The sequence below is a fragment of the Hemibagrus wyckioides genome, linkage group LG09 (assembly GCF_019097595.1).
Source record: "Hemibagrus wyckioides isolate EC202008001 linkage group LG09, SWU_Hwy_1.0, whole genome shotgun sequence".
Lineage (NCBI taxonomy): Eukaryota > Metazoa > Chordata > Actinopteri > Siluriformes > Bagridae > Hemibagrus > Hemibagrus wyckioides.
The window spans coordinates 1,931,789-2,075,967 of NC_080718.1; the positions used below are offsets into that span (position 1 = coordinate 1,931,789).

General features: G+C 38.1%; 4 protein-coding genes and 2 long non-coding RNA genes across 13 annotated transcripts; 3 read left to right on the forward strand and 3 right to left on the reverse strand.

Moving 5' to 3' along the window:
• The first annotated feature begins 8,774 nt into the window (after positions 1-8,774).
• Positions 8,775-12,225, forward strand: LOC131358909 (protein delta homolog 1). The gene is made up of 5 exons (XM_058398333.1): positions 8,775-9,208; positions 9,417-9,480; positions 9,761-9,891; positions 10,038-10,179; positions 10,511-12,225. The coding sequence occupies exons 1-5, from the start codon at positions 9,136-9,138 to the stop codon at positions 11,259-11,261; spliced, it is 1,161 nt and encodes a 386-aa protein (XP_058254316.1). The 5' UTR covers positions 8,775-9,135; the 3' UTR covers positions 11,262-12,225.
• A 5,906-nt stretch (positions 12,226-18,131) lies between these two features.
• ctsba (cathepsin Ba) lies at positions 18,132-25,688 on the forward strand. Its single transcript, XM_058398751.1, has 10 exons — positions 18,132-18,286; positions 19,928-20,045; positions 20,204-20,289; positions 21,253-21,367; positions 21,449-21,564; positions 23,201-23,286; positions 23,361-23,507; positions 23,618-23,734; positions 24,149-24,277; positions 24,812-25,688. Exons 2-10 carry the CDS (start codon positions 19,929-19,931, stop codon positions 24,883-24,885), a joined length of 987 nt encoding a protein of 328 aa, XP_058254734.1. The 5' UTR covers positions 18,132-18,286; position 19,928; the 3' UTR covers positions 24,886-25,688.
• Positions 25,689-26,574: 886 nt separating this feature from the next.
• On the reverse strand, positions 26,575-41,820 carry smyd2a (SET and MYND domain containing 2a). The gene is made up of 12 exons (XM_058398750.1): positions 41,452-41,820; positions 41,283-41,346; positions 37,923-38,033; positions 37,527-37,587; positions 34,116-34,240; positions 32,882-32,949; positions 32,693-32,795; positions 32,264-32,374; positions 30,182-30,305; positions 29,322-29,496; positions 29,133-29,241; positions 26,575-27,350 (listed from the first exon to the last, which is right to left on the reverse strand). The coding sequence occupies exons 1-12, from the start codon at positions 41,622-41,624 to the stop codon at positions 27,270-27,272; spliced, it is 1,305 nt and encodes a 434-aa protein (XP_058254733.1). The 5' UTR covers positions 41,625-41,820; the 3' UTR covers positions 26,575-27,269.
• Positions 41,659-49,491, forward strand: LOC131359137 (uncharacterized). Its single transcript, XR_009205751.1, has 3 exons — positions 41,659-41,788; positions 46,970-46,986; positions 47,093-49,491. It is a non-coding gene; the product is annotated as an uncharacterized LOC131359137 (long non-coding RNA).
• A 453-nt stretch (positions 49,492-49,944) lies between these two features.
• On the reverse strand, positions 49,945-79,840 carry prox1a (prospero homeobox 1a). 5 transcript variants are annotated; one of them, XM_058399603.1, is made up of 5 exons: positions 79,662-79,838; positions 76,217-78,002; positions 72,930-73,035; positions 67,489-67,683; positions 49,945-50,592 (listed from the first exon to the last, which is right to left on the reverse strand). In XM_058399603.1, exons 2-5 carry the CDS (start codon positions 77,941-77,943, stop codon positions 50,404-50,406), a joined length of 2,217 nt encoding a protein of 738 aa, XP_058255586.1. In that variant the 5' UTR covers positions 77,944-78,002; positions 79,662-79,838; the 3' UTR covers positions 49,945-50,403. The 5 variants fall into 5 exon arrangements, with proteins under 5 accessions (XP_058255586.1, XP_058255588.1, XP_058255587.1 ...); XM_058399605.1 differs by having other exon boundaries at positions 49,945-50,589; positions 79,662-79,832; XM_058399604.1 differs by lacking the exon at positions 79,662-79,838 and adding an exon at positions 78,972-78,989.
• A 29,512-nt stretch (positions 79,841-109,352) lies between these two features.
• On the reverse strand, positions 109,353-110,724 carry LOC131359555 (uncharacterized). Of its 4 annotated transcripts, none has more exons than XR_009205798.1 (5): positions 110,619-110,724; positions 110,430-110,518; positions 110,238-110,286; positions 109,990-110,040; positions 109,353-109,849 (listed from the first exon to the last, which is right to left on the reverse strand). It is a non-coding gene; the product is annotated as an uncharacterized LOC131359555 (long non-coding RNA). The 4 variants fall into 4 exon arrangements; XR_009205799.1 differs by having other exon boundaries at positions 110,238-110,342; XR_009205796.1 differs by lacking the exon at positions 110,619-110,724 and having other exon boundaries at positions 110,430-110,607.
• Positions 110,725-144,179: the final 33,455 nt, after the last annotated feature.

Here is a 144,179-nt window from a genome sequence, read left to right on the forward strand (position 1 = left end):
GTGGTCCAAGGAAGGAACAGTGGTGAACTGGCGACCGGGTCATGGGCGGCCAAGGCTCACGTGAGGAGAGAAGGCTGGCCCGTGTGATCCGATCCAACAGACGAACTACTGTTGCTCAGATTGCTGAAGAAGTTAATGCTGGTTCTGACAGAAAGGTAAAATGGGGACCAACAGAATATTAGGCAGGTGGTCATAATGATATGCTTGATCTGTGTTAATAGATAGAACCCCACCCATTGCCTGTATTGTAGAAATTTTCTCCTTATACTAATATAAAATATGTATATTGCTGAACCAGTGCTAGATTTATGTAGTACTGTTCGTTTTTTGATCTTTACTTTTAATTTCTTATGACTTATTTACATATCACAGCTTAACCCATGGTATAATTGAATGAATGAATAAATGAATACATGAATATTAATTTCCTGAGTGGAGCTTTTGTGCCACTCCATGCCTAAAAAGGTTAACATGATCATTATTGGCATTGTCATTTACATGGGGGCTTTTTCTTTTCCATCTGAACAAAACTGTATACATATACTACTCCCGAATCTCATGTGTGTTTAGATGTCCTAGATGTTATCCCAAGTGAGCAAGCCTGAGGTGACTGAGGTGACTGTGCAAAGGAAAAACTCCCTTAGATGGTATGAGGAAGAAACCTTGAGAGGAACCAGACTCATAAGGGAACCCATCCTCATTTGGGTGACAGCGGAGTGTGAGATTACATTGTGCATTTATGTATAGTCAATTGTGTGATGCAGATACAGCATGTGTAGAATATTATGTAAATTAATAAGGAGGTTGTTGTCGTCCACAGCGTTGCTTTGAATACCCCAATCCTCACAAAGCAGAACCTGGCTGGAGCTGGTCCATCTCCGGATGCCACTGGAGCCAGCACAGTCTCTGTATGCCTCGGGATGGGTAGAAGAAGGGAAACAATGGAACAGCATTAGCGTAGCTGTTGTTCATAATATTAGCAGCACTAGATGATAATGTGCATTTAATCAGATGTACTGGAGCACAAGGTTATGGGATGTGTTAAATGTATGCCAGGCTAAAGAGATAAGTCTTTAGTCTACGTTTAAACTGGGAGACTGGGTCTGAGCCCCGAACACGGTCAGGAAGGCTATTCCAAAGTTTAGGAGCTAAATACGAAAACCCCATTTTGTGGACTTTGATATTCTGGGAACTACTAGAAGTCTGGAGTTTTGTGATCTTAAAGAGCGTGGTGGATTGTAACATGTTTGAAGACTGGCTAGATACGTGGGAGCTAAACCATTTAGAGCCTTGAACATAAGTAGTGCTAATTTATAGTCAATTCTAAACTTAACAGGTAGCCAGTGCAGGGATGATAATATTGTGGATATATGATCATATTTTCTTGATCTGGTAAGAACTCTGGCGGCTGCATTCTGGACTAACTGTAGCTTGTTTATTGAAGATGCAGGACAACCAGATAGTAATGCATTACAATAGTCCAGTCTGGAGGTCATGAATGCATCAGTTTTTCTGCATCAGATACAGATAAAATGTTCCTAAGCTTGGCAATATTTCTAAGATAGAAGAAGGCTGTTTTTGTAATATTGGAAATAGGATTTTCAAAGGACAAGTTGCTGTCTAATTTTACGCCCAGGTCTTTCACTGTTGAGCTAGTAGTAATAGTACATCCTTCTAAATGCAAGCTGAATTGAATCGAGAGCTTCTGTGTACTGGTTTTTGGACCAATAAGTAATATCACTGTCTTATAAGAATTTAGTAAAATTATCAGTCATCCAATCTTTAATATCTTTAACACACTCAGTTAATCTAGACAAATTAGATATTTCATCTGGTTTTGATGAGATATATAACTGGGTATCATCGGCATAACAATGGAAACTAATCCCATGCCTTCTAATGATGTTACCCAATGGAAGCATGTATACCAAGAAAAGCAGAGTTCCTAAAACTGATCCTTGTGGGACACCATATTTCACTGGCACTACACTGGACAGTTCTCCATTTAAATCTACAAAGTGGTATTGATCAGACAGGTAGGATCTAAACCATTTTAATGCCTGTCCCTGCATACCTATGTGATTTTGTAAGCGATCTACGAGAATGTTATGATCTATAGTGTCGAATGCAGCACTAAGATCAAGCAGGACTAAAATTGAGATGCAGCCTTGGTCCGAAGCTAAAAACAAGTCATTTGCGATCTTAACTAGTGCAGTTTCTGTACTATGATGGGGCCTAAAACCTGACTGAAATTCTTCAAGGATATTGTTTTCCTGTATGAAGGAGCATAATTGGGCTGACACCACCTTTTCTAGTATTTTTGATATAACCAGAAGGTTTGAAATCAGTCTGTAATTTGATATTTCATCAGGGTCTAGTTTAGGTTTCTTAAGAAGAGACTTAATAACTGCTAACTTGAGAGATTTTGGGACATGACCTAGATATAACGAGGAGTTAATAATATTGAGAAGAGGCTCTCCAGCTGCATGTATCACTTCTTTCAGCAATCTAGTTGGAATTGGATCTAACAAACACGTTGTTGATTTAGGCGTGGTGATAAGTTTAAATTAATTGTTAATAATTAATAATTACACAGATATAACAGATAATTGAACGTTCAACTCATTTGTTACACAATATTGAGCTTTCAGTCTAAATTACAGTTGTAAGTCTGCATTCGGTCAAGTACTGTGCGGTAAATCCATGTCATTGTTAGGAACAATATAATCAAAGCGCTAATAATTAAAATTCAAGATTCACATTTACATTGTATTGTCAGAAATCTTCTGCAAAACATTTCTGCTGTCTTTTTTATTTTTTATTAAAAAGTGTTTTTTGTTTGTTTTTCAATTCATCCTATAACAGGATGACAGCTATAGGAGAAAACAGGAGATTGTTAATGTAAGAATTTTTCATGAATTTTACTACTGATTATTATTCTTTAGCAGGTTTCGTCATAGTATTTGCTTCATCCTGCTTTAAACTGAGTTCTGTGAACTTATTTCTTCTCTTTACCTCCAACTGTTATGACAAGTTTTGGAGATTAAATTGATACGTTTTCAGAAATGAAAGTTGACTTATGTTTTTAATGCAGCAGATGAACTGTTATATATATATATATATATATATATGTATATATATATAACCTGCTGTGGTATATATATATATATATATATATATATATAGAGAGAGAGAGAGAGAGAGAGAGAGACAGAGAGACTGCATGTAAGGCATGTCTAGGTAATTAATACTGAGGAAGCTCTATAATGAGAAATATATCTTGCCACACATTAAGCCCACAAGGATATTTTTAGTTTCGCCGTCTTATTATATCTAGAAACGAGCGGTCATTATTGGATGCATCACAGTCCACAAGCAGAATCAGCTTTTATGCGCTGCTTCTATGACAACAGTGGTTGCATATATCTAAGCTCGTGCAGTCTGGCTTGTCATGCTTATTAATAAATGGGCAGCTGAGAGCAGGATCAGATAAGAGCATATGCATATAATAGGACTCTTAGAACAAATGACAGACTTTTATACCATTTATGTTTCCATAGAAAATCCATTCGAAGGAATGTTGGAGGAAGCTGCCCTGACACATCCAGGGCGGCATCTGTAATATAATGGGAGAGGTCAGGTGGGGTGTTGCATGTAATCCACAGCGATACCAGTGCATGCTAAATAGCGAGGACCACTGGGAGAAGAGATTTGCCTGGTTACTATGTGCATCCACAGCACATGTGCACATAAGCAGAGAACTCATTTGGGCATCTTGTCTGTTCTAAATCCCTGACTGATATCTGAAAGAAATACTGAATCCTATTTTAAATAATTTCAGTGAATGACACACAAGAATCTCAGACATTCAGGTTTTCAAAGAACAAGATAATTAGTTCCACAATAGGAACAATGGTGTGGTTGTTGAGTAGCGGATGATTTCGGACAATTGAAGAGAAGCTGGTGATGATAAATTGAATAATAGATCTGAAGTTTGATGTTCTTTAATAATAAATCAAAACATAACCTGCTCTGGTAAAATGCAATTGCTGTCTTTTACACAACACATGATGCATTTATCTTGTGCAAAATTTTTACTGAAATAAATAAGGTGTTGGTGGTTAGCTTAGAGGCTAGCACGTTCGCCTCACACATCCAGCGTCCTGGGTTCGAGTCTTGCTCCTTCTCACTGTGTGTTTGCATGTTCTCCCAGTGCCTGGTGGGTTTCCTCCCACAGTCCAAAGACATGCTTCTAGGCTGAGTGGAGTCTCTAAGTGTGAGTGAATGAACTAGTGTGTGTGTCCAGGGTGTATCCTGCCTTGATGCCTGATGACTCCTGAGTTTCACAGGCTCCCCGTGACCTGAGGATAGATTGGATAAGCGGTACAGACAATGAAATGAAATTAAGATGTCCAGATGCTTACTGTGTATTGTTCTTATATTATTTTTCATATATTTTTCCATGTACTGATTAACAACAAGTCATGCCATTAAAGCACTGAGAATGAGAATTGAAATGATTTGAATTGAAACCTTTCATTTCAAGGTGTGTGTGGATTACTCTGTAGCAACTACCTTTGCGTCTGGGAAGAGCAGGTCTGTCCCGACGCACATTTATTCGATTGATTGTTATTAGAGGTTTAATCGATGACATTCTCCAGTACAAAAAGAATTCCTAATTATAATGATCTCATGGGAATGATAATGCAGTAAATTAAAAAATGCAATAACACATCACTGTGAAGAACATAGCAGGATATGAAGAATATACTCAGTCCACCAGTCATGGTGATTGATAGCATTTGAGCTTGTCTGAATACCTGTCACGCATCTCTCTGAATAGATGCACTAATAATTAGTCCCATGATGTTGTGCAGTTTAGTTCACCACTCGTTAGTATAGTGTCACTGTCAGGCTTGGATATGTCTCATTTTTGATTGCACAACAAAAAACATTCAACTAGTAATCCTAAATCGTCTTAAATACCGTACACTTTTGACCACCAGCATCATGTAGAACAGTAAACTAATCGACATATGAATAATTTTTAATGTTGAATTAAAATGATAATAATAATAATAATAATAATAATAATAATAATAATAAATGTATTTAATTAATTAATTATCACCATTCAGAAATATAGGACACGCATTTTCATTGAAGAAATATTACATACATGTAAAGAAGATCCAGATACAGAATGTTAAAAATATGATGATAAAAACAAATCATGGTAAGAAGATAACAGAATTAGAAGCTGCCTAAAAATGATTTTAGGAGTTTTAGTGTCACATCCCAGTTTATTCCTTCTCCCCAGTCTCACCACTGGCCATGCTTGACCAGTAGAGTCACCTGTTTCACAAGATTTATTTCAATGTGAAGGTGTAGATTGACAGCTCTAATAAATTATCGATTTATTTTGAAGAAACTCATTCTAATACTTTATCAATTCTGTAATAAGACTCCTTCAGACAGATGTGAAGTTGCTTATAATCTAAATCTAATAGATTAAGAAATGGTGCTGACAAAGAAAAGCATGTAGTTCACAATATGGTGATACTTTCTGTAAATAAGATGTTTATTTAACATTTATAGAAGAAGTCTTCCACAGGTTTCCACACTTTGTATTGGTCAGTGCTAACGCTGTATCTGTAGACTGCTTTTTCTGAAAGTAAATTCAAATGTCTTGCACTTATTTTTCTCGGTATAAGACGATGCATTATCACGGATGCTTCAGGCATATTTGACAGCACCATTGAAAACATTTGCGCAGCAGTGTCAAGCACCGTGATCACATCCTCCCACCTCTCATACATCTGTTTAGCCACTCTTCAAAATCCAAGCCACGGAGAAGCACATTCAAGAGGTCCATAAGCAGGGGTTTGTTGTAGAATAATTATCGAAAAGTGTGGAGTCTCAGCTGAGATTTCCAAATATTTTTCTGATGATTCAGATAGCGGAGATAGAGGTGACACTCCATCAGCTGAGAGAAGAGCTGAAGGGCCTTGCTGATTAATTTCACCAGACACAGAATATTTTTAAATATCAGGTCTGCCTGAGGTTGTAGAGGGAGTATACTGAAAGCACACACACACACACACTCCCTCAAAGGCAAGTGCAAAAACCCACACCAAGTAATACAGGTAGTATTCCAGTCAATTATACACTCAATTCATTTTTATGTGTATAGCGCTTTTAACAATGTACAATGTCTCTTTACAGAACATAAGAAATATAATCCAAAATCTTAAGATTAATATTAATCCCTAATCCCTAATGAGCAAGCCTAAGGCTAGGAAAAACTCCCTTAGATGGCAAGAAGAAGAAACCTTGAGAGGAATCAAACTCAAAAGGGAACCTCGTCTTCATCTGGGTGACACCAGAGGGTGCGATTATAAATAATGTCCTTTCTACAGTCGTATACCAGGAGCTCCGAAGCAACTCTGAGTTCATTATAGCTTCAACACCAACTCCTCCATGCTGAAGCCTTCAGATGCTCAAGATAGTTTACAAGCTTTTAAAATCACTAACTACTTTATTGATATGAAAAATAGGGCTTGCACTAAATGTTTTAATCTAGTGTGTTTTGCAGTGATTTGAGGTGTGACATGTTTTCTAAAAAAAATCATTGTTTTGTTTCTATATTTCGTCCACCAAAAAATTTTTTGATAGTCGACTTTTAATAAATTAATATCTACAGTTGAATGTTTTGATCTGTGTTCCCTGCTGGCATGATATAGGAGCGTCTTTAGGGGCTGTGCTCACAGCCGTACAATTTCCTGAACTGTAGTTAAATGTCTTTTTAAACAGATAAAGCTGTAGCTATATTTTCCGACTGCCTCAGTGTGTGAATTGTCATTTTGGAAATGACTGACAGCGCCTCTGGAGTTCTTTATGCTACTTGAATTACGCACAGCTGTTTCATAAACAAGATTACTCTGCAATTACATGTGATGAAGCTTTCACCTTGAGCTAAGGCAGCATGGTTCCACGTGTGCTTGTTTATTCCCCTATGTTGTTCTTTTGGCCATCGCTCAAAGACATAAAGCAGCTCCTTATAGCATCCTATCAAGTCTGGAGCATCCTTAGGAGTGGGGGAAGGCTGAATGAAAGGACAGATCACAAATGAGATCAAAGGACAGCAAATCAATGGCTGATGCCTCTCCTTTAATACGGCAAATGAAAAGCTGACATTTTCAAACAGCTACAGCAACTAGATCAATGTTGTACACTGCCATCTTCTGCCAGGCTACATTTGTCTGCTTTTGGCATGATTAGAAATTACGGCTGGTTTATTGCAGCTGCGTCAAATGGCTTTATTTGACACGAGTCATGATGCATTTCTTTTGCAAAGATCCTTACAGAAACGCAAGACGTTTACCCTTTATCAGACCTCGCTGTACTATACATTAGCCAACTTCCATTGGCTTTATTTTTACATATACAATCCCAACATACTTACGTGTGCACTGAAGCCTGTATGATCACCAACATTCTGCAAATAGGTTATACGAGAGATTTCGAAAGAAACTACAAACCGCTCCAAGTGACTTGCATTAAAATATCTTCCCTAGACATTTTTACAAGTTTGCTGTGGACCCTGTAACAATCTTTAACTGCACCTTAGAGTATTTGTTTAAGTCAGATAGGAGATTTGTTTTAGGCAGGAATGAAGAATATTGAAATAGTTTTAAGCGAGTAATCATGGATCAGTGGAGATGAAATGATATAACAGTTCTACCGCTTCTCAGTCTAAAAGTTCCACTCCATGACCTTATTGGATGATATATATCATGATATTATGATGCTAATGTAAATCGGACCATGTTATTCTACTGGAACAGCACGCTGTCCGTTTTCCATTGTCCATTTTGTAATTTAAAGGCAGGAGAGTAGACTGTAAAATGGAAATATTTCAATTAGTATACAAAAAGTATTGTTACTATTTTACATAGTATGGAATAACACATAATCCAATACATTTGAGGCCGGATACCACTGAGCCGAAGGTTACGGGTTTCGCTATATAGAACCCGACCATGGCAGTTTGGTAGTGCTGGGATTTGAACAGACAACCTTCTGTGCTGTAACTCACTCAGCACCAGATTCGGCCACCTTCAAGGGTGAATTTCCTCACGCTAAAACAAGCACTGTACCAAAATTCTTACCAGCGCAGGCCTACTGATTGCAAGGTTGTGAATTTGAATCCCAGCTCCACCAAGCTGCCACTGCTGGGCCCCTGGGCAAGGCCCTTAACCCTCAATTGCTCAGTTGTATAAAATGATATAAACTGTAAGTCGCTTTAAATAACAGCGTCTGCCAAATGCCAGAAATGTAAATGTAATGCATTCGCCTAATAAGTCACCACACCAATGATCCATCAATTTGAAAATGTCAACACAAGCAATATTTTTATTACCATTTAGTCTCATTTTCTGACAAAACATCACATACCCCACTGTGAACTGCATAATTCCAGTATTTTATTATCATTGATTTAATTACCTAACTGTTTACACTACAATCGTTTTATGCATGGGGAAAAAAACCCAGAGCTAATTATTGGGTTGCTCTCTTATGCTGAACAGCAACACAGATTATTAAAAATCTATCCATTAGGACTTTTTTTTCAGAGAAGGAAACTCTTTTGAGTGTTTTTAACAGCTTGGAATCAACCTGGCGGTGGTCATTTAGGAGGTGTGTATGTGTGTGTGTGCGTGCTGCTGGACACTTCTGGGAGGAGCCCGTCGTGGACGCTGCGCTGTGTGTGTGTGTGTGTGTGTGTTCATAAAGCACTGGGTCTGTGCTTGATGCATGGATTTAGTGCTGCTTCGGAAACACAACTATATTTGTTATTAATATCAGTGACACAAGTCGCGCGAGCAGGGCGATTAAATTCCTCTCCTTTCTCGTGCGTCATGTGAGCGCGGTGAAATATTTCTGTTCTACTTTTCGTGCTGACGCTATAGTGTAGGTGTCACTTTGTTGATTCGGAGCAGAAGAGAAGCATTTGGAAGTGCGTTGTTCCAGTCTTGTAGCGCGGTTGTGTGTTATTGAGTGTTTGTGATGAGAGTGAACTTTGCGTAATTGAGATGTGCTCCAGGAGCACAAGGACTTAACCCAAACCCGAGGATGGATGTGTGTGGATTTCTGAGCCTGGCGATTTTATGCTCAATTCTACTCGGCTTTGCTGTCCTCGGCAAAGGTACATTTTCCTCCCTCCCTATTTATTTTGTTTTTGTGTATTCAGTAGACGGCTAGAAAACACGATTATTCCTGAAAAGTGTATGATTGATGCGCGCGTGCCAAACGTGTAGCGATCCATTCAGACGACGTGAAATCGTTCACAATTAATGTCCATTAACATTTATTTATTTATTTATTTATTTATTTGGTAATGCATTTCCATGTAGCTTCAGAATGCGATTCTGGATGCAGTCTTGGGGAAAATGGGGTTTGTGACAATGGAGTGTGCAGGTATGTTGAGAGCATTAAATATGCATTTTGTCATTATGTTCTTTAGCTTCCTTATATATATTTTTTTTATCATGCCTGGCAGCAGTGTAAGTGTGAATAAAAAGAAATGAAAATGTAAGAAAAAACTATATAAGTTCACAAACTTGGCTAAAATCAAACTGTATATCTTGTTTATCCAGATGCATCATTTCTGAAGAGAATCTGAGGTCATGTAACGCTCAGGATTACACAACTGAGTTGATATCACATATTATCACTGAAATAATGTTGGTTTTTAAAGGTGTAACCCTGGCTGGCAGGGTGCAACATGTGAGCAGTGCATTCCTTTCCCGGGTTGTGTTCATGGAACATGTGAAAAAGCTTGGCAGTGTATATGTGAGCAAGGATGGGTGGGCAATCAGTGTGACCAAGGTGAGACTCAGTTGTTAACCAGTGTCTGGACTTGCTTCGGCAATTATGCATAGTATGACCTTGGCTGGGCAAGATAATTACTGTAAAGATGTGGCTAAGGAATGTATGCAATGAATGATTAGATGAATCATTTATTTTGTCTCCAGACAGCCATCTATGTTCATCACAGCCTTGTTCTGGCAATTCAACCTGCATTGAAACAGAAGAGGGTGGATATCTGTGCATCTGTCCTCCTGGATACACAGGCAAAAATTGCCAGCTGAAGAAAGGAGAGTGTCTAATGAATGGGTAACATCGATCTTGTTCAACAATGAAAAAGTGATCAATCCTATAAATATTTCTGTTGCTGTTGTAATTACATTCGTGTTATTATAGCAATCTGTACTGTTGGCTATCACAAGCAAGTGATTCACCAGCAAGCAAATTCACAACATGCCCAAAAGTAAACCCTGATATAATGGAAACCCTGATAAGAGTAATCAAGCTTTTCTCAGTATGTATTCGTTAGAAATAATCACAATACCAGTGATATCAAAATGGTAGTTTTTCCTGCATCTGTAAGGTCTAGGCATTTTGATTAAAATCCTTAAAATCCTCTTGTCCTGTTTTTCCTTTCCAGGTCTCCATGTCAGAATGGTGGAACCTGTGTGGATAGGAACGGATTTGACTCTCGTTCGTCTTGCCTGTGCGCTCCCGGATTCACTGGAGATTTCTGTGAGATTGATGTTGACGCTTGCGAGTCAAACCCATGTCTAAATGGCGGCACATGCGCTAATCGTGGCCTGGACTACACCTGCATTTGTCCTCCTGCTTTCTCTGGCCCCATCTGCAACATTAGTCTGGCTTCATGCTCTGACAGCACCTGTAGCAATGGTGGAGCTTGCATAACTGAGCCTGGCAGGGGAGCTCGATGTGTCTGTCCGCCTGGTTTAACAGGACCTTTGTGTGACATTCATATCCATGAGTTCAAACAGAGAGCCAAGTTTAAAACAGCAAACCTAGGCCATCCTCCACAGCATTATAGCCTTCCTGCTCATCCTTTCAACAAGCTGTTAAGACACCCTGAGCATGAGTTCCCAAAGATCTCCATGAAAGAGTCGGTGCATGCTTCTAGTCCACTGGTGACACACAGCCAGGTTATCTGCTTTGCGATTTTGGGTCTGCTCACCTGCCTGGTGGTCTTGGGCACCACAAGCATCATCTACTTCAATCGCTGTGAGACGTGGCTGGCAAACGCCAAGTATAGCCAGCTCATGCGCAAACAGAGAAACTTCCTCCTGAGGGCCGATGACAAGGAGCACTCTGTACACATCATCCTGCCTGAGAAAATTAAGCTGACCAATTACGGGAAACGCTACACAACCATATAACAGCTGGACCACTTGGGGTTTTGTGATCAACAAACTTGTTACTTGTTTGGTTGTTGTATATGATGAATATTAGGGTAGTTATGATATGGGTCATATTGGGAAAGAATATTTATTTCAGGGGGTAGGAGTAGAATTTTACATTTTCTACATTATATAGTGTTGTTGCACATGATATTTACAGTAGCTCTGTCTAAATAAAAACAGCTCTTCGTATTAGTCTTAACAATTGAAGATGTCATATTTTCACAAATTTAGCTGAAAGAGTGTTCTGTTCATTGGATTAAAACATTTTAAGATTTACGTGTTAAAGACATCTGTATTATTTATGTTAAACAAGTAGTTTTTCTTTAAATGAAATTGCTCCAATAAACCAGCAGTTTTTATTAGAATTTAGGACAAACAATTGGTTTATTATTATTATTATTATTATTATTATTATTATTATTATTATTATTTTAAACATTACTGGATAGATTTCTCATGAAGCTAGTTGAAAAGATGCCACATTGTGAAACATAACTTAAATCCCTTTTTATATTCAAGAAAATTGTCAATAATGCAAGAAAACCAAATAATCGTGGTCTAAGGATCAACTTGACACTATTCAAAGCAATTCTAAATGTTTGTATAGAAAAAGAAAAGGAATAATAAACATTTGGTTCGGCGAATAAATAATTAAGTGTATATTGTTCAGACTTTTGACTTATAGTGCACACACTAGACTAACTTCTGTGTTGTTTGGTTTTGTGTTGTTGGTGAAGACGAAATGTTCATTCAATCCATGCTTTAGTACATTTTCCAGCTGTGCTCTGCCACTAAATAAATCCACTTTACAGCACAATAAAAGCATCCCTTCTTGCTATTTCATTATTTTTTTTTTGTACGTACCATGCTTCCCACACTTGATACCCTTTACATTATCATACAAGAACACTTGGTGGTATGTGTAATATGAATAAACATTTATAAATAAAATTGAAAGGAGTATTTGTCTAGTTGCAAACTAATATCTTTTTCATTCTTCGTCTTGTATATATTCGTGTCCACTTTTATATGTCAGATATGATTTTGAAGAAGGTCTATCCTTCATTGCCTTGATTACGAGATCATCATTATCTTTGGTTTTTAATAAATGCATGTGATTATGGTTTTGTATTATTAACGATGCTGCAGCTAAAATGTCAGTAATGTTTTGCTACCATCTTGTGGCCGCACTGCTGTGAAATTTGAAGGATTCATGCTTTGATATATGTCTGAAAAGCAACGTTATGTCATGATTAATGATCGAAAATAGGTTAAAATCCTTTTCTAAAAATTCATGGGGAACTGAAGTGAAGGGTTGAAAGCTCTATGACTAAATAACATTTATTGCTTTTTATTTTTATATATATATATATATATATATATATATATATATATATATATATATATATATATATATATATATATACAATATTGCCAAAAGTATTCGCTCACCTGCCTTGACTCGCATATGAACTTAAGTGACATCCCATTCCTAATCCATAGGGTTCAATATGACGTCGGTCCACCCTTCTTCCAGAAGCGCATTTGTGAGGTCACACACTGATGTTGGACGAGAAGGCCTGGCTCTCAGTCTCCGCTCTAATTCATCCCAAAGGTGTTCTATCGGGTTGAGGTCAGGACTCTGTGCAGGCCAGTCAAGTTCATCCACACCAGACTCTGTCATCCATGTCTTTATGGACCTTGCTTTGTGCACTGGTGCACAGTCATGTTGGAAGAGGAAGGGGCCAGCTCCAAACTGTTCCCACAAAGTTGGGAGCATGGAATTGTCCAAAATGTCTTGGTATGCTGAAGCATTCAGAGTTCCTTTCACTGGAACTAAGGGGCCAAGCCCAGCTCCTGAAAAACAACCCCACACCATAATCCCCCCTCCACCAACCTTTACACTTGGCACAATGCAGTCAGACAAGTACCGTTCTCCTGGCAACCGCCAAACCCAGACTCGTCCATCAGATTGCCAGATGGAGAAGCGCGATTCGTCACTCCAGAGAACGCGTCTCCACTGCTCTAGAGTCCAGTGGCGGCGTGCTTTACACCACTGCATCCGACGCTTTGCATTGCACTTGGTGATGTATGGCTTGGATGCAGCAGCTGCTTGGCCATGGAAACCCATTCCATGAAGCTCTCTGCACACTGTTCTTGAGCTAATCTGAAGGCCACATGAAGTTTGGAGGTCTGTAGCGATTGACTCTGCAGAAAGTTGGCGACCTCTTCGCACTATGCACCTCAGCATCCGCTGACCCCGCTCCGTCAGTTTACGTGGCCTACCACTTCGTGGCTGAGTTGCTGTCGTTCCCAAACACTTCCACGTTCTTATAATACAGCTGACAGTTGACTGTGGAATATTTAGGAGCGAGGAAATTTCACGACTGGATTTGTTGCACAGGTGGCATCCTATCACAGTTCCACGCTGGAATTCACTGAGCTCCTGAGAGCGACCCATTCTTTCACAAATGTTTGTAAAAACAGTCTGCATGCCTAGGTGCTTGATTTTATACACCTGTGGCCATGGAAGTGATTGGAACACCTGATTCTGATTATTTGGATGGGTGAGCGAATACTTTTCGCAATATAGTGTATATATATATATATATATATATATATATATATATATATATATATATATATATATATATATATATATATATATATATATTTAAAATCAATTATCCATAGTGCAGCTGAGTGATCTTTGTGTGTAGATTGTGATTTTGTGATATGGTTATATGTTATATTTTATGTTAGAGGACACTCATATAATGAAGCCACACCTCACAAGGCACACAGGAGCAATTATTCCTCCAGTAGGACTGATAGAAGTCTTAATAAAAAAAACCCAGAAACAACAAAGTGATGAAAGGGTAAAGCTGCAAATAAATAAACAAACAAATCCATTATCTATGAAGTGCTTATATAAAGCATATTAAAGTAATTAGAACAGTTAATACAACTGATCTTAGCCATGGAAATTACAAACAGACGTCTGCTCCTGGCAAAGACAAAAATGGGAAGACAGTAGACATGAAATGAGAAGACACTTGCAGGAGGAATATATATATATAGGGTGGAACAAAGGGAAGGGATTATCTAAGGATGATTGTGTAGCCAGACTCCCCAATAACCAGTGAAATGTCAATCAAACCCTTCTTCAGCCAGAAAGTCAAAGGAAAGGTGGCTTGAGCTGACTCACATCCCCCTTGATAGCTTTTACAAAACACAATTCATGGCAAATTACTGTATGGCTAAAGGACTAAAGGCACTCCTCCTCTCAAAGAACCTCACACAACCTCACTGACACAAAAGCCACAGCTCCACTTATAGAGGCAGATAGACATGGAAAACATAGAACTAATAGACCCAGAGTCTCAAGGAGAACCTATAGAATCAGAACCAATGCCACCTCCAATATGATTGATAAGCATAGAAGCCATGCTTTCTTCAGTCAGCAGAGACTGATAGACATTTGAAACCATGGCTGTACCAGTAGATCTGAGAGACATCGATGCCACACTTCCTCCAGACATTCTCATCCATTAGTGACTGATAGACACAGTAGCCATGCCTCCTCCTTTAAGACTGAAGCCTCACCTTCTCCTATGGGACTAATAGACACAGAAGCTGCATCAGTATGCTGGATAGATGTAGAAGCCATGACTCCTCCAACAGGACTAATAGACACACCAGCCTGGATTCCTCCAATAGGATTGATAGGCCTAGAGCTAATAATAAAAACAAGAAGGTAAAACAACAAACTAGGGACACAGGGACATAGAGGAAGCATTTGTCTAGGCATGAGTCTAGGCAAACCTCAAATCTAGCCAAACTTAAATGACTTTATTACTGTATAACTCTAACCCCAGGCAAATGCTTAATCAAAGGGGGAACAATCCTTAGTCTAGGCAAATACTAAACTTAGCCAAACTTATATTACTCTATATCACAACTCTAACCTCAGGCAAGTGCAACTGGAAATAACTGAATAAAAGAATATGAATAAAAATCTATTTTATATGGAGTCCCTATACAGAGTATGTATGGCAAGATATCGTTATAGTGCTTTAATGGACATTGTCACAAAGCAGAAGAAGAGATATTTAGAGGAACCCAATTTAACCCACTCTTGGTGACACTGGACATACTATAGACTAAAAATCATTACTCGTTTTTTTGGCTGGATAGGTGTATGCTATATATACAGTACACAGTGATTTCTAGGTGCTAATAAAAAGCCTGTTATGTTATAATAGAATGAAAATTTGCACTACCCTTGTCCTCCACTGCCTTGCAAGTGATATCTGAGAGTTTAGAATTTCTTCATAGTGTAATAGGTCTGGCAGACATGTATTGCTCTTAACCTGAAATCCATCTATCACCCCAGGCATGACTATTGAAACAAGCGTTAAACCCCTGGGAGATGAACATGCGGAGGCAGTTTCTGCAGTGTTGCTTGGAGAAATTGCACCGACCCTGACAGTTTAGCCGACAACCGGTGTTCACTGCCAGGAGCCACTGTGACAGCTTTGTTGCATGTAATGACAGCTTTTTCAAGGATGTCACCACTGAGTCATTGATTTAATCCAGCAAGAAGAGATAGACATTTCTCATCCTCAGGAGCGCCGGAGCTGAATATGCACAAAATTGTTTGAGGAAGTGTTTACATAATGACTTTGTTAGTTAAAAAAAATCCTGTTATTCAGAACAATGTTCAAATTCTTCTCCTGCACCTAAGTGTGTGCACATTTACACATTAAAAGACTTAATAACAGAGTACACCTTGACTTGATCATATAATTATTGCACCTTTATGAACAGAATATAGTATTATGTTTAGATTGCTTATTTATTTAAAATAAAAAAATAAAGACAGTGACCCAACACCAACCTATAAATTAAGACAAATAAAATGTCTTATTTCGTTTATTTATTTACAAAAGAAATGTATATATAAAAATATGTAATATAAAAGGAGGACTTTCTACACTTAAACCATACACAAATTATTCAGCTGAGAGAAGATTACATATTATTATTAATATTATTACAAATTTTTCTTACCATAGTTGCGACTTCTCTCCTGGCTTTCAGTTTTTATCCTCATCATTCACTTTGAGTGAAAATTACTTTTACTTCTGCCTTTCAGCCTGTACCCTGATCATCCATTTCAAGGTTAATATAACTTTCAGTTCTTTCTTTCTTTCTTTCAGATTTTACCCCATCATTTGTTCAATGCCTCCACCGGTCTGTACATTGGAACCTTTTTTTGTGGATATCACTACATGCAAATGAGCTGTGTCTAGCTCAAACCAGCTTGTCTGGCACCAATCAATACGGCACCCATTTTGACATTTCATATGAATGTATGAATTGTGCTGCTGGTTGGTTTATTCGCAAAAATGAGCAGTTTTTCCAGGTGTTCAGGAGAACACAGGTTCAGTATCTGTGTCTATATATAAAAACACATCTTTAAAAAGGGGGTTTCCAATAAGGAAACAACTGCCTGCTTTTCAATACTGAGGACTGACATGCAAGTAAGAATATCATTGTAATCATGACATTGCATATGATAATAAGGTAGTCTGTCACATGCCTTTAGTAACTCATACAACCTCTTTTTATTACAGCTGAGGTGTAAAAATCACGTCCAAACTTTTTATAGATGGGCTACAAAAGCCGGAAACACCACTGAGGTCCACTGCTCTCAAATACACTTTATTGCCAAAAGTATCGGAACACCCCTCCAAATCATTGAATTCAGGTGTTGTTTTTCAGGAGTTGGGCTTTGCCCCTTAGTTCTAGTGAAAGGAACTCTGAATGCGTCAGCATATCAAGATATTTTGGACAATTTCATGCTCCCAACTTTGTAGGAACAGTTTGGAGATGACCCCTTCTTGTTCCAACATGACTGCACACCCGTGCACAAAAGACATGGATGAAGGAACTTGACTGGCCTGCAACTCAACCTGATAGGGATGAATTAGAGCGGAGACTGCAAGCCGTTCCAAAACTGGGACATCTGCCTGTACATGTACATGAATGTAATATGGAGTTGGCCCACCCTTTGCAGCTAGAACAGCTTCAACTCTTCTGGGAAGGCTTTCCACAAGGTTTAGGAGTGTGTTTATGGGATTTTTTTTTTTTTTTTTTACCATTCCTCTAGAAGCACATCCATGTCTTTATGGACCTTGCTTTGTGTACTGGTGTGCAGTCATGTTGAAACAGGAAGAGGGTTATCCCAAAACTGTTCCCACACACTTGGGAGCATGAAATCGTCCAAAATGTCTTGGTATGCTGAAGCATTAAGAGGTCCTTTCACTGCAACAAAGAGGCCAAGTCCAACCCCTGAAAAACAACACCTGAACTCAATGATTTAGAAGGGTGTCCCAAAACTTTTAGCAAAATAGTGGACAGTGAACACAGGCTCACAAAAAAAAAAAAAAAAAAAAAACCTGAAGGGAAACTGAAGCTCGGAATAAAGACCGTACAGTTTATGAGAACCTGTATCTGCTGTGTCTCAGATTTCTGTGTGGGGGGTGGGGTAATTTGAGCTCATGACAGATTTACAGCACAAAGCATATCTTATCAAGTCAAGTCAGGTCAAGCTTTTATTGTGATTTTGCCCATATATAGCTGTACAGACGGAGAGTCATGTGGGTTACACGATAGTATTTTCATACATCCAGCCAGCTAGGGTTGCATTGCGATGATAATTCAAGTTTAGTGTTAGTGCCTGGTGAAAATGTTGGTGTTCAGAGTTTCATACGGAAACAGAGTGTGTCTAATTTCATTACATTTAGCTTGTCGAGTTGCAAGCTTTTATTTTGACGCAAGACACAACCCCCCCCGCAACCACGGTTTCGTTTCGCAATTGAGTCAGAAACACACACATGACTAATCACATGATTTCTTTCACACGGGGGTCGTGTTGATAAAAGCCCCAGCAAGTCGCACACCGCATAAGCTCTCTCTCTCTCTCTCTCCTCCAGGTGAGATAACGCCAATGTGCACTTCATTTTGTCCGAGTTGTTAAATGCATTTCTCATGCGTTGTCTTTCTTAACAAGCTTAGGTTAACCTAGCTAACGTAAGTAATCATTTAGATAGTTGTTTGTTTTTTTTAAACAGTGGTTTATGTAGCGCGTGCCATGTTTTTGATCTGTTTGGATTAAACGGGATATGACGTCGGCTTGGTGTTTTGGGTGTATTGTTGTTGTTTTATTTTGTTTAATTTTTTAACAATCCGGAAAGGCATTTCAGCCCGAATCATTTGCAGTAATGTTTTGTATCGAAAACGAAAACGCTTCATGATAGTTCACCAAAAGGTCAAGGGCTCTTTTTTTAAAAACTTGTTTCACGCGCTTCATCCGCAATAGAAGCTCGTGACCTTAGGTTTGGGTGCGGCATGACTACGTTAATATCAAACAAACGAAAGTAATTAAAGAGGACACTATTGCACGTGATTTGTGCTACAGGCTAATATCTAGGGAATAATTACAGTAAATCTATTTGACAAAACCCCATAGGTCTTTTTGGGCGCTGTTTCTCAGCTGTGTTTTGATCCAGCAGGTAGTTTCCTGTTTGCGGCACAAACACCGTAGCACTGATCTCGTTCATCTGGGTTGCCAGGTTTCCGAAAACGGCACCTCTGCCATCTAGGCCCGGGAAAGGAAAGGAAGGCTTCTTTTGTAGTTTTGTCAATATCTAGACATCAGATTTGTGACTTAGTCTAGTACAGTACAGTGTAGTGTGTAAGCCCATAGTAATGGCTAGTATTCATGGAGATATTAAAATCCTGAACTTTGCTTCCTAGATAAGATGTGCAAATATGACGTGCTTCAGGGGAGTAAAAAAAAAAAAAAAAAGGAAAGCTGTTAAAACTCAGAATATTTTTTATGGAAATTAATGTAGAAAATACGATTGGAATCTTTTATAACGCATCCTCTATGCATGCCCCCCACCCTGATCAATTAACTGAGGCTGTGTAAGAGTAATGTCACGTGACCATTTTAAAGCAAAGGCGACTCAGCTAGCCTGCACTTAGCATTTTAATCTGGCCTCCGTCCCATCTTGAAATCAACTCTGTTTGTCTGTATGAACTGGTTTAGATTTTATTTTAGAAATGCTATGGATATCTCAGACGTGGCATGCTGGGGATGCATTCGATGCACTCAGGAATCAAGAAGCAAGCTGTATTTGGTGGTAAACCTTGTTGCTGAGTCATTGGTCCATACACTTCCTCTGTTTGATTTAGGAACATAACGCTTCTCATATTTTTGGCTTAGAATTGTCTACGGCCTTATTCAGGCTTCTCGGTTTTGTTTCAAGTGAGACACAGTGACACTTATTTGCATGACTGCAACCTAAACCCTTTTAATGTGTGTCCTTGAGTTCCATTAACTAAACCAGGGCTGTCAAATCTGATCCAGAAAGAGCCCGGAGGTTTTCATTCCAACCAAGCAGAAGGCCTACTGATGAACCAAGCTCAAGTGATTTAAACAGGTGGAATCAGGTGTGGCTTGTCCTTGATTGGAATGAAAACCGACTGCACCCACGGCAGCATTCACACTGCGGATGAACTTGAACACCTTAAAGGCACATTAAACGTGAGGTTCATATTTTGTGTTTTAGAATGAAGTGCCTGGTTTTGCTAGCCTCAGCACTGGCTGTGTGCTGGGCTCGTCCACATCTACGCCCGCTCTCTCACGAGATGGTCAACTACATCAACAAAGCAAACACGACATGGACGGTAAAGTTCCTGCTACTTCCCTGTGTAAAACCACATGGCGCTAATTCACTAATACAAGTTGACATTATGTTAAGATGAGATTAGAGATACAGCAATCACTGCTTTTGAAGGTCAGTTGTGAACTTTTTTGTTTGGATTGTGTCTGGGTTTATCTGCAGGCTGGACATAACTTTGGCGACGTAGATTACAGCTATGTGAAGCAGTTGTGTGGAACAATGCTTAAAGGACCGAAACTTCCAGTCATGTGAGTATATTTTTCTAAAAAGGCCAACAGAATGTACCCAAAAAATGAAACTTCCTTAATCCGTCATTGTATGTCATGACTTTATGTAAATTGTACCCAAAAAAATGGTGTAGTCTGGAGTTTGCTGACTTTGAGGGGAAAAAAAATACTGCAATGCTAATGATTGAGGAAATGCATTTTGCAAGACAGCCAAAAATCTGTGCCCTGTAGTCGGCTGAAAACGGGCAACTTCTTGCTTACAGGTGGTTAAAATATCACTTCATCTTCAGCATAAACGTGAAACATGCTCATTTGTATTAGAACGATGTGTTGGTGTGAGTGAAGTTGCTGATGATCTGGAAAAGTCGTGGAAGTGAAAGAGGAAACCCCTTTGAAAGGCTTTTTTTGTCACGTTACATGAGCCTTGTAATGAATCATATGGCTTTGTTTCCTCTTTCCAGCAAGATGAAACCAGATTAAAATTACCTCATTCTCAGTATGTAGCACCTTATAAAGGCTTTTACACCTGAAGGTGGTCACATTGCTGCTTTCCCTGGAAATGGGGGAGGGACGCTTTCAACCAAGTGTCCGATCTAATGCTTTAATAAGAATTTTGATGGAGCACTCTTGGCTTTCTGCAAAAAATAAAATTCAAGTTGCTTGGAGGCAGCTGAAATGAAATTTTGTGCTGTTTGTGTTGAAACTTCAGACTTGTTACTTTTACATAAAGCCTACATCACACTTGTTGTTGGCTGTTAGTTGACAAACCTAGATCATCATTTTGGCCACTCTTTATATAGAGAGAATGTTTTATTAATTACCTACAGTGTATATACAATGGAAACAGGAAGAAGCCCTTTATTTTGTCTTGTTTGTTTGCAGTAGATGTGAATTTTGAGACATTTTTGTCTTCAAATGGTTAAGTGCCACCATTTTTTTCTTTTTTTTTTTTTTTTTTTTTTTCTTTTTGGGGTGTGTACGCAGGGTTCAGTACGCTGGAGAAATGAACCTTCCAAAGAATTTTGATCCCAGAGAGCAGTGGCCTAACTGCCCAACTCTAAAAGAAATCCGAGACCAGGGTTCATGCGGGTCGTGCTGGGTATGCTTTTTATATTCTTTGTGTATTGATCCATAGTACATTAGAGAGATGGGTTTTCCATGACGCTCTGCATCCTTGCAGGCTTTTGGCGCAGCTGAAGCGATCTCTGACAGAATCTGTATCCATAGTGATGGCAAAGTGAGCCTTGAGATCTCTTCTGAGGACCTGCTGACCTGCTGCTCTGACTGTGGGATGGGGTGAGTGAGCAAATCTACACAATTTCGGAGACAAAATCGGGTTCATTTTGGGTTCAAACTAGGCATTCGGTCAGAGGGTGTAGTAAAAATTCGGATCTGAAACTGTTCGTTGAAAGATTACAACATGTTTACGTTTTCACAATTCGAGGGAAGAGCTGGAAAGGTGTCAAGGCAAGTAGTCACATGCAGCGAATGATCTACATGAACTCAAACCTGCCTGTTCGGTTTTAAGAGCTTACATTTTGGGAAAACTTTCAGGTTTTATAAAGCAGATGGAGGAGTACTGATAAGAGCGATCACATCAGGAGTTTAATCCTGTCAGTGTTTGGTTAAGTAGAGAACCTTTGAACAGCCACACAAAGTTCGCACCGAATTCTGATAAGGTTCTTGCGAAGGATCTTCATCAAACTCTGTTGTAGAAAAGTCTTTTGTTTCCTCTTGCATACCTTGAGGCTAAGGTACAGTATTCAGTCTTTTGTATTTTTTGTTTTTCTTTTTTCTTTTCATAGACAGGGCTGTAATGTCGACATTTTATGAGCTGATGAGAAATGCAGGATTTATGGATATACGTTGTTACAGACTCCTGTGTAACTGTGACTGATCAAAAACATGGGTTTTTGTAATTAGGCAAGCAAACATTTTCTTTTATTCATCTTCAGTAGCCACTTTATCCTGGTCAGAGTGTTGGTGGATCCAGAGGTTGGTCTGAGGCAAGCATTACACCCTGGATACATCTTATTCATGTAGAGGCAATTTAAAATAGTCAGCCCCCCTACTGGCATGTTTATGGTAGTTGGGATGATGCTGGAGAAATGAGAAATGGCTAAACAGAAACGTGCAAATCTCCGTAGCAACACCAAGCAGTGTTCACTTCTCTGTAGATTAATAAATAAATAAAACATTTTAAAAGGGGGGAAAACAAATTTGGCCCACAGCCAAATGTCAGGAAACACTACTTCACATTTAGCTTGTAAGGGCAGCTCCTGGACTGGTCCCAGAAAATTATCCATCTATCTATCGTTGAGAATTTGATAATCAAACCAGTCAAATCCTGTTCAAGGAAACATTTTGGTGTCTGTAAAATTCTATCATCAGACATTATGTAATGTGAGTAATCTGTCACACGGAGGTCCAGTCACGCCACCTTTCGTCAGCAAACCTTTGCAAGCAACTTCCATTTTTTTTTGGTGAAACTTGTAGCAGTCATCAGTTTCATAATGCAAACATGTTCCAGTGCAAATATCCTCTGCTGTATGAGTGATATTTTACTTTTGAACTAACTTTAGACAGATTAAGACGTACAAGGTGGTATGACACTGGCTTTAATAACAAGATTTTGTTAACTTCTGGTAAAGCTTTGTCTAAAGAGATCTTTACGTCACGAGTGTGAACAGCTCACATTTACATATCCGGTATTTAACTGAAGTCCAAATCCACAGCAATTTAAAGGGCTTTGTAATCTTGATCAAGCACGTATCCTTGTGATGGTTATGCCGTAAAGTTAAGACCCTACTTGAGAAGCTCAGGAAGATGAAAATAAAGGCTTTTTGCTTCCGGTATCTGTTGATTTTACTACAATAAAGCCTTGTCCACTACGGAGACCCAAAACTGAATAGTTTTTGCTCTGTCCACATAGATGTAATGGTGGATATCCTTCTGCTGCTTGGGATTTCTGGACTACTGAGGGTCTAGTGACTGGTGGACTGTACGACTCTCACATAGGTGAGTAAATGCTCTCGTGCACTGCTCAAATATTGAGTGGCATTTTGTTAAACGGGACTTTTTGCGTTCTTCAGGCTGCCGACCATACACCATTGAACCCTGTGAGCATCACATAAACGGTTCTCGTCCTCCTTGCACTGGGGAAGGCGGAGACACGCCAAGCTGTGACGAAAAATGCGAACCCGGCTACAGTCTCTCTTACACGCAGGACAAGCACTTCGGTAAGAATCGAAGAACCCTGTCTATTTACGTGTGGTCCGACTATCGATCAGTCAATTTCATGCCGCTTTGTGAACGTTGAGGCAGATTATGGGCCTTTTTATTGCTGTAGGAAAACAAGCCTACAGTGTTCCATCTGAAGAGACGCAGATAATGCAGGAGCTGTACAAGAATGGCCCAGTGGAGGGAGCGTTCACCGTATATGAGGACTTTCTTCTGTATAAGTCTGGTGAGGCATGAATCTTAACTGAAATGTATTCTGTGTATGTAGAAGTGGTAGGCTTAGTGGTTAAGGCATTGGACTAGTGATCAGAAAGTTGAGTTCAAATCCCAGATCCACCAACCTGGGCCCAACAGTGACCTGAGCAAGGCCCTTGATTGCTCACTTGTATAAAATGTGAGGAATTGTAAATTAATCTGGATAAGGGCATCTACCAAATGCCAGAAATGCATGTGTTCATTAATATTTGTGCATATAGACCCATCAGGCATAACATTATGACCATTTCTGGCATGTTGTATTAAAACCTCTGTACTTCAACTTCACCTGTTGCATTTATAAGCTGGTGTCAGCCCTGATTTACCGTTTGTGTTGCAAGACGTCACTCTTACAAGCCCTGTGTTCTTTCTGTGTACTTTCTAGGTGTTTATAAACACGTTACTGGTTCTGCAGTGGGAGGTCATGCCATCAAGATCCTAGGCTGGGGAGAAGAAAACGGAACTCCTTACTGGCTGGCTGCTAACTCGTGGAACACCGATTGGGGTGATAACGGTAAAGACCACTTACGATTCTTAAGGCTTGAGTGAGATTTAACAATGTTAAATGCTCAGAAGAGAGGCTAGAGGAGATCGAGCTAATATTGGAGTGTTTTCAGTATTGATGGAGATTGACCTGACTTGAACCCATAACTTCCCTCTCTAGTGTCTGTGTGGGTAACTGCTCTCAGGCTAGCAGTCTATACATATATAAGATCATATGGAATCATACAGAGTCTCTCATATGGATCTTTTGCACAAACCTGGGAATCCAACCCTGTCCCTGCTGGTTCTTATGCAGAAAATATGATCCTCGGGAACCTCCGATAGGTTTCGCATATCGGTACAAAAATGAGATTGGACAATCAATAGTTTTATTACACCCTGTAAAGGAATGTCCCTTAGTGGGTGCTGGGCATCAGGTGACCCAGCATGATCCCAGACTTGAACCCTAATTAATTGAAGATATCGGTACAGAGCTGATCGGACATCTTGAGTTTCATTATCAATTATACATTCAGTTATATTTTCTTTGTTATTCCTGTTTCAGGTTATTTCAAGATCCTGAGAGGTGTGAACCACTGTGGCATAGAGTCTGAGATTGTGGCTGGTATCCCCAAGTAGCTCTTTATGCAGGTGGAAAAGAAACTGAAATGAGAAATCTGACCTTCAACAAATGGTCAAATATGCCATGTTGGGGGGGGGGGGGGGGGGTGATAGATTTTACAGTATAAATTTTTTTTTAATTGGAGCATTTTAATGTTTGTTCACTACTTTTGAACCAACTTTTAGATTGTTTTCTGTTTTGCTTTAATAAATTCCCATTGTTTTTGATTTCATTATTTTGTTTTAAAAGTGATTTTTCTGCAGATGTTTCAAATAAAATATCGAATCCTGTTTCTTAAACAAATTATGACTGTTTTATATATCTAGATTTATCTTTTAATAGATTTTTGCAGGACATCAACTTGCATTAAATCTGGTAAAACTTTACAGGCTTTGCTTTTCGAATGCTCTTCTGAAAAGAGCATGGATATTGCTAGCTAATTGAATAGCTACACAGGTGACTTATGTCCCATTTTAATTTGAAGAGCTCAAAACGGAGCAGCAAGACCATGTATGTTCAGGAACCGTGGCTATGCTAACATTTTAAAGCCAACGTTTCAGATTCTACATTGTTCCTTAACATGGAACGCTTTGATTTGTGATGGACAGTGAAACACATTTGCTTGCTTGACCTAATATGTAACCCATTTATAGACTGCAGATGTCAAATAACAGGAAGTGAGTTGTGAGCGTCTGGCTGGTTTATTATGGTGCATATGGCCTTTTATTCATTTTTTTTTTTCTTGATGAACAGGAGTGGACAAAGTGGAAGTGTGTGAAAATCTTGGTGAATTGAATTAAAAGTTCCCAGCCAAAAAAAAGTTGCTGCTTTTTTATTTTTTATTTTTTAAATACACATCAAATTGCACTCAAAATATTAAAGCATGTTTTTAAATGGTGTCAAAGTTAATATCAGGTTTTTAAGTGGAAAAGTAGAATAAACAGTAACGTTTCAGGCTTTCTCCACGGACGTCCCTGATCGACTCATTTTCTTTATTGCACCATTCTGAGTAAACTCTAGAGAAGGTGGTGTGTGGAAAATAAAAACCCAGATCTTCAGCAGTACTAGAAATGCTCAAACCAGCCTGAATGACTTTAACAATGCCACGGTCTGAATTTATTTTCCTTTCGTATTGATGATTGACTTGGACATTACCTTGAGGCTACTGATTAGAATTAATAACACTCTGAATGAGTGGCAATGAGGGTAGTTTTGTACTCATCACTCTTGCACCATAGGTACTTACCAAGCTAACCAACCACCCCAACCTCATGGTTTCTTAAGAAAAGAGACAAAGACATTTGTTGTTTTTTCTTTCGGGTCTCTTTTTATTTCTGCAAATGGAAATCACATATACATGCTTTTAATTTTCTTGGTCGTCAGAAGTCTTGCTTTTGGGAATCTTTATATACATGTTATTTGGCTTCTTGTCTCAACTTTAGAGCTTACTGTTGTCCGTCTGTAAGTAAAATGCCCATTGATGGAGATTTTTCAAATATGCCAAAAGATTCTCCACTGCTTTGGTGGTTTTACATTTATCTGCTACTAAATAGTTTCTTTTCTTTTTTTAATTATTATTTTATATTCAACCTTGCATGTTTTGTGCCCTATTTTGTTTTTTATCTGATGCTACATTTTTTTCCAAAGAATATTATCCTGTTCAGATATCCCCAATAAGGAGGCATCTATAACAAATATCCTCCATATTTTATGGTCTCAGACTTTTGGATTCAATTATATAACTGATAGTAGACAATTTAAAAAAAAATAAAATAAAATAGCACACCGACATACTATTACTAGATTTTCGAGTCGTCTACTTCATAAAACGGTAGCCAGAAATATTATAGTCACAAATTACCCCAAAAATGTTAGAAAACCAATGACTTTTTTTGTTGTTTTTTTTGTTTGTAGCGGTAAACTGCAGTAGTTAAAATATTTAGTGTAGAGCTTTGGCATGAAATAAAGGCAATCTTCTGTGCCACACATTGAGACAACGAATATTCAGATTCGTGGATATACAACTTTGGTCATATACTCATTCAGGCATAGTGTTATTGAATCATTGGTAAGTTCTGTGGCCAAGCAAACAGTCATTTACTCTGTGATTGATACGCGACATGGCAAAGAAATTAAAGAAGCATCTTTAAAGACAATCTTTAGGACGGTTCTATTTAATACTCAGTTATTAGCCCTTGCTCACAAAGACAGTGCATATGTATTTATAGTACGGAAAGGGTAACAGATCCAGCACCTCAAGGTCAAGGACACGGGTCAGCAATCATTTGTCAAACAAAAAACAACTTAAAATGACATCGAGGAGAAACAGACGTTCGTCTGTACGCAAGCGGAGGTATTGGTTGCATGCTGTTCTTGAATTTACAGGAGTTCCTCTCGTTTACTAATGCGTTTCGATTTCCTTTTGTACCTCGGCGACGTAAGGATGGTCTTTTCCGAACGCGACGTTCATGATGTCAATAGCCTGAAAGAAAATAAAAAGGATGTTCGCCATTCCTTTAAACAACAAAACAAACCCTATTTTTGATCAAAGAATTATCTGTACTTAGGTCAAAGCCAAACAAATGTAAAAATCATCAAAAATATACTGTAAATACTGTTGTCAAGCACCCATTGATCACTTTGTCATTGAGATTGAGAGGGAATTATGGATCTGGGACCCTGGTAATCTGTAGTGTCAAGGTGATACCATCAACCGTCCAGTGTGCTAGAACACGGCAACATGGCTGTGGCAATTTTATGCAGCCAAGCAAAAGCTCTGATGCACTGCAATAGCTTCACAGATACTGATACACAGATACTGGTGTATCAACTTTCCACTGTCTAGCAGTCACAGGAGCAAGGCTAGTACTCCAGATGATGGAGTGCACACCACTTGTGGAAAAGTTTCCACCTGAGAGCATACAAGGCATGTGCACTGCTAGGGGCTCTTGCGTTCAGAAGTGTCTTGTCCACTGCTGAGTCATAGTCCTCAACCTCCTCGTCTCAAAGACCACAGGTATCCAGGCCAGGAGTGTCGAATCAGTCTGTCCATTTGGGACAACCAAGAATTCAGTCAACATACCTTACTGGCTTTGTCTTGAAGGCACAAGCAACAAATGAACGAAGAAAATCTAACGGACCTTTATGAAGGTTACAGCGAGTTCAACTACTGTTTCACTTTAAGACTAGAAATCTGAGATGTGAAGCCTCCCTGATGGTCACAGGCATAATGGCCCTGTGGTCCTCTTTTTGAGAGAGAGTGGGATCTTTGACTATAAGAAGCGCTACTTAGCTTCAGTTCCAAGCTTAAGGATTCAGCCATGTTTGAAGCCTAGCAAGAGTCTTCAATTAGCATCTCAGATTAGAAACAGACATTAACCAGGTTTTTTTTTTTTTTTTTTTTAAAAACTGCACTTAGGCCGGATTCAACTTCAGCATCAAGACTTCTTTAATATGTTTAATGCCAAGGCAGGGAACAGGCACAGGTTATGGCCAAAGTATGTGCTCTCCTGACCATCACAAACATTTTTGGGAGGTAGGACTAAAACAAGGACAGCATGGTGGTTTGGTTGCTAGCACATTTCCTCATTCCCCAGGGTTGGGGGTTCAAGTCCTGTCTTGACAATGCATGTCTGTGGAGTTTGCCATGTTCTTCCCTGGACTCTGGTTTCCACCCCAGTCCAAAAATATGTTTTGTAAGTTGAAAGGCATCTCCAAACTGCCTGTAGTGGGTGAATGGGCGATTGTCGCCTGTGAGAGACTGGCATCCTGTCCAGGGTTTGTGCCCCTGATTCCTGGGATAGGCTTGAGGTTCCCCGTGATCCAGTAGGACAAGCGGTGTTAAGAATGGATGGATGGACGGAATAAAAGGAATGGAACCCACATAAACACGTGAAACACCACAAAGACTTGTACTTAAGGGATGTCTAACCTTTTATGGCAGCAAAGATTTTTAATTCAAAGACTGCTGCAGTTTCTCACCCGAGTGTCGGCAGTCAGATTTATAAATTTGTCCATCCGTCACTCAAGAGTGAAAGACTTCATGTTACCACTAGTACTACCTGAATGAAAGGAGATCGACTAGATTCTTTTAGACATGACTTAACGTGACAGTGCAGGTACACCCACAGACTTCTATGAGGGTGTGACTGATCTTTCACCAGCATGTTGCACCGTACAGACCTACCCGTGACTGTGAGATCAAGTTGGAGCACTTCCTAGGTCGTCTATGTTGACTTACAGAGTTACGAAAATACACAATTACCTTCTGTAATGCTTTCACTCCTTGTGTTTTTTTCTCAAGGCCCATGTAGAGTCTTCCAAGCTTCAGGTACATAGATGCCACATTCAGAGAGTATGGAGGGTAATGCACACTGGGAAAAGGAGGGGGGAAATGTGCGTCAAAATCCAGTCAAAGACAAGAGATAATAAAAATACAAATAATTCAGTGTACCTATAGGGTTCTACTATTTTCTCGCCATATTTCATGGCTCCATCCCAGTCCTGCATGTAGAGACAGACCCCCATGGCCTGATACATCATGTGCAGCATGTACACGTTGGTGTCAACAAATATGGATCCCATCCTCTCCAGACTCAACTCGCAAATCTCTAGCAGATCGCTGGGAGGTGCTGTGGAGTCAAGGACTTATAAATCTAAATAATTTAAACAACTGTAAAGATTGTGTTACCCTGAGGTCTAGTGTCTTGAGCTTGGCAGAAGACTTTAACTAAATTCGCTCAACTGGTTATGAGCGCCACTTAAGAAAAATCAGTGCACTTTCAACAATTATTTACTTTCTGTGTATTAATATCAGCAGCCCTGATTAATCTATTTCACATAACAGATGTTTACATGTAATCCACAAGGTAAAATAATAAATGGATAAATGGAATAATAAACGATAAAGAATAATAAATAAATGGCTAAATGAAAAAAATAAGATGTTTAATTAAATAACAATTTAGAACTCATAGCTTATCCAGGGCTGTACTTTAATAATTAAAAAATATTTTATAATTATTAATTTATTATTATTATATACAAATATAAAAATGTATTTATTTATTTATTTTTTTATTTACAATTTTTTAATTTTGCAAGGTATATGTAATCTTATGAGGTTAAAATACTCTAATTAGAACAGGTGAGGAGATAATGTGGAACAAACCTGCATAACATTTATGCTTTTATAGCCTATAAAACATGTTTTTCTTTTTGTAATCTGTTTGCCTAACGGCAGAAAAGCAGGCATGTGCGAACATTCACACACCCCAAAGATTACTACAGAGTAAAAATGGCTTGTAAGGATATTCTTATAGTGCTTGGCTCTTCTGAACTCTTCGATGATATTCTTGGCATACTTCACCATCTCCTCAATTTCTTTTGCCTCTGGAGCACTACTCAGCTTCTGATGAATCTCCAGTTTGGCGTTGTCCTTTAAAACCACATCACAGTACAGTGAATTTACTGGAAGTGAGGCATTACACACACAGAAAAATGTGAGAATATTACATTACATAAAATGTGCATTACTACTGAGGCTGAAAGGCAAAAATACCCCATTGTATTTTAGAGAACACTTCAAAACTGTGTTTCGGGTCAAACCAGGAAGCAGACAAGACGGCTAAACTGACCGCTTGCTAGCTGCCATGGCATGGCATAACCCATTTTTCCACCATAGTGATACTGTGTCTATTCCCCTTAAATAAACATCAGTGCGAATGCATGAAAGTAAAATAAGAAACTACAATAAGGTTCGTTTAAAAGTAGATTATATCAAATGCAAAGGCAGAATCTATTAATGCTAATGGATTAAATGTCCAATTTCCTTAAGAGCTGAGCCGGTAGCCTTAAATGAGGCCATCCATATCCCAGCTTTATGCACTGCCCTCATCTCTAGCACAGAGGATGAGGAAACTATTTATAACAATATATAACATTATAATCATTGGCAAATCGCAACATTTAGCCTTTGGCATAATTTGCAATAAATCTGCATTTTTTTTTTTTTTTTTTTTGTAATTCTAGGTTCTGATTTTATAAAATGTCTGAAGAAACCATAAGCTCTAACTTCTGTTTTAAAGAAACGGATTGTGTCTACACTAAAAGAAGAGCTACAATCACAGTTAGACCATTCCAGTGTATTAACACACAGAGGCAAGGTAAATGTGATGCTATTAACACGATTACACAATAAAGTTTAAAACACCCTAAGGCTTATGCCTGTCTGCTTCCTGCTGGGTTTAGCTCGCCTTTTAACGTTCTTCAGCCCCAGTTTACGCTAAAGAAACAAACGGTTTTTCATTAAAATGGGATCATTCTTTCTTTATAACCTCAAATCTCAGCACTGGTGACCCCCAGGGTTGTGTGATCTCACCTATTCTCTTTACTCTGTACCTGAATATATGAATGAATGCTATACCGCTATTTTGGTACATCAAGTAATAATACATGCCCAGTGGTATGAGGATAATTGCCTCATGTTAGATATGAGTAAAATAATAGAGATGGCGTTTGATAGAAACGAAGTAGAAGACCACAGGCAGGAAATCATCCACAACACTCCACTTCCATTAACCAGGCATTTTCCTACTAATATCTTGGTGTCCATATTGTGGCATTCAGTTTTTGTTTTATCAGGCTGTTTGAGAGAGTAAGTAATTGGTTGCAGGTTTGGCAGAATCTGAATCTCCTTCAAGATCACCTTTATAGCAAACTCTCATGTCCTTCACTCTGAATGCAATTCTTTTAGCTATACTGAAATGTATGAAACAAATGAGGCACAATTTGTGGGCGATATTAAGGTTGCAAGACCGTTTAGAAGGAAGTGGTAGCTCAGTGGTAAAAGTGTTGGATTATTGATCCAAGGACGGCGGTGTGTTCAAATCCCAGTACCACCAAGCTGCAACTGCTGGGACGTTGACTGCTCGGTTGCATAAATGCAATAAATGTAGGTCGCTCTGGAGGCTGAGGTTGTCTGCCAAATACTGTGTGAGCGGGTTATGGGAATGTGTGAAAAACGGTAGGGTGTGTAACAGTTATAGGGTTGTGCAACAACTCTGGAGTCAATAACGAGACTGTGAAATCATTGCAAGATTAAACAATAGTGTGGATTTGTAATCCGGCAGGCTGTGAAAACTGGTCATTTTAAGTAACCGGGATGTCCAGTATTTACGTTATTGTGTCATCAGTCATAAGCCAAAGAAAAATTTCCCTTGAGGGGGACAATAAATTACTAAACATACCCTCAGCATTTATCCTCACTTGAACAATGAATTCACTGAACTAAATGAACCACCCAGGTGTTTAACAGCCAAAACTAATGAAGGGTCGTGTGTTATTTTGGTGCCTATTAGGCATGATAAAAAAAATAATACTAAAATAAGTAAATACCTTCGATTTGGTGGTGCATTCTGTGCAATCGCAGGTAAAAAAGTAGGACTGCTCAAGCCTCTCAGTCCTGTCCTCAGTGGAATAGAGGAGGTCAATGTAACTGTTGAAAATCTGTTAGGAAAATATTGGGTTAATGTGGTAATAATAAAACGTCCGGCACAGTACCGTGCAATATATCTGTTTTAGACACTAACAAGCTAGGTGCTTAAACATTACTGATAGCATAACGTAGAATTCAATTTAATTCCATTTTGTTTTTATAGCATTTTTTTTTTAAACAATGGACAGGTTTACAAAGCATCTTTACAGGAATATACATTTTTAATAATTCATTTTCAGTATTCATGGCTTTTTAGATGTGCCTGGACAATCAACTCTTTTAATTGTGGTCAAACTGTGAAGAATATAGAAAGTGGTTCTCTTTCTTACCTCCTCTCCAGGGCTGATTTTCTGAACAGCACGGACCTCTGCTACTGTGCCGTTATAAGTCACGATGGCATTGGGATTACAGCTGTGGTTCATCAAGGCAACGCTGCGATACAAAAAACATATCAGTGGATTGAAAATCCTGCTATTAATTAATATTTCGCGAGGGAGATCGTGATATCCTGTGCTCACTCTGGAAAGACCGCAGAGCCCAGATGAGACAACTCCTCATCTTCGATGGTGAATCCGTTACAGTTCACCTGTAACAAAGAATAAAACTGATTTAGTGACCAGCATGAACCCATGGACATATCAGGTCTCTACCAAAAAGCACACTATTGTGGAATGCATTGCTTAAATCAATTCGCTTTACATTCCTCATATATTGTTTTCCATTTAAAGCGGTGTTAAACAGACACAAAAATATTTGGATATGTCCTAAAACATGAGGAAAAACCCGTCCCATAGGTCCATAGAATGATGTTTTGGGTTAAATGCCTAAAGTAATGTCGGTGGATTACAGAATCTCATGATATTTACACATTTTATACGTCTGATCAGAACATCTTACACACTGAGCTACTTCCCCAGAGCTTTCCCAGACCTCTCAATCACTGCGTATTATATTCAATTCAATTCAATTCAATTCATTTTGTATAGCGCCTTTTACAACGAACATTGTAACACTCAAAGAAGCTTTACAAAAGAAGAGAAACTGAGAAAGGGGAGGGGGAAAATATATAACTAAATAACTAGAAATAAAATAAATGATTAAATTAAATGATTAAACTATTTTATTTTATTTTATCCCTAATGAGCCAGCCTGTGGCGACGGTGGCAAGGAAAAACTCCCTGTGATGATATGAGGAAGAAACCTTGAGAGGAACCAGGCTCAGAAGGGAACCTCATCGTCATTTGGGTGACACTGGACAGTAAATAACTGTAACTGATTAATGTCCTTTCTACAACAGCAATCAATGGCCCATGAGGAACTATTAGGTCAGTGTAGTTTCTAAGGTCATTATAGACACTAATTCTTTGCTGTCACAAGCTGACAGATGAAATGGCAGATCTGTGACGGTGTGAAAGTCCCCAAGGGGGACTCAATCTGCATGAAACGATCCTCTTGATAGCACTTGTGAAAATATTACACAGTGATGGCTGTGTGGTGGAAAGAGAGGCGGCAGCACAATCATTCGACCGCATTAATGTGATATCTCACACTCTAAAGATCAGCTTTTTATCAAGTGGGTCTTTTTTCACTCCACATTTAAATGTTCAGCACTGGAGAACATCCTATTGTTTTGCTAAATCCATCCAGTATCCATATGAAAAAATGTTTCATTATTAACTATGTTTATAAATGAACGCTTTTGATTTAAGTTAGTCACCATGCTAACGCTTGAACAAGTGCAAAGCAACTTACCTGGGCAAAGAGTTCTACAAGATCGGCATTGCTAGGAAAATCCAGATGCTTCGAATAAAAGTGATGGAGTGCAGCAATATCAGTTTGGTTCATCTCGTTTTTCTCGTTGTCGATCTTGTCCAAATCTTAAAATGGATCACGTTGATAAGCGTTTTAAAAATACAAGACATGTTCAGCATGGTTATCAAACATGATTATCAAAAGTCACAATTACTCAGTTATTACTGCAACACTAACAGCTCTAACATTTCCAAACAGGTATACACATCACCCCAGAATATAATATACATATATAATATACAATATATGAATATTTCATTCTTATCTTAGTTTCCTAAAACCCCAGACCACTCAAAGCACAACGGTTTCTCCAGTTCAGTTTATTACACATCCCTGCAAAATTGCTCTGTGACAATATCAGCAGGAGAAAAGCAGAATGAATGGTGTGTGTGTGTCTGTGTGTGTTCTTTGGGGACGACGACTATGGGTTAGGAGGAGGGGGGGGGGTGATAAGCAGGGGCAATATGACTAGAATGAAATTTCAAGAACTATTCCCAGGCTTCCTTTGGCGAACAAACGTAATACAGGTTAAAATCATCATAAGAAAATTTAAATTATTTTTTTATATTTTACGTTTCCTTCTGTTCAACTTAAAAGCTGTAAGGCAAATAGAGAGACTAAAAAACATAGACAGCAGATCAAAAACAAAGAGGCCATGATCAGCTATGGTACATGACTTTATTCAGTCCTTCCAGGATTTTTATTTGTTGAACAGCTATTTTTTTTTTTTTTTTTTTTTACAGAGAACTACTAAAATTGGCAAAATTAAAAGCACACAATTCTTCTTTTACACCAGGGAAGACACACATACACACACACACACACTGTATTCACGTTCTATGATTTCTCTGGCATTGGCTGAAAGTGTGTTGTGTTTGTGCCAAAAGATACAAGAAGATCTGTGGCTCTTATAAACATCATGGTGTTCACCTAATTTTGTGTCCTGCAATCTAAAAATTCTCCAGATATATTGGTTCACCGCATGACTCCCACTTCCCCATTCTTACTATTTACCCTTGGCATTACTAACCGACCTGAAAGTCCTGCTAGGTTTCTGTTGCTTGAGGATATACACTACATTGCCAAAAGTATTCGCTCACCTGCCTTGACTCGCATATGAACTTAAGTGACATCCCATTCCTAATCCATAGGGTTCAATATGACGTCGGTCCACCCTTTGCAGCTATAACAGCTTCAACTCTTCTGGGAAGGCTGTCCACAAGGTATAGGAGTGTGTTTATGGGAATTTTTGACCATTCTTCCAGAAGCGCATTTGTGAGGTCACACACTGATGTTGGACGAGAAGGCCTGGCTCTCAGTCTCCGCTCTAATTCATCCCAAAGGTGTTCTATCGGGTTGAGGTCAGGACTCTGTGCAGGCCAGTCAAGTTCATCCACACCAGACTCTGTCATCCATGTCTTTATGGACCTTGCTTTGGTCACTGGTGCACAGTCATGTTGGAAGAGGAAGGGGCCAGCTCCAAACTGTTCCCACAAAGTTGGGAGCATGGAATTGTCCAAAATGTCTTGGTATGCTGAAGCATTCAGAGTTCCTTTCACTGGAACTAAGGGGCCAAGCCCAGCTCCTGAAAAACAACCCCACACCATAATCCCCCCTCCACCAAACTTTACACTTGGCACAATGCAGTCAGACAAGTACCGTTCTCCTGGCAACCGCCAAACCCAGACTCGTCCATCAGATTGCCAGATGGAGAAGCGCGATTCGTCACTCCAGAGAACGCGTCTCCACTGCTCTAGAGTCCAGTGGCGGCGTGCTTTACACCACTGCATCCGACGCTTTGCATTGCACTTGGTGATGTATGGCTTGGATGCAGCTGCTCGGCCATGGAAACCCATTCCATGAAGCTCTCTGCGCACTGTTCTTGAGCTAATCTGAAGGCCACATGAAGTTTGGAGGTCTGTAGCGATTGACTCTGCAGAAAGTTGGTGACCTCTTCGCACTATGCGCCTCAGCATCCGCTGACCCCGCTCCGTCAGTTTACGTGGCCTACCACTTCGTGGCTGAGTTGCTGTCGTTCCCAAACACTTCCACGTTCTTATAATACAGCTGACAGTTGACTGTGGAATATTTAGGAGCGAGGAAATTTCACGACTGGATTTGTTGCACAGGTGGCATCCTATCACAGTTCCACGCTGGAATTCACTGAGCTCCTGAGAGCGACCCATTCTTTCACAAATGTTTGTAAAAACAGTCTGCATGCCTAGGTGCTTGATTTTATACACCTGTGGCCATGGAAGTGATTGGAACACCTGATTCTGATTATTTGGATGGGTGAGCGAATACTTTTGGCAATATAGTGTATGACAGGGATGTTTGTTCTAATCCAGGCTGATTCCTCCTCATAAATCATCAACTTGTGTAATAGATACGAGACTTACGGTTATAAAACTATGACTGAAAATATAATCTAATCTTGACCCTTGTCAGATGACTACAATCTTAGAGGCTGTACCTCAGCAGCAAAGCATGGCTTTCCCTTTTATTTCACCTTCCGGAGTCAAAACACCTGAAAAAGCCCATAATTCAATACAATGTTCACTCCATCAAACTGTAGGTGAAAGATCCTGACACATCTACCAACATTGCTCCTTTCACCAACCTTAAAAACACTACATAAGACTAAGTATTTCTGCTCTCACCCAGCTGAAAGCAACGATCAAACCTCACTTTTATTTCACCATATTCCGTTCAATCCTTGACCGATCATCTCTTGCGACACAAGGAAGACGTGCATCGAAGCTCTTCTCTGTCCTGGTACCAAAGAGATGGTGATGAACTTTACCCTGACCGTCTCCAAACAAAGCCTGAAGTGTCACCTCTTCACTAGGCACTTAAACGAGCACTGAATCTCTAAAAGAAAACACTGACTCACTGTACCATCTCCTCTCTAACAGGGTTTTAGCTTCATTATGCTCCTAGTCCATGGCCTATTCATGCTAGCATAAGGATTTTATTTATTTATTTATTTATTTGAATAGAAAGCCCTTCTATGTGCGTTCCTGCCAAATTCTATACAGCTACATGTAAATGGATAAATCCTAATTTACCCCCTGAATATGAACTAAAGAACATCTCCATGAAAGGCACAAAGCAGCGATCCCTCTGGAGTCTGCCTTTTGTTCCAAGTGCAAAATTAAATCAGTTATATTTTCTGCCCAGTGCTTTTATAAAGTTTCGATAATTCAGCAACGCCAAACCTATTTCACCTCAAATTCCTTTTAAAATACAGCATTCAAATCTCAACCTTTGGCTTTATTTGGTTTGCAAACTAAACCGCATTATGCTTGGCTTGGATTTGGAGTTTTTTTGGGCTCAGGACACCATACTTACGCGATTCGAACTCTTTCAGGGATAACAGTCTTTCAGACTGAGTCAGATCTGTCAGGAATTTCTGACAAAGAGGAAGAAAAATAAGAATTTTCAGGCATTTCACTTCCTATGACAGACGTCTATTCAGCAATCGTTCAAAAAAGAAAAAAACTCTATATACGGTATATGCATATAAACTAATAAGGGAGGGTGTTTGGTCTGTATTCATGCTTAGTCAGGTGATACATGTTAAGAAAATAACATGGACCCAAAGATTCCTAGTAGAACACGGTCACACTGCCTCCGTCTGAGATAATAACGTTATTCACATCGTCACCTGTTTTAATGTTATGGCTGATCGCTATATATGAATATACTGTGATTCATGTATTTTCACTGACAAAGTAATCCACGTACCTGCTTCATGATGATTCTAGCGACCAGTCGCACCGTTTCTGAGGGACACCAGTTTTCTCCGTATGCACACATGGCAGAGCACTCCATCTTATGCATGGACCAGTCACCTTTCTACAGAAACGACAGAGCTGTTTTAACACACACACGATCAATCAGGGACGCTCTCTTCAAAACAAAACAAAATGTGTCTCGTCTATGTAGTGCTACAGCGTTGTCTGTTGGCTTTGTAGGTTTGCACCGTGTGTTTGGGTTTGCTAAGACCGTCTCGGACCAAAGGAACCGTTCCAAAAGGGTTCCAAAAAAATCAGGGTTTAGGTCTAAAGGACTAAGTGCTGCACATGTTAAGTAGCCTGTGTTGTTACATATACATTACTGCACAGTAAAATTCTTTGCATCCCTGGAGGGTTGGGGTCAGAGCACAGAGTCAGCCATGATGCAGCACCCATGGAGTGAGGGGGTTGGGGGGCCTTGCTCAAGGGTCAAGTATATGTAGGTGGAGAAGATGAACAGAGGTTACAGAACAAGGTCTGTGACATTCCACTGTAACCGAATCTGGCTGCTGTATACTTTAAACAAGCCCAGATTAACTCGTATCATTTTTGTATTAAAAGGTACTCATTTAACGAAAAGGCCTTAGAAGGAATTCAGTATGGTCTTGGTATGCTTGAAAAGAAAGAGACAAATGGGGGAAAAAAAATCACTCATAGAAACAAATCTTTACATTTACATCGAGGACACGTGATAAAGAGAAGTGGGTTCTTTCTAACAGTTTGAGTGCTGGGAAGTTAAGAATCAGTCTGAAGGAGTGTCCTTACTTAGCTTTCGTATTCATCTGAATGATACCCATTATGTGCCTCCATCATTTTGTGCAACTACATTAAGGCGGTTTATTAAGAGATGCAGGAAGCATTGTGTACAGTTAATGTACACTCCTAAAGGCATGAGCAAGCATTTTAACACATCAGTTTAGTCCCCCGTTGTGGCTCCAGACTATGCTGGGCCGTGAAGGTTAAGGGTTCAAGCCCCAGCACCACCAAGCTGTCACTGTTGGGACCTTGAGTGAACCCTTTCTGCTTCAGGAGTGCATTAACACAGCCGACTCTGCACCCTGACCCCTGCTTCCTAACACTGCGCTGTAATGTATATGTGACAAACAAAGTCTTCTTTTTTTTTTTTTTTAATTGTAGTGAAGGAGTTTATGTATTTCAATGGAACCTCAGGGCTACGTCTTCAGGAGCTTCATACTCACAGTACGGTCATCCTTGCTGAACAGATCTAAAGGGGTCAGACCAGAAGACTTCAAAAACCCCTCAGTGAAATAACACAAAATAAATCTACCCTGTCTGTGTGGGTTACTGGGACCGACCACTCGAATCAAGACCCCCAAGAGAGCGTCTGGTACCTGGTTTTTGTTATATACCCCTATTTGGGCTCAAGTGCCAGATAAAAGGTGGGAGTCAGGATGGTTTCCTCATCCAGATTATTATTCACCATTCCACCTTAAATGATAGTACTGTTGGTTTATTTTAACCCTTAATATGATCACGTTCCCAATGAGTCAATGTTCAGAATGCTGTTTAAAGGGTTAAATCATCATGGACCACCAAAGAAAACGCACACCACATTCTGAAAGACACAATTAGTCTACATAGAATGGTCATTTAGTTTCTGCCAGGCTCAAAGCAGTGTGTATATGGATATAAGGCGGTTCAGTGCTTGTACCTATGTTGGTGTAAGATATGCTTGGTCCCCTAAATCGCTGCTCTAATGCTAGATCTTATTGGTGTGATTTGAGGGAGCTGGGGAGATCTCAAACAAGCCTCCATGACTCACAACCATCATCTTACATCCTGCTACAAGTTTGGATTAGAGATTTGTGATGTTTCTCTAGTTGCCACAATCAAAGGAATCTTGCTGCTGTAAAAGTCACTGCATTATTTTGGTATGGAAAAATGACAGAAAAACAACAGGTATAAAGAAAGTGATTTTTCTGGACGTATAATTTAGACACTTTTTCCACCAATAATTCAAGATAAGGTCTTGGTATGTGTGTAGAAAGAAATCTTAAAATCGCGGCTCACAGATAAAAAGAAAAACTGCGGATAGAAACAAATCTGCACATTTATATCGAGTAAACATAATACATTTCGATATTTCATTAATAGATTTAATTCTACGAAGGCTGCATATAATATGTGTGCACTCGAATTACAAATTCCAGCTTGAATTAGTACAAATAAATTGAACAGCAACTCAGCCGAGATTGACCTGTTAGGCTAAATCAAGCGTGGCTATTTTAACGTCCTGCTTTTATGAGCCTGCTTCCTGGAACACACCCAGGTCATGTTCCTGAACATAAGAGACAACTTTGGTGTCAATACATAAAGCACTTTTTGGGATTCAACAGATAGCAGAATCTCGATTTGACCCATTAGACCCTCAGATTATAGGTTTATAATTGGAGATTTATTAATACCTCAGCACCTACAGGTAAACTTAGGGTGTGTTCACATTTGAGTCCAGTTTAAAAAAACCGAAACCCAGACCGCTTGAAGTGGACCAAGTGAAAAAGGACCCAGTTCTCTCTCTCACCCATGTTCACTCACACCGCCTCTGTCCCTAAGAGACCTCAGATCCTTTGTTGGTCCACTTAAGCAGTAATGGAGTCCCAGACCTCTGTGTATTCATACTGTTCCTTTTTGGGAACCAGTCCTCTTGCAGTTCTGAGCAGTGTGGGCACAGCAACATTATGCAAGATGGCTGTCAAACAAAACTTTCTGAAGACCTTTGGGTCCTGCGTCTTTGCTGAGGTTCGAGATATTAACTGACTCGCTGTATTATGAGCCAACTGTCCTGTATATTAAACAAAATGCCCGGTTCTGTACTGCTTATGTTAAACTGGAAAAATTGGAAAAAATGGAAAAGCTTCATATAATACAACACAATAATAATAATAATAATAAAATAATAATAAAACGTACAACAATTACAATCTCCAGTGCTTGCTTCCCCGAACAATAACAACATAACATTAAATAGTTGTTTGTCTTAGATCCTTGTCCTTTAACACATCTGTGCAACAAATGCTATTAATTATTGGCCATCTGAAGGCTGCTTTATAAAATACATCACACGATATAAATAAATAAATAAACAAACAAACAAATAGATAATCATCAACGGCCCTCTAGTGGCGCTCTATAGGTACTACACTCATTTAAGGTGGAACAGCGAACTCCAATAAGGAGCAGCGAAAGAGAAACCAACTTCAGCGTCGTCTCCAAAAAACTGGATGAAAACTGTAATATTTGCCCACGTTGTAACTACGAATTCTGTCCAAGAGACGTCTTTTAAGATTACCTGGCACTCCACGTTGCAGTAGTAGGCCTGCTTGCACTTTCCACACTTGGACAGCCCTTCTTTTCTGAGGAGACAAGTCACAATCACAGAGGACGGGCTTAAAACTCTAGGCTGAAAACTACACCCATTTTAAAGAATTTGCGGACACAATCAGCACCAACAAGGGTACCTTGCGAAGCAGAATTCGCAGTAGCCACCCCTCTCATTCACTGTCAGGACGTAGGAATATGCCGGACAGGCAAAGACCAGGTCACCAACTTGGAAATGCTTCGTTGCTCTGACCCCTCGGCCTTTCCCAGGGCTTAGGAATCTCTCACAGCCTTCGATTCCTTCAAATTTCATTTTGTGATCGTTTGCCTCGCTGCCACTTCTTTATACTCTTATAAAACCTGAAGTCGTCAGCTTGACTTAAAGTGGCCTCCTGGTACAAGAGTCACAGTTTATTCAGTGGATTTTAGGATAATAACTGCAGAAAGTCCAGCAACACTATCCAGGCACACCACATGGTAAGAAGACAAACAGCTAGCCAGCAGGTTTGCGGCATAACCAGGGTTGCCAGGTATTGTCAAAAAGACCCCACAGCTGTCGACCATTTAAAACTGAATCTCTTAAACTCTACTGAAATAACAACAGAAAATCCAAATCTATTATAATGTTTACGTAAATATGAAATGTTTTAGAAATCATACAGATATCCCGATCTCGTATTATGAAGGAGTGGACAAATTCACTGATGTACACAATAAAGTAGTTGACTTTTTTTAAAGTCCTTAATTTTAATATCCATTTATTAACTTTTTTTTATTGGACTGATGTTCGCACTGCATTCAAACTAAAACCCCAGTCTATATAAATACGGGTGCTGTTTATAATTAAATGCATAAAACGTTTGTCGATTTCAATTCTATGTGAGATCTGGCAACCCTACGGACAACAACAGATATCCGCGCCGTCCTAAAGCCCGCCGAGTAGCAGCCCGTCTAACAAAAACAATGTACGTCATGGGAACATCCCCCGAGCACGTTCATTGGGCGTTTTTATGATGCCTTTATTTGCTGGAAGTGTGTGTGTGTGTGTGTGTGTGTGTGTGTGTAACAGATGTAACACGCTGCAAGCCTAAATGTTCAAATGCAAAAGCATGATGTTAAAATTGTACAGATCATGAAGAGGTTTATTTAATATATTTCTCATACCCCCTGAAATAAATTGTGCTTTAATGGTACTGTCAACTGCATCAAAGTTGAATTTCAAGACAGTGCCAAGTCGCCAAATCCAATCAGCCACAGCTCTCTTTAAATGGAAACAACGGCACAACTGGTACAAAATGTTTTCTTTGTGCTGATCATCTCTAGTCATCCTTTCCTATTCAACCCTGAACACTTCAGATGTTCACCCAAACTGGAAACTCAGACCTGACACCTGATAACTGACACCTAACCCTGGAAAATTGATACTTGATCCTGGTGATAACTGAGGCATGAAGCAGTATGTATGTAACTCGTGAGTAGTTGGGGAAGGAGACTTAATTACACATACAGTTCATTTGGTTCCTGATGACAAACAATGATATAGTGTGAAAATGTTATGCTACTACAGGCTTTATCGGTATTATAGTGATCAAAATCTTTTAAAATGATCCAACACCAGTCTGACCAGCTAGAACCAGCATGAAAGTGACCAAAATCTACTATAATGATCTAACCTGACCAGCTAGGACCACCCTGAACAACTATAACCAGCCTGAAAGTGACCAAAATCTACTTTAATGATCTAACCTGACCAGCTAGGACCACCCTGAACAACTATAACTAGCCTGAAAGTGATCAAAATCTTTTAAATCAATCAAACCTGACCAGCTAGGACCAGCCTCAATAACTCAAACCATCCTGAAAGAGACCAAAATCTTCTAAATTGATCAAATCTGACCAGTCTGACTAGATGGAACCAGTCTGAAAGTGACCAAAATTGTCTAAAACAATTAAACCTGACCTAGGACAAACCTCAACAGTTACAACCAGCATGAAAGTAACCAAAATCTTCTAAAACTATCTAATCTGACCAGTGTGATAAACTGGATCTATCTTGAAAGTGACTAAAATCTAAAAGGACTATAACCTGATCAGTTATAACCAGCTGGAACCATCCTGAAAATGACCGAAATCTTCTAAAACGATCGAATGTGACCAGTCTGATCTGCTGGAACCAGCTTGAAAATGACCAAAATCTTCAATAATGTTCTAACCTGACCAGTTTGTATATGGAATATGTATATTTGAATGCAGGTTTTTATTCCAACCAAGCAGAAGCCACACCTGAGTCTACTGAAAACCAAGATCAGCTTGGATCAAGATTGGACTCCTCTGCTTTAGAATGTTGACTTTCACTTTAAGGTTGAGAGAGAGAGCGTCATAATAAATTGCCACTAGATGTCACCAAGTGATCTTGTCTGTGCTTAGTTAAGCTGATGCGCCTGAACCTGTGTGGTTCTTTCAAATCTTTGTAAATGTAGCGTAAATATTTATTCACATTCACATTAAATATATTAACATTCACATTATATGATATTTAATTTTTTTTATTTAATTTTTTAATTTTAACTTTAATTTCTATTTATTTATTTATTTATTTATTTTACTTTTTTTTTTTTTTGCTTAGGACAAAATGTCCTGCTTCCATGAACAGTTCATAATTAGAAAAATTAAAATCATATTGTCATACAGCTCAGTTTGTTATTGGCTCATTACGTAGTATGTTACTTATTTAGTAACTTGAATTTATAACACATAAAATTCATTGAATGTTTATTTATTCACATTGAATGCATCTAATAAAAAAAACAAATAAATCTTTTTAATATAGACACTATAGGTAATAAGACACTATAGGTAGATGGATGGATGGATGGATAGATAGATAGATAGATAGATAGATAGATAGATAGATAGATAGATAGATAGATAGATAGATAGATAGATAGATAGATATATGAAGGTTAATATGTGAAAGAAATCAGATGATCTGTACTGCCGGGTGCATTGTGGCATTTTATTATTCATTTATTATTTTGAAGAAAGGGGTCTTTTCTTATTTCTAATGTATTTCTTTTTCTTAATGAAGGTTTAAAGTGACACTTTTGGTTAGGTAGCTGTGTGGGAATTAATATGCCAATATTAGCAAGCAAAATTAGAGGAAAACATGATAGCTGTCCCTCTTCTAGCTGTAACATGCTTGCTCTGTTTTATGGTGCTGGGGCTGTCGAGGGCCGTCCCTCAATAGGTCTGAAGTTGAAGCAAGACAAGCGGTGGCAGCTGAATCATCCTGTGAGAGATCTTTAACTCCCCATATTTCCTAGAATGCACTTCAGTTGTAGTCCCCCCCCCCACTCCCACCATGATGCTGATTCTACCCCTGGTTGCCATTTAGCCTGTAGTGTCAGATCCACTAATGGGACGTCAAGCACGATCGACTTCAAGGCTTCTTAACAGAGGCAGAATGGTTTGTTTGTTCGTTTGGCAAAGAAAGCTTCATTCACTCGAAAGATTTACCCTGGTTGGTGCCCACCTTTCTCTTGCTTACATGCCTCTGTGCCAGAGTGTGCAGTGGCTACTCATGGCAGGACAATTGGTACACCCCCATTACAACCCCCTAGCCAGGAGAGAGTAGGGGCAACTCATAAAAGTAGCAGAAAGATACATTAAAGGTAGTAAATATACACATCGAGCTCAGTGAACTGTGAAAGTTTTTTTTTTTTTTACAGCTTTGTTAAGACCAGAATGCACAGATGTTAAAACAGGTTCAGATGTAGCGACAGATGGCGTTTGATTATGAAGCAGACTGTTCGCGTAATGCAAAGATGCTGCTTCAGCCCAACTGTAAGAAGCCCGTCTGCTCAAAGCTGAAGGGGAGGGAGCGGGGGGACTCAGGTGGCCCAGTGGTTCGAGGAGGGGAAAAAATAAATAAATAACAGGTTATGTGTAAGAATTCTCTCCTTAAGGAAAGATCTGGCACTTTTACCCAAGCTTGTGTTCCTCTCTGGTGTATAAAGCACGCTTAAGGGTTTGCTTTAGCGATGATATCTACATCCAGACAGCTGCAGCAGCATCTTCAAGTGACTGTGATGCCAGGAGGAATTAAGTACGTCTTTGTCACCTCAAGTGATAATGTTCTCAGATATAGTAAGAACTGCTTGGATGTGTTGAGTTTAATCCCGATTAAGCCTAGTGAAAAGACATCAACTGCAAGAGAATCGAAATTTTTTTTTTTTTACCAGACATGAAATGACACTGACATTATGTGTTATCTTTTCAGAGAAGCAAAAAAGGAAAGAGAGTCTGGTGGCAAAAAAACAAAAAATCCAACAATGAATGGGCCAGTACAAACACAGCTGTTTTATTGTTGCGCTGTTAAGATGTGCCTTTCAAAGGCACGCTGATGAAATCAAACAGAAGGGGAGCGCTACACGCTTCGGCTTGTCATTGTGGCACAGAATAGGGAGTGACCCTGCCTCCTGTTCAGTGGAGTCACTGGAGTGCTTAGGCAGCTAAAGTGTCTCTTTGTATCAGCTTGTAAATTACAGCGGTGGCTGCTTTGCTTCTTTCAGCCTCCTGGTGCAGTTTGCCACACACCATTTTCTTTCTTCCCCCTTTTCAACTAATCAAACTTTCCTTTTCTTTTTTTTTAAATTTATTCGTGAGGCCTTTTTTGTTAAAGCTGGAGGCATTTAATTCATATCCTTACAAATAGCCTGGAAAGAATTTAAAGCATGATAAAAAATAAAAAAATAAAAAAATAAAAATAGTTTAAGCAATGCCATCAGGACGAATATATTAGGTGGCTGAGAAAGCCTGTTTTGGGAAATTGAATTAGCGCATGTTGGTGTTTGGATTGGTCTCTTGGGAGTCATTTTGTAGGCATTTTAGGAATTTTATATTGTACATAAATTGTAAACAGAACGTTTTCTTTGTTTCACTCCGAGATGACAAGGAGTACCAGCGGTGCACTCAGCTATATTATGCGCAAGCGTTTATTTATTTATTTATTCATTCATTCATTCATTCATTCATTCATTCATTCATTCATTCATTCAATCATTTATTTATTTATTTATTTATTTATTCAATCAATCAATCAATCAATCATTCATTCATTCATTCATTCATTCATTCATTTTTTGTTTACTCAGTGTTACTTCTGTATATTATTTTAAATATTTTTAATGGTTATCACATTTTCCACAGTAAATCAAATACTTATTCCAGATAGATTTCTGTCTAGTGCATGTAAATCAGGATCATGTAGATGCAGATGTTTTTCTTCTGCCATCGTCTCATCCTGACCTGAGGAGTGTAAAAAACTTTCTTATTGTGTTGATGAGTTCCCCCGAATCGAACTTTTTCCACATTTTTATAATGCAGAACTTGCAAAAGTTATCAGCCCCCTCTACCCTGTCTATTAGGATAACCAGAGGATCACCGTTGACCAGATTTTATATATAATTTACAGCAAAACCTTGACTAACATGTCAGAGGTGTGTTATTGTTATTACAGTGGTATATACAGTATATATTAGGGGAAAAAAGATAAAATTGATAAAAACCTGGTTGAGGAAGTGTGTACTTAATTAAAACAATATTTGCTTTTCTAATACGGATTTTTGACTCTTTGGCAATTTTGTTCCTTCTTTGCAGATCTCTGACCAGACCTGGTATGACTGAGATCTAGGTTCTTCCAAAATGTTGATCTTCTTCTTCTTCTGAAGCCATTCCTTTGTTGACTGGTGCTACAATGTGAAATTTTACCTCATCTTTTAGGTTCTGCGCCTGAGTAGACTGGAGCTCCAGACCTAGCTGAAGAAAAGCAGCCCAGAAATACGATGCTCCCACCACCATGCTTCACCGTGCCTATGATGTTCTTACGGCGCGTCTCGTCAGACCACAACACATTTTGCCACATGATTTGGAGTGATTTAAGCAGGATTGGGTTTTTGTTTGCAAAGGGTTTCCGTCCAGCTGCTCTACCTCCTAGTCCAGATAGATGAAAAATACAAAAGGCTCCTACATGCAGGAAGTGACCAGTACATGCCAGACATCCTGGCACTTGGCATCCTCCCTGGTCATTTTTTTTTATCTTTTGACATTAAAGGGCGGTGTCCTGCTCTTTTAACGTGTCTATGATGCCATAGTCATAATTATGGCCTTCACAGTGTTAGATGGTACATTAAATTTTGAAATAATTTTGTATCTCTCTTCTGATTGATGAAATCAAGAAGCTGTCAAAAAATCTCAAAGGAAACATCTTTTTGGGGGTAATTTCTGTTTGTTTTTCACATGCACTTTGTTGAAACCATGTTTGTTTGTCAAGCCATGAGGATACAGGATACTGGTGTACAGTTACTTCATTTGAAAGTGTTAGTTCAGCTGAATAGCTTTCTGTCTTTTAGTGGTCACCTTTCATAATAAGTGCTTGCATCTCACTGTTTACAACTAAACAAAAGTGTTCTGAAGGTAGGAGACTGTGGTAGGAGGGCGAAATGCTTGTCTTCAAACATGCCAATACTAGTAACATGGCCAGTATGGTTGTTAATACAAAGATAACACAAAGGACTTGCATTTGTCTTAGGGTAATTTTGAATAACTGCTTTCTATTTGCCGTCTTTTGCTCTTCTTGCTTAATGTACGCCTTCTTCTGGATATTCTGGATGTATTTGCGGATGAGGTGAAGTGAAAATAATTGATTGACAGTTGTATAATGACTGGAATGAAGTTTAATGGCAGATAAACACAGAGAGTGTAGGCAGCTGTTTGGATCTTATTATGTGGGCAAAAGAGTTGATCTAGTTAACCAACTAATTATAGCTAAACTACCACGCCAACACTGAAGTAGGCACCTAAGAAGGAAACATTTATGTTACCAATAAAGCCTTTTTGGTTTGTTATGATCCTGACTCAAACGACTTTAGTGGAGTCGAGTCAGTGGAGAAATCATTGTGAACGTCTAGCCAGGGATCATAGATGGGGACTTGCGGCCTTGTGAAGACCAGTTTTCTGAGGTCTGGTTAAAGCCTCAGTTTAGTCATTACAATTCTGTCGCTAAGCACTAAGTCTTCAGTGGACAGCGCACTGGTCCAAATCTGCTGTTATGTCTGTGCTTCATAACTGAGGAAACTTGGCATTAAGAGCATTAAGAGTCAAAAATACAATCATGATGTTCCTATATAATTTGTTCATTTCAACGTTTTCATAATATAATAATAATTAAATAAAATAAATACATAATAATATAATGTTAGTTGATTTTTCGGCTGCTCCCTACGTGTGTGAGGGGTCGCCACAGCGGCCCAATTGGTCCGCACATCAACTTGGCACAGGTTTTTACACCAGATGCCCTTCCTGACACAACCCTCCCATTTTATCCGGGCTTGGGACCGGCACTACATCTAGTGGCCGGGGTCGGGCACTGGCTGGGAATCGAACCCGGGCCGGGAATCAGACAAGAAACCTACCACTGAGCCACCAGTGCCCCTAATAATAATAATATAATAAACATTATTATTATTATTATTATTATTATTATTATTATTATTATTATTATTATTATACTCACCATAATATATGTAATTAGAGTACCTTCTGAAAACTTGGCTTGTATAACCACTGAAGTGCCTGAAAATGTCAAAAATGTGAGTACAGTTCAGTTACAATAAACTGATGTAAAATCCTAATTTGGACTACAGACTGAAAGAAATCCCCACTACCTGATGCATATTACATTTGAACATTACGTATATGTCTTATAAAGGCACATTGGTCCAGCAACTGCAGACTGTCTTGCACGAGTATCTCTTCTCCTACACCCAGGCACCATTTTTACCCCCTGACAGTTAATGTGGACCCGTCTATCTTTTAATTAAATGAATCTCACTTATACATAGAATTGCCATTCATTTTGATATAGACACACCCAAAGACTGAAGATCACATTTACCTCAGTTTTAAAAGGAAACTCAAGGCTCAGCTGTCTGTGTCAATATTCTAGCATATTTGAATGGCAGGCCTTTGCATATCCTCTTAAATTTCGGGATTGTGTTTAAGAGACCAACAGCTAAGCCTTTAAATGTAAATGTGTGACGTATGGATCTCAGTTTGGTGATGGATGTGTGGTTAAGCACCGGGTTTGTTTGAATGGGGGGTGGAGTTGAAGAGTAACAAACAAGGGCTAATAAACGAGTGCTTTCACCTGTTCATGTTTAATGTAGTACTATTAAAGTTTCAGCAACAGTGTTGTGTTATCCCAAGCCTCCCTTTGCTCTCAATCCCCTCAGACCCTACAAGTCAAAACCTGCACATGTAATTCTATAAAAGTATGTCAAATTTACAAGACTGTTAAGATACACACGAAAATATATAGTAAAAGCCAACATTTTTATGGTTGCTGACGTTTACAAAGTGGTCTATTAAAAAAACAAAAAAACATACAGGTTTAAATGTAGTTTAGATTGAAGCCGTGGAATGTGGCTGAGGTTTATGAGCTCGTGTTTCTTTATTAATCTATGCATCTACATAACTTATTTGACATATACATATTTGCATGGGATAAAATGCCTTTTCTGTTAAAAGTAGACACAGTAACATATAACCCGCTGAATAATAGAGCTAAAAAAAGCTTTTTTTTTATTCAAAGAATAATTTATTCAGCAATGCCATGAGAAACATGAATACCACAAGTGTTTTTGCAAGCATTAATAACATTAATATTAATCATTATATTATTCATAAATAATAATCACATCTATACAGCTAAAAATTTAATCACACATTGCAAACATCCTGGCGTGAAACAAACCGTTAACAAAATGCCCAAAAAATGGAGGAATTTCTTGGGTACCATCTATTATATACCATCTTGTGGTAAATATAGCAACGCCCTTTATACAGACAGTAGTAAGGAGTTGACTAAGATTAATGCAGTCAAAACTATTAGACTTACTTATTTATTTTTTTAGACAAAGAAGCACAAACAGCCAACAAAGTAGCTGGAATTTAAAAATTTAGAAATGCTACCTTACTTTTTCATACAGATCTGGGGGAGAGTGACGTTGTTAAGTACTAGGCAATGCCAGTTACTACTCATGCAGAAGCTCCTGCAGGCAGTTGGGAGATTTGAAAATCTCTGGGACCTCACTGTCCAGCTTGCAGATGACCTTGTATATGGCCTTCTTCCAGGAAGGATCAACATCTTTGCCTGCCACAATAGCATTGAAAAACTCCCGTAATGTGATCTGCGCCACTTCCAGAAATCGTTCCGGAACCTGCTGATACACAAGGAGACAAGGAGACAACGACATTAATAAATATATTAAGTTTCAATTCCATGCCCCACGTAACCAAAGCAAAGTTGAATAACATCCCAAATTAAACAAGAGGGACAACCACATCCTGGGGCCTAAGTAGAAATGCTCCACTGTGGGTCATTTCTGTAACCTAGTGCTGGGTCAGAATGTAACAGAACAAGTGTTGAGTTCATTTCATCACAAACTCTTGGGAATTGAACTTTCTGGATTGCTTCTAACATGTTAGGACCCAGCCACACTTTCTCCCATTTATGGAAACTATTCATTTTGTACTAATAATCCGGTTAATTTTAAACCACCAAAACCAAACACAAAATCCTATTGACATTTTTTCACACATTTCATGCTACAACAGATTTCATTTACCAGTCAACTGAGGTAAAAGATTTTTATCTTCTGAAGGCCAATTGTCATAATCAGGATTTTATGTTGGCGTGCACCTGTTGCTATATTTAAGAGTCTACCTTTAGAGATTAGTACCTTTTTGTGATTAATATCATGGGAAAATCCATGCAAATCAGCCATTAACTCCCAGTGATGAACGTCCAAACTTTTGGTCCACTGATTTTTAAATGACCTTTTATGTAAAGATGTAAACTAGTTTCTAGCATCTAGCATTATTGTGTACTTGAAGTCAGTAACAGTGACCTCTGGGATTACATAAACAAAGATTTAATGGAAGTGTTTCAACCACCTGAAAAATTAAAGGAAAGTTTAAATCTTTTGGTGGTTTCCATAATAGTTGTGAAACCTTTGGACGATGGGGTGTGTGATGTAGTCAGCGTCAGTGTTGGCCAACAGTACTTTTGTTACAGTATTTGAATGGGGCAAGAAATACTCAGCTGTCCACTAGCAACTAGAGTATAAGCCCATAGTAAGAGTCTATTTTGCACTTGTCGATCATCTGACCTGAATACAATTAATCTTGTATTTCACATGCTTAAAAAAGAAAAAAGGCAAAACACCACAAGCAGCACTCGAAGGACAGGTACATTAAAGTCCTGGCATTAAAGTATCATTACAGAAGAGAAAACCAGCATCTGTTAATGTCTATGGTTTCCAAACATCATTGACTGCATAGGATGAGGAACCAACTATTAGAAAGGACAATGGAATATATGATTGTTATTTTATGCTATGGTACCTTTGGTCTCTGACACCTCTAAAGGTGTACTGTGATATCTGGCACTAAGCCATAAGCAGCAGATTCCTGTAAGTTCTGTAGTGAGGCCTCCATGGATTGGACCTGTTTGTCGAGCACATCTCAGAGATGCTAGATCAGACTGAGATCTGGGAAATTGAGGCCAAGTAAACACTTTGAACTCTTTTCCTCAAACCATTCCTGGTTGCTATTAAATGTCGTACTTCAACAGTGTACTGCAACAGTGTAGGAGCTATGTGTCAAAATACACCCAAATGAATGCCAGAACCTAGAACATTGCCCTGAGCATCACACTTCCTCCACCAGCTTGCCTTGTTCCCATACTGCTTCCTGGCCCAAGACCCTGTCAGTATTTCACCGTTTGTCCTTTCTTGGACTACGTTTGGTAGGTACTAACCACTGGGAATTCACTGGGAACACGCCACAAGACGTGCCGTTTTGAAGGTATTCTGACCCAGTTGTCTAGCCATCACAAATGAACCCTTATCATAGCTTATGCTTCTGGTCATCACTTCTGCAGTGTCTGCAAGTAAGCTACGAACTGTTCTATTGTTCAGTATGCCACTTGCCTCGTACTCCACTGGCAAGTGTGGTCTCCCTTGGTACAGTTCTTTCACATTGGCTACTCTCTGTTAAACAACAGACCTGTTGTTATGTGCCTTTTCCATGGTCAAGTGGTTTTACTCACCAGAAGTCACACTATACCACTGAGCCAGATTCTTCTGATGATACTTGTGACTGATTCTTGCATCCTGACACACAGATGGACCAAGTCACTACACTGTTGAGTGTGGTACTCAGCTAGTGGAACTAAACAGCCCTATGGGACAAGATGCAGTAGTCTTGTGGGTTCCTGGATATGTTCCCACATCCTTGACTGATGCTTATTCATCCCAAATTTATGAACCATGCAACTGACCTCTCAGTGTTTTATAAACGTCAATCTGCCGAAGCTTCTTTAACATGTACAGTATGTGCCTTATGATACTATTTGAACCACAAGGCAGCTATTCATTTATCAGACCAGTTATTCATTTGTTTTACTGCAAAGACACAGGGTGCCTCTCTGTCTAAACAGAGGTTAGCCCACTGGGTGACAAGTTATAACTACAGCTGATGAACTGGCTGGAATCCCAAGTCTTGCTGTGATGTACCTCATGGGCACTGCTGAGAGGTATGCTGCTCCAGGGGGTCCTGTACCGCACCTACCATGTACTTCTCCAGATTCCAGAAGGTCAGGATCAACCCTTATACGACTCAATAGTGGCATCTTGGCAATACTTCTGTATGGACTTCTGATCAGTAGTCCAACATAACATAACCACTGAGATACCAGTAACCCACTAGAATAGCCAGTGTTCCCTATAATTTGGATGCCAAGTTGGATCTTGCCTCTGCAAGGGTTGGTTACTTGGGTACTTGTAGTAAGTACTCTGATATGGTGTACATGCATGCTAGAGGAAGTCCAGGTTAAACACCAGCCTCTGGTGGTTATCCAGTAATCACAGAACAACAGCTAAATACATAACTAGAATTAATACTTGACTATATTCCTTGCCTTTATAAAATCATCCATCCATCCATCCACCCATTCATCCATCTTCAGTAACAACTTTATTTTGGTCATCTGGCATTAAGTGAAATATCCAGTTAACTATCCATTCCATCTCAAAAAATTACAATCATACTGCATATCATCACTTTACTTCTTCCACTTCCTCCTGTTTCTGTTTTTTTAGGTGACAAACTATCAAACTATAAACCCAATGAATGTAAAAATAATTCTGATTGATCAATTTTATCTTGTAAGACAAGAAATTAGTGCAACTCGGATTATTCGGCAAATGGTTAATCATAAAAATCTACACGTTTTGAAAGTCACTAAAATGTTTATTAAAATCTACAGATGACATTTGGGACATTTGCTATAAAAATCTCCAGTGATAATCAGATTTTAAATATTGTTGAGTGCATTATTATTATTTTTCTGAATTTCTTCTCATATTGGTAATAACCTTTCAGCTGTGTCTCTTTCGTTAACTTTGCATTCAGATTTAACAAAATACCATGCTATAGTAATAATGGTTACTATGATATAACAAAAAAAAAGAAAGAATAAAAACAAAAACAGGATTTATGATCTGATTGGATAATTGAGCTGTGAGTTATTCATGGACATCTAATGAGCTATTCATATCTTCCAATGTTCTCTCTTGGTTTCTTCTATGGCATAGGGATTATATGGGGATTAAACAGGGAAAGGTTCTTCTTTTCCTTCTCCATTGATGAGATATAGAGTCTTCAGGGTCCTTTGTTTGATTGTCCCCCATCCTTGGCAGTACACAATAAAGACTTGACATAGCAGCCAGCTAGCCTACTGTGTTCTGCAGACACTCATCATGAGTGTCAGGACATACCAAGGTTAGTGGTCACTGGGACAGCTCTTGTAGGCAAAGGGATGCCAAACACTCTTGGCTGATAAATGAATGTCACATAAAATGGGGATGGGGCAGAGTAAAGCTTTCATCTGTGAGAGAGAGAGAAAAAAATCATGCTGGTCTTTAAACATCTTTTTCCCTCATAATTGCGGCATGCACTAAATCTTCAGCTGAGGCATTTGTTTACAGCTTAGGGCTAGGCGCTAACAGGCCATCCTCTGTTTATCTGGCAACATTTGTCATAATGTTTTATGTTTCATAGTCAATAAAATTAAATGAGTGAGTTTTTTAAAATCTTTTCAGCCGTATTCTTAGTCCCTGAACTAGCATGAGAATGGCATTTTTGTTTTTTTTAATGGAGACAACAAAGTACTTCTGTAAATGACTCGGGATTAGTGATCATCTGCTAAACGCTGTAAATGTAGATAAACAAGTTATTTAAACTCACCAGTGTAATCCATATATTCAGAATTAAAGTGATCGGTGGACATTTACATTAGATTTCTTATGTGTAAATCTACTAGCGCTGCTCGACTGATCCCACAATCTCTCAGGGTACAAGGTAGGTATTACATCTAGACTCTTCACTGTTCTGGCACCGAGGTGGTGGAATGAACGTCCCCTTGATGTCCGTACAGCCGAGCCACTGACCATCTCCAAACGCCGGATGAAGACCTACCTTTTTCTGAAGCACTTAAACTAACTCTTATTATATTGTTGTGTGTTCTATGTGGATCTATGTATATTTAAAAAAAAAACCCTCCCAACACAGTTTCTAGGCTGACGGTATCCCAAGTCTGTGACCTACTGAACCAGTGCTAATGTATTCACTGATGGAGACTTCAAAGCACATTCGTATGTCGCTCTGGATAAGAGCGTCTGCCAAATGCCAGAAATGTAAATCTACACACACTCAGGAGCACAAGTAGGATCTGTTGTTCAGAAATCAGGTGTTTTTTTTAATGAATAACACATTTTTCTTATGTTAACCCTCTATTGAACGATTCACAAATAAATCTGTTCGTATTCAGCTTGATACATAGAATGAAAAAAAGAGAGATAAGTGAACAAAGTAGCCGGAACAACCATGTTTCTGGACTCATCCGGATCATCCTGAACCCCGGAAACCATGTAAAGATGTCATGATAACTACATAAAGAACAGTTTAGTATTTTTTCCTTTATAGAAATACACTATTGCCTGTCTTGTATTAAACTATTGAGTATATTAGAGTATATTAGTACCTTTTTAGAATGAGGTTTTATTTCATTTCTCATTGTCTGTACCGCTTATCCGATCTATCCTCGGGCTTGTGCCGTCATCGGGCATCAAGACGGGATACACCCTGGACGGAGTGCCAACCCATCGCAGGGCACACACACACACACACTCATTCACTCACGCAATCACACACTACGGGCAATTTAGAAACTCCATTCAGCCTAGTAGCATGTCTTTGGACTGTGGGAGGAAACCGGAGCACCCGGAGGAAACCCACCAAGCCACCCTGAACTTTTATATATATATATATATATATATATATATATATATATATATATATATATATATATATATATATACATGTAGTCACTATCTTTGCTTGCATTATACTTCTAATTAAATACTAAATTATTCTAGCCATGGAAAATACCTGCGTTGCGGCTAGTGAATGAATCAGACAACCAAATTTACAGTAAATTCCCATTAGAAGTACTGTGCTCTTACGAGACAAGGAATTAGCTTAGTGTTGTCAAGACATTCAAGGAGACTCGCATATCATACCACAACACTGCACAATGAACGCATTTGTCATAAGACACTTGTTTCTTTTACGCGGATTTCTTTTAGACAGTTATTTCACCACAAGCTCTCGTTTTCCTTTGCATGCTGCGATTCCCTCAGTGCCTTTGTCTCTGTGTGCTTTAAAGCCGTGTCTCTTTGCAAAGCATTCTAAATGAATCCATTTCAATTTCAACAATCTCTCATTCCATTTACTTCAACCTTTTGTTTAAAATCATATTCACACAATGTTACGCATCACACACTTACTTGGAGTTCACAAGGAAACAGAGCCACAGATTAGATCATTACACACACACACACACACACACCTCATAGGATACCTATTGGTAACCATTATTATTTTTTTTTTTTTACCAAACTACTTTGTACAATTGTGCCACCCTGTGCCTAGTCACTGCCTGTGCAGATAGTCACAAAATTACCAAGAATATAAAAAGCTGCAAGATAAAGACCCATTCAGACACCAACAAAATATGTAAAAGGGTCGAATCCCGGACCCTAAAGCTCTGAAGCACCAGCACTACTATACTTTCTGTATCACTGTGCCACCAAATGTTTTCTCTTTCGTGATTATTTGTCATTGCACAACATGCTATAAATAACCAAAAATTACTACTGATTATGTTCGGAAAGAAAATAGATACAAGTTAGTCTTCAGGGTGCTGACATGACCATAGCAACAGTAATATTATAGTGACTTAAATAGCTAAATAAAATAACAGTGTCATGAACAAAAAAAAAACGAAAAACAGAAGAATGAATTTGTTTGGATTTCATGACATGTTAAGTGAAAGCAAAAGTTCTGACCCCTTGTCTAACTTCCTTCAAATTGGATGTGTTGAATTTGAAGTTTTCTGCTATAACATGCTAGTCAAATGCTGACTGCGAAATAGAAGAGGAGAAATGAGTATTGTTTTTTTTGAGCCCCTTGACTGCCTGCCTTGGAAGAAGGGAGAGAAAGAAATAGAAAGACAGTGTGAGAAAGGGAGGGAGAGAGAGAGAGAGAGAGAGAGAGCGTTATTCTTGTCACAAAACCCTTTGTCTACATCTGCTGATTGCTAGCCTCTAGCCAGCAGCATTCTTTAACTGTTTTGTCACCTCCTCGCCTCTCACAGATCAGCTGTTGTGCTTTTGTTATGGCTATTGTGTGGAATAAGCCTATGTGACCCCTCTGCTCTACAGTTAAATTGTGCACCAGGCAAGTTCACGTTAGTATTTTATCCTGCCTCTTTATGACCGCGAGTCACCTGAATTTAAAAAGCAAAATACATTAAGGTGCGGGTTAAACAGGTCACTGTCAAGGTCTCCGAGAATTGGAGTTAATTGTCCCTAACAGGAACCACAGAGCACATTGTACCCTGTGTATTAGTCATGCAGTCTGACCCACTGTGTTATTTTTCATGCTCCTTTTCACTCTTAGCATGACTGCTCTAGTACAACTCATTTGGCTGGTGCAGATCTGGGGGAGGTTTACAGCACTGGAATACAGCTTGTCCTTCTGTCCGATCACTTCTTTGGCAGTGCAAAGATATCGGCTTTGCAGCTGCCGCTGATAAGAGGACACAGAGGCCACCTTATGAAAAGCAGTGTGTTCTATCACCGCTCCGCTGAGAAATGCAAGATGAGAAGCCGGGGTGGGGGGGAGGGTTCTGGGATAAAGTACAGCGGGACGGGGTGAGAGACGGGTGGCCCCGGCACTTCCCTGTTTATTCGTTCACCTTCTGAGTATGCTTGGTCTCTCTAAACAAACCCCGCCGTTCCCAAGTCCCACTGTTTACTGGGTAAATACTGATTGATGAGTGACTTAACTCCCAATAACAGTCAGACAAACCAAGGACTGCATGGTCTGCGGCTGAGAGGGGCAATGTAGCTGTGTGTGTGTGTGTGTGTGTGTTTTATTCTAGATCCACCTAATCAATTAAACTGGCACCTACCACATTAGCTAGAATGGATATAAGTTAATAGGTCGCCCTGCCTATTATTTGTATGTATTACCTACATCTTTCCTTTCCTCTTTCTCTCTCACGTCCCCATGTTTCCAAGTTTTTCCTTTTTTCCCCCAATGGTTTACAGACTGGGGTTAATTATTAAAGGAGACGACTTGCTTTCTCTTCCAGTGTTATACCGAGTGCACAGTTCCTACACCAACTGGGTTTGTGTTTCTCACCACTTAGACAAGAGTCTTCGAGTTGGCCTAAATTATGATCAGTTAATGTTTTCCAGATTGATTATGATAGCTAAATTGTCTGTATCTGGAATAAAGCAATACATTTTTGTGTTATTGGACTGAACTAATGCCATGAAACAGCTCCTTGCTACTAGAGAATTTTTCCATAAATATTGGAACGACAGCCTAATAGGCTTGGAAAAGTAGTACTTGGGAAAAGTAGGCTTGGAAAATTGTTTCACAGCCTAATAGGCCTAATCAGGCTTGCTAATGCGTGTGATGTACATATTCTTGAAACTAGCGCTAAAGTAATACTAGATAATTTGAAACCCTCATTTTATTGTTTTAGAACAGCAGAGTTTTCAAATTGTATTAAATAGTTAAGGCCAATGGTTAAAGATTCAATAAATCTTAATATTATAATTTAATAAAAAAAAGAGGCTAAAGATTTGATACCCTACATCTGGAACACATTTTACGTAGCTCTGTGTTGTTTTATGTAGCACCATGGTCTCACTGTGTTCTACGTCAGCTATATGGCTGAAATGACAATAAAAAGCTTCTTGACTTGACTTAACTCGATCGAACTAGACTGCACCAGTGGTTGCAATTAGAGCTAGTGCATTTTTTGGCCTTGATGCCATGGGAAAAAACCAACCAATCTAGCCAGGGCCTCAGCAAAAAGTAACTGAGCATTTGTACAAACAGAATTATAAAAATCCTGGACACCAATATTTCATCTGGCCCCCAAAAGAACAACAGGGGAACTACAGAGTTGGAGGCATCAGGTACCATGTACAGTATTAAGAGGGTCCTACACCACCATGAATGGATGAGTGCTCTCCAGACTGATGAAGCAAAAATGAATTATGTGTTTAGCCATAATTATATGTGCTACGTATGATTATTACTAATCAACTGTGAAGCATGGGGACGGCAGCACCCTGCTGTGGCAAAGAGACATAAAACGTATGGAACGGACGTGAAAAAGCATGCCAGAGCAAGAAGGTCCATAAACATCATTTTGTACACCGATTCTGTCAGAAGGAATGGGAAAGAATTCAGGGAAAGCATTAAAAGAAACTTGTGGAAGGCTAGTGTTTGATTCAAGCAATATAAAAGAGAACTCTAGCAAAGTGTACGTAAATTTTTGATTCACTGAAAATCTCATATAGCAATGGAAATAACACTGATATTATCTTTATATTGACTTGATATTGACATTCCTCTAAAGTGACTGGATAGTAACATGGAATGTGTGAAATATTGAGGTTAAAAGTCTTTAAACCTTTGAATTGTACTGCTTAGTTCTCAGACTAGTTGATCTGCGATGCTATACTTTTCCAGCATACATGGATGTAATTGGTTTGAGTTCATACAACATGAAATGATGACACTCTACACTTGACCTCATTAGAACCTTGTTTAAACTAAGTTTAGTGTAAGTAATGAAATCACGTTTTGTCGAGAAGCGTAGCACATCAACTATACATACTATTTTTCTTAAATAGGACTGATCACATATTACTTTTTTTTCAATGTAGGACACAGTATCCCATTTGTCCAAACACACATTTATAGAACCGATGTATTCGGTCTTGCTTCAAAAATCAGTATAAATATTTGTATAGGAACTATTTTAGAGTAAATAGGTTGCCATTGAACAAATACTACATGACTCAGGGTCTTGGGTAGATTACTTGTTCATGTTTGAAGGCTTTGAGTCTTGAGTCTGGAAGCTACGCTGTCTTTAAGCCATGAAATTTCATGTGTAGTTTAACTGATAGCAGGCATTATGCTATCCATTCAGGTATGTGTGATGAGGATGAAGGTGGAAGAGGAAAGAAACAGTTTCAGGTTAAGGGAGATATTGATCTAAAACAAACCGAAGTAGGAACTGAAGTAAAGAAAGGATAGACGAGGTGTGTTTCAGTCGGATTTATACAAAAACAGATCTCGCTTTATTACGAGGGTAAAATCTTAGGTCAAGGCAGTGTTTCAAAGCCAACTCAAGTACGTAGAGACACTTAAAGGGAAGATGAATGTAGCTGCAAAAAGGCTGAGCTACGCTGGGCAGTTGAACTGAGCTGAACCACTTCATGATCCAGCATAGATGATGCGTTAAAAATGCTGTACAGGTCTAATATTCAGTTTCGCTAATGATTCACCAGAGCACAGCATGATAAGTGCTTATACTGTAAGAGAGGGAATAAAAAAAAAAAATCCCACTAAACAGCTTTCTCAACAAGTTCTGGAAAATTTGTATTTACACTTCCCCAAGAACGACGAAATATAATATTATCTTCATTATGTATAGAATCAGATTCTGATCAAAATTTGTGTTCATGTTGTAGACACAGTGGTACCTCTATAAACGTATCCTTCTGACCCTGTTCCAGAATAAGGATAAATGATCAATATCTATATATCAATGAACTAATTGTCCAGTTCATAGTGGACAGTTAATAATTTAGGCCACTGCAGTAGGTCACACGAGGCAAAAGGACAACTGACATGAGGAGTGAAATAAAAGAGGATCGTGAGGAGGAGGGTGAGCTGTTGCTCATGTGGAATAATTTATAATTTTGGGGTGGTAAGACAGGACCGCTGAAAGACTCATACATTTATGTGCTCTGAAATAGTGTGCAGGTGTTTAAAAAAGAAATACAGAGAAATATTCATCTATTGTAATGTGTGCATCTGCTATGGGGATAACAGCTACCAAGTTTTGTTTTTTTTTTTTCTTCTTAAAGATCACAGAGAGAAAGAACGAGAGTGAGGGAAACAGACCCTTCTGTGCACACTTCAGACTAGTCTGGGGGAGGGAAGGGAAGGGAAGGCGGGAGGAACAGAAGGAAGGAGAGGGGGATTTGGGGAAAACTAAGTGTACACTCAACAGGCTTTGACAGAAGAAGCCTTGAACTATTTTCTAGGTGAAAAACTAGACCTTCCAAAGATCTGTCATGAAAATGTCTCCTTATTCCAGTGGGGCCTTAGGACCCCAGTGCTCTTGGAGCTCTTGAATAGTGCTTGTGATGTGATACAGCAAGTGTGAAAGCTGTTCCTGAGAATCAGAGACCTCAGCTGTCTGGCCTGAAAACACCGTTTTTGACTAACAAAGCTGAACTGTGTAGTGAAAAAGTCGAATGACGATCTTTTCTTAATCCAAAATCTATCTTACATGATATATATGTGAGTGATATGTTATAGTCTACACACACATATATATATATATATATATATATATATATATATATATATATATATATATATATATATATATATATATATATATATATATATATATGCAAATTGTTTTGTAAAATGATTACAAATTAAAAACTCTCATTTAGGTCATATTTCAGTCCCTTTATTCAATAACTAGGTAAGGATCTACAAGAATTCGGCAAATAAATAATTAATTTTGACTGTACTTGCATACTTGCATCTTGCATACTGGCTCGCAAAATAAATAAATAAATAAATAAATAAATAAATAAATAAAACAACACTAGCTGAAATTAGTGTAAGAGTGAAATATAAGTAGATTTTGTATAATATAGTAGATTTTTTAAATGATTTTATATTTATGTTTTTAATGAAGATTCTGATTTAGAAAAGGAAAAAATGGTGAGTTGTAATGGGGTGGAGTGGATAAGGCAGCCTGGAATACTGAAAAAAAAAACATAAATTGGACGAAAGTGTTAATGAAGAGCTTGTCATAGTGTCTGTGGAATTCATTATTTTTAAGCACCCTAGCACACACACAGGAGACCTACGGCAATACTGAAGGAACTGCAGTATCTGGCAACAACTGCTCACTCGCTGCGACAATCTCTTGTATTCTTCACATGCCTGGTTTACGGAGTCTGACTAGACAGGAGTCCATTTTTCAGAAAGGAAAAACAGCTTACAAGCCTGCCTAAGTCACCAAAAAACCCCTGTGTCAGAAATGGGTTATTCTGATGAGATCAAGCCAGACATTTTTGGACATAATTCAAAAACATTAATCACACCAAAAACACCTGAACCCTCAGTGAAGCATGGTGGCGGCGGCATCATGCTCTGAGAGCTACTTCTCTTCAGCAGCAAACGTGGCTCTAATCAAATACTAAACTATTACCAAAGAAAACAATTTCGAAAAGGAAAACATTATCTTCCAGCATGATAATGACAGATTTCAAAGAAGAAATCCAAGTCAACAAAGGAATGAATTCAGAAGAAGAAGACCAAATCTAAATAATGAATTACGCTCACACTCTGATAGATCTGGAGTTGGTATACCTTCACCCAAAATGTCTGTGGACTGTAAACCGCAGAAAAGTTATTTTAACATCACAAGAAGCTGCAATTTTAATAGGGGTATGTAGACATTTTATATCCACTGTAAGTATACAGTATAGGCTTTTGTTATTTGTGTAAACAGAGCACTTCATGTGTTAGTTAATGCATGTTGCATTACATGTTAATAGACTACGCTGTAAGGGTTTTTTCCCCCAGTGTGAACCCCATCACTGTTCCCTGCCTGAAAACACTGAGAAACACTGAAAAAACCTTGAAAAACTTTGGTCTTGGAAAAAGAAGTCATTTTCATTTACAAATTCTGACAGCTAATAGCAATTTGAAGAATGTAACCAGATGTTCGAGTGGATTAATCTGCTGTCAAATGTGACAGACTAGGCAGGCTGTTTCAAAGAAACTCTTATTTACGAGAAAAGCCAACTAATAATATTTCATTAGCTTTACTTCAGTCTGGGGATTTGTTACATTCCAGAAAGATCAGGAAGTTTCAGTGTACATGGATCAGTTCCTTCCATAAAGCTGGAACGCATGCTGAATGGTTCTGTGTCCAACTGGATGCATTTCATTGCATGATTTCCTGAGAGAAAGTTTTTTTTTTTTTAAATATTGATCATTTACATGCATACTTAATGTGGAAGTAAACATTTTGAATGTGTCTGTGTGAACTATATGAAAAAAACAAAACAGAACAAAAAACTAATATTACATGCCCAAGTAGTATCATGAAAATTAGTTCTGTTTTAATAAACTTCCACAAACAGGGTTGCCATATACTGTATACATATATATATATATATATATATATATAGTTAATCAGAAATGCTTGTCACTTGTTACTACTAAATTCTTCTGCTGCCTTTAAATAAAAATAAAAACATGTGTAGATCTTTTCCTCTTCCCGAGCATTCTGGACTAGTTTGAGTGTTTTGTGTAGTTTGTACCTAGGGTAGGGAATTTTGATGAAACCTGGCAACACGTCCCAGGAACTAATAAGGGTTGCCTTTAAGAGCGCTGTGTTACTTATAAGTAAAGACCTCACTCTTGTGTGACTTTTCCTCTGTTTCGTCTTGTAGGATCCACACAGATTATGAAGCTTTCCGAAAAATCCTAACATATACGACGGATACTGATCAGCCATAACATTAAAACCACCTGTGTAATATTGTGTAGGTCCTCCTTGTGCTGCCAAAACAGCTCTGACCCGGTGAGGCATGGCCTCCATAAGACTTCTGAAGGTGTGCTGTGGTATCTGGCACTAAGATGTTAACAGCAGATCCTTTAAGTCCTGTAAGTTGCGAGGTGGGGCAGGAATGGTTTGAGGAGCATGACAAAAAGTTCAAGGTGTTGACTTGGCCTCCAAATTCCCCAGAGCTCATTCCGATCGAGCATCTGTGGGATGTGCTGGGCAAACAAGTCCAATCCATGGAGGCCCCACCTGGCAACTTTCAGGACTTAAAGGATCTGCTGCTAACGTCTTGGTGCCAAATACCACAGCATACCTTCAGGGATCTTGTGGAGTCCGTGCTGCTTTGACGGGTCAGAGCTTTCTGGGGGACCTACACGATATAAGCCGGCAGTTTTATGTCATGGCTGATGTTATACAATACAGTGAGACAAAGACAAGATTTCTCCTCACTACATGCGTCTATAGACGACCCTCAGGAACTACTAAAAGTGGCACTAAACATACTTAGAAATGGCCTCTGGTCATTTCATCTTGAGGACCGCAACAGAACAAAGAAAGAGGATGAGGAATCATTTGAAGAAGAATTAATAATTTAAAATAGAAACAGGTCCAGTGGCTAATAAACTCTTTTCAGAAACATGATTTAGCATATCACTAGCAGAAACCAAAAAAAATAAAAAATACTCAGACATAAGCACAGTATTGAGTAATTTTCCAGAAATGTAAAGTGGAACTTTTCAAGTTGATGACCGGTTGTGTTGACTGTTGGCAAATTAGAACAAAAAGCTTCTTTTGCACTACACAGGAAGAGTGTGTGTGACAGCTCAGTTGCAAGGATATAGACACAATGCTCACACGTCAGGCAAGAACATCATCATTCTTTGCTTGATTTGCATTGAAGATAAAAAAAAAATTTTTTCACTGGGTGGAATAAGAAAAGCAAATCTGTGGTCTATGATACAGACCTGCTTGCACACCTGCTGCGCCTGCTCTTACTATGCAAATCAGTTTCCCCCTCACTTCAGCTCCTCTTGCAACAACAGTCTTATTCACAGGGCCGTGCGTTTACTTCTCCGGCCATGCAAATCCCACGTTCGTGTATGTAAATAGGAAACGCCTCCCTTTCATGCGTTCCTGTTTGCAAAAGCCTCAGAGAGCATATTCCTTATATTGCTCGATTTTAATATCATTTGACTTTGACCTGCTCTAAATGACACAGGAGGAATGGAGGGGATGAGGGTCAGGTTTTGTTATCAGTCAGCGAAATGATGTCAGCATAGAATTAAATGTTTGTTTGGGAATGGCAGGCCAAACTTAGCTCTGGTAATGGAAGTCATTTTCAATAGAATCTCTGTCAGTAAATCTAGAGGACAGTGTGAACTTTAAATGCGTATATGCATATATTCATGACAAAATTAAAGCGTCATTTAATAGTTTGTTTTTAGCATGTACTAATTTGTTTTAGTGTTCAATGTAAGTGTTTAAAATGGAACACATGGAAGATGTTTTTTTCAGTTTTATTGATGGAAGACAGGGTTGCTGGAGTTCTCTGTACTCATGGTTTCCTTCAGGTTCTATGCACTGTCCTAAAACATGCCTCTAGGTAACCTGGCTACTCTAAATTACCACTAGGTATGAATGAAGTATTCTGTATTGTGTCGATTATTCCTTGGATAGGATGAAAGAAATGGTTGCCCTTACGTTATTACGTTATACATAATTTCATTTATAGATGTCTTAGCTCCAGGTTAGCTGTTTTCCTTGTTCATTTCCGATTAAATAAAGTTTCAGCATTGATACTAAAAATACTGGAATGAATTTACTTGGATGCTGCCTAGTACGACACGGTGGATTTAAGTCACCCGGCCGCTAAAGAGCAGCCAGATACTCAGGCAATACAGACCCAGGAAAAAAGAGCTGAAACTTGAACTTGAGTATTTTAAGAATTTATGTCTATATTTAAGTCTCTCAGTCGCTTTGTTCAGTACATTTATAAAAGCCTTGCTTAAGATTGGACAACAAGTGTTGCTGTCTTGTTGTCCAACCAGAACTCAGAACTAGTCCATTCAACCATCCTAAATCCTTTATTTGCATGTTAAAGCAAAAAAAAAAAAAAAAGCCTTATATAATAAATCAATAAATAATAAATAATCAATAGATCCATCGATAACTGATTTCAAAATTCCATAAATAAATGTCAAACTAAATTCTATTTATTTAATTCCATAAAATAAAAAAATAAAAACGTATTTTAAAAATACATTTTAAATTAAATGAAAAATAATTAAATATTTTTTGTATTTATTAATTCATTTAATGACAGATTTATTTATTTACTGCAGGATATGTTTATGTAATGTTTAATTTGGCACTCTCCATCCTCAAACAATAGATAATTCACCATCAACCCACAGACATGTACTAGTGCTGTGTAGTAACATGAAACCAACATATGGGTACATAGAGTATATTAAAAAAAATGTGTTTTAATTACGTTTAATCAAATATAAATCACAGAAATGTACGGATCCTCCACGTCATGAGCCTCTGAATGTAAATATACAGTATATACCGTAGAGTGTACGCAGTATATATATTTTCTTGCTCAGCAATAAATGTGAAGACTGCAAATTGAATATGACGTGAATATTTGGGCCTGAAGCATTGCAGTCTTTTTCGCTTTATCCAACAGTCGGCTGTTTTTAGTTTTTAAAGAAAAAATAAGGATCTGACTGCTTCACTTTCCTCAGGATGGAGGAAAATAGAAAGATCTATGAGAAAGAAGCTTACGCGTATAAAAGATGACCCACAAAATACCAACGCGGTGCAGGCTGAGGAATTTAAAATATAATTATAATATAGGTTACGTGTCCTGTTTTCATGATCATGGGTAAAATAAAAATCTGACTCGATTGGTGTTAGGCGTAAGTCAATCTTTTCAATCTATTCTCGTCCATTTGCTATTTTTGTAGCCATAAATGAAGGAGCCTGTCCTGACAAGGGTGGAGCAGCACAACAGGGGATGTTCCCCACTTTGGAAACCGGCTTTGGACCAAAACTGGCCTACTCTTAGTACAAGTGTGAGGCAAAAATATTTTTAAATGCTGCCTGTCCCATTTCTTACAACTGGGTTTCGTGGATATTCACTATTGAGGTCATACCTTTGCAGTGTAGGCAACTTTACCCAACTCCTAAGCAGATCTAAAACGTATAGAATTATTTTATCGATTACATCAGTGGTTCTCACTCAAAGGTGAACAAACTCAAAGAGTGGCTGGTGGATTTGATTTTCTTATTATTGGAAATTAAATCATCATTTTTAATCAAATTAAGACATCATTAGCTCATTTAACAGCTATAGTATTGGGTTCTTAGGGTTTATATCCTGTTTGACTGATCACTAGAATTAAATGGGTATTATCAAGTGTCCTGTCAGTGAACCAAAGGAACAGAAAGCTCTAATAAATGGACAGTATTTTACATTACACATCATTAATCTTAGATTATTAGATACTTAACTCATTTTTAAGGAAATAAAAGATTCAATATGGACTAAAATTCTCTTTTTTCCCTTAATATTTGTACTGGCTTAAAACATACAGTAGTATTCACAGATTATTTATTTCGGCTGGTTAGGAATTAGATGTAGTAACAGGTATGCGAAAAGCATTTGCTGTCCTTTCTAACATTTATTCCGTCTTTAATATTTTAATGTGGATCATAGTGCCAGATATCATGCCACACATAAATGCCACTGAATGACACCAGGTACGCATGCACTGTAATGCGCAGAGCTTACCTCAAAGTCATTGGCCTTGTTATAGTGCATGTTGAGAGCGCGATACAGCTCACAGTCTCGACTGACCGTTAGTTCCTCCACACCGGTCACGCCATCGTTTATGGCCTGCCGAGCAAACTTCTCCATCTGGATATAGTAGAACTCACGGAAGTTGCTGAACCACTTGATCAGCTGGGAGGTGATGCAGCGGTTGAACTTTGTAGAGAGAACGGAGATGTTAGATTTGACGATTTATCTGCAAGACAATTCTGAGATACACATTCACGGAAGGTTTTACTAACATTAAAGTGAGTTAAATGAGTTGTGCAGTTCATCGGGATATTTTATTTAATTTGACCCTAAGGATGATGCGGAGCAAGCAAATGCTTTGTTTGTGGCAAAGCGGTCAGAGTTTTTCCCGGCAGAATTACACAGTGGTTTGAACAAACAGAAACAACTTAAGGGGCCGGAATTAAAAATGGTTTACAATGAATTCAACTGAAAACAGGAAATGAAATGAAAAGTGAAAATTGCAAGTTGCCAAAGAATGACAGTTTTGTTTTTTTTGGTAATGAAATAGCTTAATGAAATAGAAATTGCCTTATTTCAATATTTCAAGTCCAGTGATTGTGACATTAATGTGCAATTTGCTCAAATAAAATAAAAACAGGATGACTAGCTATGTGTGAAAATTGCAGAATTTCCCCCCAAACCACCTAGATGATACTCATAAACATGCTTTAGACTATGTGTGATCACAGCTGCCCTGAAACACAGACTAAAGTGCACTTATGGGTAGAATACAGCTCAGCTTTGCTGTGTAAATGTTCAGGACAGCTAAGATGGTGCCATTAAGTTACTTGTAATATAAAATGTTTGCTAATTGTTAAGCCCTCGGGTTACCTTTCACTACGCTCACCTTCTTCTTGTCTAGTCCTTCACGTTACAGCCTCAAATACCTCCGAGCAGGACGGAAGCTATTGAAGCTATTAGAAAACTATTTCAGATTATTTAACCCTGCTGTGATCTTGACTAAAAATATATAAAAAAAAAAAAAACGAGTTATACAATTATACTTTCAACCATCCGTTCTTGAGAATTGGCGTACAGGAAGACGGACAGGCTCAAACACAAACACGCGAACACACCATTTATAACATTGTGCTTGGATGCTGTTTAGATGATGGTTGAAAAGTAAAACGGGAGAATGAAGAAGAGAGAAAGAGATCAGGGTCGGAGGGAATAGCTGTGAGAGAGGAAATAATGTGTTACCTTGCTGGTGTAATATGCCTTCATACTCTCAAATTTAAGATAACAAACTAAATCAAAGGTCAGGAATCAGGTAGGAGTCAGACGAATAGAAACAAAATACAGCTTTCAGGAAAGGCCCACTGGAGCGTCACGAATAAGATTTTTTATTTTTTGTTTTAAATAATAAATATAATTTAGTCTTTAATGAAATGCCCCAGGTTGAAACATGTACTTAGTCTCTTTGACAAGAATTATACATGCAAACAGATATATCTGATATCTCTACTGTAATATAGTAAGAACTCTGTGTTGCCAATTTGTTTCACCACACACACACACACACACACACACACCTGTTTTACAATATAAAAAGAGCACCCTTTCCATGGGCAGATGATCTGAACTCGGATAAGAAAAGCTTGCAGGGGAGTGAGAGAAGTTTCTAGAATGACCAGGGGATCACCCGAAGGGGGATATGGAAAAGAATGACATTGTTTGGAGGTTTAAACTGCAGTGTAGCCAAATATGAATGTGCTGGAATGTGGCAATTCAGCACAATTCAGCACTCAGCACATGTCATCTGCCTGTCAGACAAACAGCCAGGGGACAGAATCGGGGGGATGTTAGTATGGATTAAACGATACATTTATCACTAACTAACTAACCAACCAAATAAATAAATAAATGAGCAGTTTCACAATCACACAATTGAGGTGTTTAATCTAAACAAAGACACCATACACGTTTCAGAAATAAAAATTTACTTTTAACAATTTTAAAAAAAATAAAATCAATTTTATTTCAAATGAAAACGAACCCTGTAGTGCCATTTCGCCCGTTCACAGCTGTGTCCCTTTAAAACACGACAGCCCCATTAGGTTATGTAACCTTATTTCTTCTCTTTAACTAACTTAACCTTATAAATGTTCAAAAATTAAACCTGCCGTAATCCATTGTCTTGACTACTTGTGAGTTGAAACAAAGGTTACCTTCAAGTTAAGTTCGCTCATGTTTTCAAGGCGGAAGGTGAACCATGGCTTACTCTATCCTGTAAAATTTAATTTCTATATCTGCTGTCTGTTTATAACCCTAACCCTTTGCTTATACAGAGTCTCCTAATACTATCAACAGAGCTACAACCACGTTATAACACATGCGGGGGAAAATTAAGGTCCTTAAGTTAACTATGAAAACATCTGAAGCCTTTCATATCTGATAAAGTGAGAGAGGAAGAAGATCTGCCATACAAGCATGATATTTAATGAACTGAAAAAATACTTCTCGCTTCCTGCTGTAACCCGAAAGGAATTATCGGACGACTGAAAAAACAACCAACTTTTTTGGTAGATCTCTGTATGTCTGCTCGCCAGGGTTTCTGGTGAAGTTAGGTCGTCTTTAATTAATTCATATTTAAGTTGTAGAATATTTAGCAATATTAATAATTTTAGGAATGTTTGTGTAAGACAAACTGTAGTTAACGTTTCCGCTCAGGCAAATTACTAAGGGAATGCGAGGCACAGCTGTTTGTATTTTTCCCTGCTGCTGAATAAAAAATACTGCAGATGTCAGGTCTTATATATGGTACATGGCGAAAAGTTTCTGGACACAGTCCTGACCTCAACCCCATTGAACACCTTTGGGATGTTCTAGTGGAAAACCTTGCCATGTGAATTGAAGGGCAGCGGTGGCTCAAGTGGTTAAGGCTCTGGGTTGTTGATCGGGGTTCGAGCCCCAGCACCACCCTTGACCCTCTCTGCTCCAGGGGGTGCTGTATCATAACTGCCCCTGCGCTCTGACCCCCAACTTCCTCAGCTGGTATATGTGAAGAAAAGAATTCCACTGTGCTGTAATGTATGTGTGGCGATAACAAAGGCTTCATGAAGTTAACAGTAAAGTGGCTTGAATGTAGAATGGGATGTTCAACAAGCACGACGATCAGGGGTGTACAAACTTAAATGCAAATGATGAATGTGTATGTAGAAGTTAAATATTTGCCTCCATGCTCTCAGAGTATAAAATTACCCACACGCAAATTACATTAAAGTAGATTTTCCTTTTGCCATGACATGTGTTTTCACAAAAGTAAGATCTTGGAAGCCACAGACTTTTTAAAACCTGGACAAAAATGCCACCAGCAGACTTGCTTTTATTTTCTTTTTCTTTTTAGTTTGGTGGCAAACCTTACTAGTGCTATGTTTGCCCAGTGACACACACTCCACAGGGGCAGGGGCAGGGGCAGGGGCAGGGGCAGGGGCAGGGCCTATTAGCATGTGAATGAAACATTTAACGTCTACATAGAGCATTTACATTTAACATTTACATTTATATTTACTTATTTTTTTAACATTTACATCGAACATTTACGTTTAACTTTGTATTTAAATTTACACGCAAACCTAAAAGCGTCACTTGACATGAGTCACTATCTAAAAGTATCAAAATGGACCCAAAATAAAAATAAATAAATAAATACAAAATTCAGAGAGAAAAGGAAAGTTTTTTTTGTACTTATATTTGGTTACATGTCTAATAAATAAGCTACCGTTTCCCCTACCTCAGTCTGACTAAATATTAAATATTATTAAAGAATTATATGATTTGATATGAATAAAGTTTAATAAAATAATATAAAATAATAACATTAAATAAAATTAAATTAATAAAGTTTTGTTTTTAATGCAGCAAAACTTGCTACTGAAAATGTGAAAGGTTGTCCAATTAAAATGATAAAATTCTAATCCTTAAGTCATGCACTTAGTTCCAGATACAGTACTAAGTGCACAGACATTGGAGTCTTTTCATTAGTGCATTAAGTCTGATGTCTGTGTCCGGTGAATCATGTGTCGTTATTTTCTTTCAGGATGCCATCAGTCTACTAAATACAGATTTATTTATTTTTAAATTATTATTCATCCATGCAGCTTTCATGAGTTTATTCCATGTAATTAGTCAGTAATTTATGCACAATTTCCCAGCACACATAGTTTGATCCATAAAACACATGCCACCTATTGTTTCTCATTATTACCTTATTAACAGCGCCCAAGCATTGTTTTAGAAAAATATAACATGTAGTTTATTAAAAATGGCATGCCTGTAGGAGAGTCATATAATTCATAAAATTCTACAAAAAAAAAAAAATTCTGTCCGTGAAACGAGAGATGGGGTAGAGTTTACCTAAAAAAAATAAAATAAAATAAAACCCTCAGATTAATTAGTTATTTTAGGTAAATAGGCCGCATTTCATTCATTGATTAATAAAATCTTTCCTTAAAAGTCTGTGAAAAAGTTTTTGAAAGCGATCAAAGGAGCCGCATCTTGAGGATTGAATTTTTCTATGCATAAAATTATTTAATAACTTAAATGCTGTGTAGCAGGTGAGTGCTTGGTCAGCTTATCCTTCAAAGCACATTCTAACCATTTATAGGAAAACACACTGACCAAAGAACTGGTTTATTTATTTTCATTTGGCCAAACACACACACACACACACACACACAAAAAGAGTGTGATCATATATCCTATATCATACACACATTATGATTGACATGGCCTTGATTTAGTGTCTTGTGGCTTCAATAACTCGTGCACACCATCAGGGGTAAATAAAATAAAACATAATGCGATAGATCAAGTGCTATAATGAGGGAAGAAGCCATATTGTTAAATTAAGCCACATTTGTAATGATTAACACGATAACATCTACTACAGGGAAAATTCATGCGGCAATATTTTATCCAATTATTTCAATGTTTCCCACTGAGGTTATCATACTAGTCTTTTTTTATTATGGATTTTAAAATGGTCCTGGATAATACATCATATTAAATTTGACAGCAAAGAAGAAGAAGGAAAAAAAAAAGCTATTTCCTTATTCTAGTCTGTATTTTCGATTCCTGGTTCAACCAACATCATCAGTTTATCCACGGGGGTTTCAAATGAATGACCTGGGATCCATTAAAGGAGCAAAGCTATTAAATAGCTATTAATAGTAATTAATTTTTTTTTTTTTTTTTTTTTTTTACAAGCTGTGTTTTACCTGAATGCACGTGACAGGAAACATGGGCCGTAGCTCTATAATATTTACCTACTCCAGGAGATTAAAGCCAGTTATTTCAGATGGGAAGAAAGAAGGTAGAGAGAGTTGACCATCTGTTCAGGACCCATCAAAGGTGTAAAGCTCATGATGTGTGGTTAAAAATATACTCACCTTCACATCAGAGAAGAACATTTTCAGCATGTTGGAGCTGGGATAGCGGGTGTAGAAGAACATCAGCTTGGCCTTCTTCAAGTGGTTGGGAGATAAGCCTTCTTGGATTTGCAGAATTAGTGGTCAAGGAAAGTGCATGAGGATATATTATGGTGCATTAATAATATTTCAAAAACTTGACCAGACTATGCCAAAAAAAAAAGAGAGCATAAAATGTCATTTCATTAAAATCCTGAACAGTCCAAAAACAGAACCGGTCATTTTACTGGTCAATACACATCTGTTTATCTTAATAAAATAAAACTCTATTTATTTGAAGGTTGCAAGGCCTGCCTATTCCAGATAGATTGATAACAGATGGCCGTTGTGAGGAGTCCCAAGAGGAGGCATACAGTAGCTAACCACAGCTATCTACCCATTACATTTCACTCCTAACAACCAAATAACTCTTTGCCCCCCCACAGGCTCTTGGCCCAGCCTGTATCTCGCCAGCTTTAGCCACATCTGCGATGTAGATCTGCCGTGCCATTTCCTTGACAGATTAATGGCTTTATAATTTATCGAAATGAAGATGCATGTGGGGCTAAATCAATGGACCCATGCAAGGTCAATAAGAGGTTTGATCTGCCTCCGCCGTGTGATGTGGAGTGGAGGCACTAATTCAAAATCCATCACTGTGGTGCCTTCAAGTTAGCTGATGTGGTCAGCGTTGCACTACAAGGAACTGCGCGATGACAGATAACCGGTAAGGCGAAGAAGGATTCGGCTTTAGGTCATAATCAGTCGAATTGACTTAATGCTGTTTGTATTGCGGGGGCTTTTTCGAAAGTGCCATCATGCTGTCCATGTTGACTGACGTACTTCGTGAACAAGGAGAGGGGAGGAGGTGTTCCCTCCATTAGGCTGATAGGAGAGACTAAAAGAGCACTAGCTTCTCTCTTGTACCATCTGTCATAATGTATACAACAAAGTGGGTAACAGGATGAAAGAGAGAGAGAGAGAGAGAGAGAGAGTGTGGGAAGGCTTTATTCAGAAGCATGGCCTCTCCAGTAAAGGCCTCTTCTCAAAGCATTTCTGGACAAGACAGCAAAGGAAGCAGAGGGAGTATAAAAATACAAATTGACTCATATTAGGAGTATAACGTACTAGGAAACACCCTCATTGTCTCTACTTAATTACTACTTGTTCCTTCAATCTGTAAATGCCCTAAGAAGAAGCTTTAATTAAGCATCTTGGCTTACTAGACGCAGATGTAATCACCTGTCTCAGTCAAGCACTCGCAAAGATTTCGATTTCCATCTAACTTCATAATTCGAAATATAAAAAGATTCTGATCTGAGCATTAGGGTCTTGAACATTTCGATTCGACAAGGAATCCGCTTGTCCATACAGCTGTTTCTAGGATACGTAAACATGTGCAGGGACAAAATACCAGGTAAACATTACCCTACTCGGTGTAAAACAAGCCAGGCCACAAGCAAGGTCAGTCAGGAAATAATGCAAACATGAATATGAAGGAAGAGTGAGGGTGAGGCGGAGGGGAGGAGAAAGGGTGACCGCAATATATAGACAAATGAGATGCTAGAAAAACAGCAGAAGCCATGCATAGTGCACAACGTTAGACTTTTCTGAATTTGGATTGGGATTTGCGCTGTTTGGTGACACGGAGACTATGACTGCTGAAATCTGATCCCACTGCCAGGTGTAAGGGGAGAAAACACAGGGATGATTAATCCATAAATGAATGCTGGACATCTGCTCGTCAAGATTAGACAGCTCGACCTAGTATTCTATTAAGATAAAGAAATGAATAAATAAATAAAAGAAATAATACGGGTAGACAGAGCCTTCTTTTAATACCTGAGCGGACAAACAGATGATTAAATAAAAATGCTAATCAACGATGAGTAAATAATGAGGTTTGAGTGGCTGTTTTATATATTTAACATATATAAGTGCTGCGCTTTAAATTAAACCAACTATCATTGTCAGGAAAACAGCTGACTCCGGCTTTGTCTAATGCATTAGACATGCAAACTGACTTCAGCACTCCCCACTCCTGTTACTTACAAACGCACCATGTCAGAGCTGTTCTCTTTCTCTATATGCAAATCTTGGAGGGAAAATGAACAAGGCTGTTTGTCTTGAGATGCAAAGAGGGTGCGTGACAAGGAAAACCATTCTGTGTGGGACAAAAAAAACGTCGAAGACGAATCTGTATAAAGTTTCCTTTTTAGCCTATTGTGCAAATATTGAGACGTCGTGGTTGCATGCAGGTGCGAGTCCGTGGAGCGTGGGGAACAATATAGAGTTTAATTCTGTGTTACGATTCAGAGTTAGTTTTAGAAATGAATCTATAATCCAGAATGAATCACGTACAGAGCACTCAGTCAGCTCTGTTTATTCTTCGGCATAAAAATAGATAGCCAAAGCTTGTTAGACATCTAGCAGCTTTTTGGTAAAAAAAAAAGAAAAGAAAAGGGGGCTGTAAAGAGGGAAAGGATAAAAGATAAACAGCTACCTGCAAACACCTGTTCACATCTGAAAAAAAAAAGAGAAAGATGAAAAGAAAGGACCTGCTGCCAGGCAACAGCTATTAGTGCTGCAAGTGCTTTCGACTATAGCATGCTCTTCATGATCAGAAAGAATACAACAATTTGCAGATATTCTCTGAAGCACTAGATGTGAATTAAGGTGGAAGCACAGTGAAAACAAGGGTTTACAAAATTTCTCTGAAACAAAATGCCCACTCGCTGACGGATATATTTTCTCATCTTTCCAAACACAAGATGCTAAGATCTTTTGGCAAAGGATCGCACTTGGCCTTTTACTTCCTGGCTTTGAAATATGATTTGCTTTGAGCATTTATGTACAAAGTCTTGCATGGCCTGTGATGAAAGGGGGTGGGGTATTGTGAGTCCCTGTGATAATTTGAGAACAGAGAAGATGGGAGGTATGTTTGTCATGGCAAAGCTTTTCAGCACTTTGCCCTGTAGTGCACGCTTAAAAGCCCGCAACTGGAGAGCTTCATTTTTTAGACCCTGAATGAACACGAGGGGGGGGGGGGATTTGAATACACATTGAAATTCTTGAAGATTAATTGCCAGTGAAACATTTTACCCACACTTAAAGATATCTTGTATATAATATGCAGGTATTTAAAAAAAAAAGTCTTTATCCTAGTGAATCTTTTTTATACAGATATCCAAATATACAAATAGCCAAGGAGAACATTTAATTAAAACGACAGCAACCCGCACGATATATTTATGCAACGGGGAAAGGATATTGTACTTCCTGAGTATGGAGAGATATCAGACATATCTTGGAGATCCCCACATTCAGACTTGATGAGCGATATTGAAAGGCCTTCAGGGTTTCCCGGATGCGTTGGCGAGATAGGACGATGGAGGCTGAGATGGTTGGATGACATCTTGGTCCGTAGGCTAGTGGTTTCTCTAGACAGGTCCATAGACTCGGGAGAAGACCTGTCCTTGCCTGGATAAGGCCCACTTGGGGCACCTAGAGGGCTTTGGAAAGGATAACCCATTATATGAAGAGGAAAAGGATGTCGGAAGGATGGAGGACTGAAGGCCATAGTTGAGGATAATGGTGACGGGTGAAGACCGGGGTGGTGATTTGCGGCTGTGGGTAGAGATCCAGGCTGGTCTGTAGAGTTCTTTCTCACCACTAGAGGCAAGGCCTCTGTTTGGTCGTTTGAGCTCGGCACTCGCATGTTGCTAAAGGAATTGAGGGGATTTGGAATAATGACGTCACCAAAACACGGTAAACGCTGGTTATTAGTGTGAAAATTTGGGTTCTCACGATTCACTGCGAAGCGGTCAGAAGGTGTCTGTACAGTTGGGAAGCCCTGAGGAAGTGGATATGGGGTTTTTGCAAAGACCTTTACGACTGTGTCCACCACCTGGGTCATTGCGGTGTTTAGTTCCTGTTTCAGCGTTTCTGCTAGTTGTTTCCCTTCTGCATGCATGGACGTCGATCTGTGACCTTTTCCTCGAGAGCCGTCCCGTTTGGGCTTCTCTCCCTCGGTCATCGCGGGTTGCTCGCAAATAAGTGCCTGGGCTTGGTCCAAGAAATGCCCTGGATCCAGGTCAGACATCTCATTTTCTGAGCGGTTTGTAACAGAGTCAGAGATATGATTGTCCATTCCATCAGAATGCAGGCTATCCTCTGAGAATTGTCCATCCTCATCATTCTCAGAGTCAGTGCTATCATATATCTGGTAGAACTTTTCTTGCAGCTGACGGAGCTGCTTCTGCATGTCCTCTAGCTGTAGTTTGAGATGACGGCGCTCCTCATGCTTTTGCTCTTTGCGAGCGGAAATGAGTTGCTGGAAACTCTGCTGCTGCTGGGGTAGTTTCTGCTTACGCTTGTTTTCCCTGTAACTCTCTCGAGGGCTTAGGGGCTGGGGCGCTCCGTCAGGCTCAGTCTCACCTATACGGTGTGTGACATTTGGAGAGTGGCTCATCCCACGGATTATGTTCTCCACTCTGGCACGTTTAGCCCTCAGGTGCTCATCTGTCAACCGATCAATGTCAAATTGTGCCATAGAAGGCCTGCTGAAAGGGGACAGACACTCCTGAGGGCTGCCCCGTGATGAGGAGCTGCAGACATCCTCCTGGTGGATCTCTGAACCTGTCCTGGAGAGACCATTGCTCTGAAAGTCGGATTCATTTGCCCCATTTTTGGTTAAATTGTTTTTCAGCAGCTGGGAGATGATCGTGGCTCCGGGAAAGGTCACCAAGGTGTCTTCATAAGAATTGGTCCGCTTCAGCAACTTGTGAAGCACGTTGGACTTCTCGCTGTCTGTGTGCTGCACCACTGAGCAGTTGACATCCTGCTCAACCACGTGAGGATTCATGGCCCTAAAATTGCTTGCTTTTAAATGAGCGAAAGCTAGAGACACCGTACCTACAGTCCTTTTCACTCCAATGTCAACTCTTCTTCTTTTGGTTTGTCTACTTAAGAGGGACGTGTTGTCATGGTCCGGCATCACTGGAAATGGTGTTACGCCATTTTAAAAGCCTGCCAGCTGGACACAGCTCGAGAATCCTGCGAGACAGGTGAGGGGGAAAAAAAATTAAATATTACTCTAATAAAGTTCTTTCTGTATAACACAACTTTCCCGGGAGTTAATCGCTATGTGTGTGTGTGTGTATATATATATATATATATATATATATATATATATATATATATATATATGTATATATATATATATATATATATTAACATTAAGTATCTTGCCTTTTTAATGCAACGTACACTGATATCTGGAACAGTGTTATGTAGAACCAATGAAACAATAAAATAATAAAAAAAGATCCCTTTATCGAAGCTCTTTTTACTTTTCAGCTGAAGGATAATTTCTTATTCAAATGAAATAAGTTTCACGAATACCAAAGAAACGTAATATCTGCAATGAATATACAAAGCCTTTACATTTCTGATTGATATATAAGGCATATAACTATGACATTGATTTAGCCCAATAAAATATATATTAATGCTGATACTTTAAAATCTTTGATAAATCATCAAAAATGCACAGGAGAAAAAAAAAAGAATTATTATATACATAATTATATTCAGCCAAGCCTTGATAAATATACGACAAGCATAAACTCCTGTTATGTTCTTGTGTTATATGACACTACACAGTTTGTTCTTCTCCAATAAATGCTTGTTTTAACCAGCAGGAGAGACCCACAGCTTGTTCTCGGGTTTAAGAGAAGTTCTGATCACTTGTCATAAAAACAATCTAGGTGATCTAGAGTGTTTAAGTCAAGTAATATTTACAGAGTAGTATAATATGACAAGTTACAGAACATATGACACATTGCTTTCCAGGCAAATATACATGATATATTTAATTATTGTTAATTTGAGGATTTCTCCCCTTTTATGGTAGATGGAGAGAGGTGCAGACTGATATATTTTTTTTTTTTAAATATTGGAACAGAAAAACTGGAAACACATAAACAGGAAACACGCATGCAGAATCAGTTAAATAGTCTCCACCTGCACACCGTCTCTCACCAAACGCTTTCTGGCTGAAAACAAACCAACGCCGCACACCGGCAACGTCCCTCAGCAATGAATTACTCTCTCTACTTTTACGACGTGATAAACACGATCACGTTTGGTCCGTGCGTAATGACGCACCCGTCAACAACAATGATTACAACGAGGGTTTTTTTTTTTTAAAAATCAGATATGCAAACTGTTAACAAACTAAGACGAAGTGCCTCTGTGCAAACTGAAAGCAAACGCGCACTTGACATAGAAATAAAGTCCACATGAACGCGCACAATACGCGCAACCAACTAAATGATTAAGACACCAAAGCCACAAATAAGCCAAAAGGCGAAAACTGTGCTCGGAGGAAAGCTGTTTTGTTTCGCCTTTACTTTGTGACACAGCTTGGGGGAAAAAAAAGAAAGAAAACAAAACACTTCTTTGACATGACAGTCGCGGTCTATTTAAAATCACCAATCAATTCCTGGACTTGCGTAGCCGTGATTTTCACTAACAATAACGCGATAGGTTACATTGCGCCTATTTAGAAATAATCCGCGGTTGCTAAACTGGATACGAGAGAGTGAGAGAGAAAGAGAGAGAGAGAAAGAAAGATACAGAGAGAGAGAGAGAGAGAGAGAGAGAGGGAGAGAGCACATGGAACTTACACGACGGCACAGATAGGCTACTTACTGAAGATGAGAAAGGCTCGAGCTTCTTTGCAATAGTGTAACAGAGGATTGATAGGGCTGCTCACCCCTGGACGAATGTTGTAATTTCTCAGGACAGTGAGAGCGCGGAAAGAGAGAGAGAGAGAGAGAGAGAGAGAGAGAGAGAGAGAGCTCTTGTGCGCCGCTCCTCTCTCTACCTGGAAATTGTCCGTCTCAGCGACCACCAACAGGAAGAGGCTGTAGCGCGCGCTCACATCAACAAGATTCACTTTAAGACGCGAATAAAGGAAGCAGGAAGACGGCGCGTCATGATCATCGTGATGCAACGATTTCAGCTACCAATAAGAGCAGTCCACAGGATTTAGAGGAATACAAAACACTGAACTTCTCCGCTGTCGACAGGCACCCAATCATCCAAAAGGCACCAAAGAAAACAAGGGGGTAATTGAAGTATATTACTTGTATTTTGGATTGCTTTATCACTACTTTTTTTCTTCAAAAAATATATGCTCCTGAAATTTCTTAATGCTATGCTTTAAACCAGTCACGGCGCATCAATCCTTAGTCACCTTTTTTTTTTTTTTAAATCTTTAAAAACTTTTCACATCGATGCTGCTAAAACAATCTAAATATGTCTTATTCTACATGATGTTATATCTGATAATAAACAAACCCGTTTAGGTAGGATTATGAAAAAAAATAAACTCATTCAAGAACTCGGAATATAACATAATATGGTTAGGAAAAGTCAGACTTTCCGAGTTCGACGGGTTTGCTCATCAATAAACACCTAATTGAATAAAGTCTAGAATCTAAACGATGAATAAAAATTCAGCACGCGCTTTGGCTGAGGCGTTACAATTAAAGCGCATTAAAGGCTGCGGTACATTCTTTCACTCCCCGTGCGCACAGAGCTCTGAACCCCGCAAATACCAAGCAATCAGTCCAAGACTTTCAAAAGGTAAATTTTTTATACTTTTCCTTTCTTTTTCATATGTTGACCTGCTTGAAAATGCTTTCCACCCTTTCCACCTTATGATGAACTTGAATGAACAAGGTTATTAATAAGGCTTGGAAAGTGAGCTCTTCACACCAAATATCGTGAACGGGGAAATTTGTGAGCTTTGTGCAGATTATGTTTTGTACAGACCTTCCTACACATTAGATCAGTATCTTGACTAAGTAAAAAAATAAATAAATAAAAAAACCTAAACAAAAACAAAAACACTTAAGTAGCCTATTCTAATTCTTATTCTCATTATTCGGATTCGGTGTACCAAATTTTCCTAAAAACAAATCCCTTAAAATATTAATTTCAATAATTTTATATTTATTTTAATAATTATAAAAAAGCATGTTTTTTTTCCAGTGCAATTTAAGACAGCCTGAAAATAGTGTTTACTAACATATTATTATTATTATTATTATTATTATTATTATTATTATTATTATTATTATCATCATCATCGCATAATCCGAGCAGCAAGGTCAGATTCCCAGATGTTGTAACCTGGTTTAAATTTTTGAAGTCTGCCGTCTGAAGAAGAAGAAGAAGAAGAAGAAGAAGAAGAAGAAGAAGAAGAAAAAGAAGAAGAAGAAAAGAAAAGAAAAGAAGAACAAGCCTTTACGCATCATTCACGCCAATAAATACATATAAAGAGATGCGGCTCCCAAAGCCTTTATTTGGACATAATAAATAATAACATCTATTATTATTATTATTATTATTCTATTATTATTATTAATATTAATATTAATATTATTAATAATATACTATAGAGTAATGACTAATGATACAAATATTTGTACTAAAACTAAATAAACGAATTCTTCAACATGATGATAGAATTGAAGGCATTTAAGGCACTATTTCGACCAACTTCCAGTATTTTGGCGTGCATGGGAACAGAGTCGTTGAGTCTCGCAGATTTTTCGGGCCAGAAAGGCAAGAAGCGCTCGCTCCAGCCGCAACTTTCCCCAAGCGCACCACTACTACGGGAAATGCATTAGCGCACTAATCCTTGGCGTCTGAAGAAGGTAACATGTATTAGTACAGAGCAGACTATCTCTACCTTAATTCTGCACCTGACTTTTCGGGGGGTAACACGAACCCCCAATCTTATCCTTCTATGGATTCTCGCAGTATCACCTGTAGGCTCTGCTGAGTTTTTAACTACAATTACCCCCTTCCCCCCTCCAGCTCTCTCTCTCTCTCTCTCTCTCTCTCTCTCGCTCCCTCACACCCTTGAGCTTTAATAAATCTATCAAAAGGAAATAATTTGGTGTAACAAATTAATTCAAACACACCCATTTAGGATAACAAACCGAATATCTGATCCGAGCTTGCAGTGAGTTGCCTACATTTAAACTGTTGTGAATTATAATATACCACTTGTCTAATCCATTATGGTAATCTTTATTATGTCCTTATGTACAGCAACCTATAGAACAAATCTTTTGCTGTGCAGTCGCAGATCAGTGATACTGATTACAGTTTACACTCTTAGAAAATGTCGAACCCTGAGGGATTCTTCGGTTGTCCCTCTGTGGGAACTTTTAAAGGTTCAGCCAACAACTTTCCAAGAGTGTGTCTGCTCTGTGGTGTGTGTTAAAGCGCTGGTGTGGGAGAAAATTCTATTATGACTCGTCTTCTTAGCATTATTATTATTATTATTATTATTATTATTATTATTATTATTATTATTTCATTCATGTTTGTTTTTATGTTCTTATGGTTGCCAGTCCTGCTGTCATGTGATATAGCATTGTCTCATGCATTGTAAAGAAATGAGAACTCATCTGGCCTTCATGTTTACTGCCGTATTAAACATCTTATTGTCCAGTCTGTTGCGTCTCTGTGGTCTGACTTTCTTGTCCCGTCTTGAAACATCTAAACCGTCTTTGAACATCCGCACACTATTATCCCTCATTTTCACATGCAGACACTGGCAAAGATCAACCTCTCGACTCGTATTTTATTTTCAGCTCCATGTTTGTATGTGTGACACATTTCTCAATGTTGAGATTATCAAAACACATGGAGGAGGATCTTTCACCATTCACCATTTAAACCTGTGAGCAGCCTGACGACCTGAACACGACACTGTTGCTGGAAATGTAGACCAATCAATTCTACTATAACCTAAATAACACACTGTGGTGTACTAGTGTTCATCCAGGACACGGAGAAGAAAACTAAAGGTACTACAAACTGAAGCACAAGGTTTTTCCAGATAATTGACATTTTGGCAATCTTTCATTTTGCTGTGAAAGCAAAGTGTGTCTAAAAAAGATGAAACAGTATAAAGCACACTCATCCTATCTGGTGTGGAGAGTGGATTTAATTGTCATTGCAGCAAGTAAGTTAACAGACACTATTAATTTTAAGTGTCTTTCTCTGACATGTCTCCTGCACGAGACACACTGAACAAGATGTCAGAAGGGATCCTTTAGTGCTTATGATTTTATTAGGCTTATATATATATATAAATATATATATAAAAGAAAGAAAAAAAAGGGTATATTCTTGCACACACACCTGTCCTCCAAGAGCTATTAATCTATTATCTTATACTGGTATTTATTATTATATTACACTATTTTACAAAACATTGTGAAACACGATAGCACTACGAATATCACAGACCATAATTGATCACAAATTTAAAGAAAGAAATTGCTTGTTGAATTTTGGGTAAACCCTGAGATCATTAAAAAAAAAAAAAAATTGAGGGTAGCGACTCTAAAAATTGGGGGTTGCGTTTTTGTCTGTTCTTCTTTTTTTATACATGGAGAGGAAGAGATTTAATAAGTTGTATAACACACACTCTCTGATGTAGTGTGTGTGTGTGTGTGTGTGTTCATATCAGGTGGAAGAGAATCTATTCCTTTACAGTTTTGGGAATTTTTATTGTGTACATGAACCGATTTGCACTCAGACACAAGCTACAGCAGTGTGACCTCCAGAACAGTTTTTTTTTTTTATTGTGCATCTTTAGCAGTAAAACCCTGGAATATTGTACAAACGATCATAACCTCATTATGTTTTTCAATGCCGTGTATAATAAATTGTCAGTTGATGGCATATTTTTATGCACCGCATCATACTACACTGCATTTCTTCTATATAAAGTCTAAGAGTACCATATGGACTATGTGTACACAGTGACACTGACACAGTAGAAGGGATCACAAAATACAGTAGCAAAAGAAAATAAGCACCATGAATTAAATTAAAAATCTTGATGATTGCTGCTGCTATTGTTTTATAATTAGGTTTTGGTAAAAGCAAGCAATTATGCCAGCAGTTATCCATTTTCTTTTTACTGTGTTAAATGATGTGTGGCTTAATTCTTATATACTGTATAGATTTACAGCACTAAGTCCCAAACTCTTTAAGGACCACTGATTTATCCTACTTTAAAAGTGTAACTTTTACATTATGTTAGCTTGTTTTCTAACCACATATAATGGGAAGGTAAGTCAACCCTTGATGTAACAATTCACTTAAAAGCTCTTTGCTGAGAGACCTCTTGTGTTATTGTCTGTAATTGCAAAGCACAACATAATTGTAATATTATTCTCAGTTCGTAGTATTCCATCATATCTGTGAGGAGATATTATCCTCCACCTCACTAATGATATGACAGAAAGGTTACATGAGGGAAAGATAATAGGAGGGGAGAGATATAATAAGATAAGATTAGATATGGAAGTGCACAAGAATAGATAGAAAAAGAAGGATAATATTCTGCCGTAGATGCTCTCGTGTACAAATTCAGACAGCTTTTTGAGGGGCCATCAAGATTCGGGGAGCAGCTATTATTCCACACATTAGCGCAGGCTGGCTAAAAGCTCTTATGCTTCAGAAGGGTCTTGGGGGTCTTCAGGAAAAAGGATGTGGCACTGAAAGTGGGCAATGTTTGAGGGACCCGTTACGCAAAAGGAAAAGAAAAAAAAAAACATCCACTTAACGTGACAATATGACATGCTGTAAGACCATGGGCTGAATGTGTGAAAATGATATTGTAATGTGAGCCAGTGCCTCAACGAATTCAGTCAGGTTGGGGCAAAAGAGTACAGGTAAAAGGGCATGCAGGCAAGAACACTTGGTCCAAAATAAATTTCAAAGTACATGCATGTTCTTTGAGGGATGTTTTAGTGTTGAGACCGGATCTGTGTTAACCAGTTATCTCTCTTTCCTTTCAACCACTGCAATAATAAACACCTAATGCAGTCTAAAGCTATGGATAGACTGATAACACAAATATTCCAGGAGTCACAGGATATGATCAATATGTGGGGAAGTAACCCTTCAGCATTACGGATAAGGATACGTGTTGCATGAAAATATACCACGCATTTGCAATAGACATCTGAGAAAAATCAAAAAGCAGTGTAGTGGCTGCAGCTTTTTTTTAATTTATTTAAAGCAGGGGTCTAAAAATACATAACAACACACCATTGTCAGCTGTGATAAGCTGTGATAATCTTTTTGAATGAGTGAGCCACTGTGGCAAAATTGCACACATTGTCTCACAATCCCCTGTTGAGTCTGGCTGTTAAGTCAGGGTTTGAGGCAAGTTGGCAGAGGAAAGAGAACTGGGCCTGGCCTCGTGCCTCAGTGCCTGCAGGGCCCTACACTAGACCTACTGCTCCTTTGGCCTCCAGCTTGAACAGAGAGCTTCAGACACCAGTGCACTCAACTAAAGCAGCATGTTAAGTGAACAATCCTATCTGCCTTTTCTTCCTCCAATGACTTCTCAATAGACCCCAGCCAGCTTGGGGAGCGCTTCGGCCATTTGGATTCGTCCGGATGTGAGTGGGGATGTTTGATGGGACGTTGTGTTCATTAAATCTTTGTGAACGAAATGAAAATGGGGAAAACGAGGAACGAGAGCTGGCTTTCTTAAAAATCATATATGAATCACACACACACACACACACACACACCAGCAGCAGCAGCACTGTGCCAGAATGGGGGGAAAAAGTAATTTCAGTGACTTTGACCGTGGCATGGCTGTCGGTGCCAGATGGGCTGCTTTTTGGATGGGTTGTGTTTCTATATTTTTCAGAAACTGCTGATCTCATAGGACTCTCTAGGGTTTGCACAGAATGGTGAGAAAAACTAAAAACATGTTGAGGGGGATGGGCTACAATAGGAGAAGACCACATCAGGCTCCACTTTTATCTGAGGCAATAAGAAACTGGAAAAGACCAGGCTTCACCGGACGGGTATAGTTATAGATAGGTAGATTTGGGTGTATGCATGCCATTAATTAGCTGCATTGATATTCACATTAACACAATGATAGTAAGCGTGAGTGTTTCTGCAAATGTGTTTATCCCCAAGAAGTACTCTGACTTTAATATACAACGGTTTTAGACCTGTTTCTAATGTGTGGCTATATTCTTTTGTAAATAAAGGAACATAATCATACTGGCTCCATTTGCTTATTTTCATTTGCACAGGAACATGTTTGCCAATCTTCCCAAAAAAGGCCATTTGCACAAGGGCTATTAGCCTTTAGATTCATTCAGTCTAATATGAGAATTCATTGTGAATCAATAAGGAGGTTTGCAAATAAGTCACAAAATGTCGGGCTGCCAGTGTCCACGCAATATGGTTCATATGTTCCATGAACAAGAACAAAAAATGTTTTTAAAGAAAACATAAAAGAAAAACTTTGCGTGTGTGTGTGTGTAGCATCATCACTGGAATTATTATTAGTTAGTTATATGTGAACCAGTACATTGTGTCTGTCACTCATTTAAATCCATACCAATATTAAAATTAATTAGAAACATACTCAGTATGAATCAATCATTTAATCAATCGTTTATGTTTTCAGCTTCAAATAACATCCAATGTGTACAGTATCCACACAGATGGACTTATTTGTTAGAGAATTAGCAAGTTAATTTTAAATAAAATGCATTAGTTAGCTATGTTAATGACCGAAAAATTAAGTATGGTTGAATGAACCAGGCTTGAACGTGAACCCATCCTCATCTGAGACAAGGATTATAAATAATTAACGCTCTATTACTTTATATCGTCAAGTGGAATTGAGCTTATAAGCAACTTATAAGTACAACCTATGTACTGTCTTCGGGTCATCCACATGGAGCCATCAGCAGCAACAGTGAGGTGATGAGATTCTAACCAGAAGTAGGGCATCGGGATTGATCAGGTAGGTTCGGAGAGCAGAAGCGGTCAGGAACACTGGGAGTGGCATGTGTAGCGATAGAGAGAGAGAGAGAGAGACAGAGAGAGAGTGAACTTATCTTATTTGTATCATGGTAATATTTCCATATTACTAAGCTATATGTTCAGCTGTGACATCTCCATCTGTTGAGATCAACATCTTGGGCAAATATCTTCTTCAAGCATCCTCAGCATTATTACAATTCAAAGCTATTACACAGCACTGGCAGCTAGGATCCTCGTCCAACACATTTATCACATTTTATATCCAACATTATACATTTTTGTCATTTTTTTCCAGCTTGGCAAAAATGGAGAAAATCATGAAAATCATTTTTGGCCACCCATTCACCATATTAAGTACCCCACCTGCTGATGATTACCCATAAACGTTTCTTTTTGCTGAGATGTACCTGGTAATTAGGCTTTGAAATGTCCCACGCTTGATTTACCTTGCTGGTGACTGTGAATAGTGATTGGTCGAAAGGGCCTGACCTCTTCCAGAGCTTTCTGATTTGTTTACATGCTCATTTGTTCAAATGGATCACACACACACACACACACACACACACACTGGATTTTATCCATTATAATTATATTGATTTTCCAGTAGTTACACAGTCATATAAAATATGATGTGTTTTATTCACCAAAGTGAATAAAATTCACTATCCATTTATTCTGTCTGTCCATTTATCCGTCCATCATTTTGCGCCAAGATTTGTGTGTCCATCCGCATATAAATTGTTAACAAGAACTCTAGAAGTTCTTTCTTCTTCTTTTTTTTCATCATTTTGTTTCATATTGCAAATACAGTTGAGGCCAAATGTTAACATACACCTACACTAAATATCCATCCACCCATCCATCCATCCATCCATTTTCTATACCCGCTTTATTCCTAATTAGGGTCACGGGGATCTGCTGGAGCCTATCCCAGCACACATTGGGCAAAATTCAGGGGTACACCCTGGACAGGTCACCATTCCACGCTAAAAAATTTTTCACACCTCACACATTTTTAACTTTTAAGTCACTTAGGGCTTCTACTTCCTTCATATCAGAGGTAAATTAAAAACATTTGATTAGAGGTAGATTTATTTAAGCTTGATTGAAACTCCAGTAGGATTTATGTTACATGCATCAAGTCGACTGTCTCATGAACCACTCTGGAAGATTCCAGAAACTGTTGTTACTTGTAAAAGCTTCTGATTGGCCAATTGTCATAATCAGGAGTTATTTGTGAACGCATCAATGGCTGTACTTTGGGGCCAATTTTTTTTTTTTTTTGCCTTTTTGCCAAGCAACTCAACCAGTAAATGAGAAACAAACTATCATGGACCTTCACAAGCCCAGTTCGTTCTTAGAAACAATTTTTGAACAGCTGAAGGTGTTATGAGCGTCACATCGCCATGGTCTGGCATAAAAAAGGCAGAATGGAGTTTGCAGAGATCATGGCTTTTGGAGGAATGTAATCTTGCAAGATGAAACAAACAAACAAACAAAAATAATAAGGTTTGGCTATAATGATCAATGTTATGAATTATGTATAGAGTAAAAAGGGTGATACATTTACATCTGAATAAGCAGGAGAAACACTAGAAACATTAAAACCATAAAAAAAGTCTTGTGAAAGTATCGTAGTGGCCATTACAAAGCCCTGACTTGAATCCCATAAAAATTTGTGGACTGAATTAAAGCTTGTTTGAGCAATGACAGTGTGAAGGGCAAGTTATCTTGCTGAAAGAGGCCACTGCTGTTAGGGAATACCGTGTACTGGTCTGTAACAGTGTTACATGTCAAAATAACATCCACATGAGATCCCAGCAGAGCATTGTCCCGAGTAGTGCATCTTAGTGCCATATCTTCCCTAATTAAGTGACATAAACTCACCTGGATGACCACATGATGATGATTCATCAAACCTTCTTCCATTGCTCCATAGGTTCTGATGCTCATCTACCTATTGTAGGACTGGACACCATGGACATGGTACAGCAGGGACACTCTGACCGGTCTGCAGCTTCACAACCCCATACAAAGCAAGCTGTGATGCATTGTGTGTCCTGACGCCTTTCTATCACAGCAAGCATGAACTTTTACAACAATTTGTGCTACAAATAGTAATTTGTTGACAATTCCAGTGAAACAATTGACGGCAGACATTATGTTGTCCATCTATATTTTTTTATTAAAAAAAAAAAAACCCACAGACACAGATTTCTTTTTGACATAAAGTGCTCTAATTTGCTCGTTCACATCAGGTTGTGTCTCTATTTTTTTGTCGGATGCCAACTGAGTTTTTACTTCTTGTGGTCATAAATGAGGATGAATGCAGTGAAGTAGGTGGAGCCTTTAAAAAGTGACAGGTGACACGCCATGTAAAAGCTTCCTGTTCAGTGCTTTTTGATGAACACGGCTTGACCTTGTTCTAAGTGTGGACTTCATGTGCAGCCTTATAAGTAAATATGTGGATATACATATAGTACACCACTTCAACATTTATAGGTTACTTCTCTCAAATACAAACTCAATACAAATGGATCATTCTTTTTTCCCCTTCCATATATAGCTTTTATACAATTTGTACAACTGAGCTTTCTTTTGAACCAGAATTCTTATTTATTTTTACTATTAAGAGTAAAAATGTAGAGATAGTAATCCATCCAAATCCAGTGGAACTGGTCGATTATTATATATTGATCTATTATAGAATTGGTCAAAGGTCTTGTGTGCTAAATGTTAGGAAAATAAATAAATAAATAAATAAATGTATTAATTAATAAAAATAAAAATACTAATAAATATATAAACGAAACAAAAAAGCCAAACATATAAGAGAAAATAAATAAATAAATAAATAAATAAATAAATAAATAAATAAATAAATAAATAAATAAATATTGTTCTTACATGCTTATTTTATGTGTTCCCTTAGTGTCAGTTTGTAAAATATATAAATAAATAAATTTATTAATTAATAAAAATGAAAATACTAATAAATATACTGTCTTAAATGAAACAAAAAAAGCCAGACATGTAAGAGAATATAAATAAATAAATAAATAAATAAATAAATAAATAAATAAATAAATAAATAAATAAATACATAAATAAATAAATACATACTGCCTTACATGCTTATTTTATGTGTACCTCAGTGTCAGTTTGTAAAAAAAAAAAAAGAAAGAAAAAGAAAAGAAGAAAAAGTCTAAATTAGATTTCCAGGAAGCATCTTCACTTTATCGTATTTCCTGTATCATTTGAAGCAGCTGTAAGTTATATTTTTATATAGCTATATTGTTGCTTTCTCTGTTAAGAAATTAAGATATAGACCCACATTCAAAAATGATCTCAAACCATTAAACGTTGCCGAAGCCGTCAGCCCATCTCCAGCCCAATGGATAAAGTTAAAAACACAAATGAAAAAGTTTAAGGTTAGATGCAAAAAAATCAAATTATTAATGAGGTAGCCTACTACTAATTGCAGTATGGTTTTTTTTTGTTTCAGGATAGTGTATTATTCTGTATTGTTTCCTACATATACAGTAATGTGGCAAATAAAAATAAAATAAAAACCGAAAAAAAGGAAATGGAGTTCAGGAGTGTAAAGATCTGTACTGAATGCATTTTGTATGATTTTCTTCATACTTCCACTCTTTTTAATGTATGCAATGCAAAAGAGTGAAAGCCAAGTGAGGTCTACACTTACCACTTCATCTGGTCCATACATACAGTACTGTTACATCTTTAACATTAAATAAATACATCTGTGTACCACTGGGCCACTACTATACATCCTAATGCCGCCTCATCATTTGTTGCATTTGGGCCTAAATCTTTAAACGTAGCTGCTAACCCCTGGGCCTTTTTTGACCACACTTTCAATGGCCTTGAAGATAGATAGCTCCCTATTCCTGAATTATTTGGAGTGTGGAGAGCACAAAATCCTGCTGGAAAACGCCGATACTGTTTCCATAAAGGTGTATACTTGTTCTAGGTATGTGGTACATGTCAAAGTAACATCCACATGAATGCCAGGACCCAAGGGTTTCCAGCAGAACATAAGGCTTACCCAGAACATCACACCACCACCTCGACCAGCTTGCATCCTTCCTAAAGTGCATCCAAGTGCCAGGTCTCCCTCAGGTAAGCATTGCACGCACACCCAGCCATCCACATGATGTAAAGGAAAATGTGATTCATCAGACCAGCCCACCTTTTTCCATTGCTGCATATTCCACTTCTGATGCTAATGTGGCCATCGTAAGTGCTTTCAGTGCTGGACAGGGTTCACCATGGGCTCTCTGACAGGTTTGCAGCTTCTCATACCTTTCTGTTATAGCCAGTATTAACCAGTTGCCCTTCTTTTGATCACTTTTGGTATAGGTACTAACCCAATGCATACCTAGAGCACCACACAAGGCCTGCTGTTTTGGACATGCTCTGACCCAATGGTCAAGCCATCACAATTTAGCCGTGTCCTACACATCACACGTTTTAAGAACAGCTAGTTCAGGTTCAGTGGTTTTAATATGTATATTCGTAGACATTGTTAAAGCTCAAAGCAGTTTTAGATTTAGATTTCTGATGAGCGACAGTGGTCAGAAAAAAACTCCCTGAGATGACTTAAATAAGAAACCTTGAGAGAAACCAGACACAAAAAGGGAACTCATACTCTTCTGGGTGACACTGAATAGTAGAATTCTAAATTCTTCTTCTTCTACTGTACAGTTGTATGCTTTAAAATAAGTACTCCTTTGAAAGGATGTTCAATATGAGTATGAAAGTCTTATGATGGATAAATGGAAGAAAAGAAAGAGAGGATTTAGAAGATTCTTGATTTTGCAAATGTATATTCTGATGGAATGACGCCTGCGTATTTGGTTAGTGCACACACCATTAATTCCCCATTCAGAAGCTATATTTATGTCTGAAATGAATTCTCTGATGCTGACATTGCTGACTAAAAAGAGTGTCTTATCTCCCTTTTTGATCTGTGTGGATGTTTGTTTTTACTCATAACTCACAAAAACTCTTCTGTCATTTGTGTGATTTTGGATATCAGTATTTGTATTACGTTTTAAAGTGTATATGAGCCAATTGCTTACTGTGAACATATTGTGAAGTTTAACACATCTGGAATGCAGTGGCGGGCGGTGCATTTCACACCTAGGCCTTCACCGGTGTCCTTCCTGAATCAATCCACCTCTATACCATCATTATTGCGCCACGGCAATAGATACTAATCAACCGTTAAATAGCAAAGTAAAAAAGAAATTAGGCTACAGTATTTCACACCTCACAAGGAATAGTCCATTTTATTACAGTCTGCCTTGAAAATGCATTTGTAAGGACGTCTGAGATCAAATCGATTTCTTCTCCTCTGTCAGCCATTGTGAGTGAAAATATATATATATTTTATTTAGTTTGTGTGGTTCGCTGCCTCTGATTACTCCAATTATCCAATCAAAGGACAGGAAATTGCTGACGTAATCGTATGGCCCCAGTGACACCAACTCGAAATCTGATTGGTTAATGGAACAATTTCATTGCCACTTATTTTAAGCTACGGGCGCCTGCACCATTGATTCTGAAGGCCTTAAGGCAGATTTCTTTCACCCTGGTGACACATGATGTCTGCCACTGGCTGAAATATGATTAGATACATACTCTTATCATAAATATACACTACTGGAAACAGCGCAACCGAGAGAAAAGCTATGAAATGTAGAGAATAGACTATTGGGAATAATTTAATACACATTCATGGAAAAATATATTAAATATATTAAAATGCAAGTCAGTGATTCAGATCAGTGCTGTTTAGGCCAGCAGAGAAGACCTTGCTGGAACTGACCGCCCACCACTGCTGGAATGTGCAGTTGACTCTTCCAGTCCTCCCGCAGCATCACTTGTGGTACTGGAGTCCCCATATTAACGCTACTGGTCCTCAGTCTACGATGGTATTAGCAGCATTACATTTACAGTATTATGTGAAGTCCTTGAAGCATTGTTGTGTCTGTAGTTTGCCTCCCTGTCCTATTACTAGATCACCTCTACCTTGGTGTTCCTGTACCTCATGTTTTACAAATTAATCACTGTATTCGCAGTCTATTACAGGTCATGACACACACACTCATTTGCACCTAGGGGCAATTTTGAATCCTTGCCAACTGACAGAGTGGCAGTTTTTGGGAGGTGGGCAAAAAGCAGAGAACACAGACGAAAGTCATGTTAACACAACAACACAGATTTCTTCCAATCAGTATCAAAAGTTAGCCCTAAGCAAAAACTGTACCAATTAATTACAAATATTTATCCAAATAACAAATATTAAAAGTTAATTAAACCAAATAATAATTGAAACAGATAAAAGACCAAAACTGAAAGTTATATTATAAAGTGCACACGTACTGTATACTAGTAATAGGCCTTGTATACTTTTATAACAATGACAAATTAAACATACTGCATGTTCACAAAAAGAAGTGCTATGATGACCTTTAAATTTTATATTTAGTCTACGCATAATTAACTTAATTAAAAGCCTCAGGCTTAATCTTCAAACCTTATTTACATAACACAGAACTGGAGCTTGTCTTAAAACATACTCCTCATCAACATGTGATTGAAAACAGGTCCTTAGGACTGAATTTATTTTAATTACGCGTTAATTAATCCTTTCCTTATTTGAATCAAAATTTGTGTCCGGTAATGTAATCAAACTCAGGCTGATGAAGTTTAAGCAATCAGCAAATAATAGACTTGTTTGTAAGCAAATAAACAGCTCCTGCTAACAAATGTAGTGCTTTTCATCACTACTGGAGTCGTGCTTTATGGGTATCTTTTGCAGTATGGGGGTCTGGACGCTGTCTTTATGAAAGAAGCAAGTCAAGGGAAGATGGAAGATTAAACAAGCTTCATCCGATATGTTGAGGCTACGGAGGAATCTCAAAAGTATGTGGACACCTGATCAAGTGACCCCAAGTGGGTCAGAGAGTCGGAGTCAGATTTATTATCAATTCTGCAATATGTACAGGACAAACAGAGGATTGAAACTGCATTCTATGGTGCAATAACAAGAAAAAATACAACAACTGGAAAAAATAAATGAATTAATGCGCATGGTTTTGGAATGACCATATAAGGACATAATGGTTAGGTGTCCGCCAATTTTTGGTCATATAGTGTAATACTGCCACATGCAATATGTGTTTTTCTTCTCTGACCCATTGATTTCTTCAATATTTTCTCTTGGAAGACCTCAACTTTACCTTAACCTTAAAATCAAATTGAAATTCAGGTTTTATCACTCACACACACAATCACACACAGTAGGACAGGCACTGACATGCTTTTAGGACTGTCCATGTTATAAAAATAAAAAAAGAGGTAAAAATGGAATAAATAAATTAAATTAAATTAAATTAAATTAAATTAAATTAAATTAAATTAAATTAAATTAAATTAAATTAAATTAAATTAAATTAAAAATGGAAGTAGCTGTACAGAGCAGAGGAAAAATAGATAGACAAAATATTTACAAAATACAGCATATGAATACAATGCAGTGACTGATGATATGGATATAAATATGGTGATAGTATGAAACAATGATTCCCTGTAGAACCTTCGTTTCCTCAGGGCTACACTCAACACTTTAGTCTCTGACATTACCAGTTTGTGAGCACCGGACACAAGGAAGAGATATTACTCTGTGATTTTTAGAGACCATCATGTCACTCATCCTCTATAGCAGGAAAAATGATCCAGCATCTTCCTGGACATACAACCAAAACCTGACAGTGGTTCCTTGCATCATCCTGCTTTCACAGAAATGGCTTTCTGTCTGAGTTTTATCCACAAATAAATAATATCACAGATATCACTGGATTGCGTTTGCTTGGTGTCTGTGGAGAGGGAAACATTTTCATCTGAGAGAAGAAGCTCACGACAGAGTGGACAGAATGTCAGAACCCTTTTCTTCTCTGAAACCTCTGCCTTGGACATGCATGAGGGGGTTATAGCTTTAATGTCTGTGGCTCATGTTACTCCAGCGCATATGTCAGGAGAAAACAGCTGCTACTTGAGAGGAAATCTGAAATGGCCTTCGGTGCCAAGAGCATTCACGATCAGCCTGGATAACAGGAGACTGAGACAACCTATAGCTGTAACTGACCGGCAATATTTTAGTATAAAATAAAAATAAAAAACAGTACAAAAACAATAAGGTTTTCTTTTTCATGCTATTAAATTATTTTCTCACATTATTTAAGGTAAAGATGTTCCCAGATTAGTTAAGTCACACCTTCAAGGCAAACACAAAAAGCTAGTAGTAGAACTAACATTTCACGCAACTCGAATGCAGTACTATACGGTGATTCCCACCACAAAGTACGATGTGTTGCAGAATGCAGTTTCAATCCATGGCAAGCATTTCCTTCAGACAGCACAACGTTTTACGAGCAGCCCAGTGGCACGGTAGGATCGGAGAATATGGACAAGTTCTGAATTCAGAAACACGAAGGACAATGCTGAATCTACAATTCATTAAAAAGAATGCGATTATTATGTATATTTAGAATAAAATTCCATTCTAGACCTTAAAAGGTTGGTCTTTCTGATGTGCTTTTAAAAATATTATCACAGAGACACAGAAAGGGACACTTGTTATTTTGTTATTTATTGGCATTATGGCATTAAATCCTATTAAGGGTTTGCTTCTTCTGCACATTACTTTGCAGCCATTGTTCAGACCTCTGTGCTTTAATAACTGCATATGAATAATGTCTGAAAACATGGTCTAATTAGCATAAATGGCCTTAGATTATGAAGGTCATTTTTTTTCGATTGTAAGCACAAACATTTAATATGTCCCTCACAACAAATACACAAGGAGCAATAACAGACTGAATACTACCAAGGGCACCAAAGGCTAGTTGATGAAACGTTATTGTTTTTTTTTTTTACCATAAATGATCAAAATATATGCTTAAAAATCTACAATTGATATAAAAAAGTCTACACACCCCAGTGTAAATGGCAGGTTATTATGACTAAACCAAGATAAATCATGTCAGAAACTTTTCTCTCCTCAGTGTGAAATTACAACATATAAAAACCTATAAAGGGGAAAATAATGAAAATAAAAAAATGATCGGCATTATCCTGGTTGCATAAGTATGCAAACGCTTTTATAACAGGGGATTTATAACGAACCAATCACTTTCTATCTCATGTTCAAAAGTTACAGCTTTCATCAATAAAATGATTCTGATTGAATCCCCTAACTGAAGATAAGCTGTTTCTGTAGGATTTTGTCCACAAGTAACTCAAATGGTTAAGACGGTGGGTTGTTGATCAGAATTTCAGAGGATTTAAGTCCCAGCACAGCCAAGCTGCCACTGTTGGGCCCTTGAGTAAGGCCCCAAACCTCCCCTGCTCCAGGGATGCTGTATCATGGCTGACCCTGTGCTCTGACTTCAATCCACCAAGGCTAGGATATGGGAAGAAAAAAATAATGTGCAGTAATGTATATGTGACAAATAATTGCTAATTAACTTAATTCTTGGATTAATTTCTTGCTGAAGCCATGGTCCAAAAAGAGCTTACAAATCGTGCAAGGTATCTTACTCGTAGAACAGTATCGATCAGGAGTGGGGTGTTAAAGATTTTACAAAACCATGGATCAACAGAAAGGCCAACAACAAATAGAGAAAATTGCAGCGAGGCTGCCAAGAGACGTACTAGCTGCAGGAATATCTAAGAAGTACTCTCGGGATGTGACAACAGTCTCTGTTCTTCACATTGTCTGGGTTGTAGGGTAACGTAGCTAGGTGGAAGCCTAAACACCCAAACAACCTAACAAACCGTGTGTTCAGATCTGATGAGATGAATTCCATAATGTATAATAAGTCCATAAGGGTATATTCAGTGCAAAGAACAAACATCAACAAAAATACACCATACCTGGTGGTGCTTTAGAGCTGATTTTCTTCAGCCAGAACAGGGGCTTTTATAAAGTAGGGGCAATCATAAATAGCTACAAATGGTAGGTACATTTTATTGAGCAACCTTTGGCGTGAGTGACACAAAGCATACATCCAAATAAACAAAGGTATGGCTTAACCAAAAGAAGATCACAGTTTTTGAACAAGTACATTCACAGCATTTGGCAGACATCTTTACCCAAAGTGAGTTACTTTTACCTCATTTATACAACTAAGTAATTGAGGTTTAAGAGCCTTGTTGGTCCTGGGATTTGAACTATCAATAGTCCAATGCCTTAACCACTGAATAACCAGAGCCCAGACCTGAATCCAACTAAAATCTGTGGGGTGACCTGAAGAAGGCTGTGCCTGTGCACAGGAGATACAATATGAAGTATTAGTTTAGGCATGTGCATACGTTATGCAACTAGGTTATTATACACAACTTTTCAATTTTCCCTTAAACTGTTGCAGAATGTTTTTTATATGTTGTAATTTCACCTTGAGGGTGGTAAAAGTTGACTTGACACAGCTTAAGAGATTTTAACTGAGGTGTGTGGACTTTCTGTAACTGTTATACATGTACAGCTTATCCAGTAGTCGCTATCAAAAAAAAATACAAACTATGCAATCTTAGATAAATTTCAACTTTAGAGAGCATTTGGTACAGCAAAGAAAAAAAAAGATAAATAAAATAAATAATTATTTTATATATTATTATTATATAGAATACAACATATTTATTATTATTATTATTATTATTATTATTATTATTATTATTATTCACTCTATTCATTTATTTATTTATTTATTTTTATTATAGAGAAAATGATGGGTTTTGGTGAAATAGAGAATAGCAGCAGGACTCAGGTGCATGTCATCTGGGTGCTCTCACCCATGCATGCATGAGCAAATATAACAAAAGTGCTCAGGCCTTTTTGTTAGTGTGTGTTTGTGGTGTGTGTGTGTGTGTGTGAGAGAGAGAGAGAGACCAGAGACTCACATTACAGCAGTGCACTTCTACTATATCACAAACAAAAACAACTCTTTCAATTTTTTAGACTAATTGCACACATACCTCCTAAAATAGCTCTACAAATGTTAGATGAAGATCGTCTTGCAAAGCTGTGCACTTGGCTCAACCCTCACAGGTCATGTTATTTATTTCACTCTAAAAAGCAAAAGCATTTAGCTCTACATGTCACTGGTTACCTTAGGCAGGTTCAGTGTAGCTATAAAAACACAAGAAATGTAGGTGAATTAATCAGCTAAACAACAATCTTAAAGCACAAAAAGCAAAAGCTGGAAGAATACATAATAATCCAATCATTAAGAGCTACTAATTTAGCACTTCAGGTTAAAACAATGCATGTTGCAGGAAAACACCTAAGAGGTATGACTGACTTCACCGTGCAACCTGCACTGCAAATAAATAAAATAAAATAAAATAAAATAAAATAAAATAAAATAAAATAAAATAAAATAAAATAATAAATAAATAAATAATTCATTAATACAGATTTAGGATGATTTAATTACAAAATACTTTTTGGGCAATAAATAAAATAATTGAAATGAATTTTGCTTAGTTTTTTTTACCTCACAATTTCGAAAATGTATATTTACTTTGTGGTTTGTGTTTATTATTTAATTTGTGGTTCATTTCATCATTATTTTTAATACTACACATATCTTATATTAATACTATTTTTCTATCCAAATTGAATCAAAGCCAGCTGTGAACATCTGTGTGTGCATCATTTTGAAAGCAGTAGGTGGTTTTACTTACAATTTATCGAGACAAACATGGAGTTTTGTATGTAGCATGTGCACTGTACCATATGTAATGCATATGTCTGCTTTATCGATCTGCAAAAACTTTCCTACTTCAGTATATATATAAATTAAAAATGATATATAACTAAACTAAGGAAAAGAATAGAAATATTTCTCTCTGTTTAAATGCCCTTGTTCTGAAATTTACCCATTTACCCTGACAGAAAGTGAGGGCTCTGAATCAGTGCACCTTTTAAGCATATGGCCAAATGTATGATAATGTATGATAAGAGAGTCTGTTAATATTAGAGAGATCAAAACACCAGTGCCAAAAAAATAAAATAAAATAAATTAGTTGGCTCAGCTGTTGGGGAAAAATTGAATTAATATTTTCCAGCATACTCCAGTATAAAAATGTAGGGGTCCTATGGAAAAGTAGGCAAGTCTTTCCACCCCACCGATGCCCCCTGCAATTCTCTCCAGTTTGAATAGCTTATCGGATATAAACAGTGATTAAGTGATTATACCTTGTATACACACACCAGAAACTGACTCTGTAAACGTTGAGGTTCTTTTCGCTTCTCTCCATAAGAGCTGTCTGATTCCACCATCAGTGTGACACAAAACCTCTAGGGTTTCCATCATCTGGGAAGACTGCACGACTTGTGAGAGAGAGAGCCTCAATGGATTTCTCCAACGTGAGCCAACTCTCCAGATGGCCTCAAAGAGTCATATGTTAGGGTTAAATGTGCAGCCAACATTTGAGCTACAACACACCAAATCTAGATTTACAAAAATCTGACAATATGAGTTACATTGCTAATCATATTGGATTTAAAAGGGTCATTTTGATGCATGACTAGCCATTTTCATGAAATGTATAGTCATGAGCCAAAAAGTGGATTGAGTGGTATGGTCATTGTGTGTGTGTCTGTGTGTGTGTGTGTGTGTGTGTGTAGATGGGTGGAGAGATAAAAAGGCATGTCATACGTCTCTATATGCTTTGGCAAATAAAAGGTTATTGTTATGTCATTTGTCCTCTCATAATTATCCTTTATTTATTTTTTTTGTCTATACATCAGCAGTGACTTGGATGCCTGATATGATTGCTGATTAATTTGTATACAAACTGCAGAGGCAGTCCAATCACAGCCTGTGTCTTTAGAAATCATTAGTCTCTAATTAGGGCCAGTTGGGACCAGCAGTTAGAAGGTTAAAGAGGTTCTGACAGCCCTAATCATTGCTCAGGAAGCTGAAAATATATGCAAAGTCTCAGCAGATGGGACGAGATCAGCCTGTGCCAACTGATAACTGTTATTCCTTTGCACCTTCAAAGCTGTCATCCTAATAGGCCCATCCTGAACTTATTAATGCTCTAGTTACAGTCTCTACTCTTACAATCAGCTCCATCGTGACTGCTAAAATTTGGCCTAAAAACAACATTACTCAGAATGATTTTTAAATTTCCACTCAAACACTGGGGGAAAAACATCTACGTTTCCTGTAACCTATCCATCTGTGACCTGACTGCCCTAGACAGCAAAAGAAATTCTCTTTTTCTGAACAGCTTCCTATGTAATGACATCGTTTCCAGTATAATGAGGTGTGAATATGATATTTATCATATGAGTTATCTCAAAAAAGCTGAACAAAAATCTTTAAGAAAATGACATAGGAATGAACGGCCACCCTAAATAATATTTCCAAATAAATGCAAATAAATTGTTCGACAGATGAACACTTTCCCTTTTCTTTTATGTAGTGAATAATCTGATTATTGATAATTCAGCACGAGAAAGAGTGTCTTGATGGCCACTGTGATTGAGACTAATTCTAATACACTGACGTTAATACGTTCACCATGACTGACTGCATCACTGAACAAGAGTTGCACAAGGAAGCTGCAGAGTAAATAATCTTATATCTTGTGCTCTAGCTTTCCCATCCTTTCATGTAATATTTCAGGATAGGACTGGGGAGCTGTTTAATTTTGCCAAGCCCCCATGGAGCTGGATGATGGACATGATCAATGCCCATATGGTTTGGGACCTAGACATTTCCGACAGGCACTTACAGAGCTTCTCCCTTAACTAGAGACTGGAAATACTGCCGGCTGCCTTTACTTCCTCTGGAGGTGATAAACAAGCAGGAGGTATGGCATCAGCGGCAAGAACATAAGCGGGCAGAAGACTCCACTGTTCAGTCCCACGAAAGTAGAGTGCCTTTATTACATTGGAATGCAGACTAGAGATGCTGGCAGTAAGGAAGGCCCGAACGCAAAAGCCATTAGTGGAAACGCAACAGCTCGATGAAGTGCACAGCTTGTGACAACTTATTAGCCTAAATCTGCCTCTCATGCAGAGATAGACACTTATGTACGCTCAGTAGGTCCATTGCATTCTCTAAGCTGGTGGCCCACTTTGGTGGAGAGTGCTCATTGCCAACCACCATAGCGTCTGATCAGAGTGAAATGTAGGAGTGCGACACAGCAGCAGTGGTAAATGCGTAGCAGACTGATATATACACAGCCAAGTGAAACTGGATTGTCACAGCTAATCAAATGCATAACCCAAATCATGGTTTAGATGTTTGGGTGATCCCTCAAGTGCATTAAGGAGCCTTTTGTGCCTTCAAAGGAGCTGCAACCAAAGAAAAGTACATCTATACTGGCTGCTACACCAGATTCAGACTGTTCACACATGCTATCTGCAGGGGCAAGCCTATAGGCAACACTAACCAAGCAATGGTTAATATAGGTGTATAGTTAAAACATTGATTCATTTTTTTTCCTCTGTAAATAAGTAAATTGTAATGACTGATATACTGTATTCCAGCAAGGTCACATAATCATATGAAATAAAATCTGTTTGGACAGCATAAGCCCACACTACACTACAATGGCATATTACATCATTTACTAGAGGGCCACAAAATCACAAGTGATGTTGTTTTCAGGTTAGAAAGCTCCAGGAGTCGTTAGAGGAACACCTGTTTGAAGAACTGCCTATACACAAGACTGTCTCACATAAGTGCCTGGGGTTTGCCAAAACCTAGACAACTCCCTTTTCACTGGGGTTCATGGACAAAGCTGGTGTTGTGGCTGATAACATGAATAGCACCAATTTTGTTTTGATAGACTATTGTTCTTCTTGATAATATTGCTGAAAGACCCTTCAATCAGACCAGGGGTTTCCTCCAGGTAGTCCAGTTTCCACCCCCAGTCTAAAAACATACACTGTAGGATTATTGGCTGATCTCTATAGTGTGTGATTTTTTGCCCTGAGATTGGTTCTTCCATGTTCTTGGTATGGAAAAAGTCCAAGCTATAGACAATACCATGAAGAGAAGGCAACTGACTAACTTAGCACTTTGCAAGATACTTTTAAGACGACCACTTCACACATGCAGCAGATTATCGCCTCCAGTTACTTCTACTATGAAGTCGTAAGTAGGCGTTCCTGCTACTGGTTGCCATAGTAATAACGTTTATTAGCAAGTGGAGCAACTAGCATTACACTTGACAACAGATCAGTGTTCTTGCTGCTAAAACGAAACATTCTAGAGGGAAGTTTGGCGTTTGTATGTAAAATTCACCAGTGTATATATGCGTCAGTCATATCATAAAAGATGAAGGCGTTTCCATATTTGCATGAAGTTCAACTATTTCCTGTCACTGGACACGCCCACATCCAGTCTCCAACAGCTGCTGTCACCCATGTCGCTGAACGTAGCATTCATTATTTTGCCAAGACAGCTAAGATTAATCTAGATGAATTAAAGTAACTGCAAACAATAGAAAGGTATTAGTAAAAAATGATAAATCCTCAAGTCTCCACTTTGTGAATCTCCTGCATTTTTACTTTAAAGCTTATTTCAAAACAAAATCCAAACCTGAGATAAATCAATACATCAAACATCACACTGTGGTTTCTTTGCTACAATGATGATTGGATTATTTGGGAGGGAAAAAAGAATGTTCAAAATGTTAGACATAAAATGTCTAAAATATATAAGCACCAAATATTTCTTTCTGAGGAACTCTATTATTCTGCTCTGTGCATGTAGAAGGTCCTCAGATGGGGGCAGTAAGAGCAGGCACAGTGCACAGCTAATTAATTCATCATTAGCCTTTCTTTTGAAAACACAAAGCCACAAGTGCTATGCTCTTTTAACCTTGAAGTTCACAAGTGGCTGACTGTGATAATCTTTCCGACTGCCGTTATTATCATCACAGGACACAACCAGTGATGCTTGGGCACACACACACACACACACACACACAGATAGAGTGGGGAGAGGGAGTGAGAAAGAAAGACAGAAAATGGAAGCAAGAGGTGGAGAAAGTACAATGCAAAAGTCTTATGTACCCCATTTTGCCTTAGTTTGTATTATGAATCCGCATTACTGTATAGATTTTTAATGGAAAAATAACAAATAATAATCTGTATTTTGTTAGATAATAAGGTTAAATGGGGTATATTCCACCATTCTACCACATGATAAAATAATTATCAACAGATAAGTAAATAAACAACCACCAAGGAGCCCGAAACAGCCGAAATCCCTTAAATATACAGTGGGATTTATGGGCAATGCTTCTATTTTGCATTCTTTTATAATTAAATACATCAATTTTCATTAAAAATGATAGTATTACTGAAAACAACTTTCAAGCAGAGATGTAGAGTGTTTATAATTGGGTACGTCCCATTTTTGCTTTTATGCCTGTGTCCACTTCAGCTGCCATGGACTCCCCAAGCGCAACTGCAGAACCTTATAATCCAAGTTTTGAGATCAAATCCATCCGAGTGTCATCTGACCACATGCTTCAATAGAAGAGATTAGACACGAGGAAATTCTGACCTTTTGTTTAAAGCGGCTATCACGGTCACTATCACACATTTGCCTACGTTTAAATAAGAACTCAGACGTAGTGTAGAATCTTGTATATTTTAGATTCAATATATCGCACATTTTTCTTTTCAGAATTCTATCTATCTAAATCTGTCTATTTGTAATTATAAAAAAAAAATTCCAGATTGTCGGTGTGGGCTCAGACTGTGTATGTGGGTTCCACTGTGTATACAGAATGATGTATAAAGAGCATTTACAAGCTGGATGCTTCCCCCCCCCCTTCTACAAATGACTATAAAAACAGGACATTTGGTGCTTGTGGGAATGTCAAATGTCCAACCTGAATTTTGATGTTTCAGCCCCAGGTGAGATCTGTCCTGGAATGCTTGGAGCACTTTTGTTTGTGCTTTAACATCCATTAAATGACCTTGATTCAATATTAGCTCCAGGTGAATCAAGTCACAAAGAAAAAGAACTTCCCTCTCCATGATGGTATTACACCGGTTACAGTAGATTATATGATCAAGTCTTACTTTCTTCTCCACATGCTGTCTGTCATCCCCACTTCCAGCTGATCATTTACCGCATAGCTCTTATCCAGAGCGACTTCAACTTATCTCATTTATACAACTGAGCAGTTGAGGGTTAAGGGCCTTGCTCAAGGGCCCAGCTGGGATTCGAACCCTCAACTCATGCTCCATACCTATTTCATCTGCTTCCTGACATGAAATAGTGTGTATTTTACTTTATATTATATAAAAAGAAAAACCCTCATATGTTATGTACTGTGATTCCAAGCTACAGTGGGATAATAAAAAGTGCTCTTATCCTCATTTAACCTTAAGACACATGCAAGCGTGGAAAAATCAGAAATAAAAAAACGTGTCAGAGCAGGTTTCTTTAAATTTTAATCCTGAACAGAGCATCAAAAGGAAAAATGTTAATGGTCTCACTTGCCTCCTGTCAAATACCTCAGAATAGACTTATTTGCTGCTGTTAAAAGCAGTATTTGTGCAGTTGTCAAAACAGAGAGAGAGAGAGAGAGAGAGAGAGAGCAAGAGAAAGAGAGACGATCTGGCGTCTAAAGAGCATTAATGTTCACTGCAATCATTTTTTTTGGTTCGGTATTGTAAACCAAAACATTTATCAACGTTGTCATCGACGGTGTCCCTTTTTTACGATCAGCTTTTCCCAAGGCCACCAGTCCTTTGAACCGTTTTCCCTTTAGGTTTTTTTTACTCTTCAAAACAACTATCAAACAGCTATCAATAATTCATCATGTATAGAGCTTAAGTTGTTTTATTTTTGGCATTCTTTGATGGAGGGCACCATCTGTTTCTGCCACATTTCCACCCATAGGAAAAAAAAAAAAAAGAAACAAAACCTGGGCTGAAGTCTTTTCATCTCCTAGTGTCTCCTTCTCACCCTCGTTCTGGGGCAAACAGACAAGGATCCTTTGCTATGAGGATGCTGTCAACCAGTGTGGAACATCCTGGATAAATAGCAGTGGGGGCAGTTATTATGTACTTCCCCTACCATAAGATCTTTCAGCTGTCTTACGGAGTGAAGGATTACTTCACGAGGTCGTTCGGTCAACGACGGACAAACAAGGCGATGTTTTTTAGAAGAGACGGACAATTACATATATATATATATATATACATATAAAATAATAATAATAACAATAATAATAATAATTAAATCATACACATACACGGTTTGAATATTTTAGTGTTTAGTATTCACGGTCAAATCTTTTCCAGCTTTTGAGGTTGAACTTTTAGTTACCAAGTTTTTAATATTTATAAACTCTTTGTTTATTGCCTATACAATCATATATGCACCAAATAAACCAATGAAATCCTATTCTTTGGGAAAAACTCCTTCCTAGTTACCCCTTTGATGTCACGCTGAAACCGCGGCTAATTGTGTTCCTCAAAACAGCCCTGATTAGCCGGCGGAGAGCCGCAGAGAGTCATGGAGCTGCTGCAGGTTTAGATGTTTAATAAAATAGCAGGAAGAATATATCTGTCAGTCTCCATTTAAAAGTTCACCTGTAAGGAAATGCTCTGGCCAGCAGTGCTGACGTGATCATGGCGACACATCCTCTCCACCCCTGCCTTTTGTAATGTTTTGTACATCTGTTCAACCAAGTTTCCTGCTTTGTGTGACAACCAAGTCTGTTTTTGAAATTTTGCTTTATTTTTGTTCACCATGAGGGTTCGGATGAAAAAGACAGAGAGAGTTAGATGAATGGTAAGAGAGAGAGAGAGAGAAGAGAGAGAGAAGAGGGGGGAGGGATTGGGGATGTTCATGTCAGCCATTGTCGAACACAGTATTCCCTTTTTCAGGGTCACATGAGGGATGCCTTCAGAAAATCACATGCTGTCGTTTTTGTGTTTCAGAGCCAAGAGTGGTGAAGCTTGTAATATAATGATTCCATTCTTCTAGCAACACCACATATCAAGCTCCATCTCCAAACACTAAACACTGTGCTGACATCACAAATGTCCTATCTTTGTTTCCAGGGAGAAAAACCGCTCTTCCACAAAGGTTCCGAAAAGGAAGGATAGAGGTGTTACACGACAGGGGCTTTGTGATGACCAGCTGGCTCCGATGTGCTGCCAAAGTTTTTGACACACCTTTCAGAGCCCTCGACTCACCTATTCACCTCTCTCCCAAAGCACACAACAAGTTTTCGCTGCTCTTTTAATGCCCATAGAGAGGGTTAGCCAATGAAATGACCTCTGTGATTTTCCAGCTTCAACCAAATAAGTCAGATTTGCATAAATGGCCCAGCAGGCTAATAAAGAGTGCACAAAAAACAATGGTCTTTTTTGTTCTGTAACTATGTTAGCAGGTTAAATAAGAAAGTCTGAGCTGCCGCTGGTTCATCGGTAGGTGTTTTAAAATAGCAAGCGTCTGAATTTTTCATACACGAAACCTTCTGATGAGTGAAGTTCCAAAACCACACGTTCATGCGATTTTAATGTGAAAGATAAGAATTCTGGTGCATTTTTAACACACACACACACAAACACACACACACTCCACTAAATGTTTATTTCTATTTAGCCAAATTATTTGCCACAAGTCTTTTGCCACTTAGCAAGCTTTGCTTTGTCCTTTTTTATTAATTCCCTGAAAGCGAAATCCTGTGAAAATGTAAAAGCGGCGTCCTTTCACCTGAATCTTAGCGAAGCTAATGTCACCCAACCCTCAGCAGCAGTTCTACTGCCACTTTTCAACTACACAAACTGTTAATTGTTTTACTCACTGCCAAATGTACAGCAGCAGATGCCCTTATCCACAATGACGGCTTACAGAAATACCACCAGGAACATATCCCCAGGTTTGTCTCTAAGAGTTTAATAACTAAATCTTAGCAAAGAAAGTACAAGTCAAGTAGTGTGTTTTTAGTGCTTCGTGCAGAGGTGGGTCTTCAAGTCTTGGGATCTTTTTGTCTGAAGACTGGCAGAGACTCAGCTGTTTGGACAGGCAGAGGAAGTTCCTGTCACCACTGAACCAGAGAGGAATTTCATGCAGTAACAAACGAAAATAAGAGATGTTGTTTTGTATGAGAGGAACAGGGCTTCTTACGCAGAATTCTCCATGCTGGCAACAATACAAGTGCTAAATATATAAATATATACTGATGATATACTGGTGACTTGCCCTGCACTATTGTAAGTGGTGTAGAAAATTAATTAACAGCCTCAGTGTGGGGTGAATAACGTTTTATGCTATAAAATGGAATTCCTATACATATATCACACAGTATTATGACTATCGAGTTTGTTTAAACTGAATAAACCCTTTATGAACGTGTGTGTCTTTTATAAGCACCACAGCTACTGGAAAACCCTGTTTCATGCTTTAAGAAGGTGGACTGACTACTGATACTAACGGTCAAAACCTGGTTCTCTCCTTTTTGTTAACAGATGATATCAGGAGCAGTGACATTATTAGGCCCAGATCAGTGTCCAAGAAGATTTCTGTGATTCCTCCAAATTCATCTCTCATATCTTCCCACTGCTCAGTGATGAGCATATAGAAATCTGTAGAAATTATTATGATTGAGAAATAATTCTGATATAACTGTAGAAATTAATATGATAAGGAAACTGTTTATATTTTAGAATTTTACATTTAGTAGAGGAAGATTTCTAATGGCAAAGAAACAAACAATTCAGTTTTTTTGTGTAAGACTTTTAACAACGGACATTGTGAAGAAAGAAAGAAAGAAAGAAAGAAAGAAAGAAAGAAAGAAAGAAAGAAAGAAAGAAAGAATGCAGAGATAAGAGAGAAGATTTTCCTGATTTCCTGAACTTGTTTGGTGTAAATCTTGCCCAATTTTTTTGACTTCCTGGTTTTATGGATATACACAGGCAACATCATTAGAATAAATACAACACAGATATAATATTTTATTCGTAGCAAAAAAGAACAGTTGTGGACACAAAAGAAAATCAAATCAGACTGAAACCTTTTAACAGCAGCTTTTACACACGATGTAGACGTATTAGTGCATAACTGTACATAATATACATGAAAAATACCACATTATTCACATGATACTCAGCTGCATCAGTGATGGGATATTAAATGAATTCTCAGTCAAATTTCAACCTCATGACCTTTGACACTTGGTGTTAAACTGGATATTTTATCCAAAATGATCGAATCCAATTATTCTACATCCATCTATTTCATTCAAGTTGTAGAAGAAGCTGGAGCTGGTGATGTCCAGAACATTTTGACTGTCATGGTGAAGGTGGGACATGGGATTGGTGTCGCCAAAGGATGAAAAATATATAAATAAAAAAATAAAAAATAAAAAATTGTAGCAGTGATTGTATGTGTGTAATATTTCATTTTTCAGCATAAGATACTTTAGCAAACAACCATATTTATGGAGGGTGTATATATATATATATGTGTGTGTGTGTGTGTGTTTCACATTTTCAAAATGCTAGTATACAGTAATTTTTTTTTTTTTTTTATTTCTGTATAAATTCATATTTTTAATCTTGAATCATTTTCACCACTGGCTATGTATATATATATATATATATATATATATATATATATATATATATATATATATATATATATATATATATATATTTTATTTTTTTTTTTAATAGTGCAGTGAAACCTATAGAATAGAAAATAAAAAATTCATTTTATAATTAATTACAAACTTAATTAAAAATGACAAATGAATCAATTAAAACATAAACACATACATTAACAGAGATTTGTGAGGGATTCATAAACGCATAGCTGTTTGTGCAAGACTGTTCTTAAATGTAATGTAAATTACAGAGGTGAGCTGTCTGCCTAGTAGCTTGTTTAGCCTGCATTAAACACATACCGCTGATATAATTCCACCTAATGCAGCATATTTTATTTCATATCTCAGACAGATGTGTGCATTCTTATACTGATAGCAGCCGTGGATAAATCACACCTCAACAGAAGACTTCATCTAGATAATCAAGTGTGTTAAATACACGGCCGTAAAGATGAAACGCAACCAGTTACTTAGCTACCTAATGTAATAAGCTAATTAATCCAATATATATATATTTTTTTCCCCAATGTATTCAAGCATAATTTTTTAAATATTTGCACATTTTGGAAAGCTTGGTTGGAAAGCATAATCTTAATCCAGAAACTAATAACACAATTAGTTTGTATTAAAATATTGTATTGAAATGTGTATTAAAATATTCCGCCTGTTTTCCACAACTCCACACATTAGCATTCACTGTAAAAAAAAAAGAAAGAAAGAAAGAAAGAAACTCATATATATATATATATATATATATATATATATATATATATATATATATATATATATATGGTAAAAAATGGCAGCTGTAATAAAAGTGTCAAATATGGAAGCGATGATTATGTAAAATGTGTAAAATGTTTCCTAGTCTGTATATTTTAGACTAGTAAAAGACTTTAATTTATTTATTTTTATTTATTTATTTATGTATATATTTTTTATAATACATTAATGTGCACTAAATATAAAAACACATTTTTGCCACAAAAAAAAAAAAAATCACAAAATTACTTTTATAGCATACGAAATGTGGTATTGCTGTAAATTAAACATCATTTTTCTTTGCATTTTATATTTTTTTCTTTGCATTTATACGATGCTGGCAGACAATTGTTTGTTTGTTTGTTTGTTTATTTATTTATTTATTTAACTGATTTTCCAACTACAACTCATGCACCTTTATGATAAATGAAAACTCACAACAGAAATAATTTCTTTCAAAAAAACAAAATTAAATAAAATCCTACACGGAAATATTAATACAGTACACTGCAAAACTTGTTGATGGTCTTCTTGTGTCTATGCTATAAATCATAAGACATGAATAACCAGATCAGAAACGTTTAAACATTAAAACAGCTAATTATACAGACAGCACAGTGCACATTCTATACAAAACCACAACCAGTATGCAAATAAATCATCTAATCAAGATGAAACATACCTCTGGAATAATAAGGGACTAAGCGTAGAAGAGGAGATGAAAGCGGTCCATCTGAAAGAAGGAGCAGGTATACAGACATTCTTCATCTATGCAGCATGATGCAGCCAAGTTGTACATACAATATGTGTTTGTTGTACACACACCTGCAACAAAGCTATTCCATAGATAAATGTTTTTTTTATCAAGCAAGACAATGCACCATAAATATAGTGAAAGAAAGATCTTGGAGGTTGACCTCAAGTACTTACAAGATAAAAGCAGGTAGGTAATCTTCTGTCACCAGGAATTGGTAAAATGCTGGATTACAGCAAAGAGAAACAAATCAAATTATGACGGTTCAAAAGAAAAGCAACCTGTGAATGCGGAAAAATAAACAATTAAAGTACTGCAGGGAACTGAATATGTGTGTGTGTGTGTGTGTGTGTAGATGGTGTACTTACCAACAAGATGCACTGATATGATCTACTGCTTACTTTATAATAATAAATGTTCCTCCCTCTTAGTATTATATTGTAGCAGTCAAATACAACTTTTCCATCATATGTTTCCAGGAGAAAAGGTGTAAATCACAATTATTAGCTTATGTAACTAGAAAAAAGTAAAAAAAAAAAAAAGAGAAAGAGCCACACCTGATAATCCATCGAAATGTAAGATCGACTGATTACACAGGCGGAATCAGATGGGGTCCCCGCTTGGTTGGAATGAAAACCTGTACCCACACTGACCCAATGTGGATAGGATTGTGGAAAACACACACATATACACACACACACCGGCACATTGGCACATGAGCACATTCCATTAGATACATACAAAGCAGTACATTTTAAGTTGGGCAACTCTAACCAATTATCTCTTAGACAATTTATTTTTGATTATGATTACATTTTGGACTGTACAGTACTGATTCATGAAAAATATGATGCTATTTCAGCTATTAGACAGTTCAGGTTTACAAATTGGTACAGTATAAATAACAGGGTTGGTATGTGAAATAATACAGTGCATAATTTCTCTGTGAATTACATTGGACATTTTTGCAGTGTTAATGTTTTTTGGCAAGTCAATTAGCGTATCACATCAGAGATTAATTTAAAACAATTCATTAGAGGCATGATTACTTGACAGCATTAATCACAGCTGTGTAAGAATTGCAGTGGGGCAAACGTTTGCGTACACCAAAGTTGATTCCAGAAATGTACGTGATGACTTTTAGAAGGTTCTGATTGTCCAGTTGTCCGAAAGCATTAACTAGGCGTGTTACTGTGGTTATAAAAGGGTCATAACTTTTGACCCAGTGCTAATTTTGCCATCAATACCATATGTAAATCCAAGCTCTTCAGCTAAGACCTTTACTCCTTCACCAGTCTGGTTTGCAGAAATTTCCAAACAACTAAAGGTAGCAGAAGAATTTATAAAATACCTGTACGTAAATAGAAAAATCTTTATCGTTCAAAATGTAGGCTCAAATTTACTTCCAAGTATGAATAAACTTTGGCCCAAAAGGTCCAAATGAACCCCTAGACAACAACAAATGAAGTGCTGATACACACACACATACATACATATATATATATATATATATATATATATATATATATATATATATATATATATATATATATATATATATATATATATATATATATACTATATTGCCAAAAGTATTCGCTCACCTGCCTTGACTCGAAACTGTTCCCACAAAGTTGGGAGCATGGAATTGTCCAAAATGTCTTGGTATGCTGAAGCATTCAGAGTTCCTTTCACTGGAACTAAGGGGCCAAGCCCAGCTCCTGAAAAACAACCCCACACCATAATCCCCCCTCCACCAAACTTTACACTTGGCACAATGCAGTCAGACAAGTACCGTTCTCCTGGCAACCGCCAAACCCAGACTCGTCCATCAGATTGCCAGATGGAGAAGCGCGATTCGTCACTCCAGAGAACGCGTCTCCACTGCTCTAGAGTCCAGTGGCGGCGTGCTTTACACCACTGCATCCGACGCTTTGCATTGCACTTGGTGATGTATGGCTTGGATGCAGCTGCTCGGCCATGGAAACCCATTCCATGAAGCTCTCTGCGCACTGTTCTTGAGCTAATCTGAAGGCCACATGAAGTTTGGAGGTCTGTAGCGATTGACTCTGCAGAAAGTTGGCGACCTCTTCGCACTATGCGCCTCAGCATCCGCTGACCCCGCTCTGTCAGTTTACGTGGCCTACCACTTCGTGGCTGAGTTGCTGTCGTTCCCAAACACTTCCACGTTCTTATAATACAGCTGACAGCTGACTGTGGAATATTTAGGAGTGAGGAAATTTCACGACTGGATTTGTTGCACAGGTGGCATCCTATCACAGTTCCACGCTGGAATTCACTGAGCTCCTGAGAGCGACCCATTCTTTCACAAATGTTTGTAAAAACAGTCTGCATGCCTAGGTGCTTGATTTTATACACCTGTGGCCATGGAAGTGATTGGAACACCTGATTCTGATTATTTGGATGGGTGAGCGAATACTTTTGGCAATATAGTGTGTATATATATATATATATATATATATATATATATATATATATATATATATATATATATATATATATATATACATCCATCATTAAGAATGTAGTTCCATGAACCTAAATGTAGTTCCACAAGGAAGCCCCTACTTCAAGAAAGAAGTTTGCAGGTGATCACCAGAATTTGAGAGGTGTTCCCGAGTCAGAGGAAATTGAACTCTTTGGGCATAAGGGTGAACTTCAGAAAGTAGCACATTACAATGACAAACCATTATAACCACTTGCCTAAATTGGTGTTGGGTCATAGTAACCTGTATATAAGTATGGATATATAAGTATGGATAGTCTTTATTACCCTTGAGCAACAATGAATCTTAGCTCCCAAACCCTTATCATATATTTGTAGTTTGTCCCTCCTTGGACCATGGTCAGAACGTCCCCACCACCCTTCAGACAGGGGTCACTCTTGTAGCCTCGAAGGTCTTTACATCTGCCAATTTCTCCTGCATCCAACATGTTGAAAATGAGAAGCAGCTGTTTGCTTACCTTGTAATATATACCAGACCTTTATGTTCTGTTGTTATGAGGTTATTTGTTTCATATGTGAGTGGCCAATACATCTGTCTTAGAAACCTGTACAAAATCATGTAGATACAAGTGACCTTGAGAACAGTCTCTAGGGTCATTAGCAGCGGTCCTTCGGGTGGAAACACTTGAGAGATTGTCAGACATCGTCAATTGTCAGACTGATTTGAGCTGACAGGAAGGGATATGGTAACTGTGATCATGAGGCAGTTGGACTACAACAGCAGAAGATCATCTTGGGTTCCATTCTTTTCAACCAAGAACAGGAGTCTGTAGGAGGCACAGGATGACCAAAACCAGACAGATGAACATTGTAAAGATGACACCTGCTTCAATAAATCCTGATTTGTACTGTGACATACATAAATTGGTCTCACCAGCATGATTCTATTGGCCCAACCTGCATTATGTCGACCACTCAGGCTGCGTCTTGGTGATGTAATGATGTGACAAACATTTCATGCCACCCTTTGGGCCCCTTAATACCAATCAAGCATTGTTTGAAATCGGCAGCTATCTGAGCATTGTCGTGGACCACGTGCGTCCCTCATATGGCCCCAATTTACCCATTTTATAATGGCTACTTCCAGCATAATAATGCATCATGTCACAAAGCACAAGTTGTCTCAAACTGGTTCCATGAACATGACAATGAGTTCAGTGTTCTTCAATGGCCTCTTCAGTCACAAGATCTGAGTACAATAGAGCACCTTTAAGATGTCCTAGATACACAGCAAGAACGTGCGGCTGACAAATCGGCAGAAAATAGATCAGAATGCCTTGTTTTAACACCTTGTGTTATCTATCTATCTATCTATCTATCTATCTACAACTTGTACTCTATCAGCCTTTTGTGCAACAGTGAACTAAATCTTTTTTCTTTTACATATGCAACAACGATTTAACAAATTACCAAAGAACACTTTTCACATATCCACAGTTATATTCCCTTTTAAATAACCTTTCTCCCCCACAATATACAGAAGTCCAGAAGAATTTGGAATATGAAGGAAGAAGCAAGCAGAGGAAACTGAGACTTTTTCACCTTTTGCATGGCTTTGGTTTCCTCATTGGAGGGAGAGTTCCTCACCAGCTGTCATCCTGTAAAATAACCTGGAGCCCAGAACACCTCCTGTGTGGCCCACACACATATGTATGCACACATGCTGACCATACTGTCTGTGCAGATTTTGAAATCCAGTGCCTCTGAAAGCTTACATTTTATACATTTAAATCCAAAGGTTAAGATTTACCATAATATATAGAGTTGACTTTATTTTTTTTTAATGATATCACTAAGAAGGATTGACTAGGACTAGCATAGGTCTTATTTATCTACTATGTTCTAAAATCATAGTAGATAAATAAGACCTATGCTAGTCCTAGTCAATCCTTCTTAGTGATATCATTAAAAAAAAATAAAGTCAGCTCTGCTTGCCAAATAGGACTAGGAAATAGGAAAAAGTCAAATAGGACTATGCTAGTCCTATGCTTCTTCTTTTATCATGTAGAGAAGAATAAAACCATGCAAGCACTGGTGTTATGTACTGCATAATGCAACAGGGTGTTTATAATCCCAAGTAAATAATTCCTTTTTTAATCAATGAGACCATTCTACTGTAATCAATCCAGAGTGATTGTGCATAAGTGGCGGGGTGATAGAATAGAATAATTCACAACATCCAGAGAAACCCAAATTCTGCCCAAATTAAGAAAATAGTTGTTAAAAAAATTTTAATTTAACAGGAAGCTTATTTCACGTTAATTAATTTAAAACAATGGACATTGTCAAAGAAGCACTTTATACAAGTCCGGATGTAGATCTAGTTCCCTAATGAGCAAGCCAGAAGCAAGCACTGCCAAGAAAAATTCCATAAGATGACATGAGGAAGAAACCTTGAAAGGAGTCTGACTCAAAAGGAAGCCCATCCTTTTCTGGGTGACACCAGATTGTGGGATGTTGATAATTACAATACATAGTCATAGAGAGAAAGGCCAAACAGTAATAAATACATTAAAAGGATACAGATTGTTTGTTAAAAGGAGCCCTGGGATGAGCATGGAAAAGTTTACAGCAGCAGTTCTTTGGTAGTGTAAATACCCAGGTATGCTTATGCAATGGAGATGGACTGTAATTAGCGGTGCAACCTCAATGCAACCTTTTACAGGGAACAAATGTAGTGTAGGATTTTGAATGTAGGATTTCTACATGTCCAGAATGTAGGATCATGGCTGCTGAAGTCTGGACTAACTAGAACTTTGGAATTTTCCAGACAAGAAGACATTACAGTAGTCTAACCTGGAGGTAGCAGGGGCATGATGGAAATGGCTTGGAAATATTTCTGAGATTTAGGCTATTCTAATATTGTTATCTTCATACGCTAATCATATGTTCATTCACATGGTCTTCCAGTGCTGTAACTTAAAGGCCAACCAAAATTTCATAATCAGAAGGCTTAGTTCTAGCTACCAGGTGGATGTTAATTAGCATTCAGTGTCTAATGTTAATGTAAGAGAATTGAGATCAAATATCTTTGAACAATTGTGTGAAGAACAGCATGTACGGTATATTTAAGAAATTATTGCGTTACTGTAGTGGACCACGGATGCTACATTTTCCTAGCAGATGTTCGTGATTGAAGACTCGTCTGCATTTTTATTGACTGATTTACTGGCCTGCAATAGCCGACGACATGACCAAAATCGCTATTTAGTAGGAAACTTCATATTAGGGTGACAAGACCACAGTGTGACAACTGAATGTTAACAGGAAGCCAGCATAGGCCTAACTTACACTCCACACTAAAGTCAATTAAAATTAAAATATTGATAACAGAAAATGGATCTAAGTCACAAAACAAATAAAATAAAAACAAATAACAGCCCTATTCCCAGGGTCAGGGTGGCATGTGTAATAAAATATCTCATCTTTGACAAAAATCACATCCAGACAGCTACTAATTATCATAGCATGCGCAAGTTGTTTTCCTGTTTCTGAAGCATTCCATCACCCCATTGAGTTGTTTTTTAATAACTCCTCAAAGCAAAGTTATGCCCAGTCATATTAACTGCTGCTTAGTCATGACAATATCTCTGTTCTTCTGCCAAGAGAAACTCGTAACCTACTTCTCAAGACAATCTTGATAAATGTACTCTCTACACAAGATTTGAGCGAGATAGCACATGCAGGCATGACTCTCACCAAAGTGATTCGCGTTAAACATTTAGTTGTCATGTGTTTAGTAATGTGGGATTTAATATTCCTAATATTGAACATTTCTTATGGATATACAGTATGTGATGTTTCTCAATTCAAGCAAATTGTCTTAAAATTCACACACAGCTTGTGCTGTTGTTTTTCCTCTTTTATTGTCTATAGATTCATTTTGTACACGCCATGGTCGCCTAGGTGCTAATGCTGCAGAATCAATGCTGTTCGTGAATCTAATTGCACTGACTAATTGCTAACAACCAGGGAGGGTAAAGGCTAGAACTTTTTCTTGCTCTGAGACGCGTGAAGCCAGCCACCACGTCTTTTGAAACTGCTGCTCCCGCTACATCACAGGGCAGCAGAAACACATTTGAAAAAATGCAAAGTGCCCTCTACCACCCACGAATGGCTAGGGTCTCACTGATTGACAGGGGTGAGAATAATGCTATCCATCCAACTCATGGCTGTGGCATTGTCAGTATTTTAACTTGTGATTTTCCAACAATAGGACAAACGCTTTTCTTTTGTTCCACTTGGGTGCAAGAGATTACAATTTCAATGGGGTTTTTTTGTGTGTGTGTGTGTGTGTGTGTGTGTGTGTGTCATGAGCCTTGGAGTGGAAGCTAATATTGTGTGTAAGACTAATTACACCCAGTACATGTAGAAGAAAACAAGTAACAGACCTAAAACAGAGTCTTGAGAAACCCTGAGCCTTGTGTGTGCGTAGAGAGATTATCATTTATATCTCCAATCTAAATACTTGAGTCAGGAAACAGCAGTTATCTTAACTTCCCTTAAAAATGAACTGAGATCAAGCAAAAACACCAAAGAGACTGTGGTGATCAGAAAGTCTTTATTATATTACACAGCAGGACATTTACTACTTTAACCAGCACCGATTTTATACTATGATGAGATATTATAAAATCAGATGGAAAGGTACATAGAGTGTTTTAAAGGGGTGTGTTTTGTAACATGGATTTCAGCAGGTCTAGGTGGGACAGCATAACTAAAAGGTAGAGCCAGAAGGTAACACAGGCATGAGGGCACACTGGGACATGAGCATACTGTCACCCCTCTGTCAAAAAAAACCCCTGAGTGATTGTGTGAGAACGCATTGGGGACATAAAACGTCCCAGTTCATCACAACTCTATGAACGTAACTAATACTAAGGGAAGAGTTAATTATTTTACAGGTTTGATTTATTGTTATTTAATCGGTATGATTGCTTCCTGCTGATTTTGAATAGGAAACTCGGGTAAAAAAAATTCTAATAGTTTTTATATTCTAATGAGGTTAAATCGGCTTTCTACATAGCTAGTTGTCAAATTGTCTGACTGACTGAACTTCTTACTATGAGTTTCCTGACTAATGAAAAACAACTTTTCATAAATACTACATACTTTTGATATTTGTACTTTGGTAGTGATCGTATTTATAGCTTTATAACTTTTCTACTGATTCTACTGCTCTCTGTAACCACCAGGGAAGCGGTAACTCAGTATTTAAGTTCAATGTCCGACAGGTCTGAAGGTCGTGACTTCAAATCCCAGACCCGCCAAGCTACCACTGCTGGACCTTTGACCAAGGTCCTAAATCCTCAACTGCTCAGCTATATAAAATGGATAAAGCTATCTGCAAAATGTGGTATATGTAAATTCATGGCTTTAATTTTGGCTCTGTGGGGTCAGCGTTAGAACAGACCTGGAGGATTTGGAGCAAACCTGGGAATAGTAGGAAGAGAGATAGTAAATGTCAGGCAGTAGTAAGGCAAACTGCATATATAATGAGTAACATCAATGGTGTTAAATCAAGGGTGTGTCCTCCGTGTTGAGTGCGTCTCATTATATTCTGATTGATTCCTATTGAATCATAGATGCTAGGTTATCAAAACATTCTCAGCTCTGTCTATTATATATCTATAAGGGCTTCAAATAAGTTCAGTTCATACCCAGATTTAAAATAAAAACCAACTATTTCATTTTTCAGAAACAACATAATCATATTTTGTAGCAAAAAAAATGTTTTAAAGAGAATTATTTAGGATTATGTAAAAACCAAGTGCAACAGCACCACCAGTGGTCAAAAGAAATGTTACGAAGCAGCACTGTGGACTAGGTATAATGAGCCCAGTGCTGTAGATTTATGCAGCTTGCCCACAACAATTTGTCATGTAATTACACAAAGTGACATGCCCCGTTCATTTGAACTCCATTTGGGTTAATAAATTGTAGCCGGTTTCAGTGAGACTTCCATAATACATTAATAGTTGTGTTACGGACTCAGATGCAGGTATAATGAATGTGAAATATGTGAATTGTTTATTAGATTATTATAGCTTTCCACTAAAATGTGTCTGGTGGAGAAGCTAAAAGTGACAGATTGAGCAGACCTTAATCTAAGGACAAATTGCACAAGAGGACCTTTTCGTTTACCTTGTTTGCTAATCCGAGGAATTACAGCAAGAACCCAGTTAAGCAATACAGGCTTTCAATTCTGTGTGTATGTGTGTTCTTCTTCTTCTTCTTATTATTATTATTATTTTTGTCAATCAGACCTCAGGGTATAATGTACTGATCAATGTATTGGCGTTCGTGGCTTTTGTCTGCTGCCTGCCCTCGGCTCTGGATTATCGCATAGGCATGTTCTAAAGCTTTGAGCTGCAAAAGACGAGGGCAGATACTTTATGAGAGGATGGATGTCATTCCACCTTAAAAGACTGTACTTAGCATGATCCAATTCCAAATTTTTTGCTTTTTCTTGGATTACCAATGGGGCATCCAGCAATTCAACCATTTGTAAGCTAGTTGTTGCCATACCATACTGGCATGAGGCCAGATCATAACACATAATTTGATATCACCACTAAAACTCCCTGCAGTATCTGGCACCCAGTACACTGCAAACTACCAGATCACTTTCAAAAAGCTTCACAGTGTGTGCCTCATTAAGGAGAGGAAACTTGTTTGACATGGGAATCACATTGCTACTTTAATGGTAGGCTTGACTGTTCAACAATGATGCAGAGGCACACATACATCCTGCTGTGAAGGCTCTTAAGCCTGAGTTTCATCAGTCATGAACCTCTAGCATATTCTCTGTGATCCATCTTTGAAGGTATAGCTGGGCTTTCCCATTCACATCAGCTGATATCTAATTTAATAGCAAAAGAAGCTTTCTATTCAGTTTATTCACAACCTGCTTAACAATATAACCCTGCAGCCTATAGCATTATTGAACAGAGCAGTCTTTTAATTGCATTTACTCTTTTTATTTATTTATTACAGCATCATCTCAGCTAGGAAAGCTGTTGCTGGTGCAATTAGCTCCTCAGTAATCAACTAAAGCTTTTTATCTTTAGCCACAAGAAAGGATACCTGATATGAAGCTTTCAGGAAAGATGTCAACATCTGCACTGCAGCTTTAATTTTACCTTCACCAATTTCCTTTGAAAGAAGTTCACCATCTTCCTTGCATCCACACAATGGATGTTTAGCGATGAGACAGCACTTTAAATGCGATGGCTTCATAGCACTGTTTGACCGTACCTCTCCGCACAGAAAGCAGAGTGGACACATAATGAAGTAAATCCAAACATCACATAATGAAGTAAATCCAAACATCACACAACCTTCTTGATCTTTCTGTGTCTTGTTGTCCGATTTGTATTTCCTTTTCCTAGACAAGAAAGAAGTCATGGTTGGTGCCAGCAGCAGATGTGCATCTTGTTTTAGCCATTTTTCTATTTTAGTGCGCTAGCTAGCAAACCTTGAGCTAGCATCAAGACAGTGAACTGGATCAAAGGCACTCCACAATGAGCAAGCAAAGCTACATTAGCGAGAGAATTATGGATGTGTGTGACTAAGCATATAGGTTAAAAACAGCCTGCGACCTTTTTATTTAATTAGTCTAAAAATTATATTTGCTCTGTATTTCGGAATATTTAATAAGTACACCAGATAAAACAATCCCATAAACCCCGTGTAATTATGCCATGGACCCACAAGGGGTCCACAAGATTGAGAAACACTGGCCTAAGGCACAAAAACCTTTATCTACTGAAACTATAGCGCTGCTCTTTCTATCACTGGTCCTCACTTCTAGATGTCGGCACCTTTAGTGTCACAGTCATCTCCGTCATAATGTGTAAAAGCCTTATGACACACAAGTACAGTGTATAACAAGTACATATTACTAAAGGAAAAAGAATAGGCAAACATTTTGCACTCAACATACCGAATATTGGAAATAATGAATGTTGTACTTACTTTTGTCGTCCCTTTCTAATCAAATTCTATGAGTCAGAATACAGAGCTCTCTAGATTTAATCTTTTCTTATTTTTCCAGTTTCCAATTTTCCTCTTGTGGTCCATTCCTCTTGACAAATCATCTTCAGTTCCTCACGGCTTCCAGACCCACAATATTCAATAGTTTTCAAGAATTGTTAATATTTTAAAAATAAAATGCAAAAATTATTTATTATGTATTTTTGTCTTCCATTTTCTCCTCAGATTCAGGTTCTTTTTATTTATTTTTTGGCTTGTTCTTTTTACATTTTTGGCTGGTCAGATTAAATTCTCCTTTAATATGTCATGTTTCCTTAAATGATGTGTAATGACCCAATACCATTTGATGAGAAGAAGCGCCATATCATGATGCTCTAACCTGTAGGGTTGATGATCTTGGCAACCCTTCATTCTCCAAACATCATGAGCTGAAATTTTGCCAAAGAATTCTGTTTAGTTGTGCATTCAGATTTGTCTCACTGCTTTCGAAAATTGTTTTCAATGGAAAGTAGGAGCACGGGTGATTGCACTGCAGTGCGTTGCTTTATATAATTGTTGTTCCCACTGCTTTCAGGTAAACTATTGACTGGCTTCTGGCTTCTTGTCTGAGCGAGTGAAATCTTGCTGTGACTTCCATGAACTTTCCACCTGCATATTACTGAATCATTTGTACTAACATGGCGGTTTAAAAATGGCAGCTTGGTGGACTTGGGAATTTTATTGACAACCATCTGAGCAGTAGTGCAACACCTTAAACACTAAGCTATGACATCCCTGTAGTTTTGTAGCTTTTTCCATGGGAGGGCTTTATAACAAAGTTATCCATGAAAACTTTCCCTTTGAGAGCTCCTTCACCTTCACCATGATTGAATTCTTGTGTAAATATATTAGTGAAGTTGGGTATAAATGTTTAAAAAAGAAAAGTCAAATAGAAAAAATATATATATTAATAAAATAATAAGTACAAAATCTTTGGAAAGGCTGAGCTGAATGATGAGGGTAAAGGTTGAGAGACAGAAGTGGAAGTTATTTTGACTCACTTCTATACCAATAACAATTTTTAATAAAGCTATAAATCCTTCAGATGAGGCATTCCTTACACATGCATATATTTACACATGCTTCGGGAGCATGAGTAGAAAATGAATAATTTTCAAAAAAAAATGTATGTTGTTTTCTTTGACATCAAATACTTGTGTAAACACTACTACGATGTAGTATGATTAACACCTAAGTAAAAGAAGAACATATATACACTGGAAGTATATTAAATAACAACAATAAATGTGTTAGAATATTTATTTCACCTCAATTTACTGTATATGACTTTTACCGTATATGGCTGTAGGGATTTGATCAATCAGCCACAAGAAAAACATTAGTGAGGTCAAGCATTAGAGATGTCAGGCGAAGAGACCTGGGGCACAGTCGGCGTTCCAATTCATCCCAAAGGTGTTCAGTAAGGTTGAGGTGAGGGCTCTGTGCAGTCCAGTCAAGCTTTTCTACTCTACCCAAAATATGTCTTTGTGTACTGGGGAATTGGCATGGTGAACATGTTTGGTTCCATTTAGGGGTAAATGCAATGCTAGAGTATATAAAGACGTTCTATACAATTGTATGCCTCCAGTTTTGTGGCAACAGTTTGAGGAAGGCTCATATATATGGGTGCGATGGCTAGGTGTCCATAAACTTTTGGCTATATAGTGTATGTTGCTTGCTATAGAGGTTTGTTGGCTCGGGTATTGTGGGGGCATAGCAAGCTCTTCCACATAAGAATTAAGGAGCAGATGTACACCTGGCCTAGCCCTTTGGATCAGTGAACATCCATATGCTAGAGATGTGTCATGCTGTGGGCCAAGTACCTCACTACCACCTGTGTTGTAAGGTTTTTGTCCAGGATGATTCTAACATATTTTACCATGTTGTTTATAGATAACACTTCCCACCAGAAGCAGTAAATATTGCTATGATGACACATTAATCCAATGCAAGATCTCGCATCTGTCTTGTTTAATGAATTCCTCCCAGCGTTTATTTATGTCCATATGGACAAATATAATGATCAAAAATTACTCTTGTTAATCAAGAAGAAGAAAAAAAACGTTAACTGATCTTTGACTGTGACTGTATTATTTATCACAGTTGTTTCAGAGACAACATATTTAGCTGAATATCTAAAGCATTATTAATTATTAAAACATTTTCTGCTATACTCTTTTGAATATTTCTATCACTGTACTTGTATCACCCTAAAGGATTTTCACAGTAATTATACACAATTACCTAATATATCGTCTTATCAGAGTAGCAAACACAACATCTAACCATGATTATCCATCCATTTTCTATACCTGCTTTTTTCCTAATTAGGGTCACGGGGATCTGCTGGAGCCTATCCCAGCACACATTAGGTGAAAGGCAGGGGTACACCCTGGACAGGTCACCAGTCCATCACAGGCATAGACAGACAACCACACACACTCACTTCTATGGGCAATTTAGAATTACCAATCAACCTAATGTACATGTTTTTGGACTGTGGGAGGAGACCCCGCACAAGCATGGGGAGAACATGCAAACTCCACACAGATTCGAACCCAGGACCTTCTTGCTGTAAGGCAAAAGTGCTAGCCACTAAGCCACCATGCTTATGTCTTAAGTAATGTTTAGACTGTACTGTCTACTGTATATAAGTTTAGATCAGATCCTTATTATTATTGCTGGACAGTGTGCCCATTGGATCTGTTATTCTGCTTAGGTGTGTTTGTGACCTTAAAGGGAAGAGTCACTGCAAATCTATATAAAGTTATTCAGAATGATCACCTTCATGTGACATTGAAATATTACTGTTATTAAGAGAGCGGTCACTTCCAGAATGACCCTGCCTCTAGCCAAATGGCATGAACGGTTTGTGGTGTAAATTATTTGATACAGCCTTTGCAGTCACCAGATCTCAACCCAAAAGAACAGTGGTAACCAACCGACTCTGATCCTGTAGACTTCCTAAAAACTGCTCTTCCAACACATATCCAGAATTTTGCTGGATCAGATATGTTACATTCAATTCAATTCAATTCAATTCAATTTTATTTGTATAGTGCTTTTAACAAGGTACATTGTCTCAAAGCAGCTTTACAGAACATAAGAAATATAGAACAGACAATCCAAGATTAACATTAGACTTATATTAAAAATGTATTTGTATTTATCCATAATGAACAAGCCTGAGGTGACACTGGTGAGGAAAATCTCCCTTAGATGGTAAGAGGAAGAAACCTTGAGAGCAACCGAAAAGAGTCTCGAAAGGGAACCCACCTTCATTTGGGTGACATTGTGTGATTATAAACACCAGAGAGTGTGAATTACTATAAACACTTGACAGTGTGATTATAGTCAATATTAGAGTTGTGTAACCAGGAGCTCTTGTGCAACTCATAAATTAGGTCAACATCTGAGTTCCTTATAGATTTAATACTAACTCCTCCATACCGAAGCCTTCAAATGCTCAATGATGGAGATATGGCATATGTAGAATGTTATTTTGTGTATTGATTGAGAGGTTGTTACCCTCATGGGGTTGGCAGCTTCTCTTTGAATGCCCAAAATCTTCATAAAGCGGAATCCATCAGGAGCGGATGGTTACATCTGGGCTGGAGATGAATTCTGCAGGACGATAGAGGTCATGGAGCAGGGCTGGGGACCACTGCAAGAGAACATCTATGGAAAATTTTTGACTGCCATGAAAGAATGCACTCTTCACCACATAATATCACAGCACTAATTAAGGGAATATGTGAATGGGTGTGTGAGTGTGTGAGTGTGTGTGTGTGTGTGTGAGTGTGCCCTGCGATAAACTGGCATCCTGTCCAGGATGTACCCTGCCTAGTGGCCTGAGTCTCCTGGGATAGGCTCCAGGTTCCCTATGACCCAGTAAGATAAGCGGTAGAGAATGGATGTATGGATGGATCATTGAGGGAATATTTGGTAGAATGGTGTTCATCATTCTAGTAGAATTTTAGAGACATCTATGTCAGTGGTCACTGATCTACACATTCACTATAATGTATATTGGCATTTCTTATTATTTGTCACCTGTCTACATGTTTGTCTGTGTCTGTCCCTTTCACCTAACCCCAAGAGATTGTTATTCTATGCTTATTGATACATGACCAGTAAGCCATGCCGCACCATAAAACATTCCATAACCAATTTAAAGAGAGAGATGAGCAATAAACTGTGATTTTATTTTTTAAAAATGAAGCAAAATTTTAATAAAATATTTGCACAGAAGTGGGCTCTGTGCAGGATAGATAACCTATCTGTGTTTGACTGAAGTCTCCCATGCTTTAACTAGTCATCTTCTGCCTGTTTGGCTTATTGATTGCTTTGGCAAGAAACTGGAACTCCGGGAACCACCAAGGCCAAAGAATACACACTCTAATCCTAAACACTCATACACAAGCACACACATAAAGCACTCAAATTGAGTCCATGGAAATTATTTGACATGATTTGTTCTTTCTCACAATCCTTGTAAAGCTGACTTCACAAAAATGTAGCCCAGATACATTAATGCTATACCCATAGTCAATGCCATATCTTCTGATAATTAGAAATAATAATTAAAAGAAATTAAGTGAATTTCTCTGTGCAGTGGCAGAAATTGCTATACTTAGGTGATCATATGGTGTGATACTTCACAATACTGGTGGGCACACTGTGTAAAGTTAAATGCCAATAATTATACATAGGAATACATTTTCCTTGTGCTCTCAATGGGCAATAGACTCCTAAACACTGGAACAGTATTCTAAGTGCCAGTATACACTTGTAGCCACTGTGGGAAGAAGTCTATTGGTTGTCAGGTTCGTTGGTGGGGGAGAGGACCCAGTGTGACTTTCCCAGCCCTTTCTTTTTTTCTTCAGTGGAGTGAAGATTCTGTAGACCAGAGCAAATGAAGTGCTGTCACAGCCATTGTCTTGGTCATGCTGAAGAAACCAACTCCCAGTGACCTGTGAACACAATGAAGTGCTCCAAGGTACCCGTAGCTGGCAAAGCTGGACAAGAACAGAGTCTGGCAGTTTTTATTAGGCAACAGCTTCAGCTTTTAAGGCCAACAAACACAGAACTGATCTGCCGAGATGTGGTAAGGTAAAGGAAGAGACAACTTGCAGATAGTACCGGACAAATATGACTAATATGCAAATCCTTGGCACCAGGAAATTCCATTAAATCTTTACCTTTGTATTTTAATAAGGTCTTCTTAATATATACTTTTAATATTTCTGAAGTGATAAAATCTGGGTGTCAAATCTCTGTACCCCCATGATCCTCGGCCAATCAGTAAACCCACAGACCTCAAAACACGAGCGTTATGAGTGGTAGCTCAACTGGTTTAGGCTCTAGGTTGTTGATTGGAAGGTTGGGGTTTATGCTCCAAGCAGTGCCAAACTGCCACTGTTGAGCCCCTAAGTAAAGCCCTTAACCCTCTCTGCTCCAGGGTTGCTGTATCATGGCTGACCCTGCACTCTGACCCCAACTTCCAAAATTGGGATATGCGAAGAAAGAATTTCACTGTAATGTATACGTGACAATAATAAACGCTTCTTCTGCTTATCAGATGTCTTCTCTGAGATGGATACATTCAACGTTCCCTTAATCTGGCTAAAATAAGATACCTCTCTAGGCATCTGCCCTCTGATTCTTATAGTCCTTTTCAAATGCTAATGCTGCCTACCTAAGGTGCTACCTTTTGTTTAGAAGCGTGTAGTTCATTTACTTCTACACTATCTGCATTATCATAGTCAGGGTTGCAGTAGGTCTCGACCCTCTGTGGGAACACAGAGCGTGAACCGGGAATACACCCGGGAATACACATCCATATCTTTGTGTTGTATTCAAATAGGCATTCCGATTTTGCTGTGTGACGTAGGCGTAGAGCTTGCTAATAGCGTTGTATTAATAAGGCATACTGATGCCGATGATTTGATCTATGGTTTTATTGGCCCAGATTTTTGTGTGTGTTTATTTTCATGACATGGAAAAGTCTTTGATCTAGTAAATGGGCCTGGGTTCCAGCAGTGACTCCATTCTGGTTGGCTTGTATCATGTGAAATTGGGGCATATGAAGGCATATGTGGCTTCACCAAGTTCCTTTTTATTTCTTGTACTAACTGAGACTTATAAATAACTAAAGGGATTTTTATCTTAGCAATCATTCTCAATTCAAAATTTGTTTTTGTCGATAAATTGTGTTATTTGGGGGATTTATTATTATCTGAGGTTGTCTATATGCAATTAAACTGATTTCTAATCCAATTGTTTATTCACTACAAACCAGTGCACCAGTATTTTACTGAGAACCTGAATGAAGCGCATGACATATTTGACACATTTTCTGTTCTTCTTCTTTCTCTAGAAGAGAGTGACATAGCTGTAGAGGATACTTGCTGGCATTTTCAACTTTTTTCAAGCACAGTTGGGAGCGTTATGAAATAGCCACATTTGCCTCAGAGGGGAGCAAGAGCACGAAAGACAGAAAAGAAAATATAGCCAACCAACCCTTGAGACTGTCATTTGTGTCAGGCAAATTGATGGAGGAGATTGCACCTTAATTTATTTGCCTTGTGTTAGCTCCTCTTTTGCTTTATCACATCGGCTCAGTATTTGCCATTCAAGAGTTTAGCACATATGCAAATTTTAGAACCAGCTGCATGTTGGTTGCTGCCAATTTCCAGGAAAAGTGTTTGCCCATGTTTTGTGGATATGCACACTTCGTTGATAAGTGTACCTAAACAATGTTGTGCATGTATGGATGTGTGGTGTTGTGTTGTAATGATAAGAAGAGGAGCAGCTATCACAATAATACACTTCAGCAGAAGTCCAATAGAAAAGGCCAATTGTACAGTAGGTGACAGAAAACAAAATCTTAAGTCTGGATTTGTTTTTATTAAAGGAATTTTCATTCTTTTAGTTAATACATTTTTTTTTTTTGTTATACATGTGTAAAAGTGTAAATGTAATGGAGAACAGATTTAAGTGAAACAATATGTTTTGTTTTTAAAGGTCATCCATTTTATACTGTTTGTTCCTGTAGAAATTAGTCCAGTAACTGATCCTTTGGTAAGGTTGTGTCACTTCCAGATTTACAGGAACTAGTCCTCCGGTTGTGGAGGAAAGAAAAGGATGAAAAAAAAACAAAACACAAGTATGATGAGCGCACATGGTTTTGTCCTTAGCGTGATCGCTAGTTCACTCATTTTTTTTGCATACACCATACACCTTTAATCATAGTTTGAATGTCCGTGTTATGTTTCGCAAAGTTTAATGAGAGCTACCGCTAAGTCGCACGAGTTCAGCTAAATAAGATGCTAAAATCTCACTAGCTTATCCAAAGTTCTTGTGTGGTTGCGTCTATGTGAGTGAGTGAATCGGTGATCGAATAACATACAGTTTTAAGTTGAATGCATAGTGAATACAACATGTAATGATTTAACCAGCGAGATTTACTTCATGTAAAAAGTTTGTTTGTTTACTTTATGCCCTTTTATTCTGAATCCTCTGAGCTTGTTAAAGCCAGCATATTCATTATGCTTTATTGCACATTGCAGTACTTCAGAGTCTTGGTTTCAAGTGAGAGTTTATTTATTTATTTTACATACAGTAATTGAAATATCCTTAGCAAGGACCCTTCCAAGTTCACACCAAAAACAACAGCAGATGCATGGATATGAGTTGGGCTTAAGAGAACAGCCTATCCCGAATTTTGCAATCAGTTGGACATGTATTGTGCAGCAAAACCATTTACATAAACACTTCTAATTCTATTCAGTCATAAATCTATTAGACGTTAGGCCTCTGCTGAGCATTTTTAACGTGACTACATCATATTGTAAGCAAACATCCAAATCCAAACCAATGTACACTATATAATCAAAAGTATGGGAACATCTGACCGTTACACCCCTGTGTTATCACAAAATATGAAGCACATTATTCTGTAGAATGTCACTGTATACTTAATTGTTCTTTCCAGAAGTAAGAGATCAAAACATGTTCCAGCAATGGCAGTGCATCTGTGTTCAAAGCAAAATCCATGAAGATATGATTTGACAAAGTTGGAGTGGAAGACATCGAGTGTCCTGCACAGATACCTGACCACGCTGAACATCTTTGGGATGAACTTGGGATGATTTTCTTTAAGAGACAGGGCTAACACAGGACAATAATTCAATTCAGTTTTATTCAATTTTATTTGTATAGCTCTTTCAACAATGGACATTCTCAAAGCAATAGATTGTCTCAAAGCAGCTTTACAGAACATAAGAAATATAGAACAAAGAGTCCAAGATTACTATTAGACAAAGGTTCAAGATTAATATTAGACTTGTATTTAAATTTATTTGTTTTTATCTCTAATGAGCAAGCCTGAGGCGATTGTGGCAAGAAAAAAACTCTCTTAGATGGTATGAGGAAGAAACCTTGAGAGAAACCAGACTCAAAAGGGATCCTTATCATCAAGAGAGTGTGAATTATTATAAACCCTGGAGAGTGTGATTATAAATAATGTTCTTTCTACAGTCATATACAATTAGTTGGCGTTCAACCAGAAGCTCCTGAGCAATAAATTAGTTCAACAACTAAGTCCATTATAGATTCAACACCAGCTCCTCCATGTTGAAGCCTTCAGATGCTCAATGATGGAGATACAGCATCTGTAGAATGTTATTTTGTGTATTGATTAGGAGGTTTTTGTCTTCAAAGTCCACATGGGGTCAGCAGCTTCTCTTTGAATGTCTTCATGAAGCAGAATCCATCTGGAGCTGGTACTGTAGATCACTGGATGCCTCAGGATCCTCGCAGGGTTGGCCTCTTCTCACTGAAGGTCCGAAATCCTCATGAAGCGGAACATAGCTGGAGCTTGTACAATGAATGAGATTGCACATAACATTTATTTATGGAATATTTAATAATAAAAAACTGTTAGATTACTTGCAACATGCTGGTGGACGGTCTCTGGGTCTACCAGGTCAACCTATATTAGCGTCTGTGCATGTTGTCTTCTGTCCTCATGGATTTCCTCCTGGTTCTCCTGTTTCCTCCAGCACCAACCCCCCAAAAAACAATTTTTAGTCCAGATAAGATGATGGTGTATCAATGAATCATGCTTCATACCCAGTGGTACTTGGCTATGGTATTTGGTACATGGCTCTGGATCCACTGTGACCTTGACCAGAATAATAAAAGCAAGTGAAATTCTTAGTAAAATTTCATATAGTTTAGAGGTATGAAATATTTGCTTTGCTTGGGATGGGAGTACAATAGTTAATAGTGAACGTTCGGAGGTTTCTGATTTTAGTATCCAAACAATATATGCAAGAATGTATGTATTAAAGGGAGAAATTAACAGCTAGAACCACTCTACGAAGCAAGTGATTTCTCTCTAACATATTGAGGTTCGTCTGTTTAAAGTTTCCATGCATGGGTGAGTTTCCTCCCACTTCCCAAAACATGCCAGTAGGTGAATTGGCTAAGGTAATTTGCCACATAAAAGAAAATGCATACTGTCCGTGAACATGTTGCATCATTTGTCAAACGACAATATTTACAGGACATATAAAAGCGGCTTCATCTCCATTCCCAGTGTTTCCCCCCCTCATCTGAGTGTCTTTACAGACTGATATTCATCCTATCTTTTATTTACTTGTTTTCAGTGAAGACATCCTCCTGGCATCCACAGCCCTCAGGCTAGCCACAGGCTTCTACTCTAGTCAGTTCACCAGGGTTGTAACCATTTGATCAGAGCTTTAGTCTGATACCATGCTCTACCTCTCTCCACTGATCCACTCATGTCGCAGTTGAAATCTTTCTGATTGATAATGATCAGACATTCATGACACGCTTGCCTTACCTTTTTAAATAATTGATCTTCAGGTCAGCATCTTCCCAACCAAATATCTAATTAGTTACAGCTCACACACAAAGATATCTAATCTCAGTTTATTACAACTCGGCACATTTCATGCTGCCATACGTTTCTTTCGGCATCTATAACATTCCTGAAAGACTTTTTCAGCTTTAATTCACTATATCAGATTTCTAGTGGGATGCAGCAAGTTGAATGTCTCTTTAAAAAGCTTGCAAGGTTTTGATTGGCCGATCGTCATAATTAGCAGTTAATTGGGAGTGCAGCTGTGGCTGTAAAATGACCTACCTTCAGGGATATTTCCTTTTTGTCCTGGATACCATGGGAATGGTTAAGCAACTCCGTCAGGACCTCAGGAAGCCTGTGTACAAAATATGAAAATCTTGGGACTACACAGATATACAGTATATACACCACCTTAGGTTTGAACAACCGACAGCCTGAATAAGATCCTTAACTGAATCAGTGCCATTTACTAATCCAAACTATACGCTCATAAACCTTATCTCATTCCTTATTACTTTTCCATGTAAGAATGACAAATTTGGTTTGTTCTTTTGTCCTCCAGAGCTCACTGCATTGAGGACACCCTTCATGCTTGTTATCTGTCCTTTACAAACGCTCCTAATTATTCATAATGTTTGCTAGAGTTTTTATGTAGTAAACTCACCCTAGAATTGTGATTATCTGTGAAATGCAGTGTGTGGACCAATATTTATCCATTATATAGTTTGACAGGTAATCATACTCTCAATAAAATAAATAAATAAACCCACTCTGTCACTAAAACTAAGACAGCGCTGGAAACCAAGCACCTGTCACTCAAATCAAAACTGACACATCAAACCTAGCAATGTGTAATGGTTTATAGACCCGATAGCCGAACATTTTATTCTATACTTACTGTTTTGATATATAGTGCGCTACGAAAATAGACTACATGAGCTGATATCCTCTTGCATCTCCCTGAGAATGTTCAAGTCTTTGAAAGGATCTCTTGACCTACGTATTACTCCTACTCTTCTGTTCACTGCATTCAATAAAGAGTCATCTTGTTTATGATTTCCCTAATTCTCCTTCACTCCTAAAGTCATAATATAGATGTCTTAGCCAGTCTTTCCTCATTTCTCCTTTAAAATCACTCTAACATTCTTAGGAAATCTATACTAGCTCTGAAGAGCTAGGAAAAAAAAAAGATAAGACCTTCAATGACAAGCAATTGACATTGTGTGTTCTCTGATAAGAGATAGCATCTAAACTGATCTAATTATGTGTTCCTTAGTCATTTAGATTACCGAGTGTACTGATCTGCTTTTTTGGTGATGTCTGTAGGTGTTGTTTGTAGCCTTTCAAAATGCACCTATAAATTAATAAGTTACTCTTTGAATATAATAGGTAGCATTTTTCTTACCTGGCTTGCACAATTCTCATTTGATTTGGAACAGTAATTTTATTAGCCTCACTAATGAAAAATACTGAAGAATACTGAATGTGTAGAATAATACTGAAATGTCACGATATTTCTTAGTTAGGAGGCGGGCAGCAACCAATTCAGTCCCCTCAGATCTTGTAAAGGACAGAAGCCTCTTTCCATTTCTTTGAAAAAGAAAATAGCACAAATCTTTGTCCGTGTCAGTCTGCATAGTCAGTATGTAGTAGGAGGTGAAGTTTAATTAAAAAAAAGAGAAAGAGACTGGCAAACAATCTGAAATGTGAGATTTCAGAGGTCAGAAACATGAGACGGTAGAAATTCAGATGCTCAGAAAATTATAAACTGACAAAATCTTAAAATAGCGAAACCAGGAAGCAAAGCAGAATAGAAAAACATATTGAATGGCTTTGTAAGTCAGGCAGGAATGCAAAGTCATACTTCAAAATGATTGAAAGTCCAGAGTCTGTATATATCAGTGTGTGATGTGATGGACACCATGATCAGTAAACTGTTCACCGTGAATTTGACAATGATATTCCCTGGTGGCTGTTTGTAGGTCACAGTGTATTCTGGGAAATGGAGTTTGGTACAGATTCAAGGACTGACATGAACCCCACTCCACAAGAGTAGGATTCTTCTGAGGCCTTAAGGGTTTCTCTTGGTTCATCTGCTCTAACTGTTCATTAGCTTGAGGATGATAGCCAGAGGTCAGACTCAGCATTTTCATAAAGCCTGCCCATACTAGGGTTGTGATTTGGGTACCCAGTCACTCACAAAGTCTTATGCGATGGAAAAACTTCTTCAAATTAGCTTGGCAGTTTCAAAGGCAATGGCCATGAATGGAAATGAGATAAAGTGACTTAGAAAACTGGTCTATGATTACCACAATGAATGTGTGGTCTGGAATTCATGGAAGTAAGTCAACCAACAGATGGAACCATTGTTCTGGTATTTGTAAGGTGTATGGCACAAATCTTGGGACCATGTCCTGAGCACATGTTGAGCATGTATGGTCTATGTCCATCAACATGTTCTTATTCTGACGGTGTTGGTGTGTTTTCTGAGTACTTGGATGTCTATTGTTGAGTTGGTATATTAATTGGGTGGAGTAGATGTACCCTTGTTTAATTGCCTCCTTGATATAACCATGTTTCTGTCTATGGGAACTGGGTATATAAGGGTCTTTGGGGATGTGGCCCCTGCCATGAGCTTGAGTGCACAGTCATATCAAGGGACCTGGCTTTTAGCCCTGTAAACTGGGTTCAAAACTCTCCACAGAGGTTGAGGCAGCTAGGAAGTATGAAGAATAGAGTCAGTGCGCATAGCAATATAAAGATCACCAGGCGAATTCCTTTTCAGCCAATGAAATCCAAGGGTTATGGAGGTGCATCCAGGGGAATCCAAGAACAGTAGAATGTACGGTACTGTTAAGAATAAGATGATGTCCTCTTGCTGGAAGATGCTGACCTGTAGCATGAGGGGTTTGGTGCACAGAATAACCCAGTTCAAATGGGTCCACCATCCAGAGTCTGAATGTGCAGGGGATTCTGTAGTGGTTGAGGGGGAAGATTGAGCTTCTTGACGAGGGCTTGGTCGATCAAATTCCAGTTGCTTGAAAATCAATCAAGTCTATTATCTGGGCATTTAGTCAATGGCTGATAAGATTTAAGAAACTCATTCATGTGTCATTTTTTGTTACTTAGCTTGGCTTGTCCCACTTGCATAGGGTCAGGGCTATGGGTCTTGGTACGAGAGTCCTCTCCTGCCTTACGTTTTTGGTGATTAAGCAGGTAATGGTCCTACGGAGATGGCAGGCATGTTCAGTCATCATCTTCAGGTTTAAACCCCTGTGATATACGGCCATAACTGCAGCAAGGGTATGGATAACTGGACAATTTCCTTCTCGTTTGTAAAGTAATCAAAGACCTACTGGAAAAGTTCTATGAAATGGTCATAGGAGGAGATATACTTCCTTCACTGAAATAAGACTCCAATGGCCCACCTTGCCCATGAGTGGACTGATAAACTGGGTGATTGAGTGATGGTGATTAATCAGTGAGGTCTACTTTTTTAGATCTGTCCAAGAGGGAACAAGCTTCTAGAGTCAGTTTCAATGTTTACTGATGCTTCCCTTTCAATGTTTACCTGATATGGCCCTTTAAGCACAATGGTAAAAAAAAAATATGTGCATACATTACTAACATATCTGAATTTTAAAATATTTGGATATACCAGTATTAGTCTAGTTACAGCCCACCCCTAACTAAGTTCTTTTAACAAGAAACATTCCACTGGGTCAGCTGCATGCATAGACTCTCTAAGTGCCCCCTTGGCTTGTGTAATAATTATAAATGATATGGCCTTCAGGTAGCCTGGAGTGTTGTTGCCTGGAGTGTTGCTGATTAAAATATGCTTCAGCAAGGCTCAATTGACTTAGCCTTTTTTCAGCAATAGAGACTGTTTGTTCTACAAGAGTGGGTTCTAAGAGTTTCTTTACTTTTGGGTGACCCCTATGATGATATCTGCCTCAGAACCCACAGATTACAAAAGGTAGTAAACAATATCCAATTAGTACTTATCACATCAGGTACTAACTAATCTTTTATGGTTTCATTCCAAAACCAATATTAAGCAATATGTATTACCCTATTAATACAATCCAGTTAAATGATTCATGTTGCAAAAACAGAGTAAAAAAAAAAACCCACAAGAATATTAAAAATTAACTTCTTTGTCATTCATAACAGCTCACAAATATAGGGCTACCTTTAATATATGAAAAATGTAGTTCTATTTTACATTCCTGCTGGATACCATTTTGTACGCAATAGCTATCTGTTCCTTTATTTCCCTTGCCTCATGCATTGGATAACTGACACACACTGGCAGATTTGAGTAAGCCTGAGACATTTTCTCTTTGCTGAGTTTTTTTTGTGTACTGAGGCACAGGCCCCCCAAGAATTTTACAAGAGTACTTCAAAATTTCCCCTAGTGCCCCAGTAAAAAGGGTCTAGTGACACCCCAGGTATCGTTTGCTTTGTATGGGGTTTCCCTTGGAATAGCGCGCTTAGTGGTGAAACATTATATTCGTGGTTTTCATGATCTACATAGCCTCAGTTCTTAGTGTATAATGAGCTATAATGCAGGTTTTATGTTGATGTGGTCAATGCTCAAGCTTTCTGGGAGTATGGAGTAGGCTAGTCTCAGGCTGGTATCTTGTTGTAATAGGCAGATGGGGTCTTTCATGAAGGATGTAACACTTTTATGGGTGCCTAGTCAAACACCGTGTCTCATGATTCCATGTGAAACAATAGTTATTTGTGGTCCCTTGCATTTACTGGCATTGCTGGATCTCAAGCTACGGACTGTGCCTCCTTCTGAGTTTCAGCTAAGGGTGCCAGATTGTTTTGCATATACATGAGTGAATTTCAAATAAATCAGCGTCATGTTGGCCATTTTGGATCCACAAGCAGAACTCCATGGTCTGATTCTGGAACTGGGTGTAAAACTGGCAGGATCAATTATGGGAGAATGGCTTAGTAACCAGCAGGGGAAATCCATAGATGATAATGAGTTGTTGCTCATATGACAGGTCTACCTGTGTCTTTTCAAACATCTTTTATCCTGTGGTGGCAGCCATTCCAATAGACATACATTATGTATTGTATTGAGATTGTATCTACTACAACATTGTGCTTTCTGGCAAATGACTCGCTCTCAATGAGACCGTGAGACAATTTGAGAAGTTTTTGTACTAAGCAAAGGCTATATGATATAATTCATGCTTGAGCGTAAAAACCTCTTATTCCACTCAAAATAGATAAGCGTTCTTGAAAAGAGGATTTGTTCCCTTTTGAGTCTGGTTTCTCTCTTCTTATGTTGTCTAAGAGAATGTGTTCCATTCCAATGTGCCATTGCTACACATGCTGAGATTTTCTGAACGTTCAAGGTATGCATAAAGGGTCCTTCTGGCATCTAAATGAGAGTGTTAGTATATGTAAGAGAAAATGTTTATTTGGTAAAAAAAAAAAAAAAAAAAAACCAAACTTCATTAAAGCTCCTAAACAGAATGAATAATTTCCTACAAGAAAATGGCATTTCATTTGTGTCAAAAAAATCTTTCAGCCTTGCAGAAGCAAGGACACGACTGAGGTTGATTTAAATATTAGTTCACCTATGCTATATTGTTCTCTTCCTAATAGCGCCTAGAAAATTTTTACCTTTCTATGTCATCATTTTATCACAGCCATGTATTATATGCTGGTGAATAAAGCCACGGATAGACGGGAAATGGAACAATCTGTATTTAAGTAAATAATTGAATAGACTCAATTTTAGGAAGTTGGCAAACAGAGTCTGGGTAATGTTTTCACCATGGTGCTGAAATAGTTTGAGACTGCATTACCCAACATCAACATCATCTTGTTGGCTCTGGAGAGCCCTTGAGAATGTTATTAGCTTGGTGTTTGCCTTGCCATTTTCCACCCGAGGCAGATGGGTAATTACCCAACTAATAGTCTGATTGAGAGGAATCAGATGCAGTGGCTCACCCAATTAGATGATACATTAGCTTTCTTTCTATGTAAGCAGCTAATGTGTGAAGCAAAGTGGCATTTTCTTTTTCTATTGGCCTAAGAGAATGGACCAAGTCTTCATCACCTCAAAAAGCATTCGGAATGCAAATTACATGCTACTAACAAACAAAAAAAAAGTGCAGTGGATGCTGAGGATATTTGGGTTTGATGTGTCAAGTTACAGTGGACTACACTGAGAGTAATGGAAATGTAAGGAGATTTTTGAGGGCAAGTGCTGTTGATTTTGACAAAGGTGATGGTTGTGGTGGTGGTGTGTGTGTGTGTGTGTGTGTTTGGGGGCGTTAGGGAATTAATGCATTTGAGCAAATCTATCTTATCTACATGACAATGAGGGACATACAACTAAGTGCATGCACAGTATTGGAATATTTAATAGCACGTCCATGCCCGAAGCATTATAATGTACTCAAGTCATTCTTTTGTGGCAGGGTTATTAGAGTCTCTGAATGATGCTTACAGAAGAACTACCACATCTTTATCTTTGTTTGAGCTCCTCTCTGGGTGTTGCTGTGTGTTGAGCAGCAGCCAAACACATTAGAGCACATCTGTCCACTCATGCTCACCAGTGCAGCCAACTCTTTCTCACCATTTTCTGAAGAGCTCTCATTGCTGCCATTGTTCACCTTCTCTGACAATTCTCTTCTCGGCGCCCCTCCTTGACAGCTTTTCAGGAAAAAAAAAAAAAAAAAAAAGTATAAACACAAAAGTATTTTTTGCTGTTTCAGAGTTAGTATAGCAAGTCTACAAATTTCACTGGACTATATTTAGTAGGTAAGGTGTTCTGTTTGGTTTATTCTTGATCATTCTGTAAATCTATACACAGTACACTAATCTAATACAGTACATTTTTGTATTGAATATGTTTTAATAATCAGTACAATATGAGAATGCTTAACAGATAACAAACACATTTGTGTTATGCTCAGTTCAGACACCATTTCCTATCATAATAAAGCATAATTGTGGTTTATATAAACATTCAGAGATCAAATCACAGGATATAGTGAGTCACAAAAAACAGCAAAACGTCGGCCGGTATTGTGTCCTGGTGTGCATGCAATGCTCTAATGTGTATCTAAATGTGTATTTCTTTCACTTCGTTAATAGTAAATCTAGAACTGGATACCCCGAATCGCATTTTTTAAGATTGAGGCATACCAGACTGTACCGTGTTATCGTATAAAGCAGTGGTCCTGTGTTCTTCAAGCATTACTCAAATTTTCTCATCGGAAATTATCCAGCTCTCAGACACAAAATGGGGGTAGTGGAGACTTCAAGAGCATAAAAAGTTATTAGAGGTAGAAAGTGCATTGAAGGTATCATTATATGGCCAAATGGCCTTCGTGAAAAATGGTTCGCCATGGAGAGGGAAAAAAAAAAAAAAAAACACCCTGAGGGTGCACTTGAATATTGTTACTAAACAATGACCCTGAGTGGCTCCTCGCCATCCAAATGTCAACATTCACACTTGGAGGCATATGTGTGTTTTATTCTAGGACGTCGAGTGCCGTCTAAAGAACAATTATTCCTATAATCTCCATTGGCTACGTGGAAAAAAGAGACATATTCTTCACCGTCTGCAAAAAAAAAAAAAAAAGAATCTGTTATTATGAAACACAAAGGCCACGTTACAGATATAATAGATCCTCAAAAAAGCTTTTGTGCCGTGCAGAATGTTTTACAATTTCATGAATATACTTAAGCGTTGATAAGCACTTTCAGTGTTTGCAGCAGAGTGTCGGAAAGAAAGTGTTACACAATATTGATTTTTTTACTGGATGAAATGGTTCACAATAGTAGCTGCTTGGTAAAATATTTAATGTGTTTGTTTTTATTGAATTTCTTGTTGGCTTTAAATTCTTTAGCGTTTGGCTTTACGAACAGGTGAGACAGTGGATTAGGACCTGTCGCTTTGAAAAGACATTTTTATATATATATATATATATATATATATATATATATATATATATATTATTGGAGGTTACTAAGGATCGGCTTTAAGACGAATAAAATGAATAAGAGAAGATAAAATGAGGATTTAATGAGTTTCATGTTTGGTTGATTTTTCTGCTGAAGCTGTATCAGAGGAGGTCATTCACTGCAGATCGTAACTGAAAAGCAGCTTCGCTTTCAGTGTCTACTCTTGACTCTACTCTCAGCTAAAACAGAAAATCAATAAATACTTTTTACACACACATTCCAAGTCTGTAAATCATCTTACTGATTTCTGGTAAGTGGTTTGTTATTATTGGTTTCAAGACAAGCTAGTTCTCCTCTCTCTCTCTCTCTCTCTCTCTTTTTTTTTTTGATAGAATAGCAGTAGAGCTTTTAGGTTCATTCTTTCATTATGTGATTATTGAGTTCATTGTGTGTGCGTTTTTTTTTTTCACGTACAGCCTCTGTGTAGGTGTATGCCCGTGTATGTAGGTGTACAATTACTGACTGGAGTTCATCCATTGCTATATATAATGGAATCAATAAAAAAGGTCCACCATTGGACCCCTAATTGTGACAAACAGCATCACTGAAAGATCACCAATCTACTAAAGCAAGTAGCAAGGCAAACCCCTGAATATCCAGAATCCTCTACCGGAGAGTGAAGTTATAGTTACATAAAGAGCGTTTATTTGATTGGGATGAAAAATATATGCTGCAGGTTAAAACGTTGCTTATTGAAAGAGTAGGATATTGGGATTTAAATGATATACAACCTAAAGCTCCATGTGAGGTTTACTGAAGTTGATAATCATTAAAAGCTGTATGCCAGCATTGGATGTAGAAGTCTATCAAACGATTTAATGACTCTTCCGTGATATTGTTCTGCTACAGGTGTCAAGGCCAGTTCATCCTGGACACAAAGCTTTTTATCATCGTGTGTGAGGAGGCCTGACATGCGGCGGTAATGCTATAAGACAGAGCCGTGTTAGAACTCCATAGAAGTCCATTGATCTCACAGAATAATGCATTCTATATACCGTTAGCCTTATATAAGAGAATACACTGCAAAGATTGTGCAACCTGTACATATAGATCTCTGCAAGGTAGTTGTATGGATTGTACTGATGATGACGGATAACCAGAAACATGTCCTGTGAATTTAGTGTAGCAGCTTTGGGAATTATTTGTCATTAACCAATTATGAATTAGCTATTTAGCAATAAACATATTTGATTAGCCATTATGTAAGGTACTGATCTAGCACACTCGAGTCTAATGGAATAGGAAGTAACATTTATACATGTTTTTTTATGTTCAGTATGTTTCTTTAATATGCTTCATATTTATAGTATAGTAGAGATTCATCTACCAACATTTAAAGGTCTAAAATCATAACTAAGCGACATGACGGTGGCAAAAGTCACTATGGAGCATTTATCTTATACGGTTCTGGCCCACAACCTTCCAAAAGTTGAAAGACGGTTATGGAGGCTAAACTTTTGCATCTCACATAACCACTCCCATCTTAGAGCCAGATCTCCATGTCACACACCATCTACCAACCAAAGAGGGTGAAGTAGAACATGTTTTCAAGGGAAAACAAACTTTCCAAACTTCTCTGAAACAATGTTTACTTAAGGATTGGGAAATTGGGAGTTATATATAATCACTTAAAGTAGCTGCGGCTTGATTAAATCACCGCTTAGGTAATAATAATAATAATAATAATAATAATAATACACAACAACCTTAATGCAATCATTACAACTAAAACTCAGGTGCAAAGCACTCATAGAATATGTATATATGTGCACAAAAACAACACATACTGACAGGTGTTTAATTGAATTCGAATGAATATGGTGTCAGTGAATTTCACCCTTTAACAAAGTGGCTTACTAATGGAATGAGCAAGCAGTCTGTTGGCCCTCACCGCTCTCCCTCAACTCTTCTGTGATGGGCAGGCTGGTGTGAGTTGCTGTCAGGGGGCTTCTAGCAACCTTCAACTCTGCCTCAGCTTGTAGAGGTTGCTGCAGGCTATTGCACTGCCTTTGACTGTTAATGAATGTCAACAGGTGGAACCTTATGGCTCTAGTGACACTCTACCAGTACGTCTGACTGGCTGTCGATTATTTCAATACACTATAGCAATGAGCATTTTTTTGCGACAGGTAAAAAAAAAATATATATATATATCCTCAGTTTCTTATAGCTTATTTTAAATTTCTATTAAATGAATATTATACAATGAAAATGAAAATGAAGGATCCTATACAAACCGAATACAAAGGTTTATATAAAAAATATATATTTTGTACCACTATTCAGATGGCCTTTAATAAACAAAGTTGTACATATCTTTAAAGAGAGACAAAAAGAAGAAGATAGAACCAGATAGAAAACTAAATATCAGAATATTTCTTCAGGTAGCTGAATGCCAGGATGTTGCTAATGTAAACCAAACCAACGAAGAGACATCAATCATTGTTCCACCAATCACATATTGTCATTTTATTACAAGCCGATAATGGCTATTGCGTTTATTGTAATTTACATTTACATCAAACGCAAATGCGAGAGACCTGATAATTCACGGGCAGCCAGGCATAATTATGAGCCATATTTACATGGGCGTTTGCTTAATTAATGAAGTTACTGGCCGTCTTTTGTGCGCTCGTATTATGAAATGTTATTATTTGCATTCTTTCGATTTCTTGTGATGTATCTATTAAATGCCATGCTCTGAATTAATGAATGACCTCGACTGCACATTCAAAAGATGGCCTTCATAAAAGCTTCTTCCATTATAAGTGCAGCCCCAGCTAAAGAAGGAGTGCTGTGCCTCGTCTGCCGTTTCTCCTTCCATTCAACTGGAAACTGCAGAGATACTGTAATTGATGGAATAGGGAAAAACGATGCAGCTGGAAGAAAAAGACTCAAAAAAAAAAAAAAAAAAGCAGTGTCCTTGTGACTTGTGGTAGAAAAGTACTTTCTTAAATGTCTTCTAATTATTAAATATTTAAGCAGGGCTACAAGCATATCCTCTAATATGAACCTAAAACTGCTGCAAAAAATAAACCACTCTGCTGTTTGTGAGCATCTGAAATCTAAAATAATAAAAAGATAAAGAATCCAATTTAAAGGATCTCACACTTCAGGGTTTACTTAAGTTCCTACTAAAAGAACTGTAAAATGAATACATTGAACATAGCATTACATACGTTCCCTTAATCCTGAGTCATTTCCATTAAGTCTAGAATCATAAAATTCTACCTTTCACTAAATTCTGAAGCTTTGATTGCCTTCACAGTATAGTAGAAGGCATAAAGACACATTTAAGAGCTTTAAATGACCCTCCTCTGCGTGTTTTGTATTAAACAACACATTCATAAATACCCTTCTGTAAAGTTAGATAGAAATGATCTCATTTACATTAAACACACCCTAATTTATGCTTGTGTAAATAAGAAGCAATAAAAGAAAATCATTTATATATATATATATATATATATATATATATATATATATATATACACTATATTGCCAAAAGTATTCGCTCACCTGCCTTGACTCGCATATGAACTTAAGTGACATCCCATTCCTAATCCATAGGGTTCAATATGACGTCGGTCCACCCTTTGCAGCTATAACAGCTTCAACTCTTCTGGGAAGGCTGTCCACAAGGTTTAGGAGTGTGTTTATGGGAATTTTTGACCATTCTTCCAGAAGCGCATTTGTGAGGTCACACACTGATGTTGGACGAGAAGGCCTGGCTCTCAGTCTCCGCTCTAATTCATCCCAAAGGTGTTCTATCGGGTTGAGGTCAGGACTCTGTGCAGGCCAGTCAAGTTCATCCACACCAGACTCTGTCATCCATGTCTTTATGGACCTTGCTTTGTGCACTGGTGCACAGTCATGTTGGAAGAGGAAGGGGCCAGCTCCAAACTGTTCCCACAAAGTTGGGAGCATGGAATTGTCCAAAATGTCTTGGTATGCTGAAGCATTCAGAGTTCCTTTCACTGGAACTAAGGGGCCAAGCCCAGCTCCTGAAAAACAACCCCACACCATAATCCCCCCTCCACCAAACTTTATACTTGGCACAATGCAGTCAGACAAGTACCGTTCTCCTGGCAACCGCCAAACCCAGACTCGTCCATCAGATTGCCAGATGGAGAAGCGCGATTCGTCACTCCAGAGAACGCGTCTCCACTGCTCTAGAGTCCAGTGGCGGCGTGCTTTACACCACTGCATCCGACGCTTTGCATTGCACTTGGTGATGTATGGCTTGGATGCAGCTGCTCGGCCATGGAAACCCATTCCATGAAGCTCTCTGCGACCTGTTCTTGAGCTAATCTGAAGGCCACATGAAGTTTGGAGGTCTGTAGCGATTGACTCTGCAGAAAGTTGGCGACCTCTTCGCACTATGCGCCTCAGCATCCGCTGACCCCGCTCCGTCAGTTTACGTGGCCTACCACTTCGTGGCTGAGTTGCTGTCGTTCCCAAACACTTCCACGTTCTTATAATACAGCTGACAGTTGACTGTGGAATATTTAGGAGCGAGGAAATTTCACAACTGGATTTGTTGCACAGGTGGCATCCTATCACAGTTCCACGCTGGAATTCACTGAGCTCCTGAGAGCGACCCATTCTTTCACAAATGTTTGTAAAAACAGTCTGCATGCCTAGGTGCTTGATTTTATACACCTGTGGCCATGGAAGTGACTGGAACACCTGATTCTTGGGTGAGCGAATACTTTTGGCAATATAGTGTAAATATATATATATATATATATATATATATATATATATATATATATATATATATATATATATATATATATATATATATATATATAGATAGATAGATAGATAGATAGATATAGTTTTTAGGTTGTTCCGGGATTTAAATGCACTTTCAGTTTCACTTTCAGAGTTTGATCCTGAAGAATCTGATAAACAAATCTTTCCTTAGATTCAGTTTTTGTTAAATAAGATCCATACCGTTACCATCTACCAAATCATTCAACTATTTCCTTTCTCTGGGTTTATCCATAGATGCTATGCCTGACATTAGAATAAACAAAACACAACAGAAGCACCACGTCTTCATGTTTGGGGGCTATAGTTCGAAAGCCCCTGCCTGAGGCTCAGCACCAGAGCATCAACAATCATCCCCTGCCAGCACACCAAGAGTGACAGCTTTACTAATTGCCTCTACATTTTTAATTTACACACAAATTACACCACCCTATTTGAAAAGAGCCTATCAAATCTTTGTTGTCCCTGCACAAGCTTGTTGAAGAGACAAATCATCATTTGTTTTATTCAGGAAACCACACAGCAGCTTGTCTGATTAGGAATGATTTACTACAAAATACCTGGCCTCACGTCTGCACTTCAGGTGTAATGCAACACTGATTTAATTCTATTCACTTCCTCTTAGAGGTAGAAGGTCTACAAAATGGACTTGCAAGTTGTATAAGGGGGGGGGTGTTAAAGGTTACGGATTTATGACTTTGAAGCTGATCCAATTTAACAAGCTTTTTTGCCAAAATAGTTTTTCACTTCTAAAAGCAACATAATATCTAGGGGTGCCAAAACTTTTCCAGTATGATCTGTAGCCTTGAAATTACACCGAATGCACACCGTATGCTCGGCTACTTTCACTTCATTTCATGCTTTTCTTCATTTCATTTCATCATTTTC

Excerpts from the sequence above, each read along its gene's own strand:
- ctsba (XM_058398751.1), top strand. The coding sequence starts at position 19,929 with ATGAAGTGCCTGGTTTTGCTAGCCTCAGCACTGGCTGTGTGCTGGGCT. Across the intron at positions 23,287-23,360 it reads ACTGTACGACTCTCACATAG|GCTGCCGACCATACACCATT; the intron begins GTGAGTAAATGC and ends TGCGTTCTTCAG. Across the intron at positions 23,735-24,148 it reads CTTTCTTCTGTATAAGTCTG|GTGTTTATAAACACGTTACT; the intron begins GTGAGGCATGAA and ends TGTACTTTCTAG.
- smyd2a (XM_058398750.1), bottom strand. The coding sequence starts at position 41,624 with ATGAAATTTGAAGGAATCGAAGGCTGTGAGAGATTCCTAAGCCCTGGG. Across the intron at positions 34,241-37,526 it reads CCTGAAAGAGTTCGAATCGC|ATTTGGACAAGATCGACAAC; the intron begins GTAAGTATGGTG and ends ATCCATTTTAAG. Across the intron at positions 29,242-29,321 it reads AAAATAGTAGAACCCTATAG|TGTGCATTACCCTCCATACT; the intron begins GTACACTGAATT and ends TCCTTTTCCCAG.
- LOC131358909 (XM_058398333.1), top strand. The coding sequence starts at position 9,136 with ATGGATGTGTGTGGATTTCTGAGCCTGGCGATTTTATGCTCAATTCTA. Across the intron at positions 9,481-9,760 it reads TGTGACAATGGAGTGTGCAG|GTGTAACCCTGGCTGGCAGG; the intron begins GTATGTTGAGAG and ends TGGTTTTTAAAG. Across the intron at positions 10,180-10,510 it reads GGAGAGTGTCTAATGAATGG|GTCTCCATGTCAGAATGGTG; the intron begins GTAACATCGATC and ends TTTCCTTTCCAG.
- prox1a (XM_058399603.1), bottom strand. The coding sequence starts at position 77,943 with ATGCCGGACCATGACAACACGTCCCTCTTAAGTAGACAAACCAAAAGA. Across the intron at positions 73,036-76,216 it reads CCATACTCAGGAAGTACAAT|CCAAGAAGGCTTATCTCCCA; the intron begins ATCCTTTCCCCG and ends AATTCTGCAAAT. Across the intron at positions 50,593-67,488 it reads ACAAGGCCAATGACTTTGAG|CAGGTTCCGGAACGATTTCT; the intron begins GTAAGCTCTGCG and ends CTTGTGTATCAG.